Consider the following 144,179-nt stretch of genomic DNA (forward strand, 5'->3'; position numbering starts at 1 on the left):
CAAGATCGCGCCACTGCACTCCAGTCTGGGTGACAGAGAGAGACTCCATCTTAAAAAAATAAAAAATCGCCGGGCGCGGTGGCTCAAGCCTGTAATCCCAGCACTTTGGGAGGCCGAGACGGGTGGATCACGAGGTCAGGAGATCGAGACCATCCTGGCTAACACGGTGAAACCCCGTCTCTACTAAAAAATACAAAAAACTAGCCGGGCGAGGTGGTGGGCGCCTGTAGTCCCAGCTACTCGGGAGGCTGAGGCAGGAGAATGGCGTAAACCCGGGAGGCGGAGCTTGCAGTGAGCTGAGATCTGGCCACTGCACTCCAGCCTGGGCGACAGAGCGAGACTCCGTCTCAAAAAAAAAAAAAAAAAAAAATCTCTATTAGCATAGCTAGTTCTTTCTCATCCCAATCCTAAAGAGATTAACAAATATCTGAATAGGAAACATTTGTCGTCTACTGTCTCCTTAGGGCAGTCACTATAAGACTTAAAAAGAACTTTGATCTCCACAATCTTTATCTTTTTTTTTTTTCTTTTTCTTTTTTATTTTGAGACAGGGTCTCGCTCTGTCACCCGGGCTGGAGTGCAGTGGCACTATCTTGGCTCACTGCAACCTCCGCCTACTGGGTTCAAGTGACTATCCTGCTTCAGCCTCCTGAGTGGCTGGGATTACAGGCATATGCTACCATGCCCTGCTGGCTAATTTTTTTGTATTTTTAGTAGAGATGGGGTTTCAACATGCTGGCCAGGCTGGTCTTGAACTCCTGACCTGGTGATCCGCCCACTTCAGCCTCCCAAAGTGCTGGGATTACAGGTGTGAACCACTGCATCTGGCCACAATTTTTATCTTAACCTGAACATTCCCTTTCTGTTTTTTGTCTTTTGAGATGGAGTCTTGCTGTGTCTCCCAGGGTGGAGTGCAGTGGTGCGATCTCAGCGGACGAATCCCAGTTAGACAAACTCAACCATTTATCAACCAGAAAGTGCTTGGTAACCCAATCCCCTTGCCCGACTTTGAGTTGTCCCATCTTTTGGGATCAAACTGTAGCAGGACAAGCCACAGACAAAATCCCTCAGACACCGAGTTAAAGAAGGAAGGGCTTTATTTGGCTGGGAGCTTCAGCAAGACTCATGTCTCCAAAAACTGAGCTCCCCGAGTGAGCAATACTGTCCCTCTTAAGGGCTTACAACTCTAAGGGGGTCCGTGTGAGAGGGTCGTGATCAATTGAGCAAGCAGGGGGTACCTGACTAGGGGCTGTATGCACCAGTAATCAGAATGGAACAGGACAGGACAGGGATTTTCAGAGTGCTTTTCCATACAATGTCTGGAATCTATAGATAACATAACCGGTTAGGTCAGGGGTCGATCTTCAACCAGGCCCAGGGCGCGGCACCAGGCTGTCTGCCTGTGCATTTCATTTCTGCCTTTTAGTTTTTACTTCTTTCTTTGGAGGCAGAAATTGGGCATAAGACAATATGAGGGGTGGTCTCCTCCCTTAAAACCAGTGTATTTCTTAAATGTATTTGATTGATGTCTCAAGCCTCCTTAAAATGTATAAAACCAAGCTGTGCCTGACCACCTTGGGCACATGTTCTCAGGACCTCATGGTCGCTCATATTTGGCTCAGAATAAGTATCTTCAAATATTTTACAGAGTTTGACTCTTTTTGTCGACATTCTGAGCCTCAACAATATGATGTGGGGATGTGGGCAAACCCTATCATGTAGACAGAGGCTTCCTGAAGAAGGAAGCCTAACAGAATTAGAAACTAGAGATAGAAAGACTTGCTGGTAACAAGTCCTGGCCTTTGATCCTTGAAGCCATTATTTTTGCAGCTCTTCCTTCTTTCCTGTGACCTTTATCCCACCTCTACCTGTAGTTTGAGCCATTAAATTCTCTAGTTTGCTGAAGCGAGTATAAATTTAATTTGCTTTTTTTGTTTTTGAGATGGAGTCTTGCTGTTTTGCCCAGGCTGGAGCCATCTTGGCTCACTGTAACCTCCACCTCCCAGGTTCAAGTGATTCTCCTGCCTTAGTCTCCCAAGTAGCTGAGACTACAGGTACATGCCACTATGCCTGGCCAAGTTTTTTATTTTTGGTAAGGACAGGTTTCAGCATGTTGGCCAGGCTGGTCTCAAACTCCTGAGCTCAGATGATTCACCTGCCTCGGCCTCCAAAAGTGCTGGGATTACAGGCATGAGCCACCGTGTGCCTGGCCTAATTTGCTTTGTTTTGACATTGAAAGAATCCTGACAAAAAGGTCTGCTACTATGGTCACAGTAAATATTGTCAACCAAAAAAGTATCAAACTCTTTAAAACATTTAAGGAGGTTTATTCTTTTTTTGAGACAAAGTCTCACTCTGTTGCCCAAACTAGAGTGCAGTGGTGTGATCTTGGCTTACTGCAACCTCAACCTCCCAGGTTCAAGTGATTCTCCTGCCTCAGCCTCCTAAGTAGGGGACTACAAGCATGCGCCACCATGCCCGGCTAAATTTTTGGTATTTTTAGTACAGACAGGGTTTCACTATGTTGGCTAGGCTGGTCTTGAACTCCTGACCTTGCGATCCACCCACCTCGGCCTCCCAAAATGCTGGGATTACAGGTGTGAGCCACCACGCCCATACCAAGGCCTGAGGTATAGTCCCAAGAGGTACTGAGAATATGTGCCCAAGACGGTTGGGTTACAGCTTGGTTTTAATACAATTTAGGGAGACATAAGACATCAATCAGTACATCTGGGGCATACACTGGTTTGGTCTGGGAAGATGGGACAACTTGAAGAGGGTTTGGGGGAGAGCTTATAGGTCATAGGTGGATTAAAAGATTTCCTGATTGGCAATTGGTTGAGAGTGAAGTTACTATTTAAAGACCTGGAATAAACATAAAGGAATGCCTGGATTAAGATAAGGGGTGGTAGACACTAAGGTTCTTATTATGTAGATGAAGTCTCCTAGGTGGCCATCCTTAGAGACAATAGATGGCAAATGTTTCCTATTCTGACCTGTAAAAGGGGCTAGACTCTCAGTTAATCTCTTCAGAATTGGGAGGGCCTGGAAGGGGGAAGACACCCAGTTATGTTAATAGAGATTCTTTTTTTTTTTTTTGAGATGGAGTATTTTGCTCTTGCCCAGGCTGGAGTGCCATGGCACAATCTCGGCTCACTGCAACCTCTGCCTCCTGGGTTCAAGCGATTCTCCTGCCTCAGCCTCCTGAGTAGCTGGGATTACGGGTGCCTACCACTATGCCTGGCTAACTTTTTAGTAGAGATGGGGTTTCACCATGTTGGCCAGGTTGGTCTCAAACTCCTGACCTCAGGTGATCCACGCGCCTTGGCCTCCCAAAGTGCTGGGATTGCAGGTGTCAGACACTGCACCCAGCCAACAGAGATGCTTAACAGATGCAATTACCTCTCTCCCCACAAAATGGCTTTGCAGGGACATTTCAAAATACAGCAAAGAAATATTTTGAGGTAAAATACTTTGATTTCCTTTGTCATGTGATGTTATGCCAGAGTCCAGTTGGAAAGTAAACCATTTTATGTAAGTTTACATAAAACCCATCTGATAACTTTTTTTTTTTTTTTTTTTTTTTGAGATGGAGTCTTGCTCTGTCACCCAGGCTGGAGTGCAGTGGCCAGATCTCAGCTCACTGCAAGCTCCGCCTCCCGGGTTCACACCATTCTCCTGCCTCAGCCTCCCGAGTAGCTGGGACTACAGGCGCCCACCACCACGCCCAGCTAGTTTTTTTGTATTTTTTAGTAGAGATGGGGTTTCACCGTGTTAGCCAGCATGGTCTCGATCTCCCGACCTCGTGATCCGCCCGTCTCGGCCTCCCAAAGTGCTGGGATTACAGGCTTGAGCCACCGCGCCCGGCCCTTTTTTTTTTTTTGAGACAGAGTCTTGTTCTGTCACCCAGGCTGGTGTGCAGTGGCACTATCTTGGCTCACTGCAAACTCTGCCTCCTGGGTTCACGTGATTCTTCTGTCTCAGCCTCCTGAGTAGCTGGGATTACAGGCGCACATCACCACACCTGGCTAATTTTTTGTGTATTTTTAGTAGAGACGGGTTTCACTACGTTGGCCAGACTGGTCTCGAAGTCCTGACCTCGCAATCCACCTGCCTCAGCCTCCCGAAGTGCTGGGATTACAGGCGTGAGCCACTGCGCCCGGCCAATTTGATAACATTTTATGGTTTGTAGAGTGTGACTCCACAGGCCACTTAGATAGGAATTCGGGGAAGAGGGGAAAAAAAGTCAGAGTTTAGTCCTCAGTATCATCGAGACTTTAAGGTGTTTCCACAGTTCAAACAGTACCTTGCCAAAAGAAAGAAGAGACCAGGATAGATTATGAAAGAAGTAGATTTACACAGTGAAGTTACTCACTGGAAACACTGTGTATGGGTGTGGTATTAGATTGTGAAGTGAGTCTGGGTGCCGTGGCTCATACCAGCAATCCCACCATTTTGGGAGGCTGAGGCAGAAGGATCACTAGAGCCCAGATTTTGAGGCCAGCCTGGGCAATACAGTGAGCCCTCATCTCTACATATTAAAAAACAAACAAACAAAAAACCCAAAAAAACCCTGCAAAGTCAATGCATAAGACAAAAACCCATTTAGGCTCAGCCATAAAAAGGAGTGAAGTAATGATTCACGTAACATATTGCTAAGTGTAGTAATATGTGTACAGAGGCCAAATATTATACAATTTCACTTATATGAAATGTCCAGAATAGGTAAATCTACATAGACAGAAAGTAGATTAGTGATTGCCAGGGGTTGGAGGGCGTGGCAGGGTGCAGAATGATAAAAGCCTGTACCAGGCTTCTTTTTGGGATGAACATGTTCTGGAATTAGATAGTAGTAATGGTCGCACAACTTTTGGAATAAACTGAAAACCACTGAATTGTACACTTATTTGAAGGGGTAAATTTTATGGCATGTGAATTATATCTCAGAAAAATCTATTTTGGCTAAATTACCATTGAAATTCCTTTTCAAACAGTCTAATTCAGCTGTTTTTACTTTCAGCATAAAAACAAATGGCCTTTGAAACTTTTTAGAGTACTAGGATAAATAGTATGTTTGCATTTAGGAGTCCTGTTATAAAAAATGTAATCTTACAACCTGAGTCACACTAAATTATACGAGATTCTCACATTATAAAGGGTAAGGAAGTGTATCAGAAGCATTGAAAAGGGATTGTGTGTACCCCTAGGGATTTAATATAATTTCCAGACATAGATAGTTTCAAGGAAATGAATTTCCAGACCCTTAACTAGCAGATGTTATCTCTTGCAAAAGGAAATTAAATTTTGGGACCCCAAACTGATTTAGCCAAAGGGAAAAGTCAAGCTGGGACTGGTCACGCAAATCTGCCTCCCCCTTTTGGTTCCTAAATAAGATGGCTGCAAGATGAAAAGCTCTCCCCCATATTTTGCCCATAAGGAAATCCTTAGTGTGCTGTTAAAACTTCATGGCAATGCAAATTGATAGCTTATCTTTACAGGTGGTCATCCCAGCCCACCAGACACAAATGCACATCTGATTGTTCCCCTACCCAATATTGTCTGTTATGAAAAATGCAGATTCCCACATTTTTCCTCTGCCCCTTTTATGTCATCTTATGTAAAAAATGCAGGTTCACTGAGTCAGACAAAGGCAAGAATTACTATTTTCTCCTAACCCCCCCCGCCCCCGCTTACACGAAAACTGTGTGCTTCTCAATATCCCGCCCATTCCCCTTTAAATTTGGAGCCCTCGGCCGGGCGCGGTGGCTCAAGCCTGTAATCCCAGCACTTTGGGAGGCCGAGACGGGCGGATCACGAGATCAGGAGATCGAGACCATCCTGGCTAACACGGTGAAACCCCGTCTCTACTAAAAAAAAACAAAAAACTAGCCGGACGAGGTGGTGGGCGCCTGTAGTCCCAGCTACTCGGGAGGCTGAGGCAGGAGAATGGCGTAAACCTGGGATGCGGAGCTTGCAGTGAGGTGAGATCCGGCCACTGCACTCCAGCCTGGGCGACAGAGGGAGACTCCGTCTCAAAAAAAAAAAAAAAAAAAAAAAAAATTTGGAGCCCTCAAAATCATCTTCGAAGAAAGGCATAGACCTGTTTCCCGGGATCGTCCTTAACTTTGGCAAATAAATCTCCTAAAGTGATGGACACTCTTAGAAATTAATCTGTAGCCAATGCATGCCATCAATATGTCCTACTGTGCCTTCCTACCTCCCATTTATCAACTTACATGAGAAGCCTACATCTTACTTGTCATAAATTATTACCATAGTTAAAAACCCGAGGGTGTCAAGAAGTCGAAAAATTTTGAGACATTGACATTGGGGAAGACTCCTTTAATTAAAGCACCATAAAATCATGACAGAATGATACATTTTTCCCTGCCTTATCTTTTTGGCATGTAATACAGAAGGAACTCAAAACAATTGAGTGACACATTAGTAAAATTCTTTTCATTCACTTTTACTTACAAGGCACACACCATTGACCTCTCCGCCCCCTCCCCCCTTTAAAACAATGTTTGAAAAGTTAGGAATGAAAGCTGGTTCCGGACAGTACACAGTACATAAAAATACTGGCTTCCCCTACCTCCACCACCAGTAAGCAAAGATCCTAGCAGAGTGCAAAAAGGAAGAGGCTGAGGACGAACCACGCAGTCATCTGCAGGCACACCCTTTCCCTGCGACCAACAAAAATGCAGTAACGCAATTACACGCTAGTGAATTGCAGCACTCACAACAGCACACATTCTGTTCAATGGTTAAGTCCACATAAAGTGACAGTCCGTTTCTAAAAGCATGGCTGTATTTAAAGGATACACGGTCTGTTCAGGTCCGCTTCAGGGAAACCCCAAGCACTTCCGAGAGATCCACACCCTCTCCCCGAGCAGGTGCAACTCACTGCTCCGCCGGCGAGCGTAGGAAGCAGCGTGACCAACCGCATCGGTTGCCCACAACAGCCAGCGAGAGAGCCTTAGGGACGTCAAAAAGGCCGGGCCTGCGTGGAAAACGAGCGTGCGCCTCCATCACTGCGATAGCACCCGTCCCGAAGTTCCGCGGGCCGCTAGCAAGTCGCTCTCAGCTCCGCTCCGCCAAGGGCGAACTAGAGAACCTGGCCTAGAGTCGCCCACCTCCCTCTGCCCCCGGCCCCGCCCACCGCACTTGTAGCCCCGCCCCGCCCAGTGGGTGGGGGAGCTTCCGTCACAGCACTTCCGGCTCCAGCCTCCCAACCGGCCTCCGTCGCTCTCCACTTCCCTCTTCTCAGCTCTCTTCCCTTGCCCCTACTGTCTCCTTTAACAGTCACGTGAGGGATGCGCGCGGGGGCAGCTGGGAGTAGTACTGCCGGTTGGTCAGCGTTCGGCCTCAACATGGCGGTTCCGGCCGGGCAGTGACCAAGGTTTTGCCGTCCGAAGGACTAAGTGGTGACTCCCGGCGTCTCCACCTATCGGGGTGGAATGCGAGCACGCGGAGACGAGCGCTGAGGATCGGCGGTGACAGGAAGGGGGGGTTCAGTGGATTGTGCCCCAGAAACCGAAGCGGCGGCGCCTGTTCCTTCTACTTGTCTCTAGGCTCCAGTGCGTTCGGGGCCCCGCCCGGCCGGGCCAGGCCGGCGGGCGGCGGCGGTAGCTGCTGCAGCCGCAGGATCACCTCTCAGGGTGGGCCGGAGGGCCGGCGCCGCCGCTGCCTCTGCCGCGGCGATGGCCCAGTGTGTACAATCAGTGCAGGAGCTAATCCCGGACTCCTTCGTCCCCTGTGTCGCTGCGCTGTGCAGCGACGAAGCCGAGCGGCTCACTCGTCTCAATCACCTCAGCTTCGCGGAGCTGCTTAAGCCCTTCTCCCGCCTCACTTCCGAGGGTATGTGGTATCCTCCCTTTTCCAGTGGGCTCTCGCAAAGCCGTGATGGGAGAAGGAAGTTGCGGGCGGGCAGGGGAGAGAAGGGCAGTGTTTACGTACCGGAGCCGGTACCGTGGCGTCTAGGACTGTGGCCCCGCGGTGCTTCGGGGGCGGCCGGAGGAGGGACCATGAGGTTGTCAAGACAACGCAGTCCTAAGCTCCAGTATTTCTGGGCACTTTCTTTCTTCCTCCGACAACCTAGGTCGTTAAGTAATTGGTTCAAAGATAAACGTGAGTCTAGGAGAACGGCATTGATACTGTTCTCCACGGCCATAGCGAAGGAATTAGGCAGTTGCAAAGCAGCTAAGGTAGGAAAATGTTGCCTCTTAGACCGACAGGGTCTGAGTAAGGAAGACCTCTCATCCTCCCTTGGATGTTAAACTGGACTTTCAAAGTAGTTCTGGATGTTGTTACGTTCTTGTAGCGTTGAGGGTCATCTCTGTCTGAACTACCGTTTAGCTGTTTTACTAAGATATTCTTAGCTCTACGGTATTTTGCTTACCTCTCAAGAAAATTAAAAGTATTATATGACGAATAAAACTTGGAACAGCTTTTTGCCCGAAGGAAAAGGAAGCAAGCCCAAGTTGTGGTTCATTTGACCTAGATATTTGGAGTTATCTATACTTATAGGGATGGAAGTGTCTTCTCTTGTTAAGGAACGTATTAAGGAGCTACCCGTTTTCTCCAGATTTGGTTTTTTTTATTAGGAGAAAATAATGTAGTAAAGCTTCAAACATGTTTTAGCCAGTATCTTGCAAACAACAAAGTCCAAGTAAAGTTTTTTTTATTAAGGTCGGTGAGAACTGAAGGGTTTCATTATAAGTCTGTGTCAGGCAAACGACTGTGATGTTTATTAGCTTAATATGACTTATCCACAAAAAAAATTAGTGCTGTACCATAAATTCATGTATTTTTGAGCTACCGTGTTTTGTGGGAGAATAATTCCATTACAAATTAGCTTTTGTTTTTAGCAGAGAGAGGGAGCCGTTCAAAAAAACAAAGTTTGGAAACTTTTGGATTTTCTTTAGCCTGTATCAGTCTCAGTTCCTTCAATGTTGGACGTAACAAGAACAACATGCCCTACGTTTTTAATTTTTTTTTAAATTATTATTTGCTTATTTATTTATTTATTTGAGACGGAGTTTCGCTCTTGTTGCCCAGGCTGGAGTGCAATGGCGCGATCTCGGCTCACCACCACCTCCGCCTCCCAGGTTCAAGCGATTCTCCTGCCTCAGCTTTCTGAGTAGCTGAGATTACAGGAATGTGCCACCACGCCCGGATAATTTTTGTATTTTTAGTAGAGAACGGGGTTTCTCCATGTTGGTCAGGTTGGTCTCAAACTCCAGATCTCAGGTGATCTGCCCGCCTCAGCCTCCCAAAGTGCTGGGATTACAGGCGTGAGGCACCGCGCCTGGCCTTGAATTCCTAAAAAAAACCACAAACACTTGAGCTAGTTTGACTTTTATATATATACTCTTTCCTACTTTGTTAATAAGTAATAATAATGCTAATACTTGATACTTGTTTCGTGTAACTTTTTTAGTCCTCATTGAATCCTGTGTTATTGCAATTTTAAATTTGAGGACCTTCAAGCATGGAAGTGTTAATTTGTTCACAGTTTTGCATCAGGGAAAGATTTGAAACAGGCAGGCAGTGTGACTCAAGACATTGTGTTCTTAATCATCTTATCTCCTGACAATGTTTAGAATTACGTATTTACACCATAGAGCAGTGATGTCTAATTGAAATATAATGTGAGTCACAAGTATAATTAAAAATTTTTGGCCGGGCGCAGTGGCTCACGCCTGTAATCCCAGCACTCTGGGAGGTCGAGGCAGGTGCGTCATGAGGTCAAGAGATGGAGACCATCCTGGTTAACATGGTGAAACCCCGTCTCTGCTAAAAATAGAAAAATTAGCTGGGCATGGTGGTGGGCGCCTGTAGTCCCAGCTACTCAGAGAGGCTGAGGCAGGAGAATCACTTGAACCTGGGACTTGGAGGTTGCAGTGAGCCGAGATGGCGCCACTGCACTCTAGCCTAGCACAGAGTGAGACCCCATCTCAAAAACAAAAACAAAAAAATTTTAGTAGCTACGTTAAAAAAGTAAAAAGAAACAAGTGAAATTAGTTTTTTTTTTCTTTTTCTTTTGGAGATGGAGTCTTGCCCTGTCGCCCAGGCTGGAGTGCAGTGGCACAATCTCGACTCACTGCAACCTCTGCCTCCCGGGTTTAAGCAATTTTCCTGCCTCAGCCTCCCGAGTAGCTGGGATTACAGGCGCCCACAGCTTATTTTTGTATTTTTAGTAGAGATGGGGTTTCACCATGTTGGCCAGGCTGGTCTCGAACTCCTGACCTCGTGATCCGCCCACCTCGGCCTCCCAAAGTGCTGTGATTACAGGCGTGAGCCATCGTGCCCGGAGGAAATTAAACTCAGTATTTCCAAAATGTTACTATTTCAATGTATAATCAATGTGAAAAATATTCATGAGATATTTTACATTCTTTCTTATTGCTTGGTCTTTGAAATTTGGTGTGCCTTTTATGCTTAACATCTCAATTTGTACTAGACACATTTCAGGTACTCATTAGCCATATGCAGCTGCAGCTGGTACCTACTGTATTGGACAGGCTCATTGTCAGTACACTTCTGATTTCCTTCAGGAAACTGGGGAAGATTAGGGAAGGAGTTTTTTTTTGTTTGTTTTTTGTTTTGAGACAAGGTCGTGCTCTGTTACCCAGGCTGGGAGGGCTGGAGTGCAATTGTACCACCGCAGCTCACTCACTCACTGCGTCTCAGCCTCCCAGGTTCTAGCTATCCTCTTGTCTCAATCTCCCAAGTAGCTAGGACTACAGGCACATCATGCCATCATGCCTGGCTAATTTTTTTTTTTTGAGACAGAGTTTCGCTCCTGCTGCCCAGGCTGGAGGGCAATGGCACAATCTCGGCTCACTGCAACCGCTGCCTCCCGGGTTCAAGAGATTCTCCTGCCTCAGCCTCCTGAGTAGCTGGGATTACAGGCATGTGCCGCCTGGCTAATTTTTAAATTTTTTGTAGAGATGGGGTTTCTCTGTGTTGCCCAGGCTCATCTCAAACCACTGCGCCCGGCCTAGTGAAGGAGTATAATGACTTGGACGTTAGTGGATAGGTAGACAGTTGGTAGAAAGCAAGAGGGCAGTCATTCCCTATGAAGGAGTGGTATGAAGTTAGAATGCTACGGACAGAAGGTCTAAATTATGACTGAATGGTTGGGGAACAGGGAGGAAACTCTCCTTACTGGGGTACACAGTAGTAAGAGAGGATGCTTAGATAAAGGGAGGCGCTTGAATTCTAGGAAAGGGATTTGAGATTTTGTATCTGATGGTAAGTGTGAGTAGATTCTTGAGGGTCTGAAACATTTGGACACTAATGAGTTGAGAGTTTTGGAGATAAGTGAGTTGTGTGGTTTGTAAGGGTAGATATAAGTAGATGCAAGTTTTACGTTTCAAGATGATCATGGACTATAGTGGTAGCATTAGAAATTTGGCAAAAAGGACTTAATTTTTCTTGGTTTTAGTTTTTTGCTGGTAAATACATTTTAGAATTCTTTGCCATCCAGAACAGGCTGCTTTTTGTCTCAAGTGTGGGGATTTTTCTTTTTTTTTTTGAGACGGAGTCTCGCTCTGTCGCCCAGGCTGGAGTGCAGTGGCCAGATCTCAGCTCACTGCAAGCTCCGCCTCCTGGGTTTATGCCATTCTCCTGCCTCAGCCTCCCAAGTAGCTGGGACTACAGGTGCCCGCCACCTCGCCCGGCTAGTTTTTTGCATTTTTTAGTAGAGACGGGGTTTCACCATGTTAGCCAGGATGGTCTCGATCTCCTGACCTCGTGATCCGCCCGTCTCGGCCTCTCAAAGTGCTGGGATTACAGGCTTGAGCCACCGCGCCCGGCCGATGTGGGGATTTTTCAAAGACAGTCTTTTTTTTTTTTTGCGACGGAGTCTCGTTCTGTCACTGGGCTGGAGTGCAGTGGGGAGATCTTGGCTCACTGCAGCCTCCGCTTCCCGGTTTCTCTCCTGCCTCAGCCTCCCTAGTAGCTGGGACTACAGGCTCGCACCATCATGCTCAGCTAATTTTTGGATTTTTGGTAGAGATGGGGTTTCACCATTTTGGCCAGGATTGTCTCTATCTCTTGACCTCGTGATCTGCCCGCCTCGGCCTCCCAAAGTGCTGGGATTACAGGCATGAGCCACCAAACCAGGCAACAGCTTTTCTTTAGGAAGTGAGGCATGAAAATATCATTTCAGGCAATGTAATTTAAGAATACAACTGACTAAAACAAGCTAACGTTTCCTTAGAGGGAGAAAACAAGTAAGAAGACTCAATTTCTGGCCTGTAGGTATGCCTTTACTTAGGGTAAAACTTTGCCTTGACTACGGAGATATCAAGTACAGTGCCAAGTATTGTCAGGAGACTTGTTTTTAGATTTTAGTAGAAAACACATGGTTTAAAGCTATACTGAAGAGAGGGTTGATAGAAGAGATTTGAGAGGGTTGATAAAAGAGATTTGAGTACTATTTATGTGTAGTGCCTTCAAAATACAGTTTAGACTTTTGATGTATTACACAATGGAGAGCCATTTTGGGTTCCTTAGAGACATTTTAAAACTTGAAGAGTATTAAATTATGTTAAAATTAAATTAAAATATATAATTAAATTTATTATATGTATTTTCTGTAATTGTTATGCTTGATGTATGTTTGAGACTTAACGTAGTCATTATTTGACACAAACTTTGAGATCCTAACACTCGAAGAATTTCCACTGGCCATGTTTCAAAGAGTCGTGGTATTAATCAAGCAAAAAACAACAAAAAATTAAAATTCGGCTTTATTGTTTTTGCTTAGTGATAGTTCTTTGATAGTTCTAAACAGTGTTGCAGTATATCATTTAGATGTTCTATAAGTTTTAAGAAAATGTCACTTAAACACTAACTTGGAAGTATGTGGGTTATACATTATTTTATTTTGAAATTAAGGTTATTAAAGGGATTAAAAAGTAGGCCAGGTGCAGTGTCTTAGGCCTGTAATCTCAGCACTTTGGGAAGCTGAGGTGGATGATCACCTGAGGTCAGGAGTTTGAGACCAGCAAGACCAGCATGGCCAACGTGGCGAAACCCCATCTCTACTGAAAATACAAAAATTAGCCTGGTGTGGTGGGCGCTTGTAGTCCCAGCTGCTCGGGAGGCTGAGGCAGGAGAATCACTTGAACTCTAGAGGCAAAGGTTGCAGTGAGCCAAGATTTTGCCCCTGCACTCCAGCCTGGGCGACAGAACGAGACTGTGTCTCAAAAAAACAGAAAAAAAGTAGACTAGGATATAACTTTTGAAGGCTATTTAATATCTCCAGTTTTCTTAAATTTCTTTCTTTTTCTTTTCTTTTTGAATTCTTGAAAAGAAAAACATTGTGTGATCCTTGTGCAGGAGCTATGCTAATCTTCTCTGTATCATTCCAATTTTAGTATATGTACTGCTCAAGTGAGCAGTTTTTTTAATTTTTAATTTTTTCTGAGACAGAGTCTCACTCTGTTGCCCAGGCTGGTCTCAAACTCCTTGGCTCACTACAGCCTCAACCTTCTGGGCTCAAAAGATCCTCCCACATCAGCCTCCCCAGTAGCGGGGGTTACAGGTGTGTACCACCAACCACACCTGGCTAATTTTTGTAGTTTTTGTAGAAATGAGGTTTTGCCATGTTGCCCAGCTGGTCTCAAACTCCTGGACTCAAGCCATTTACCCATTTTGAGCTCCCAAAGTGCTCTGATTACAGGCACAAGACACTGCGACTGGCCTTAAATTTCTTTCCTTTTTTTTTTTTTTTTTTTTTAAGACGGAGTCTTGCTCTGTCACCCAGGCTGGAGTGCAATGGTGCGATTAGGTGTATTAGGGTGGTAAAAGGGATCTGGACAGTTTTTTGTTTTTGAGACCGAGTCTCTGTCACCCAAGCTACGGTGCAGTGGTGCAGTCTTGGCTCACTGCAACCTCCGCCTCCCGGGTTCAAGCAATTCTCCTGCCTCAGCCTCCTGAGTAGCTGGGATTACAGGCTACCACCACCATACCCAGCTAATTTTTTGTATTTTTAGTAGAGACAGGGTTTTGTCATGTTGGCTAGGCCGGTCTCCATCTCCTGACTTCAAGCTATCTGTCTCGGCCTCCCAAAGTGCTGGTGATTATAGGCATGAGCCACCGCACCTGGCCAGAGTTTTTTTTAAGTAGACTCTATTTTTTAACAGTTTTAGATGAATGACAAATTTGAGCTGAAAGTACAGAGAGTTTCTACATATCTCTTGCCCCTGCACATGCACAGCCTCCACCACAGCATCGTGCACTGGAGTGGCCATTGATTTTTATGAGAGTGAAAAAGAGGCTAAGAATGCAGGCTGACTAGGGAAAGCAGAAGGAAACCTAAGTGCAACATTTAACTCCCCTTTCTTTTTCCTTTTACTGCTTTTAGTGTTAATACCACAGGTCTTATGCTGCCTTGGACCAGCTTTAGTGTGAGGTGAGAATTAGACAAGTGGTCTGGAAAGTGGTTGGTTTCTGGCGACTCCAAACATAGTAGGAAAGGAAAGGACCTATGGTAGGAAAGCTGAGCAGTGGTGAGAGGGGAAGGAATCCTGCGGTTAATAAACTGTCTAGCTAGCCCTTTTGGTATATGAGGGAATGTTGTCAACCATTTATATTTCTGGAAGAATGTTCCACTTGGAATTCCTGGCTTCTGCTTTGTACATCCTTTTTGTTTGTAAACCATTAGCCCAATTTTGGGTTATTATGCATTGTATAGAATTAATTTCAAGTTTTTTTCTTTTTTTCTTTAAAGTTCATATGAGAGATCCTAATAATCAACTTCATGTAATTAAAAATTTGAAGATAGCAGTAAGCAACATTGTCACCCAGCCACCTCAGCCTGGAGCCATCCGGAAGCTTTTGAATGATGTTGTTTCTGGCAGTCAACCTGCAGAAGGATTAGTAGCTAATGTGATTACAGCAGGAGATTATGACCTTAACATCAGTGGTATGTAACAAAGTTGATTGTTATTTTTTGAGTGAAATTTCCTTTTGTTAGAAAAAGCGATTCTGTGACTTGGGAGATCATCAACATATATTTAAGAGCTTAGTAAGTGCTAGAGGCTGAGAATACAATGTTGAAAACAGTCCTAGGAACTTTGCCTATTTATTTTATTCCAGAACCTAAAGTAGTATCTAGAACATATACATAATAAATGTTTGTTGAATGAAAGAACTAACAGTAAATTAAAAAAATTCTTCTGTGACATAAGTAATACTATAATTAAATAAAGAGCATTAAGTTTATTGTATTTTTATCTTGCTTGGTGTTAAGTGGAGGAAATGTTTATAAAATATGTGTAAATATGTAATGTTTTGTGAGTACGTCTTTAACTTGAATGGTAAATGTTTTCATAACAAGATTGGTAGGTAAAATCATATATATACACACATGTATTTTATTTTTTTAATTAAATGTTTATAGAGATTGGAGGGGGGGGGTCTCACTATGTTCCCCAGGCCGGTCTTGAACTGCTGACCTCAAGTGATCCTCCTGCTTAGCTTCCCAAGTGCTGGGATTACAGGTGTGAGCCACTGTTCCCAGCCTGAAATTATATATTAATATGTGAAGTGAGTTAGTAGTATTTGGTTTAACTGTTTTCCAATATTAAAAAGTCTTAATTGACATGGGGTAGATATTTTAGAGGGAAAATACTCAAAGTACATCATCAAATTGGCATATTTCAGCAGTCTAATAAAATAATCTTTTTAGGCCAGGATAATTTATAATCTAATACTTTAATACTTCCTAATATCATATTTAAAGATTTTCCTAAGCAGTCAGGTGTGGTGGCTTATGCCTGTAATCCCAGCACTTTGGGAGGCCAAGGCAGGCGGATCACTTGAGGTTGGGAGTTCAAGACCAGCCTGGCCAACATAGTGAAACCCTGCCTCTACTAAAAATACAAAAATTAGCTGGGTGTGGTGGTAGGTGCCTGTAATCCCAGCTACTCAGGAGGCCAAGGCAGGAGAATCACTTGAACCCAGGAGGCAGAGGTTGCAGTGAGCCAAGATAGCACCATGGCACTCCAGCCTGGGCAATAGAGCGAGACTCTGCTTTTTAAAAAAAAAAAAAAAAAAAAAAAAAAAAAACTTTTTCCTAAACATATGCGCAGAATTTGAAATGGACATATTTTAAGTCACCAAGTTAGTTGTTTTCCCTTGTATAGTTAAAAATATTTGTAGAATTATTTTGTTAAATGTTCTGTATTTTTTTCTTCTTTCTTTGCCTTTAGTTTTAATTCCAGCAAGATAAGTCAACTTGATAATTTTAAGTTGAGAATATTATGGTTATCTTTACCAGTCAAAAAAATCTGAATTTCAGGATATAGTATATAGTTGGACAGGTCCTACCATATGTTTTCAATATGAAGCAAAAATCTGGGTATTTCTTGGAAAAAAGAATAGAATTTGAACTGTTATTTTTCTCTCATCAGTGTTGTAGTGTGAAAGGCAATGAATCAAATGCCAGAGTGTCCGATTTTTTATACTACCATAGTCATTAGTTAGTTAGATAACTTGAATAAGTCACTTAGTGTTTCCTTTTATTTTTATTTTTAGTATGTTTTGAGACAGGGTCTCACTCTGTTGCCCAGGCTGGAGTGCAGTGGTGCTATCACAGTTCACTGTAGCCTTGACCTCCCTGGGCTCAGGTGATCCTCTCACCTCAGCCTACCAACTATGCCAGGCTAACATGTTTTTTTAAAAGAGACAAAGTCTCTCACACAGGCTGGAGTATAGTGGTGTAATCATTGTTCATTGCAGCCTTGAACTCCTGGACTTATGCAATCTTTTCACCTCTGCCTCCCAAGTAACTAGGACTCCAGCTGTACACCACCATGCTTGGCTACTTTTAAATTTTTTTTGTAGAGACGGGGTCTCGCTATGTTCAAATGATCCTCTCACCCTGGCCTCTCAAAGTGTTGGGATTACAGGCATGAACCACCATGCCCAGACAAGTCACTTAGTGTTTCTGAGACTCTGTTTCCATCTCTGAAAACGGGAGGTTGGCTGGATTCTTTTTTTTCTTTTTTTGAGACAGCGTCTCACTCTATCGCCCAGGCTGGAGTATGGTGGCGTGATCTTGGCTCACTGAAACCTCCACCTCCCAGATTCAAGCGATTCTCCTGCCTCAGCCTCCCAAGTAGCTGGGATTACAGGTGCCCACCACCACGCCTGGCTAATTTTTTGTATTTTTAGACGTGATGGGGTTTCACCATGTTGGTCAGGCTGGTTTCAAACTCCTGACCTCAAGTGATCCACTTGCCTAAGCCTCCTGAAGTGCTGGGATTACAGGCATGAGCCACCACTCCTGGCCTGGCTGGATTCTTTCTTAAGGCCTACCCTAGACCTTTATATGTGATTCTGTTTTGCAGGATCTTTTTTTTTTTTTTTTTGAGACGGAGTCTGGCTCTGTCACCCAGGCTGGAGTGCAGTGGCGCGATCTCAGCTCACTGCAAGCTCCGCCTCCCGGGTTTACGCCATTCTCCTGCCTCAGCCTCCCGAGTAGCTGGGACTACAGGCGCCCGCCACCTCGCCCGGCTAGTTTTTTGTATTTTTTAGTAGAGACGGGGTTTCACCGTGTTAGCCAGGATGGTCTCGATCTCCTGACCTCGTGATCCGCCCGTCTCGGCCTCCCAAAGTGCTGGGATTACAGGCTTGAGCCACCGCGCCCGGCCTTGTTTTGCAGGATCTTAACAATTTTGTTAGCCTTGCAACAAATATTTATTGATTTCTGCTGTATGCTTTGTATTGAGATACAGAGATGAACAAGACATGCTTGAAAGTTTATAATCTGGTAGGGAGACAAACGTTAGCCAGTAATTATAGTATGGTCTAATTTATCATATATTAATATCACAATGCATTGTAATAGAGCTGTGGCATATCTGGTATGCCAAAAGTGCTGAAGGGGCACAGAGAGGGGTTACCTATCATATTTAAAAAACAAAAGTATCTTTTTCTCTTATTTATTTCTTTTATTTATTTATTTATTTATTTATTTTTTCTTATTTTTAAGAGACAGAGTCTTACTCTATCACCCTGTCTAAGGCTGGTATGCAGTGGTATGATCATAGCCCACTGTAACCTTGAACTCTTGAGCTCAAGGGGTCATCCCACTCAGCCTCCTGAGTAGCTGGGACTATAGGTGTGTACTATGCTCGGCTAATTAAATTTTTTTTTTTTTTTTTTTTTTGTAGAGGCAAGGTCTTGCTGTGTTTATTAGCAGGCTGGTCTTGAACTACTGGCCTCAAGCGATCCTCCTACCTTGGCCTCCCAAAGTGCTGGAATTACAGCTGTGAGCCACTGTGCCTGGCCTATATATTTTTAATTTAATGTAATTTTAATTTAATTTAATTTTATTTTCTGAGTCGGAGTCTCTATTGCCCCGGCTGGAGTGTAGTGGCATGATCTTGGCTCACTGCAATCTCTTCCTCCTGGGTTCACACGATTCTTCTGCCTCAGCCTCCTGAGTTTCTGGGACTACAGGTGTGCACTACCACACCTGCCTAATTTTTGTGTTTTTAATAGAGAAGGGGTTTTGCCATATTGGCCACGTTGGTCTAAAACTCCTGACCTCAAGTGATCTGCCTGCTTCAGCCTCCCAGAGTGCTGGGATTACAGGCATGAGTGACTGGGTCCACTCATTCGCTATGTTGCCTAGGCTGGTCTCAAACTCCTGGCCTCAAGCAATCCTCCCACCTCTCAAAGTGCTGAGATGACAGGAATGAGCTCAGGTGCTGACCAAAAGTATCTTTTTCTTTTTTTTTTTTTTTTTTTTGAGACAGAGTTTCGCTCTTGTTGCCTAGGCTAGAGTGCAATGGCGTGATCTCAGCTCACAGCAACCTCCGCCTCCCAGGTTCAAGCAATTCTCCTGCCTCAGCCTCCCAAGTAGCTGGGATTACAGGCATGCACCACCACGCCCAGCTAATTTTGTATTTTTAGTAGAGATGAGGTTTCTCCATGTTGAAGCTGGTCTCGAACTCCTGACCTCAGGTGGTCTGCCTGCCTCAGCCTCCCAAAGTGCTGGGATTACAGGCGTGAGCCACCACGCCTGGCCAAAAGTATCTTTTTCATACTGCAGATATTTTGCTAACCTCCAAAGCCCATATACCTGTTACTTTTAAAAAATTTATCAAGGCCAGGCACAGTCGCTTAGGCCTGTAATCCCAGCACTTTGGGAAGCGGAGGTGGGAGGATCACTTGAGGCCAGGAGTTCAAGACCAGCCTGGACAACATATTGAGACCCCATCTGGACAAAAATTTTTTTTAAAAAATTAGCTGGTGGCGAGGCATGGTGGCTCACACCTATAATCCCAGCACTTTGGAAGGCTGAGGCGGGTGGATCACTTGGAGTCAGGAGATCAAGACCAGCCGGGCCAACACAGTGAAACCCTGTCTCTACTAAAAATACAAAAATTAGCCAGCAGTGGGCACCTGTGGCTCCAGCTACTTGGAAGGCTGAGGCAGGAGAATCACTTGAACCTGGGAGGCAGAGGTTGCAGTCAGCCAAGATCACATCACTGCACTCCAGCCTGGGCAACAAAGTGAGACTCCGTCTCAAAAAAAAAAAAAAAAAAAAATTAGCCGGGTGTGGTGGTGTATACCTGTAGTCCCAGCCACTCAGGAGGCTGAGGTGGGAAGATCACTTGAGCCTGGGAGGTCAGGGCTGCAAAAACAGTGATTTTGCGACTGCACTCCAACCTGAGTGACAGAGCAAGACCCTGCCTCAAAAGAAAAATAAATTTATCAAAATGATATGTGTTCGTAGACATAATGATAAAAAGACTTAAAGGAAAAAACAGCAGTGATCTGTACCTTGCCCCACCAATTTCTGTAGTCTTTTCCTCGGGTATTGATTATGTGCTTCTAAGTAATATTTTTATATGGCTGTCTATGGCGTAATAAGTTTTAGATTTAAATAAATTTTATTTATTGACTTCTCATTATCACTGATAAGGATTTGGCTTAATTACTCTTCATCCTTTTCCCTCCATCTCATAGTTTTTGGTTAATATTCACTGCTAATAATATGACTAAATGTCGTTGACTTCTTCACCGCTTAGCCAGTTATTGGGCTTTCTAATACAGTATTTTGTGTTTTCAGGAGTTAGTAATTGTCTTTTTCAAAACATCTTGCTGCCGGGTGCGGTGGCTCACACCTGTAATCCCAGCACTTTGGGAGGCCGAGGTAGGTGGATCACCTGAGGTCAGGAGTTCGAGACCAGCCTGGCTAAAACGGAGAAACCCTGTTTCTACTAAAAAATACAAAAAAAATTAGCTGGGTGTGGTGGAACCCAGGAGGTGGAGGTTGCAGTAAGCCGAGATCGCGCCATTGCGCTCTAGCTTTGACAACAAGAGCGAAACTCAGTCTCCAAAAAAAAAACACCACACACATAAAAAAACACAAAACATCTTGCTCAGTTCTTTGTGTCTGTTGCTACTCTCTCAGACTTCTTCAATTGGATTTTCTACTTGTGAGATTAATTTGTCAAATAACCCATTTATCAGGAGCTCCTTCAAGAAATCTCTCTTGTTACTACATACATTTTCATTAAGGATGATATCATTCCTATGTGGTAAAAATTGGTCCTTAGGGGACAAAAAAGTCTTAGCTATTATAATGGCTCTCCAAAGGGTCTCCATGCATAAATAGATACACGATACAATTGTGGTGTTATTTAAAAAAATACTTTGGTCAGGGGAAAGGATTGATTAGGAAGAAGCTCTAAAACGTAGAGAATATGATGAAATAAAATTTGGGAAATGGTGTTCAATTTTATGTTGGACTGTTTGCTGTCCAAGGCCCACTCCACAGCTGTCATCCTGAGGATTTCCTTCCCTTCACTTCTCTGTAGTATTTCATTTATATATATTTTTTGTATATTTCCTTAATCTGGTGAAGGACATCTCTAGTAGCTTCCTGAGAACGGGTGCTTGGAAAATAAAATTTTTGAGGAATGAATGTTGGAAAGTTTTCTTATTTTATATAGTTGATCGATGGTTTGACTGTGTACATTGTTATAAATCATTTTCCTCAGAATTGATCCACTTTCTTTTAGCTTCAAGCATTGCTCTTAAAAAAGCTAGAAGCCATTATATGTATTACCCCCAACCCTCCAGCTTTTAGAAGTTTTTGAAGGTCTTTATCCCTGCTATTTTGAAATTTCATGTTGGGGATTATAACTCCTTTTTCACTTATTTTACTGGACAGCTTCTTTTGACAGTCTGGTCATGCACTTTTTAGTCCTTAGAAACTGTCTTGTTTTTCTTAAATTTCTCCCCTATTGTTTTCTCTGTTCTTTCTGAAACTACTGTTAGTTGGATGTAGAACTTCCTGAGTTGGTCCTCTAATGTTGTTACCTTTTTTTCTAAAATTGTCTATCTCTGTCTTTTTGTTTTATTTTTCTGGGTATGAATATCCTTGACTTTATCTTCTGACTCTTCTATTGAAGTTTTAATGTTTGATGTCTTTTTGTGGTTTTTTTGGAGCTATTTTCTTCTCTAGATTTTTCTTTATTATACCATCCTATTCAGGTTTTATGTTATAGTATCTTAACTCTGAAGATAGTAATAAATTGTTGTTGGCTGTTTGTTTTCTTCTATCCTGTGCCTTTTTTTTTTCATTCATATTATTTTTATTTGTTTTGATTTTTTCATTTTGGACACTTACCTCAAATGTTTGGTACAAACCATGCATTATTTTCTATTTCAAATTGAGACATTAAAACCCTGACTGAGTATAAGAAAACTTACCAGTTAGTAGACTTCTTTATTGGGTGGTAAGGCTAAGAATAGGTTTAAGTGTTGCCCAATTTTTATGGCTTACAGTTTTTTTTCCTTTGAGGCCATTTAGTTTATCCAGAGAAGGATTCTCAAATCTGCCTCTGGCTATCTGTGTCCTGGGCCTTTTTTTTCTTTTGAATTGGTTTGGCAGATCGTTTATAGGAACAATGTAGTTATGATTTGATTGTAGGAGATTGTTTTATCTAATTATATTACTTGCATTCTCAGGTCCCTGCCAGCATCTCCTCATATGGGAGGATTGATTGCTATTTGCATTTAAAAGCAGGTGGAGGCAGTTACTGTAGCTTATTAACTCTTCAGGCAGATTTTATTTTATTTTTTGAGACTGAGTTTCCCCCTTGTTGCCCAGTCTGGAGTGCAGTGGTGTGATCTTGGCTCACTGCAGCCTCCACATCCTGGGTTCTCCTGCTTCAGGCAGATTAAAAAAAAAAAATTATTATTATTATTATTTGTATTTTCAGTAGAGACAGGGTTTCACGATGTTGGCCAGGCTGGTCTTGAACTTCTGGACTCAAGTGATCCACCTGCCTTGGCCTCCCAAAGTGCTGGGATTACAGGTGTGAGCCACCACTCCCGGCCATTTTTTTTTTTTTTTTTTTTGGTGGGGAGGGATGGAGTCTTGCTCTTTTGCCCAGGCTGGAATGCACTGGCACGATCTTGGCTCACTGCAACCTCTGCCTCCTAGTTCAAGTAGTTCTCCCTGCCTTAGCCTCCCAAATAGCTGGGATTACAGGCGCCCACCACAACACCCAGCTAATTTTTATATAAATATTTTTTGAGATGGAGTCTTGCTCTTATTGCCCAGGCTGGAGTGTACCTCGGCTCACTGCAACCTCCATCTCCCGGGTTCAAGCAATTCTCCTGCCTCAGCCTCCGAGTAGCTGGCATTATAGGCACCCGCCGCCACGCCTGGCTAATTTTTTGTATTTTTAGTAGAGATAAAGTTTCACCATGTTGGCCAGGCTGGTCTCAAACTCCTGACATCAGGTGATCCACCCATCTCAGTCTCCTAAAGTGCTGGGATTATAGGCATGAGCCACTACACCTGGCTAATTTTTGTATTTTTTTTTTTTTTTTTTTTTTTTTTTGAGACGGAGTTTCGCTCTGTCGCCCAGGCTGGAGTGCAGTGGCCGGATCTCAGCTCACTGCAAGCTCCGCCTCCTGGGTTCACGCCATTCTCCTGCCTTAGCCTCCCGAGTAGCTGGAACTACAGGCGCCCGCCACCTCGCCCGGCTAATTTTTTGTATTTTTTAGTAGAGATGGGGTTTCACCGTGTTAGCCAGCATGGTCTTGATCTCCTGACCTCGTGATCCGCCCATCTCGGCCTCCCAAAGTGCTGGGATTACAGGCTTGAGCCACCGCGCCCGGCCAATTTTTGTATTTTTTAATAGAGGCAGGATTTTGCCATGTTGGCCAGGCTTGTCTTGAACTCCTGACCTCAGGTGATCCACCCACCTGAGCCTCTCAAAGTGCTGGGATTACAGGCATGAGCTACCACACCTGGCCTTATTATTTTTAAAACTAGAGGCGGGGTCTCACTATGTTACCCAGACTGGTCTCCAACTCCTGGGCTCAAGTAGGATAAACTACACACCAGAAGAACAGTTTTTTTTTTTTTTTTTTTTTTTTTTTTTTTTAGCTCCTTTCCCTTTTACTGTAAGGGACCTCCTTTCAACTTTATTTTTATGTTGGCCATAAAGACTGAGAATGATATATGATGAAGTACTAAGTTAATTTTAGTAAAATTTCATTATAGCAGAATAATACTCTTTGGAGATCATAGAAAAGTGGTTTTATCCATTTTAATAAGGTACTAATTCTTACATATTCAGATGTATGCTTCTAATTTTCACCATTAATGTGAGTCAGCATACTTTTCATTCATTCTGTTAAAGAAATAGATGTTAGATATTTACCTCATAAACTTAACAATGCTGTGTTTTCTTCAGATCGGTCATTGAAAGCTACTGTTCCTTGGTACAGTAATTGGAATGACACATTGCTGGAGTTGAAAGTCTTTGTTATATACAGGGATTTCTTGTGATGGTCTCAGTTTTCTAGATTTTTCTCGCTTACTTCGTATCTATTGTCTTTTTTTTCCCACTTAGGTACTATTTTGTATTTGTCCCAATTGACATGTCTAATTTTTCTAAAATGAGGAAAGTTTAATGATGCTTTTTCAACTTTTATCTATTTTATCATCCATTATCCTGTTTACTCTTACATGTTTATCTATTAAATCCAAGCATTGTCTTTGAATGGTATATTTTGGGCTGCATCTTATTTTAAAAGGAAGGAAGACCATATTACCTTTCCTTACCAAAACAGTACACTCTGCATGTTTTTTTTTTCTGTTTTTTTTTTTTTGAGGCAGTGTCTCATTGTGTCACCCAGGCTGGAGTGCAGTGGCTCCATCTTGGCTCACTGCAACCTTTGCCTCCTGGGCTCAAGCGATCCTCCTACCTCAGCCTCCCGAGTAGCAGGGACTACAGGTGTGGGCGACCATGCCCGGTTAATTTTGCATTTTTTGTAGAGATGAGGTTTTCTCATGTTGCCCAGGCTGGTCTCGAACTCCTGGGCTAAAGTGATCTGCCTGCCTCGGCCTCCCAAAGTACTGGGATTATAGGCGTGAGCCACTGAACATGGCCAGAAAACTTTAGTAGGAAAACATGGTTGCTATTTCAATTCTGGACAAAGAACATGTAGAGATGGAAAGGGGTATGAGGAAAATAGTGATTTTTATCCCAAGATAAGTGCAAGAACATTTTTTCTTCTTTGTTCGTTTTGAGCCAAGGTCTCGCTCTGTCGCCCAAGCTGGAGTGCAGTGGCGCCATCTCGGCTCACTGCAGTTTTGACCTCCTGGGTTCAAGCGACCTTCCCACCTTAGCCTCTCGAGTAGCCAGCACTACAGCCTGATATCCCACTCCCGAGTAATTTCTGTACTTTTTGTAGAGACGGGGTTTACTGTGTTTCCCAGGCTGGTCTCTGACTCCTGGGCTCTAGTGATCCCTCTGCTTCAGCCTCCCAAAGTGCTAGGATTACAGGTGTGAGCCACTACACCCAGCCACAAGCTACCAGTTACTACTAGTATTTAGAAAGTTATTATTTCAATTTAAGAGTATGTCTGTGTATGTCTGTATGTGTATGTATTTTGCTTTTTAATTTATTTTTCATTATGTGTACATTCACATAGTTTCAAAGTCAAAACTATATAAAGCAAGATAGAGAGGAGGCTTGTCCTCTATTCATGTCCCTTCTTTTTTTTTCCCTCAAACATGTAGACCTATTTAAAACGCAATAAAAATCTAATTACAGTTAACTCTTTTAGTACTTTTATGATGAACTTTAAGAAATAAATGACAGTTTGGGGTTTCATTCTTCTTTTGTCTTAAAGAGGCAGAAGCACTCATGTAATATAGTTTTCAAAAGATCTTTTGCGTAATTAGGGGGAACAATTGTTAAGTTTGATTTTATTCAGTTTTCAGGCAATAAGAAAGCGCCATAAACATTTTGAATTTCCCCTTCATTTCTTCCTCTAAATATATATGTAATTGGATAATTTCATCCTGAGAGTAGAACCCAGATACGAGAAAATCAAAGAGTAATGAATGAAATAATCACATTCCCTTTTCCAGAAGGTGAAATGAGAAAGCTACATTATACATTGCAGAAGGCTCCAAGGCTGACAATGTGGATTAGAGGCTTTTCTGACTGAATCAAATCTCAAAGATACGTTTTTTTTTTGTTTTTTTTTTTTGAGACGGAGTCTCGCTCTGTCATCCAGGCTAGAGTAATGCAGTGGTGCGATCTCCGCTCACTGCAGCCTCCATCTCCCGAGTTCAAGCCACTCTCTTGCCTCAGCCTCCCGAGTAGCTGGGATTACAGGCATGCATCACCCCACCCACTCAGATTATTTTGTATTTTTAGTAGAGACAGGGTTTCTCCATGTTGGTCAGGCTGGTCTCAAACTCCCCACCTCAGCTAATCCGCCCGCCTCAGCCTCCCAAAGTGTTGGGATTGCAGGCGTGAGCCACCGCGCCTGGCCTAAAGATCTCTTTATTCTACAGGACTTGGTAGATCCCTCTCCTTTCTTATCTCTCTCCTTTCTTTTCTCTCTTGTATAGATAATTAAATGTAGTAGATTTATTCTATTACCTCTCTTTGAAACTATAAGCAAATATAGGTATGGCTGTTCATATTTTCCTTTTCTTGCACAAAAATGCATACTTTTCTGCTGTCGCTTTTTTCACTTAATATATCTGGAAGAGCACTTCGTTGTAATATGTAGAGATTTCTCCCGTTCTTTTACAGCTGCTAATGTATCTTTTTAATGGATGGGCCATAATTTATTTACACCTCAAGAGAATGCTGGGACTGAAGATGTGCACCACCATGCCCAGCTAATTTTTTTTTTTTTGAGACAGAGTTTCGCTCTAACATGTTGGTTTCACCATGTTGGCCAGGCTGGTCTCAAACTCTTGACTTCAAGTGATCCGCCTGCCTTGACCTCCCAAAGTGCTGGGACTACAGGCATGAGCCACCGTACCCAACCTCCAAAGTGTTAGGATTACTGGTGTGAAGCATCATGCCCTGCCTATTTCCTCTTTTATAACAATGAACATGAAATCGTGATAGTAGTTGCTCTCCTAATCAGACTATATGTAATATATGGGTCATTCTCATGAGGCATTGGCTGGAGTTAAAATTTCTGTGTATTTGGAACCAGGTTAGAATGCTATTTGGTTAAGATGAATGACTTTTTCTTCAGCCCTTCCATTTGTTTAATATAGTATTATAATGTAAGCAGAAAGAATATATTTGCTGTTTTCAGTGGTTAAGATGAAAGCAAAAGGAATATAAAGTTTGATAATCAGCATAAATCAGCATAGGAATGGAGTCCTTTTAGTAAAACTGATATAGATAATCTGCTTAAAACCTAATGAAACCACTAAGTTTTACATAAGTTCAAATAAAAAGAATAGTTGTGATACAAAATACTTGATGTGGAACAAGAGAGTTGACTTTTTAAGAATCACATTATATACGTTTATACAAACAGTGAAAATACACTTCTTGTATTTGATTATAAGGTAAGTGTACTTTGAAATTTCATTCAGAGGCTTTGTTAGTGTCATATTCAAGTAATCAAATTACAAAGTAAGATTTATCAACCATACCACCATTTACATTTTGAGCTAGATACTTCTTTATTGTGGGGACTGTCTTGTCTTGTCTTGTCTTGTGAGATGTTTTGCATTATACCTGACCTCTTTGATGCCAGTAGCATAACCCACCTACCCCAGAACCGATAACGAAAAATATCTTGAGAAGTTGCCAGATGTTTCCTAGGGGTCAAAATCATGCTCAGTTGAGAACCTCTATGCTAAGTGTTATTTCTGAAAAGGATCTACTTATGGCAGTGTGATTAGTGGCAGGGTCACAGAACTTGAGTTCTAAAGAAATAATCTCTTTACTCATGTAGGTAATATTTAGAGCATTAATAGGTAAGTAGGTTGTGGGAACACTAGGTTTGGGAATAATTCAATTTTATTTTTGCAAATATATATATACTCTCATGAATATATGAATATATTCTCGTGTGAATATATTCTTGTGAATGGCTTAAAAGGTATGTGTACATATATACTCAGTTTATTATTAGTAGTAGTAGTATTATTTTGAGATGGAGTCTCGTTCTGTCACCCAGGCTGGAGTGCAGTGGTGTGATTGCGACTCACTGCAACCCCCACCTCCCGGGTTCAAACAATTTTACTGCCTCAGCCTCCTGAGTACCTGGGATTACAGTCACGTGCCACCACGCCCAGCTAATTTTTGTATTTTTAGTAGAGACACAAGGTTTTGCCATGTTGACCAAGCTGGTCTCGAACTCCTGACCTCAGGTGATCCACCCAGCTTGGCCTCCTGAAGTGCTGGGATTACAGGCGTGAGCCACTGTGCCAGGCCCTATACACAGTTTATATGTACACACATGTACATCTGAAAGCACAGGTGAAAAATGCTTGTTTACTGTTAGAAATTATTTTTTTACACCTTTTAGGAATATGGACTTGAAATGTTGTCTGTTGTAAACTGATTCTATTGAAGAATTTTAACTGTTTTGTATATTCTTAATTTTAGCCACTACTCCATGGTTTGAGTCTTACAGAGAAACCTTTCTTCAGTCAATGCCAGCATCGGATCATGAATTTCTGAACCACTATTTAGCATGTATCCTTTGACATTTATGTTCTCCTAAAATCAAATGTTTGGAAATTATTAATCTCAGAAATAGTTAATGAAGGGAAAATTGTTGAAGATATAGAGAATAAATTATTTTTTATTGATTGACGATGCATGGAGTCTTTGTTATTTTGTTAAATGGCCTCCTAGATATAGGACTGCTGTAACAATTTTTTAACCAATTTAGTTTTTGGTTGTAAAATAAGACTACAGAGGGCTTGCTTATTTTTCTTTAGCCCCCTAGCTTGAATATTTCATGCTTAATAAGTTTTTTAGCTATTTGAGAAAGAAAATGTAAACAATGTTAACTGCTTTCACTGATTGCTTCAGAATTGACTGCTTATCCTAAGACTCATGAAAAATAATTTTGGATATTTTTAGTAATTTTTTGATGGGTATTCTTTTTTGATGATTGTGGCTTAGTTTTCTTAATGTGGTTATTGACGAAAGTTAAGAGGTAGGATGAAATTTGTAACTGCAGTGAGATAGAATGGAGAGAAGCAAGATGCAGCAGAATTCATTCTGCTGAAGCCGTACGGTTGTCCATTTTTATTTTTATGAGTTTCCTTATTATGTATATAAAGGCCTAAAAAACTGTCAACAAAAACATCTGTTAGAATTATCTGGAGTATTGAATTATTTGGAGGGTTGGAGAAATTATTTTGTGCTTGCAGTGAAAACCTATGAAATTGGATTACCTGAGAAAATATCGCTGGGAGCGGTGGCTCATGCCTAAAATCCGAGCACTTTGGGAGGCCGAGGTGGGCTGATTACCTTAGGTCAGGAGTTCAAGACCAGCCTGGCCAACATGGTGAAACCCTGTCTTTACTAAAAATACAAAAAATTAGCTGGGTGCAGTGGCTCGCACCTGTAATCCCAGCTACTCTGGATGCTGAGGCAGGAGAATCGCTTCAACCTGGGAGGCGGAGGTTGTGGTGAGTCGAGATCGTGCCACTAGCACTGCAGCCTGGGCTACAGAGCGAGACTTTGTCTCAAAAAAAAAAAAAAAAACTCCTTAAAGTTTATCTCTATAGGACAATATTTATCATTGAGTAATAAGCGATAATTACCTTAATAATATGGTTTACAAGGTATGTTGGTAGCGTCATCTAGTGAAGCTGAACCTGTGGAACAGTTTTCAAAGTTGTCACAAGAACAGCATCGAATTCAGCACAACAGTGATTATTCCTACCCCAAGTGGTTTATACCAAATACACTTAAATATTATGTACTTTTACATGATGTAAGTGCAGGAAATGAACAAAGGTAAGTTTTTTTTTAAATGAAAAATTTTTTCCAGTTAAATGATTTTACATTAATTTGGAGATAGCTTGTTTACGTTTTGGATTTATTTTTGATACAAGAATGTAAAAGTTTAATGTGAATTTTATTAATAAAGCATTTAACTTTGTTTTATCCTGGCATTATATTCAACAGCCAGGTTTTTTTTATGTTAGGTTTCTATTTTTTTTTTTTTTTTTGAGACAGGGTCTTGCCCTATCACCCAGGCTGGAGTGTAGTGGCATGATCTCGGCTCACTGCAACCTCCGCCTCCCGGGTTCAAGCAATTCTCCTGCCTCAGCCTCCTGAGTAGCTGGAATTACAGGCGCCCGCCACCACGCCGAGCTAATTTTTGTATTTTCAGTACAGATGGGGTTTCACTATGTTGTCCAGGCTAGTCTTGAACTCTTGACCCCAGGTGATCCGCCCACCTCAGCCTCCCAAAGTGCTGGGATTACAGGCGTGAGCCACTGCGCCTGGCCCCCCCTACCTTTTTTTTTTGATAGGGTTTCACTCTGTCACCTGGGCTGGAGTACGGTGGCACGATCTTGACTCACTGCAGCCTCTGTGCTTCCTGAGTTCTAGCAATTCTCCTGCCTCAGCCTCCCGGGTAGCTGGGATTACAGGCACATGCCACCATGGCTAATTTTTGAATTTTTAGTAGAGATGTTGTTTCACCATGTAGGCCAGGCTGCTCTGGAACTCCTGACTTCAGGTGATCTGCCCGCCTTGGCCTCCCAAAGTGGAAGGATTACAGGGATGAGCCACCGCACCTGGCCTTATGTTAGATTTCATATGCTTACCCACACTTTCTTTTTAATGTATAATTCTTACAGTCTGTACAGAAACACTTGTCATTTCACAACTGTAGATCTTAGCTGTTATTTCTGGTTTTATATAAAATTATTTATCTTTCTTTGTTCTTTTCTGCTTCCCAGTTTTCCACTTTTCACTTCCTGACTTGCTTATAGGCACTTTTTCACAGTCCACTTTCTTGTGACTTCATATTTACAGCCTTGATATTTTTCATAGTCTTAGAAATATTCAGATATTTTTAAATGTTTCCTTTAATATTCATTATTTGTTGTTTGCAGTATTGTATTCGGGATATGTGAATAGATTGTCTTTAAAAATAAAATAAATTCTTGAAAAATAAGGTAAACACAGTAATTTTACTTGTATGGCTTTGGAGCTTATTTTGGCTTTTGGTTCAAGGTGTGGAGCAGATTAATGTTTTGTCTGAAACTATTCTGATGCCTTAGTGCCACTGAGGAAATGTAGTGTAATAATTATTACCTGCCCTTGTTCTGAGCATGGACCACCATCTTTTTATTAAATTTTCCTCTGTAGAGCCAAATAATTACTCTGAAGATTTCTAATCTTTAGGATATTTTGAAATGTCTGTAACATGTTGGATAAGGTGTACTACTATATTAATAGAAAAAATTTGAAATGACTATTAGAATTAGTTTATGTCAGGTGAATTTGGAGTGTGTCTTCCATATTGAACGGTTGTAACTAGGATATTTGAGGTAATTCAAGTATCAGATGAATGGTTCTTAGATTTAGCAGTATCATTAGTAATGTAAGCAGGAGTTTGCTTTATTGTCCTTGAGTGTGTGTACACACACACACATCTGTATTTATACAAATTTTCTATGACTATTTTACTTATCCAGCCATAATTTTTTAGTGCTAGGCTTGTTGCTTACATAGTATTAGTATTTGCATTTGAATGTGCTTTAAAGTTTTCCAGGTTTTTTTTTTTTTCTTGTTTTTCCTCCTTTTTTTTTTGAAATGGGAGTCTCACTTTGTTGCCTAGGCTAGAGTGCAGTGCCTGGGCTCAAGCAGTCTTCCCACCTCAGCCTCTTGGGCAGCTGGGACCACAGGTGTGTGCCACCATTCCTGGTTAATTTTATTTTTGGTAGAGATGGGGTTTCCCTGTGTTGCCTAGGATGGTCTCTAACTCCTGACTTGAAGTGATCTTCCCACCTTGGCCTTCCAAAGTGCTGGGATTATGGGCGTGAGCCAGCCACCACGCCAGGTCAAAACACTTGTTTTGTTTGCTGTAGTTCCCGCTCAATCTAGTTTGACCACCAGAGCTCTCTCTTTGAATAACATAGAGGAGTTTATCTTGCAGAATTTTATTCCATGGAACATACTTTGGTAACTGCTTTAAGGTGGTATCTAAGCTAGCTAAATTTCAATTGCGATCATGATTTTTGTTTTAGCTTTTAGGTTATTCTGTCCTAATTTTCTGTTCTGCCTTTTTTGGGGATTATTTTAATGTTATTTTTGTACTACTTTAGTATCTGTTATTGCCTACGGCCTACTCCTCTTTTACTTCAGATTTTTTTCCATTTTCTGTTTTAGAGCTGAATCAATTTATGAAGAAATGAAACAGAAATATGGAACTCAGGGTTGCTATTTACTTAAAATTAATTCTCGAACGTCTAATCGAGCATCAGATGAACAGATACCAGATCCTTGGAGTCAGTATCTCCAGAAAAATAGTATTCAAAACCAGGTATATGTAAAAAATAAAATAAAATGAAGCAAACCACAAAAACTATACTTCAGTTTTTACATTTTGGTTTAACTAGTATAATTATTAATTATGTGGAATCTGGTCAGTTTTGATCTGTCAGAGGTGAGCTCTTAGATCAGTGGTTTAAAACTGTTTTTAACAAACTACAGTAATCCCTTATGTGCACTCTTTTCAGGTGTGTAATATCAGTGTGAATTGATCTTTTTTTTTTTTTTTTTGAGACAGTGTCTTGTTCTGTCGCCCAGGCTAGAGTGCAGTGGTGTGATCTCAGCTCACTGCAACCTCCGCCTCCCAGGTTTAAGTGATTCCCCTGCCTCAGCCTCCCAAGTAGATGAGATTTACAGGCACATGCCACCATTCCAGCCAAATTTTGTATTTTTAGTAGAGGTGAGGTTTCACTATATTGCAGGTTTAAGTGATTCCCCTGCCTCAGCCTCCCAAGTAGATGAGATTTACAGGCACATGCCACCATTCCAGGCAAATTTTTGTAGTTTTAGTAGAGGTGAGGTTTCACTATATTGGCCAGGCTGGTCTCGAACTTCTGACCTCAAGTGATCTGCCCGCCTTAACTTCCCAAAGTGTTAGGATTACTGGTGTGAGCCACCGCGCCTGGCCTGATCTCTTTCTTAAAAGATGAAAAGTGAATTACACATTAAGAATTGAATTAGATAGGCTAGACATGCAGAATAGAATTTTTGACTTGTCCGTTTAATTCATTATGAATGCCTACAGTCAATTCTTTATTATCTACATGCTCTGGGGTTGCTCCCCATATTTTCTTTTCTTTTTCTTTTTCTTTTTTTTTGAAACAGAGTCTCACTCTGTCACCAAGGCTGGAGTGCAGTGGCGTGCTCTCAGCTCACTGCAACCTCCACCTCCTGGGTTCAAGTGATTCTCCTGTCTCAGCCTCCTGAGTAAATGGGATTATAGGCATCCACCACCCACCACCATTTTTTTTTTTTTTTGGAGATAGAGTCTCGTTCTGTTGGCCAGGCTGGGGTGCAATGGTGCGATCTTGGCTCACTGCAACCCTCTACCTCCCAGGTTCAAGCAGTTCTCCTCTTTCAGCCTCCCAAGTAGCTGGCACTTCAGGTGCACACCACTACGCCCAGCTAATTTTTGTATTTTTAGTACAGAGAGGGTTTCACCATATTCGTCAGGGTGGTCTCGAACTCTTGACCTCAGGTGATCTGCCTGCCTTGGCCTCCAAAATTGCTAGGATTATAGGCATGAACCATCCTGCCCAGCCTCCTTCCTACCTTTTCAACATGCTTTTATAGCCACCTTCGGGAACTCATACATTTTAGGTGGATGGGCATTTCCCTCCAACTTTCCCTTGATTTCCCTTCTTTCTGTACTCTCAGGAGTTACTGTTTCTTAATTACTCCTTTCTTAACCTCGAGTTCTGGAACAAGATTGATTGTCCTGTTGACTTAAGTTGATTTGATGTTTTGTCAGACTTCTAAGGTATAATGCCACTTGGTAGTGGTCAGATGCCAAGTTCATATGCTTAGTTCAGATGATCAAGAGTCACTGTTCCTGTTTTTTGTTTAGGAGAATTTTTTTTTTTTTTTTTGAGACAGGGTCTCACTCTGTCTCCCAGGCCTTGGCCTCCCAAAGTGCTGGGATTACAGATGTGAGCCACCATGCCAGCCTAGAAGAAATTCTTTTTTTTTTTTTTGAGACAGCGTCTTACTCTGTTGCCCAGGCCAGAGTACAGTGGCACAATCTCGGCTCACTGCAACCTCTGCCTCCGGGATTGGAATGATTCTCATGCCTCAGCTTCCCGAGTAGCTGGGATTATAGGCACCCGCCACCACGCCTGGCTAATTTTTGTATTTTTAGTAGAGGTAGGATTCACCATGTTGTCCAGACTAGTCTCGAACTCCTGACCTCAAGTGATCCCTTGCCTTGGCCTCCCGAAGTGCTGTGGCTACAGGTATGAGCCACCATACCTGGCCAGAATTTTTTTTTGGAGATGGAGTCTCACTCTGTCGCCCAGGCTGGAATGCAGTGGCGAGATCTCAACTCACTGCACCCTCTACCTCCTGGGTTAAAGCGATTCATTTTTAGTGGGGACGGGGTTTCAATCTGTTGACTAGGCTGGTCTTGAACTCCTGACCTCAAGTGATCTGCATGCCTCAGCCTCCCAAAGTGTTGTTATTACAGGCGTGAGCCACAGCGCCTGGCCCAGAAATTCTTAAGTAAATGGAAAATATATTTATATTGTTCAATTAAACTGTATTATGCACTCTGTGTGTGCCATTTAAAAATCAATTATAAAGCTTATGTAATTTTCAATCTTCTAAGATAAGTATTGTTTAATCTGTCTATTTGCCTTATTTTTCTGTCTCATAAATGGAATCTTTAAATCTAGATGCAGTGCTATTCTGGTATTTTACTGACTTTAGAATTGATTACTGACGTTCTTTAAGATAATGCTGGGGAAAAGTCTCTGAGCAAAGAAGTACCAGTTGGATGTGAAGGAACTTTATTTTTAAAAATGGTCTTTTAGGGCCATTCTAAGAATAAGAACAGTACTGAAAAAAATTAACTTTAGAGTTCATTCACCTAAGGTTGTGAAGGGGAACATAAAGAAGATTGTCCAGTATGAGAACTTTTCACAGAAGGCAGAAATATCAGAAATCTATGCCTTAGAATCCTAGAGGCTCAAAGTTGGAGAATAGTTTGGAGGTTTTACATCCAATGCTTGATCTAATGCTTTAATTTTTTTTTTTTTTTTTTGAGACGGAGTCTCGCGCTGTGTCACCCAGGCTGGAGTGCAGTGGCGCGATCTCAGCTCACTGCAAGCCCCGCCTCCCAGGTTCACGCCATTCTCCTGCCTCAGCCTCCGAGTAGCTGGGACTACAGGCGCCCGCCACCACGCCCGGCTAGTTTTTTGTATTTTTAGTGGAGACGGGGTTTCACCATGTTAGCCAGGATGGTCTTGATCTCCTGACCTTGTGATCCACCCACCTCGGCCTCCCAAAGTGCTGGGATTACAGGCTTGAGCCACCGCGCCCGGCCACTTTAATTTTTTTTAAACTTGCGAATGACTGCATCTGTTGACAGTACTCACTGTATTTTTATTAAGTGACCTATTTCAGGTCTGATCACCCAAAAATTCTCTTATTTTGCTTGAGGATCAACCATAAATTCTTGACCTTTGCTTGTACGCTTGATCCTTTGGGGGTGACTATGTCAGTTTTCTGTTAAGACAACTTTCAAAATATAGAAGGATAATTCTCATGTCTTCTTTTGTATTTTTCCAGTCTAAATATGCCTAGTTTCTGCAACTCTTTCTCAAGGAGTGGCTTCAGACTTTTTTGTCCTGGTCACTTTCTTCTTAAGTTCCAGTTTATGTAAATTCCCTCAAAGCGTGACACTCAGAATAATATATCATATTTACTGGTCTTGTAGAGTTGTCTGGGTATTTCTAGTTTAAGTGTTTTTTTGTTAACTGAGAAACTAGTTTCTTTGCACAAATAAACATTGCATTAGATATTTTTCTTTTTTTTTTTTTTTTTTTTTTTTTTTTTGAGATGGAGTCTCGCTCTGTCGCCCAGGCTGGAGTGCAGTGGCATGATCTCGACTCACTGCAAGCTCCGCCTCCCGGGTTCATGCCATTCTCCTGCCTCAGCCTCCTGAGTAGCTGGGACTACAGGCGCCCGCCACCGCGCCCGGCCTAGATATTTTTCTAAAACACTTCAATATATTCAGAATTCACTCCAACCTGCTTAAACTGTGACCCAAAAAATTTCATACCTGTGCCTCTCTTCTTTCCCTGTCTGACTCTAGTAGTCCATCTCTCTTGCCATTATTCCTTACTTAAGATGCATAAGCATATGTATGTGCTTGTATGACACTCGTGTGTATACATATCATATATAAGTAGATATCCTGAGAGATAATTTGAATTAAGAAGAATTAGGATAGTAGCTTGAATGTGCAAGGGGATTTAAGAATATACTAGGTGTGAGTTGGAGTGATAGAATAAGATCTGTGGAAGAAGTTATGAATTTGGAGAAAGTGCTCACTGTAGCAAATAAATGAGGCCAACAGCAGAGTAACTATAGTTGTTGATGGATTTGATAGTATATTAAATATGATTAAGTATAACTGCTAATGCTTTTTAAATTTTATTTTGATAGGAATCATATGAAGATGGCCCTTGTACTATGACTTCAAATAAGAATTCTGATAATAACTTGCTTTCATTGGATGGATTAGATAACGAAGTCAAAGGTCTTAATATATTTTCTCTAAGTTTCTCTTTTGATTGAAAATATGCACTGTTGTCAGATCATGCTAACCTTTATAGATAAAAGATGGGGGAGATTTTCATAATACAGAAAGATATTGGGCAGGTTGGTTTTTCTTCTGAAGATTTTACTGAGCCACTTGAGTTTTGATTGTTTTTGACACTTAAAAATTTATTTTATATGAATAGTGTATAGATTTCTTTTAAAACATTTTGAAGCAAGGGAAGATGTGACGTACAGCATTAATTTTTTAAAAATTTACATGATTTTGAGAGCTTTATTTCTGATTTTAAATTATGGTTTTCATAATGATAACTAAAATTTTTTTTTGTTATATTTTTCTTATGGCTTAGTTGTGCCATTTAAAAGTCATTCTTTATAATATTTAAAATAAAGTATTTTTCTTCATTTCCTGGTGTATACGAATTTTCGAATTTCTAGTACAGGTACCAAAACAAATATTAACTCAAGCTCTTTAATTTTGGGGCTGCAGGATGTTACTGCTGTTTTATCTTACACATTTATGTATACAGAAAGAAAGGATTTTAACATTCTGCTTTTTTTTTCTTCTTCTTTAGCAGTATGATAGTATTATCACTATTTTCTGTTGCATTGTGAGAGTAAAAGATGTATCTCTTTTTCAGTAGATGGCTTACCAAATAACTTTAGAGCTCACCCACTTCAGTTGGACCAATCCAGTGACCCTTCTAACAGTATTGATGGCCCAGATCATGTAAGATCTGCTTCATCGTTACATGAAACAAAGAAAGGAAATATTGGAATAATTCATGGTGCATGTTTAACACTTACTGATCATGATAGAATTCGACAGTTTATACAAGAGTTCACATTTCGGGGCCTTTTGCCACATATAGAGAAAACAATTAGGCAATTAAACGATCAGGTAAGGTTTCATTTTTTGGATTAGTATTTTTAAAATTTAAGTAAATAGTAAATTTAAGAATTAATAAATGTATTTGAAGTTTTGTTTTCGTTTTAAGATAGGCCAATATTAAGACTTCTCAAAATTACTTCATTGTGGTGAAATTCTGTTCAACTGTGGAAGAGGCTGATTCATTTTCACTAGGATTTTGCCAGCATATTAGACAGTTTTCTTTAAATCAGCTTTGTTAAAATGAACATTTGCTATTAAAGCTTTTTAGTTAAAATTTTTTTTATGTAAAAGAAAAATACTAAATTATATTTGTCAACATATTTAATCTCTTTTTTAAAGCTAATATCAAGAAAAGGTTTGAGTCGATCTCTATTTTCTGCAACTAAAAAATGGTTTAGTGGCAGTAAAGTTCCAGAAAAGAGCATTAATGAGCTGAAAAATACATCTGGCTTGCTGTGAGTAAAGTGTTGTTTTTGTTTTTCCTCTGTTTACCTCTGACTAGTATTTGATTGTATGATATCCTGCAGAAGATAACTATCTCTTTGATTTCTTAGTTTCTTATTGGTGAAAATTCAGGTAGATAAGAAGAGTGACTCTTAAGTAAATCATATTAATTTTTTAAAAACTAAGTACTTGGACATCTAAAAACAAATGGGAAGGTCACTTTACTTTTGGTCTGTTTCATTATTTGTAAAACAATGAAGTTAGACTAGTTATCATTAGTAACTGTTCTATATCTAAAATGTAATGACTTGATGATTCTAAGACAAGGGACACATTTAATAAATTTTGCTTTACACAAAAAACCATTTTAAGGGAAAAATATAATTAATACATTTTGGATTTTAATCTTTCTCCTGGTTGTATATAAATGTGAGTTACTTGGAATTAACCATTTACTTCATTATTCGACCATGGAGAAAATGTTTGCCTGCCTTTGAGACATTCTCAGGGCTATAAATAATAAAACAAGGAACTTTCTGTTTCCAGATATTTTTGAGAACTGACACTCTTGTTGGAGGTAGAATTTCTTTAAAATAGCATTAGTTTTTCTCATGTTCTAGAAGAACATGGCAGCTTGTTAGTATATTTTATAGTGGTTTAGGGGGTAATAAATTATGCATTATTTTCTTTTGTATTTACAGGTATCCCCCAGAAGCACCAGAACTTCAAATCAGGAAAATGGCTGACTTATGTTTTTTGGTGCAGCATTATGATTTGGCTTACAGTTGCTATCATACTGCAAAGAAAGATTTTCTTAATGATCAAGCAATGCTTTATGCAGCTGGTGCCTTGGTTGGTATTCTGTGGTATTATAATTCCTTAATTCTGCTACCATAAATGCTTTAGAAATTTCTCTTGGTGGCAAACAGAATCCTTAGGGATAAAGTTGTACTCCAAGAACACATAGTGCTTTATAGATTGTGAATTCCTTAATGCTGAATTGATGGATTTCCCTCAGACTAGTTCATTAGCTGGGTATGGTGGCACTTTCCTGTAGTCCCAGCTACTTGGGAGGCTGAGGCAGTAGAATTGCTTGAGCCCAAGAGTTTGAGACCAGCCTGAGCAACATAGTAAGATTGCATCTTTAAAAATAAATTGAAAAAACTTGTTTCTTAAAAACAAAACCCAAAAAACTAGGTAATTAAAAGATGGTCATATATCAGGGTTTCTTTCTTAATTAGTACTTTCTAACTTTTTCATCAGCTTTCAGAATTGAATTTCATTTTCTAATATATTCAAAATACAAAAATTTTTTTAGAAGTTTTTTTAAACCATGACATTTTTAAGTTGCTTGATGTATGACTTCATTATTAGTCAAGAACATGTACTTTAGGTGTGAGACACTCTCTCATCTTAGGCAAGTTATTGAATGTCTCTAAGCCACAGTTTTCTCACCTGTAAAATATGTGAATCCTAATGGTATAGGATCAGATAAGGTATAAGGCATGCACTTAGCATAATGCCTTATATGTAATAACCTGTCAATAAGTATTGGTGGTGTTAGGTTTGTAATTGATTACAAAGCCAGGTATTTCAGAAGAATTTTCTATACTTGTTGCCTAAAACCTTTTAATGTTTTTGAAAAGTTACCACAAATATATGTGTTATCTGCTTTATGTGTTCAGAAAAGAGTAAAATTAGCACTGTTAGTTTCTATTTAATCTTTTAAAAAACGTAAGCTTATAAACAAAAGTGAAGAAAAAAATGTGTAAGAATAATTCATTGGTAATTGTGTAGATACCTTTTTTTAACTAGAAAATATTCACAAGTTGACAGATACTTATTTAATTAACTGGCATTTGTTTTGCATTTATTTTAATACTGTGCATATATAAAATTAGTAACTTAAAAATGGAAGCCAGAATAGCAAAATTATATTACTGTTGCTTTTTGGTTCTCTAATTTTTTTAATGAAAAAAGTCAGCCCACTTTTTTTTTTTTTTTTTCTGGAGACAGAATTTTGGCTCACTGCAACCTCCACCTCCAGGATTCAAGCGATTCTTGTGCTTAAGTCTCCTGAGGAGCTGGGATTATAGGCACACCCCACCATGCCCGGCTAATTATTTTTGTGTGTGTGTGTTTTTAGTATAGACGGGGTTTCGCTGTGTTGCCCAGGCTGGTCTCGAATTCCTGACCTCAGGCAATGTACTGTGCCTGGCCAACCCAGTTTTTAAAAACCTTTCATAGAAATGGAAAATATGCTATGTTCATGAGAAGCGTTTGAAAACACAAGTGAATCTTCCTTGGCTAAATATTCTCTGATTGCTCATTATAGTCATCATAGGAAATCACAAATACTTCATGTTATTATTAATACCTTATAACCTAGGTATGCATTTGTAATGACAAAATTTTATTTAATGTATCTGCAAGTAGAATGTTTGATAAAAACTACATTTAAGCCATTCAACTGGAAGTATTAGTAGCTGTTTGAGAGAAAATAATATAGCACTGGAAAATAAAGGCATATTTGCTCTTACATATTTGTGCACCTGAAAATCATTGTAGCCTTTAAAAGCTACCCTAAAAATAATAGGCTTCTGAGAAAAGTTGGGATACTCTTCTTGAAACCTATTCATCTTTGTAACCAGAGCACAAACAAAAACTTTAAACGGTACCTTGGAAGATTACCTAAATAATCTAGATAGGCAGCTTAGCATGGCTGAGGATACCTCAGGGAATATAAAAAATAAATTTTTTATAGGGATGGGGGTGAGCAAGAAGAGTTCCTAACCAGGGGAGCTGCCATGAAGCCGATCATAGAAGAAAGTACAGCCTGCCCTGAGCCCAGAGCTGTGAAAGGCTGGTAGTGTGCTTCTCTGGAGACAGAGTCCATACGCACCAAAGTGTAGGCATTCGTTTTTAGCAGCTTGAAAGAGAGCCTTTCTGTGCAGCAGCTGAGCTCAGGGCTTTTTCCTTTCGTTCTGAAGGATATAAGTTTATAATACTGCTATTTTTCATTCCCTTGCCTAAGAAAAATTATGTATGAATAAATAAAAATTTAATTTGAACTGATACCACTTCCCTTGCCATTCACATGTTAACTAATTGAAAAGATCAAAATGTGTTGTAGTAGAATAGACTAGATCGTATGCCTTTTTAGATGAAAATTGTAGAAGATATGTAGTCATTGTAACTACAAAGGCAAAATAAATATCACAGCAAAACCAGTAATAGGAATTCTTGAAGACTTTTTTTTTTTTTGAGACGGAGTCTCACTCTGTTGCCCAGTCTGGAGTGCGGTGGCCTGATCTCAGCTCTCTGCATCCTCCACCTCCTGTGTTCAAGCGAACCTCCTGCCTCAGCCTCCCAAGTGGCTGGGATTACAAGCATGTGCCACCACACCCAGCTAATTTTTGTATTTGTAGTAGAGATGGGGTTTCACCAAGTTCGCCAGACTGATCTCGAACTCCTGACCTCAAGGGATCTGCCTGCCTTGGCCTCCCAAAGTGCTAGGATTACAGGCGTGATCCACTGGACCCGGCCAAGAAAGCATGTTTTAGAGCTGTACGGTATTTTGTCACATGGATATTATGTATTTTTATTTAGCTCCTTCAATGAATTTTAGAGCAGATACTGCTGAGTGCTGAGGATGCAGAGGCATTCTGAAATAGATATGGTTCATATTGTCATTCAGGGAACTATCAGGTTAAAGGTTTTAATCATATTTCAGTTCCCAAATCATTATTTGTTTTTTCTTCTATTTTAAAAAATGTGGGCCGGGCGCGGTGGCTCAAGCCTGTAATCCCAGCACTTTGGGAGGCCGAGACGGGCGGATCATGAGGTCAGGAGATCGAGACCATCCTGGCTAACAAGGTGAAACCCCGTCTCTACTAAAAATACAAAAAATTAGCCGGGCGTGGTGGCAGGCGCCTGTAGTCCCAGCTACTCGGGAGGCTGAGGCAGGAGAATGGCGTGAACCCGGGAGCTGGAGCTTGCAGTGAGCTGAGATCGCGCCACTGCACTCCAGCCTGGGCCACAGACCAGACTCGGTCTCAAAAAAAAAAAAAAAATGTGGCAGAGAAGTACATTTGTTTGTCTTAAAAGTGAATTATGGCTTTCCCGTCCTGCTATTCTCCTGTCTCGGCCTCCCGAGTAGCTGGCATTACAGGCATGCACCACTACACCTGGCTAATTTTGTATTTTTAGTAGAGACAGGGTTTCTCCATGTTGGTCAGGCTGGTCTCGAACTCCAGACTTCAGGTGATCTGCCTGCCTCAGTCTCTCTCAAAGTGTTGGGATTACAGGCGTGAGCCATTTTCATTAAAACTTAGGTGATTTTTTTTTTTTGGAGGCAAGTCTTGCTCTGTTGCCCACGCTGGAGTACAGTGGTGTGATCACAGCTTATGTAGCCTCAACCTCCTGGGCTCAACTGATCCTCCCACCTCAGCCCCTCACAGTAGCTGGGACTACAGGCGTGCACCACCACGTCTGGCTAATTTTTGTATTTTTTGTAGAGATGGCATTTTGCCATGTTGCCCAGGATTGTTTTGAACTCCTGAGCTCAAGCATTCTCCCTGCCTTGGCCTTCCAACGTGCTGGGGTTACAAGCATGTGGCACCGTGCTAAATCTTCATTTCTAAATCCTTTGACCACCATTGTATATTATTTGAATTATTAACTAAAGTCCTAGGCATTGCCAATAGAATGAGGTTTTTTTGTTTGTTTGTTTGTTTGTTTGATCTAGATCTCAGTATGTTGCCCAGGCTGGTCTTGAATTCCTGGGCTGAAGCAATCCTCCTGCCTCAGCCTGCCAAAGTGCTGGGATTACATGTGTGAGCCACTGAACCCATCCAGAATGAAGTTTTAAAATGAAATATGACCTAGGAAATTGACAGTAATAATAGGTTTAAGAAAAATGGTCTTTGCACCATCTATATGATAGTGGATATAAACTAGAGTTTGTAATTGGCAGAATATATTGATAAGGCAAGCTGTTGTGAGCTCTGATTTTATATTGTTACCAATAAATTGGAAAGAGATGTACTTTATTTTTTCTCTTTGTGATCCATCATTGGTCTGTTCTCTACTTATTGAAGGTTAGGGAAGAACAGGGAGGAGGGTGTTAGTAGAAATCTTAAACTAGGCTAATTTGATAGTATATATACACCATAGTTTTTTTTGAAAATCTCATTTAAATATTGAATGGAAGACTTCGGATATTGACTAGAGAATTTTAAGATTGAAAGCTTATATAAATGTATTACTTATATTACTATAGTAGATAATTCTTTTGAAAGTACAACACTAAATCACTCTTGTCATAGCCTCTGCTCCTTTTCCACTAGCAAATATTTGGAAATTCATTCTTGGAGCATTTTGGGTCAAAGCTTCTCTCTGGGTGGAAAATTGTTTCCACTTCCAGTGTCACAGGGAAAACACACACACACACACACACACACACACACTCAAAAAGCAGGACACTGGAGAGGAATAGGGGCTATTTTCAAACAGAAAACCCAGCAAACAGGTTAGAGGAGCACAGTCCCAACTGCAAAGTGGAGACTGACTCCCCCATCTCCAGTGGCAACCTAACATGCTGGTTATGTTGGGCCTGGCCAACCTTTTTTCCCTTTTGTGTCTATAACAAATGATACCACAACCATAACTGTGTTATATCTCAGCATATCAGAGGCCCATGGAGTAAAAATAAACAAAAAGACCTTTCAAGCTAGTTTGGAAAAATAGATGATTTAGATAAACTGACTATTCAACCTCCCACTTAAAGCTGTTAGGCAGCTATCTGGGAAAACACTGCGGGTAAGATGCTGCTTAACAGAAATAACCTCTTGCTCTGACCAGCATAGGGTCAGCATATTTTTTGTTGTTGTTGTTTGTTTCTTGAGACCAAATCTTACTCTGTCACCCAGGCCAGTGTGCAGTGGCACTATCTCGGCTCAATACAACCTCTGCTTCCCAGGTTCAAGCGATTCTCCTGCCTCAGCCTCCCGAGTAGCTGGGATTACAGGTGCCTGCCACCACTCCTGGCTGTTGAGGGTGTTCAGGAATTTTTGTATTTTTATTAGAGACAGTGTTTCACCATGTTGGCCAGGCTGGTCTCGAACTCCTGACGTCAAGTGATCCATCCGCCTCAGCCTCCCAAAGTGCTGGGATCATAGGCGTGCGTCACTGCACCTGGCCAGTTTAGCATATTTTTGATGGGAAGAGATAACTGTCAAATACTACAATGATAAACAGGGGAAACATAAGTAGCTCTAGAAAACAGAAGATTAAAAAATCTGGACAAAATAAAGAAAAGTGATAGACAACACACCTAACCACTAGGCCTGACATAACATTCACTCATAAGCACATTGTGTATACATGCACTCACTCACACTGCTACACACAACATTCAGGTAGACACCCAAAGGAGGACAAATCCAAATGTCTGCTCTCTTTGGAATTTCCATGGCAAATCTGAGTCTAGGCAAAAGTAAAGACCTCCCTGGGGTCTAAACAATCTTAGGAAGCAGTCTTTGCTCCGCATGTAGCCAGTGGTGCCCTTATATTTGCCTGAGCCTTTTGTAATTGTCTGAACACCAGAATTCATTCTTTATATTCCTGCAGTTTAACTGCTAAATCTTATCCAATCTAACTTTGCCTGTAATGGAAGCATCTCCCTTTTGGTCTCTGTATTCCTCATGTTCTTTCAGGAAAAACACATCCCCAGACAGTGGTCATTAGAGGGTGTTCAGGAGTTGGAAAGTGTAGGAAGAGAGTAATATAAATACTATAAGGAAATGCCTGTTACTGTCATGATTTCTCTGAGACCAGGTGGCTAAGGAGCCCGTAGTCTTTAAGGATATGTTTTAGAGGCCTTAACTGAAGGTACTGCAGTCTTGCTCACAAGAGCTAAGACATTACTACGTGGAGGTTTCTATAGGACTCTTACTCATTACTTATTTGAATTCTAGGTACTCTTTTGATCTCTCTGACTTCAGTCTTTCCAGAGTCAGATCACCCATCTTCTCTGATGAGTGACTGGGCTGTAAATGTGTTTTTCAAATCTGCGTTAGGCTATAAAGTTTATACATGTGTATCCAGTTAAAAAAAAAAAAAAAAGCAAATTTCATGCCAACGTTTAGTTTCCTATCTAAACTGTAAGACTGTTTCTTCTTTTGAAATATGTAAACTATATCTTTTATTTTAGGAAATGGCAGCAGTGTCCGCTTTTCTTCAACCAGGAGCACCTAGGCCATATCCTGCTCATTACATGGATACAGCAATTCAGACATACAGGGATATCTGCAAGTAGGTGACTATATAAGATTTATATTGTATCCAGTTAGAGATCAGTTTGTTCTTTTTTTTTTTTTTTTCCCCATTCCTAAACTCCCAAATCAAGTTAATAGAGACAAGTTGAGGTAATTTTTAAAAAATTAATGTTTTATTATACCTTTTTCTTTTCTATTTTGTTTGGATTGGCAGGTAGGAATGTGTTATGTAGAGATTATATGTTACATTGAAGGTAATTTGTATTGTGGGGACATTTCTAACTTTAAAATGCTGTCAAGTTAGGAATTAGTCATTTTGCATTTTCTTTGTTAAATAGGCAAAAAAAAAAATAGTTAAACAATATTGTATTCATAGTGCTTTCTGTTGAACCCTGTAAGAGTGAGAACTCACCACCTATAAGGAGACTATGAACTGGTGCCCAGTGGTCAGGGGAGATTTCATGGGATATTTGATGGGTAGACCTTGAAAGAAAAGTGGTTAGGACTTGATAACTGTGAAGATGTATCAGGAATTGTGATTGGCAGGCATAATGTTTTAGATGTGCATTATTGGCTAAAGAGAAGAAAGCCCTGGCTAGGTTGGAAGGTTTCTGTATAGGGAAAGTACTGGATGATAAATTTGGAAAGGAGATTTGAGATAAATCTGTGTGAGGAACCTTTACTGTCGTGTATTATTTTTATTTTTGTTTTTTTTTTTTTTTTTGAGACAGAGTCTTGCTCTGTCGCCCAGGCTGGAGTGCAGTGGCTGCGATCTTGGCTCACTGTAACCTCTGCCTCCTGGGTTCGAGTGATTTTCCTGCCTCAGCCTTTGGAGTAGCTGGGTTTACAGGAGTGCACCACCATGCCTGGCTACAGTAGAGACAGGGTTTCACCATGTTTGCCAGGCTGGTCTCGAATGCTTGACCTCAAGAGATCCACCCACCTCAGCCTCCCAAAGTGCTGGGATTACAGGCATGAGCCGCCATGCCTAGCCCATGTTTTTTATTTTTTATTTACTTATTTATTTTTTTGAGACGGAATCTCGCACTGTCGCGCAGCTGGAGTGCAATGGTGTGATCTCAGCTCATTGCTACCACCACCTCCTGGGTTCAAGTGATTCTCCTGCCTCAGCCTCCCAAGTAGCTGGAATTATAGGCATCTGCCACCATGCCCAGCTAATTTTTTTGTATTTTTAGTAGAGACGGTGTTTCACTATTTTTTCGGCCAGGCTGATGTCGAATTCCTGACCTCATGATCTGCCCGCCTTGGCCTCCCAAAGTGCTGGGATTACAGGTGTGAGCCACCGCACCACACTCATGTATTATTTTTATTAAGCTGCAGTGAAGACTTACGTAGTAGTAAATGGAAAATTACCAAATATTTGAGTAGGGACTTAACATAATAGAAGTTACTTTTTGGAAAAATTAATACGACTTTTCTGTTGTTTCAGAATAGATGCATTGGAAGACAGATATAGAGGCAGTTTTGATCCCTATAATGTTGAAGTAAAAGTAGTCATCGTAATGGTAACATGGTTAGAACAGAACAGCATCATTAATAAGATAATAATAAACATTTTTTGAGTGTTCAGCATTTGCCATCATGCCGAAGAAATTTATATGCACATTTAGTCTTAACAACAAACCTCTGAAATCGTGCATGTTATTATTATCCTTATTTTACAGATGAAGAAACTGAAGTAATTGACTATATGGGATAAATCGTTTAGGAATCAAACATAAGTGTTAAGATTTAAGGGAATTTATAAAATTTACTGAAGAAAAATCTTTAATAACTGAACCTGTTAAATAAGTAGTTGATAGTATATAGGAGTTAGTCTTTTGTGTTCATCAAAACAATCTTAGGTATTCATAAATACCTAACCTCCAAGGAAGAAAGGTATGATTTGTAGAAAGTTTATGACAAGTCAGTATAATAATTTTTGAATTTTTGAAAGGAGTAAATTGTGTTTCTAAAATAAATACTATTCATTGTTTAGAATGGACTTCCAAAGTAAGTTCAAGTTAGCAAACTTTAGTTATATTAATAATTTTAAAGCCAAGTGATATTTTGATTCTATAAGGATTAGAAAGTAAAAAGAAAAACTTTTGCTGCTGTTTGCCAGCAATAGGATTCCATCTTGTAATTTCATAGTAAGAATGTTTTCATTTGTTTTTATTCTTTTCTAAAATGGATAATCTAATTCTAGATTACTGATATAGTAGTACACAAAATCAACTGATTGTATTTTTTTTTTTTTTTTTTTTTTTTTTTTTTTTGAGACGGAGTCTTGCTCTGTCGCCCAGGCTGGGGTGCAGTGGCCGGATCTCAGCTCACTGCAAGCTCCGCCTCCCAGGTTTACGCCATTCTCCTACCTCAGCCTCCCGAGTAGCTGGGACTACAGGCGCCCGCCAACCCGCCCGGCTAGTTTTTTTGCATTTTTTTAGTAGAGACGGGGTTTCACCGTGTTAGCGAGGATGGTCTCGATCTCCTGACCTTGTGATCCGCCCGTCTCGGCCTCCCAAAGTGCTGGGATTACAGGCTTGAGCCACCGCGCCCGGCCAACTGATTGTATTTTTACAAAAAAAACTAAAATTGGATCAGGAATCAATCAGACAACACTGGTTCTATGCCATCTCTAGCAGAAACATCTTAATGGTACTACCAGGGGGAAAATACCTAAGTATTCCTCAAAGTAGCCAGCAAAATGAAACACAATCAGAATTTGCATAAGGAAAGAGAAAGAAATACGTGTGACATGTTTATATTTTTCTGTTCAAAGCAGACTTTGTTAAATATGTTATGGAACCAGTTCTAGCTTTTTTGCATGCAGGAGATAGGACTTTGCATTATATTCTTACTGCCAAATTACATGATAATGAGAAGTTTTGATGAGTTATGAGAAGTTTTTGAAGATTTTTTAAGAAAGCCTTTTTGGTAGGTGCCAAACAAGGACATAGACTTCTTTTCTGCTTTTTATAGTCAGCCCTGTGTGTCTGCAGATTCGACCAACCACAGATTAAAAATATTTGGGAAAACCCAACAATAAATAATAATGTAAAAATTAAAAATACAAATGAAAAATAAAGTATGACAATGATTTACATAGTATTTACATTATAGTAGGTATTATAAGTAATGTAGAGATTATTTAAATTACACAAGAGGATGTGTATGGGTTAATATGCAAATACTATGCAATTTTATATAAGGAACTGGATAAACCTTGGATTTTAGTATCCTGGAGGGTCCTGGAACCAATTCCCTGCAACTGTCCTCTAAAATTGTAATTGGAATCTTTTGCTGAACACATTTACTTTGATGTGCTAAGGTATTATTGTGCTGATTTTATTTTCTTGTCCTTTTTTCTACAGGAATATGGTGTTGGCAGAAAGATGTGTGTTGCTTAGTGCTGAACTTTTAAAAAGCCAAAGCAAATATTCAGAGGCTGCAGCTCTCCTAATACGGTTGACCAGTGAGGTACTGAAACTGTGTAGTATTTCCTTTAATTAGCGTTGTTCATTTTTTAAAAAGATGTATCTTCTTTCTTGAAAGGGTTTACAAAACATAAAATTAGCCAGGGAAATCACTCTTTGGGAATTTACAACATGGCTATTTTAGTTTTTTGTTGAGTTAATTTTAAATGTAATTTTTTATAAATTAAATTTACATATTTTAAGGCTACATTTCATTATTAACTACAGACGTGTATTGAGCATACATACTCTGTGACTTATTAGGTTTTTGTCCTTTGAATAAGAATATTTAAAACAATGTGCATGTGCGTTGTTCCTAATATAAAATGATATTTTATTTTTTATTTTTCATATTTTGTTATCTGAGTCTGCTAGGGAAATAAAGCTGATTTTAAAAGACTAATCACTAAGGAGTTTTTCATTTTACTTTCAACTAGCATGAACTTTTTAAGAAAATCATCTTAAACATTTAAAAAACCTATATTGTGAATATTTTAAAAGAGAAGAAAGTAATTCATTTATAGTTGTTGAAGATTTTACAACAAACATTATTGAGTTGCATTGACTACAGGCTTGTAAAGAATGGTAGTAATTCCTTTATAAGTATTGTTAATAACATGTTTTTTAGATGACTACTGAAGAATGAAGGAACGAAATCAAACATCTCCTTTGTTTGCTCCTTAAATGTTAAATTATCCTAGGATTTTAGTCCTTGGACCACTGCACTTTTTAACTCTTTACGTTTTGGGGATGATCTTGTCCACAGCCATGCTTTCCACTTTCAAATCTGTCTTTAACCTTGAGCTTTCTTTGAGCTTTAGATTTGTATGGCCAACTGTCCTTAAGATTTATCTACTTGCGGCCAGGCGTGATGGCTCACGCCTGTAATCCTAGCACTCTGGGAGGCTGAAGCGGGCGGATCACCTGAGGTCAGGAGTTTGAGACCAGCCTGGCCAACATAATGTAATCCTATCTACTAAAAATACAAAAATTAGCTGGGCGTGGTGGTGCACACCTGTAATCTCAGCTACTCAGGAGGCTGAGGCAGGAGAATTGCTTGAACACAAGGTGGGGGTTGCAGTGAGCTGAGATCGCGCCACTGCACTCCAGCCTGGGCGACAGAGCAAGAGCAGCAACAAAGATTTATCTACTTCGTGTTTCGAAGGCATCTTAAATTAACGTATAAATAAACCCATAAAATTTTTTACCTGATATATCATGATCTTCAGTTATGTTATCACTAACAAGCCCTTTATTTGCTCAAGGCCGAAATGGCTTGAGATATTCCTGTATTCTCCTATCCTGTCTGTAATCCAATGTAGAATGGAGGTGGGGGTGGGAGTAATTTTTGTTTTCAAGCTCTTAAACATTATTTATTTAATTAAAATAATTTTAATCTTTAAAAATATATTTTCTTTTTGTATCTCCATATAGTTTACTTATCTCTTTCTTTTGTTGGTTTTTTTAAAACTTCTCCTACTGTACTAGTTCTCATTCTTAATATTTTTTATTTGGGACTGTGGCCTTTTCCCTCTTGCTTTGTCTAGTTTACTAGTCATGATATCAGTTGTGTACTTCAGATAGTCTTGCCTAGTACACCCGTTTGTCCTGAGTGTCTCTGTTCTGCTCTCTCATATAATGCTGTAAAACCTGACTTAACATATTATATTATATTGGAAATTATGTTTAAGCTTCTTAAGCTGTTAGCTTCTTGAGGTCAGGGAACCGTGTTGCCTTCTGTTTTTTATTCCTGTTGCCTAACACTGGCCTTGGCACGTGGATTAGATGCTCTACAAGTGTTTGTTGGAACTGAACCATTAATTCTTCTACAAAAGTTTCTGTAAGATCTAACTAGTTAGGTTAAGAAGTGATATTTAAAATATTTAATAATTGTTATTGCATGGCCACTGACTAATAAATATGAACAGGTAACAAACTATTTGTAGAGCTGAATATAGGCTTTTGAGTATTCTGATGTTCTCTTATAATAAATAATCTTAACTTGGATTTGAATGTGTTGCTGTGTTTTTCAACCTAAGGATTATCAGTGAATGTAAAAAGAATTTATGGTTCAGGAGCTTGAATAAAATTCCTTTTTTTCTTCCTTGCTTAAATGCTTTTAATTGCCATTCTATCCACATATGTGAATAAAATTTCTTCAGAGCAAATTCTCCTGTCTGCATTATAACTGTGTTATTTTTTGTCATTTTTCTCTTCTTTCCAACTCTTTGTTTTCACTTTTCTTTCTCAAATCTGGATGATTTGTTTTATCATGAAAGTCTAGAAAATGTATGATTGTTATTTACTGCCATATGGTGGGGAGAGGGGGCAGGTGGTGGTGCATGTACCCAGAAATTGTGATCCTCAGTGGCCTTTTCTGCAATACCTGTCATAAATTTCTTTGGGGTAACTTGAAACTAATGATTATTGGGCATAATGTTTATAAATTATGTTAAATCTTTACCAACAATTTACATTTATTGTATGTATTTTGTTAACTAGAAAGGCTGTATAATATCAAGAGGGGCACACTGGTTTTGAAGCTGGAGAACTGAGTTACATACTCTTGACATGCCTGAACTGTGTTCCCTAGATTTTTGCTAATACCGTCATAGGGAAAGATAGTTAATGAGGCCTGGGCAAGAGGAGGAGCTGTGCTTTGACTTTATGTACTGCAAATTTTTGGGCAAGTGGATCTTATTTTTTGTTTTATGCCCTGGGATTCTCAGAACGGCAGAGCAAACCCAGTTTAATGATAAAACATGCCACATTTATCACCATATAGGATATATATGAATTTGGTGCTTAAGACATACCTGCTTGTATCTGTTTCTGTATTGAACACTTATTCTGGTCTTAAAACCCATTTTTTCTGTTACTATATATAAATATGAAAAATCAGTTTCTAGGGATGCTAATATCAGTTTTTGTAAGTTTCTTCAGCTTGGGAGTAACTGGTCTTATGGGAAATTTATCAGCTGAAAGCACCTTTCTTTCCTGTTAACTTCATGGTTATGCAGAGATGAAATCTTAAAAGCTTAGCGCCATCTTTTTTGTTTGATGTTTGATTCAGTTAGTTAGCTACAACTGGTGGCTTTATCAACTGTGTTTTTATTGAAGTGTTTATTGATGAATTTCAGATGAAAATTTCAGATGATGAAAATCAGATGAATTTTTTTTTTTTCTGTACATAACCCTCATATTTTAAGTTATTGTTGTCTTTTTATCTTTTGTTAAAATTATCTCTTGGTTGTGGACAGAATTTTCATAGGCTGGAGTTCTTAATGAAATGCTATCAACAGGTTTTTTTTTTTTTTTTTTTTTTCTTACGGAACATATATAAAACTTGTTATTTGATAGTATGAAATACACCACTATATTAAAATTTTATCTTTCAATTCATTTAAAGCCTTTGCTTTCTGGATAAAACCATCACTTTGTAAAAATCCTTTTATTTCTCTTCCGTCAACACTGATAGCAGTTGTCATTCTTTTCAGGGCTATTTTTCTCCTTTCAAAACAATGTTTTTACCACTTTGGGTGTCACATTAAGAATCACGGTCTAATGAAGAATAAAGCTGGACTAAGATATGAAAGCACGGTATTCAGCTCTAGAAACTGATCCTCATTCAGTCTAGAAACTGATTCTTTACATGCAAGAGTCAAAATTTTGTTTCAGCCAAATTAATACAGGCCATGGACTTCCACATGTGCCTTCAGTTGGTCAGTTCTTGAGTGTTAAATTTGGAAATGCTAAGAGTTTCTCGTTTTGGTTTTTAACTGGATTGTACATTAGAATCATTTGCAAACCATTAAGTATTCTCAGGGGATATTCTTAGCTTTTTATTTTATTTATTTATTTATTTATTTATTTTTTTTTTTTGAGACGGAGTCTCGCTCTACCGCCCAGGCTGGAGTGCAGTGGCCGGATCTCAGCTCACTGCAAGCTCCGCCTCCCGGGTTCACGCCATTCTCCTGCCTCAGCCTCCCGAGTAGTTGGGACTACAGGCGCCTGCCACCTCGCCCGGCTAGTTTTTTGTATTTTTTAGTAGAGACGGGGTTTCACTGTGTTAGCCAGGATGGTCTCGATCTCCTGACCTCGTGATCCGCCCGTCTCGGCCTCCCAAAGTGCTGGGATTACAGGCTTGAGCCACTGCGCCCGGCCTTTAGAATGTCCAGGATTGCTACCCATTCAGGTTTTGCAGTTTAGTGAAGCTTCATAGGCAATAAAAAAGTGTGTGTGTATATATTATTTTATTTTATTTTATTTTTTCATGTGTGTTTGTATGCATGCATATGTGCGTTGTGCTAAGAATAGACTTAAGAAATTACCACACTTAAACTGAACTCTGTTGAGGTCTAAGTGAAATTCTGAAATAGAAACAATAATTAGGGAGAATTACCTATTTTGGATATTAAAATATATAGATACTAAAATATAAGGCTACAGAAAGTAAAACTCTATACAGTGATAAGAATAGACATATTAATGGGCTAGAATGAGAATTTAAATACTGCATATGGTTAAGGTATCATTTAAAATTAGTGGAGAAAGCTAACTTATTCACAAAATGGTATTGTGATACCTAAGCAGCTGTTTGGGTTGGAATCTTAGCTTATTCATTGTGTTTTAATATATTATGGCTTGATTAAGGTATAATAAAAAATGAAACCAGAGTAACACACACACAGACACACACCCCCCCCCCCCCCCCACACACACCCCTAGAAGCAAATACTAAGAGAGCATTTTTTAAAGTCCTGGAATGATAACATCCTTTCTTAGTTTGATACAATATCTTGACACCATAAAGGCAATGATAGTGTGCTGCCCTGCAAAAGAATAAACTCTTTCTTGTCAAAACTGGAAAATACTTTTTGCAAAATATATCACAAAGGACTAATATTAAGAGTATACAAAGGGCTCTTACAAAGCAGAAAATCACAACAAACCATTCACAAAAGAGCATAAACAGGCAATTCACAGGAAAAGTACAAAATCCCCTAAACATATGAAAAGATTAACAGTCCTACGATAAAGTGTATGTTAAGGAACAAGGTGTTATATATATATATTTTTTGTTATATATATATATATTTTTCCCTTTTTTGAGACAGGTCGTCCTTCTGTCACTAAGCCTGGAGTGCAGTGGTGAATTCATGGCTCACTGCAGCTGCAGTCTCCCAGGCTCAGGTGATTCTCCTGCCTCAGCCTCCCAAGTAGCTAGGACCACAGACACCATCATGCCCAGCTAATTTTTGTAGAGACGGGGGTCTCTTTCTGTTGCCCAGGCTGGTCTTGAACTCTTTGGCTCAAACGATCCCCCACCTTCACCTCCCAAAGTTCTGTTATAGGTGTGAGCTCCCAGCTGTCATTTTTCTTTTATTAGCTAAAAATTTTGAAGATTTTTGGCTGAGTAGAGTGGAACGCATATACTCTTATTCTTTGTTGATGAGAGTATGTATTGGTGCTACTTTTTTTTTTTTTTTTAAGCAGTTTGGCTATATTGATTAGAATTTGAAGTAGTGTATGCATAGCTTTCATTAACTCAGCAGTTCTACTACCAGAAATTTCTCTATTAAAATATTTGAATAATTATTCAAATATGTTTCTATAAAGATAGTTATCAAAGCATTTTATGTAGTAACAAAATATGAAACAGTAATCAATTGGTAAGTTAGGGTACATTTTATAATGGAATACAGTGTAACTTTAAAAGAAATGAGAGAGATGTAGATGTCTTAGAAAGATGTCCATTACATAAGTGAAAAAAGCAAGGTACTCTATATAAATACCACTTATGTATCAAAATATATGTGTATTTTTAAAAATCCGTATGTTTTAGGCATGTAAACACATGCACATACATATACAGGAGGGGTGACAAAGGACACAGCACTACTAAGCTGTAAAGAATAGTTACCTCTGGCAAATGACATGAAACATGGGCTAGGAAAGCAAGATGTTCATTTTTTCTTCAAACACGTATTCTTTTTTAAAAAGTTAGTTTGTATTAATACTTTTTAAAAAGAAAACATTTTTCTAAAAAATAAAGTAAGCTCCCAAGCTCCCCTAAGTATTTCTGACACAAACCCATTTTTAAGAACCACTAATTAATTACATATTCCTGACTTTTTTACTTACTAGCTTTTGGATCTTAATTACTAGAGCAATCATCTAATCATTTAGTTTTTATCAGGAGGAGGTTGAAATAGATAATAGCTGCCATTTACTGAATGCTTTCTAGGTGGTTTCCTCGAGTCTATTTCAGCTCTAGTATAATTCTGTGATTGACGCAGAGATAGTTTATGATAATCAATGGTCTGTGAACACTTTTGATGTAACTATAATTTGTTGAAATTATTGCATTTAAAGTCAATGTTTTCTGTTTTCAACTTTCCCTGGGGAAAATAATGGCAGCAGAACACATGGAAGGGCATGGTAAGTTCAGCTTGAGAACAGCTAAAAACCTGGAGAAAGTTTTGGTGAAAATGTTGTTGATATTTAATCAGCAACCTTCAGTACTTTCTCAGTTATCTGTAAAATGATGACTCTTTCAGTCGAAAGATTTGTCTTAAGGGTGGTGACGTAATGTAGTATGTGGTTTTGTAGTTTCTGTACTGTGAGGGTCAGTTGAAGTGGAAACTTTCTTGAGTTGTATTCTTTATTAATGTAATAATAGCAGGTGAAAAGAAAATCTTTGAAACTGAAGCCTTCTGAACTTTTTAATGAAATGCAGTCGATTTGGCCTTCTGGAATAATAGCAAACGTTGAGGATTCCTTTAAATACAGTAAAATTTTACAGAGAATTAAGGAGTAGATTAGAATATTTCATAATCTATGTACATGTTTTCTTGGGTGGATGAAAATATGCTAACAAGTCAATTTTCAGAGGAAATCAGATTGGTGTAAATGTTTTCTGGTTTATTTTTTATCGGTATACCTGTAATAAATTTGTAGTTGACAAACTTTTTTGCCATTTGAGAAGGGATTGCAGTTACTCACAGATTTTGGTACATGGCACATACCATAACCAGATATTTGGCTTTTATGAAAAGCTAAGTATTTCATGGTAGAAAATGTTTTCAAAGCTTAAAAGAATTTTGTGTTTTTGGAAGAATCAAGATTGGTTTGCCCCTTGATCTTTGCCCTCATATACTCTTAAGTTAAACATTGGATATGCTATATATTAAGATATTAAATGTTTTTTCACTAGTTATCTATTTACTTTTAACTTGGTGAAACTAACCTTTTTCTCTTTTAAACATTCACTAGGATTCTGATCTTCGAAGTGCACTTCTTTTGGAACAGGCGGCACATTGCTTTATAAACATGAAAAGTCCCATGGTTAGAAAATATGCATTTCATATGATATTGGCAGGCCATCGATTTAGTAAAGCAGGGCAGGTGAGTGCTTTTGGTTTACAATGAAAAGTTGCTATTAATTTCTTTTATAAATGTGTGTCATTTGTCCATTTTTTGTTATTTAAAATGAATCTTGAAAACTAAATGAAATTTTGTTCTGAGGTAATTTATTGGTAAGGGCATGAGATTTGGATTTAGACAAATCTGGCTATGAATTTTGATCTTCTATTCACAACTTTGGTCAGGCTGCTTCTCTGAGCCTCAGGGTTTTTTTATTTATAAAATTTGTAATTTTACTCAAATTTTGGTTAGGTTAAACTAAATCACATTTGTGAAAAGCCAGATAGATTGTATGCATTCAAGTAGGAATGAATTCTCCCTATTTCAGCTCTGATCTTCTGTTCTCTCTCAAAGTAATTTTTAAAAAAATCCTGCTCTTTCTGTTTCAGAGTGCTTTATAATGCTATTGACTAAATACTTAATGTATAGACATCTTCTGTCTCTTGTCTCTTGAAGCAGTTGAGTTGCTGGGATCTTTACTGATTTATAGAGATTTATCCAGCCCCAGTTGTCCTAGAACCATTAGTCGGAGAGAGCTAGCTTTCTTGGAGGCTGAGAGTAGCAGTAGGGAAATGGTGATTTACTATAAATATAAATAGAAACTTGGATTAAACAACCATTAAACAACCATCTCTATATTTCAGAGACTATACTAGGAGCTGAACATACACCCATAAAATCAACATGGTCTTACCTCTTAAGGAGCTTTTGATCTATTAGGGGCATATGAAGGTCTTTTAAAAATTTAGTTAATATGGGCCGGGCGTGGTGGCACACTCCTGTAACCCTAGCACTTTGGGAGGCTGAGGTGGGTGGATCACGAGGTCAGGAGATCGAGAACATTCTGGCTAACACAGTGAAACCCCGTCTCTACTAAAAATACAAAAAAAAATTAGCCAGGCGTGGTGGCGGGCGCCTGTAGTCCCAGCTACTCAGGAGGCTGAGGCAGGAGAATGGCATGAACCTGGAAGGCAGAGCCTGCAGTGAACTGAGATTGTGCCACTGCATTCCAGCCTGGGCGACAAAGCGAGACTCGCCTTAAAAAAAAAAAAATTTAATATGAATATACTAAGTATGAAATGTAACTGTGAACATCCTTACATTTTTGTAAGTCTGTGCTAACCAAAGCATCCCAGTGTTTTACACAATATACATTATTTCAAAGGTACAAAGAAAAGTAAAGATGTTCGAAATTACTGTCAATTTCATGTAAAAATACTATACTTTTTTAAAACCAACATTTCAAAATTGGGTTCCTTCCTCTCTTTTTGGAACCCGTGGAAAGTTAGAAAATATGTGGAATTGCTTAATGTTCATTGAAAAAACCTTTCAAATCTTAATATAAAATTAAATGTCTTTATAATAATTGATACACTCCATGAATTAGAATTTCTCAGGCTCTAACATGGAAAAAACTTAAAAAAAAAATAACTATTATTACTTTTCATGGCTTTTCTTCAGTAGTAAGTGCAAGTGCATCTGAAACATGTTACCCCACTGTGTATCTCTGGTTAAAAGGTTTCTGTTCAAAAAATGACAAAATGTATTAAGCAGGTTTCCTTTGCTTGAAAGAAAATATATGTCCCATTGGGAATGGTTTGTTGTCTCCTATTGAAAATAAGTCATCATTTTTCTACATCTTTGTCCACTTTCATGAATGGTTTCATTTGTGAGAATGTAATGTCATTGGAACTAGAAACAGCTGCTTGTATCTTACCTTCCCAAATTATAGGGCATATTGCTTCTAGGAAATACCTAACAAGTTAAAAATGCTACGTTTGTGGTAGGTTGAGATATATTTGCTGTCTGGCTTGATAATCATCTTCTTACTGTAGCATATAACCCTGCGAAGTTAATGATTCAAGGTAGCTGGGTTTGCTATTTCGTGACCACTCTATACACTCTGAACCCAAGACAGCTCTTCCACGAAACAGTACAGTTTGTGGAAATCTGAGAATATGACTATAAATTAAGATCTACTGGATAAGTCAATACAATATATATCTAACTGAAGCTGGCCAAGAACAGTCTCTTCCTTGGAAGTTAGGGTGCATAGAACACATATAATTCTGACTGAGGCCGAGTTTCTGAGAAGCACCAACTTTTTATTATTTAAAAAAAATTTTTAAGTTCCAATGTACATGTGCAGGATGTGCAGGTTTGTTACATAGGTAAACGTGTGCCATAGTGGTTTGCTGCACCTGTCAACCCATCACCTAGGTATTAAGCCCAGCATTCATTAACTCTTTTTGCTAATGCTTTCCCTCCCCCCACCCTACCCCGCAACAGGCCACAGTGTGTGTTGTTCTCCTACTGTGTCCATGTGTTCTCATTGTTCAGCTCCCACTTATAAGTGAGAACATGCGGTGTTTGGTTTTCTGTTCCTGTATTAGTTTGCTGAGGATAATGGCTTCCAGCTCCATCCATGTCCCTGCAAAGGACATGATCTCTTTCCTTTTTATGGCTGCATAGTATTCCATGGTATGTATGTATGTGCCACATTTTCTTTATCAGTCTATCATTGATAGGCATTTGGGTTGATTCCATGTCTCTGCTATTGTGAATAGTGCTGCAATGAACATAGGTGTGCCATAAAACAGAATTCTCCTGCCTCAGCCTCCCGAGTAACTGGGATTACAGGCATGCATCACTACGCTCAGCTAATGTTGTATTTTTAGTAGAGGCGAGGTTTCTCCATGTTGGTCAGGCTGGTCTTGAACTCCCAACCTCAGGTAGTCTGCCTGCCTTGGCCTCCCAAAGTGCTGGGATTACAGGCGTGAGCCACCATGCCTAGCTTTGACTTTTTAATAATCACCATTCTGACTGGCATGAAATGGTATCTCATTGTGGTTTTGATTTGCATTTCTGTAATGATCAGGTTTTGATTTGCATTCCTCTAATGGTCAGTGATGTTGAGCTTTTTTTTTTTTTCCATGTTTGTTGGCTACATAAATGTCTTCTTTTGAGAAGTATCTGTTCATGTTCTTTGCCCACTTTTGGATGGGGTTGTTTTTTTCTTGTAAATTTGTTTAAGTTCCTTGTAGATTCTGGATATTAGACCTTTGTTAGATGGATAGATTGCAAAAATTTTCTACCACTCTGTAGGTTGTCTGTTTGCTCTGATGATAGTTTCTTTTGTGGTGCAGATGCTCTTTCATGGTTTGGTTCTTTGCTTGTCTGTTGTTGGTGTATAGGAATGCTTATGATTTTTGCGCATTGATTTTGTATCCTGAGATTTTGCTGAAGTTGCTTATCAGCTTAAGAAGCTTTTGGGCTGAGACAATGGGGTTTTCTAGACATAGGATCATGTCATTTGCAGATGAAGACAATTTGACTTCGTCTGTTTGTATTTGAATACTCTTTATTTCTTTCTCTTGCTTGATTGCCCTGGCCAAAATTTCCAATACTGTGTTAAATAGCAGTGGTGAGAGAGGCATCCTTGTCTTGTGCTGGTTTTCAAGGGGAATACTTCCACCTTTTGTCCATTCAGTATGATATTGGCTATGGGTTTGTCATAAATGGCTCTTATTATTTTTTTGTTTGTTTGTTTGAGTTGGAGTTTCGCTCCTGTTGCCCAGGCTGGAGTGCAATGGCGTGATCTTGGCTCACTGCAACCTCTGCCTCTCGGGTTCAAACAATTGTCCTACCTCAGCTTCACAAGTAGCTGGGGTTACAGGCACCCGCCACCACATCCGGGTAATTTTTTGTATTTTTAGTAGAGACGGAGTTTCACCATGTTGGCCGTACTGGTCTTGAACTGCTGACCTCAGGTGATCCGTCCACCTTGGGCTCCCAAAGTGCTGGGATTACAGGCGTGAGTCACCACGCCTGGCCAGCTCTTACTATTTTGAGACATGTTCCTTTGATACCTAGTTTATTGAGAGTTATTAACATGAAGAGATGTTGAATTTTATCAAAAGTGTTTTCTGCATCTATTGAGGTAATCATGTGGTTTTTCTCTTTAGTTCTGTTTATGTGATAAATTACCGTTATTGATTTGCGTATGTTGAACCAGCCTTGCATCCCAGGGATGAAGCCAACTTGATTGTGGTGGATAAACTTTTTGATGAGAAGCACCAACTTTTCATGACATTTGAATTTAAAACAGGGTTGTATTGATAGGGATGAGAGAAGAAGTTACAGAGTAATGCCGTTTCTCTTAGTCCTCTCTTTGAGAATTCATGCTGAATTGCTTATCTTGCCCCAGAAGTGTGTGTATGTGTGTGTGTGTGTTGCCCAGCCTGGATTGCAGTGGCGCGATCTCGGCTCACTGCAACCTCCACCTCCCGGGTTCAAGCGATTCTTTTGCCTCAGCCGCCGGAGTAGTTGAGCCTACAGGTACGTGCCACCACACCTGGCTAATTTTTGTATTTTTAGTAGAGATGTGGTTTCACCATGTTGGCCGGGCTGGTCTTGAACTCCTGACCTTGTGATCTGCTCACCTCAGCCTCCCAAAATACTGGGTAATTACAGGCGTGAGCCATTGTGCTTGGCACGACAGAAATTGTTTATAGTTCAATTATTTTTCATTAAGAATATCAGAAAGTAAAGTGCATTTTAAAAAGAAGTGGCATGAAAGTTTAGTCAGTTAAAAAAAAATTAAAATGCTGGGGAAGAGTGTATGTGATTAGACAACCTTTCTTTCTGTTCTTACTATAAAAAACTGACTCAAACCTTGTACCTCATTTAAATTTCTTTTCCAAAAAAATCTTCAAAAATACACTTGAACACTTTCGAAAATCCACTTGAACACACAGACACATTCGATTGTTTTTCTGTATCTATCAGTTTTTAATAATGTGCTCCTTTACTAAATGCTAAAGATAGGGTTGCTTTTTTCTTTTTTTTCCCAAGAAACATCACTTAAAAATTAATTTAGAAACAGGCCATGCATGTTGGTTCACACCTGTAATCCCAGCACTTTGGGAGGCCAAGGTGGGCTGATCACCTGAGGTTTAGAGTTTGAGACCAGCCTGACCAACATGGAGAAACCCTGTCTCTACTAAAAAGACAAAATTAGCTGGGCGTGGTGGTGCATGCCTGTAATCCCAGCTACTCTGGAGGCTGAGGCAGGAGAATTACTTGAACCTGGGAGGTGGAGGTTACAGTGACCCAATATTGTACCATTGCACTCCAGCCTGGGCAATGAGCAAAACTCCATCTCAAAATAATAATAATAATAATAATAATAATAATAATTTGGAAACAATCTCAGCTTTATAGAAAAGTTGCAAGCAGTGTTCAGAAATTTTTCTTTTTGCCATTTGAGTGTTAAGTGGTTTATCTATTGCCCTATTATCCTCAAATACCTTAGGACATATTTCTTATTTTCTAGAAACAAGAACTTTCCGTTACACAACCATAGCATAACCATCAAAATAAAAAAATTGGCATTGATACAGTGCTACTGTGTAATCCTCAGACCCCATTCAGATTTTGACAGTCATCCCATGCATGTCCTTTATCAGAGGGCGTAGGATGTTTTGTCCTTTTTTAGTCAAAGGATCATTTGACTTCGTGACTTAAACACTCATGAAGGTTAGTCCAATTATTTATTTATTTATTTTTTGAGACGGAGTCTTGCTCTGTCGCCCAGGCTGGGGTGCAGTGGCCGGATCTCAGCTCACTGCAAGCTCCGCCTCCCGGGTTTATGCCATTCTCCTGCCTCAGCCTCCTGAGTAGCTGGGACTACAGGCGCCCGCCACCTCACCCGGCTACTTTTTTGTATTTTTTTAGTAGAGAGGGGTTTCACCGTGTTAGCCAGGATGGTCTCGATCTCCTGACCTCACGATCCGCCCATCTCGGCCTCCCAAAGTGCTGAGATTACAGGCTTGAGCCACCGCGCCCGGCCAGTCCAATTATTTTTGTAGATTGTCCCAAGTTACATATCTCTGCTATTTTCCTCATGATGAGATTCAAATTCGGTATGTTTATAGGAATATCACAGAAGACATCCTGTATTCTCATTTCATGCCATCCAGTGGCAGACTGTTTTTATTTATCATTTAATCAATAAAGTGTTCCTTTTTAAAAAAAAAACAACTTTGTTTTTTACGAAATAGGGTCTCACTGTGTTGCCCAGGCTGGTCTCAAACTCCTGACTTCAAGAGATCATCCCACCTTGGCCTCCCAAAGTGCTAGGATTGCAGGCATGAGCTACAACAGCCTGCCAAGAAAATACTTCTTTAAAAAAACCCCTCAAAGACAATTCTGACAATACTATAAGGCACGTATGGAGGACAGTGGAAACTGGTATATTTTGAAACAAAAGTTTAGTGAAAATAAAGCCTTTTCTTGGTACCACATCCCATTTTTTAAGATGGAGGTTGTCTGAGTTCAGAGAGTGGCAGTGATAAGTAATTTATGCCAAATAGCTGCTTATGCTTATGATAGGGTGCAGTGATGGCCAGAAGAAAAGAATACCAAACTCTATCACTACAGAACAAACCAGTTGTATAAAAATGTGCTTATATCATAAATATATACAAACACATAAATACACACACACATTTACTATCTACTCACATGCAGTTTTAGCACACGCTGGTATTTCCATTCAGGCCAGTGCAGTGGTATAAAGAGGGATGACCACATCAAAATTAAATTTCATAAAATAGCTTCCAGTTATAAGATAATAACAAAGCCTCTAACTCTATCCATGACTCCATATGCTAATGCTCTGGAAACTCCCATCTGGTTTTGTTTTTTGTTTTTGTTGTTTTGGCAGAGTTTCGCTCTTCGCCCAGGCTGCAGTGAAGTGGCTCCATCTCGGCTCACTGCAACCTCCGCCTCCCAGGTTCAAGCGATTCTCCTGTCTCAGCCTCCAGAGTAGCTGGGATTACAGATGTCCGCCACGAAGCCCAGCTAATTTTTCTATTTTTAGTAGAGACGGAGTTTCACCGTGTTGGCCAGGCTGATATTGAACTCCTGACCTCAGGCGATCCACCCGCCTCAACCTCCCAAAGTGCTAGGATTACAGGCCTAAGTTACCGTGCTCAACCTCCCAACTGGTTTTTCACAGTCATTAGTATTACTGAGTTCATATACTTCTTGCCTTTGAACAAAACAGGTGCTTGCTTGTTTCAGGACTTCCTCTTGGTTTTTAAACTGCAGGTCTAAAAACTTTTAGGTTTTTAGAACTGTTACCACTTATGGATTTCTTCTGTCTGGTTAATTTGTCTCTATTTGAGATTCCTGTTATTAAAAATCAGCCTTTAACTTTGCAGTCCTCTTTTCTGTTTTGAAAACATTTGATCCTTTTGATGTAGCATCTTCTTCAGTGTTCACTTCTTTCATTAGTTGGGCAGTGATGGCCAGGTGGTTAGTACCTGGTGAGTTCAGAGCCAGATCTGGAGGAAAGCTGTCTCCATGAATTGTGATTGACTGGAACTTGGACCTTTTTCTTTGGAATTTTATTTTGATGTAGAGATGTGGGAAGTCTTCTACCCTGTTACAGTGGGTGCTACCCACTCTACTGTCTATCTTCTTTTTGTGGTGACTGACATCGAATAACTGCTTTGGTGTTTTTGTTGCTTATTTTGTTTTCTACAGGGTGTACTTTTATAGTGTGTTTTGTCAGCATCAATTTCCCATCCCTTCTTTTTTGGTCATCTTTTCTGTCAGACATACTGTTGCTGGCACTGAGAGGTGGTCTGTACCTATCTCTCTCTCTCTTTTTTTTTTTCTTTTTTCTGAAACGGAGTCTCGCTCTTTCACTTAGGCTGGAGTGCAGTGGCATGATCTCGGCTCACTGCAACCTCCATCTCCCGGGTTCAAACGATTCTCCTGCCTCAGCCTCCCAAGTAGCTGGGATTACAGGTGCGTGCTACCATGCCTGGCTAATTGTTGTGTTTTTAGTAGCGATGGAGTTTCACCATGTTGGCCAGGCTGGTCTTGAACTCCTGAACTCGTGATCCATCCGCCTCAGCCTCCCAAAGTGCTGGGATTACAGGCGGGAACCACTGTGCCCGGCTGTACCTCTCTTTTAAAACAATAGTTACAGAGGCCAGGCACAGTGACTCATGCCGGTAATCCCAGCACTTTGGGAGGCTGAGGCAGATGGATCACGAGTTCAGGAGTTCGAGACCAGTATGGCCAACATGGTGAAACCCCATCTCTATTAAAAATACAGCAATTAGCCAGGCGTGGTAGTGTGCGCCTGTAATTCCAGCTACTTGGCAGGCTGAGGCAGGAGAATCGCTTGAACCTGGGAGGCAGAGGTTGCAGTAGGCCGAGATCACGCCACTTCACTCCAACCTGGGCGACAGAGCGAGACTCTGTCTCGAAAAATATAAAAATAAAAATTACAAATTCAGGAGGTCCATGTCCGGGTTTGCTGCATGAGTATGTTGTATAATGCTGCAATTTGGGCTTCAGAGAACTAACCCATCACCCAAATAGTGAATATATTACCCAGTAGGTTGTTTTTCAACCCTCACTTCTTTCCCTTCCTCCCTCTCCCCTTTTGGTGTACCCTTTGTCTATTATTTCCATCTTTATGTCCACGCATGCCCATTATTTAGCTCCCACTTATAAGTGAGAACATTCATATTTGATTCTCTATTTCTGGTTTATTTCCCTTATGATAATGGCCTCTAGCTCCATCCATGTTGCTGCAAAGGATATGATACCATTCGTTTTTATGGCCATGTCATATTCCATGGTGTGTACGTGCCACATTTTCTTTATCCAGTCCACCATTGATGGGCACCATAGGTTGATTTCATGTTTTTACTACTGTGAATAGTGCTGTGATGAACATAAGAATACAGGTGTCTTTTTGGTAGAACAATTTACTTTTCTTTGGGTACATACCTAGTAATGGGATTACTGGTTGAATGGTAGTTTTGTTTTATCTGTTGGAGAAACCTCCAAATTGCTTTTCACAGTGGCTGAACTAACTTACATTCCCATCAACAGTGTATAACTGTTCTCTTTTCTCCATAGCCTTTTAAAATAGCCATTCTACACTGGTATGAGATGGTATCTCATTGTTTCGATTTACATTTCTCTAGTGATGTTCAGTATTGTTTTCACATTTTTTCATGGCCGATTGTGTGTCTTTTGAGAAGTGTCTGTTTATGTCCTTTGCCCACTTTTTAATGGGATTATTTGATTTTTTTTTTTTTTTTGATTTAAGTTACTTTTAGATTCTGGATAATAGTCCTTTGTCGGATGTGTAGTTTGCAAGTATTTTCTCACATTTTGGAGGCTATTTATTCTGCCAATAGTTTCTTTTGCTGTGCAGAAGCTTTTTAGTTTAATTAGGTACCACTTGTCAATTTTTGTTTTTGTTGCCACTGCTTTTGAGGACTTGTTCATAAATTTTTTGCCAAGGCTGATGTCCAGAAGGATATTTCCTATGATTTCTTCTAGGATTTTTTTATAGTTTGAAGTCTTTAAGTCTTTAATCCATCTCCAGTTAATTTTTTGTATATAGTGATAGGTAGGGGTCTAGTTTCATTCTTCTGAATATGGTTAGCCCAGTTATCCCAGCACCATTTATTGAATAGGGAGTCCTTTTCCCCATTGCTTATTTTGTTGACTTTGTTAAAGATCTGCAGGTATGCTGCTTTATTTCTGAGTTCTGTATTCTATTCAATTTTTCATGTGTCTATTTTTTGTACCAGTACCATGCTGTTTTGGTTACTATAGCCTTGTAGTGTAGTTTGAAGTTGGGGAATGTGATGCCTCAGGCTTTGTTTTTGCTTAGGACTTTGTTGGCTACTCAGGCTCTTTTTTGGTTCCATATGAATTTTAGAATAGTTTTTTCGAATTCTGTGAAATATGACATTATTTATTTGATAGTTTGTTGAATCTGTAGATTGGGCAATATAGTTATTTTAACTATTTTGATTTCTCCTTGTCTGTGAGCATGGGATTTTTTTTTGCTTGTTTGTGCCTGTACTTTCTTTTATCAGTGTTTTGTAGTTCTTTTTCCTCCTTGGTTAAATATATTCCAGGTGTTTTGTTTTGTGTGTGTGTGTGTCAGTTGTAAATCGAATTGAGTTCTTATTTGGTTCTCATCTTTAATTTTGTTACTGTATAGAAACACAACTGATTTTTGTGCGTTAAATTTGTGTCATGAAACTACTGAAGTCATTTATCCTAACGACTAGTGTCTTTAGGAGGAACCTTTAGGTTCTCTAGGTATAGGATCTTGTCATCATTGGACAAGGATCATTTCACTTCCTCTTCCTATTTGGATGCTTTTTCTTTCTTTCTCTTGCCTGATTGCTCTGGCTAGGACTTCTAGTACTATGTTGAATAGGAGTGGTGTGAGTGCAGAGTGTACATCCTTGACTTATTCCACTTCTTAGAGGGAATGCTTTCCACTTTTCCTCATTCAGTATGATGTTTGCTGTGAGTTTGTCATATATGGGTCTTACTATTTTTAGGTATGTTTCTTACAATACTTAGTTTGTTAAGGGTTTTTATCATGAAGGGATTTTGGACTTTATTGAATGCTTTTTCGGTATCTATTGAGATGATCATATGGTTTTTAATTCTCTTTATGTGGTGAGTAACATTTATTGATTTGCAAATATTGAACCATCCTTGTATTTCTAGAATAAAACCCACTGGATTGTGATTAATTTGACTTTTTGATGTCCAGCTGGATTTGGTTTGCTAGTATTTTATTGATGATTTTTGCACCTGTGTTAATCATGGGTATTGATTTGTTTTCTTTTTGTGTGTATGCCCTTGCCAGATTTTGATATCAGGATGATATTAGTTAAGGAGGAATCTTTCTTCCTTTATATATATATATATATATATATATATAAATTTTTGTTTTTGGAATAGTTTCAGTAAAATTGGTACCAGCTCTTCTTTGTGCATATGGTAGAATTTGGCTTTGAATCCAGCTGATCTTGGGCTTCATTTGTTAATTTTTTTTTTTAATTACTGATGGAATTTTGTAACTAGTTAATGACTTATTCAATATTTGAGTTTCTTCGTGATTCAGTCTTGGGAGATCTTATGATTCTAGGAATTAATCCATTTCCTCTAGGTTTTCTAGTTGTGTGTATAGGGGTTCATAGTAGTCTCTGAGGATCTTTTGTATTTCTGTAGTATCAGTTGTGATGTCACATTTGTCATATCTGATTGTGCTTATTAAAATCATATTTTCTTTTTCTTGCTTAATCTTGCCTAGTATTCTCATCAGTTTTGTTTGTGTTTTCAAATAACTTTTTATTTCGTTGATACTTTGTATGATTTCTTTGGTCTTGATTTCATTTAAAGAATTAAGATCTGCTCTGATCTTTATTTCTTTTCTTTTGCCAGCTTGGGCTTGGTTTGTTCTTATTTCTGTTTCCTTTAGGTGTGACATTAAGTTATTAATTTGAGATCTGTCTTTTTGATATAAGCATTTAGTGCTATAAACTTTCTTCTTAACGCTGCTTTTGCTGTGTCCCAGAAGTATTGATATGCTCTCTCTATTTTCATTTGTTTCAAAATTTTTTTAAATTTCTGCCTTAATTTCATTGTTTACCCTAAAGTCATTCAATACCAAGTTTTTTAGTTTCCATGTACTCGTATGGTTTTGAGAGTTCCTCCTGGTATTGAATTCTAATTTTATTCCACTATGGTCTGAGAAGATCCTTGATAATGATTTTGACTTTTTTGAACTTATTGAGACTTGCTTTGTGACTCAGTATATGGTCAACTTCAGAGACTGTTCCATGCGCAGATGAGAAAAATGTATATCCTGTGGTTGTCAGTTGGAATGTTCTGTAGATGTCTATTAGGTCCATTTGGTCAAGAGTCCAATTTAATTCCAGAGTTTCTTTGTTAGTTTTCTTCCTCGATGATCTGTCTAGTGTTGTCAGTGGGGTGTTGAAGTCCCCCAGTATTATTATATGACTGTTTGTCTTTTCTTCGGTCTAGTAGTATTTGTTTTATAAAATTGTATGCTCTGGTATTGAGTATGTATATGTTTAGGCTGGTTAAATCTTCTTGTTGAATTGAACTCTTTATCATTATATAATTCCCTTCTTTGTCTTTTTTTTTTCTGTCGTTGGTTTAAAGTCTGTTTTATCTGATAACAAGTATAACAACCCCCTGTTCTTTTTTGTTTTCCATTTGCATAATTGATCTTTCTCCACCCCTTTACTTTGAGCTTATGGGTCTTATTACACAGAATATAGGTCTGTGTAATAAGACCTATCTTATTAGGTCTTATTAGGTCTATCTTATTAGGTCTTGTAGGTAGCATATGCTTGGATCTTGTCTTTTGAGTGGAACAATTAAGCTATTTTCGTTCAAGGTTAATATTGTAAGTGAGGTTTTGTACTTGTCATAATGTTGTTAATTGCTTTGTAGTCCCAATTATATAACTGCCTTATAGGATCTTTGAACTTTGTACTTACATGTACTTACCACTTTTATGGTAGCAGGCAGGTATCATCCTTTTTCCATGTTTATAACTCCTTTGAGCATTTCTTGTAGAGATGGTCGGGTGGTGATAAATTTTTTTAAGCATTTTCTTGTCTGGGAAAGACTATTTTTTCCTTAATTATAAAGCTTAGTTTGGCAGGCTATAAAATTCTTGGCTAGCAGTTTTTTTTTTTTTTTTTTTGTCGTTAAGAAGGGTAAAAACAGGCCCCCAATCTCTTTTTGTTTGTAAGGTTTCTTCTGAGAAGTCTGTTTGTTAGTCTGATAATATTTACTTTGTAGATTATTTGATCCTTTTTTCGGGTGGGGTGCACCAGTTACTCATCCTGAGCAGACAGAAGCTTCCTTATCACGCCCCTGTCAGAGGGCTCACAACCATCAGTTCATGTAGACTTTGTCCATTGGGCCCTGGCCAGAGTACACTTCCACCAAAATGGGAAGCTACCACCAAAATGGGTTCAGGGCAGAATTTCTTCCTGTAGTACAGAGTAAACAACTTTGCGGCTTGTCCACCTTCTGTTGCCCAGATGCTTCTCTGTAGGGAGGGAGAATTGGGCCTTGCCATTCCTGCAAGCCCAGTTGATATGGGATCACTTTTTTTTTTTTTTTGGAGACAGAGTTTTGTCACTTGTTGCCCAGGCTGGAGTGCAATGGCACGATCTCGGCTCATTGCAACCTCTGCCTCCCGGATTCAAGCAATTCTTCTACCTCAGCCTCCCAAGTGGCTGGGATTACAGGCACGCATCACCACGCCTGGCTTATTTTGTGTTTTTAGTAGAGACGGCGTTTCACCATGTTGGTCACGCTAGTCTCGAACTCCCAACCTCAGGTGATCCACCTGCCTTGGCCTCCCAGAGTGCCTGGGATTATAGGCTTGAGCCACCATGCCTGGCTGTGGGCTCGTTTTTAACTGGATGGAGCCATCACAGAAAGCATGAAAAGTGCTTTCCCCAAGAATACATCTGCCAGCTCCCAGCAGGGAGAACCTCTCCTGTGTCCACAATAGTGGATGGGGTGGGTGGGAAATGAGCCCTTCTTCATTTTCATTTCCACCCACTGGGGCTGCCCACTTCAGCGATTGTTGCTTGTTTGCATTACCTTTGTCTCAAGGTGGGGCTTTGGCAGGCTGCAGTCCCCCCTTCCTCTAGGGGCAGCCTAAGTTAGGGGTTACATCTCCATGGGTCTCACACCTTCTCTGGGGACCCACTGGTCTCCTAAACTTGCTAATGTCACAGCAGTTGTGAACATGTTAGGGATCTGGTGATGCAGCGGTGATTCAAGAGCAGAGATTTCCTGGGCAAGGCAGTGGTATCTACTATCTCAGTTCAGGCCTGAAAGGAGGGCGGGCATGCCTGTGTGAGTTGGCCACCCCCATCCTTGTCCCTGGGACGTTCTCAAACTGCCACTGTTAGTGTTGTCCTGGGTCATGAGGGCAGAGGGACTCACCATCAGTTGGATGGTGAACAGATGATCAGAGGGGAGAGGGCAGCAGAGAAGTACTCCCACTTACCCTTTCTGTGGGGTTTTGTGTACCTCAGTGGTCGATCCCTGCCAAACTCTTGTTGTTTTCCTTTCCTGCACTCTAGTTTCTTTCCATGCGCTCTTCATCTGATCCTGGCTGTCTTTTTTCAGTTTTCTGTTTGGACCATTAATTACTTTGATCTTTCTGAGGAGAGCTGGCATCTGAGGTCCCTAGTAAGTGATCATTTTTTTTTTTTTTTTTTGAGACCGAGTCTTGCACTGTCGCCCAGGCTGGAGTGCAGTGGCGCAATCTTGACTCGCTGCAGTCTCCGCCTCCCGGGTTCACGCAATTCTCCTGCCTCAGCCTCCTGAGTAGCGGGGACTTCAGGCGCCTGCCACCTTGCCTGGCTAATTTTTTGTAGTTTTAGTAGAAATGGGGTTTCACTGTTTTAGCTAGGATGGTCTCGATCTCCTGACCTCATGATCTGCCCGCCTCAGCCTCCCAAAGTGCTGGGCTTACAGGCGTGAGCCACCCCTCCCGGCTGTAAGCGATCTTGGAAGAAAATACTCTCCTTTGAAAAAAATTGGTCCATAGTAGACATACATAGTTTGGGGTATATGTGATAATTTCATACATTCACATAATTTATAAAGGTCAAGTCAGTGTACTTGGGATATCCATCACCTTAGAACCATTCAAATTCTCTATTTTGAAATGTAGAGTAGATTGTTGTAAACTATAGCCACCCTGCTGATCTAACACTAGGTCTTCTTATTTCTTCTATCAAACCATATATTTGTACCCATTAATCAACTTCATTCTCCTTCACCCACTCTCCCTGGCCTTTGGTAATCACCAGTCCACTCTCTATCTTCATGAAATCCACTTTTTTAGCTCCCACATATGAGTGAGAACATTCAGAATCTGTCTGTCTGTGTACCTCTTTTGATTTTTTACATTGGTGATGTTTATCGCCACAAATACTGCATTCTTACTACAATACTCATAAGATTTTGGCATTCCTTGCAATTTTCCATTTTGAACACACGTTTTGTATATCATTCTGGTATATTATTAATCTCTTGCTCTTCTTAAGTCCTGCAGTAGATGCACCGAACACCAGGAAGTATGCCCTGACACTTGGCAACAGCACCTTAAAAAGGAGGCTGTGGTAGCACCTGATGCAGTCCTGTCTGGCCCAGGCAGTGTTTACTGTGCTGCTGTCCTAGCCCACTGCTTTGTTTGAACCGCATGAGGTATAACCTTTCAGTGGTCACAAGACTGGCCAGTGAGTTCTGGCTGGCAGGCAGGCAGGCAGGCAGGCAGGCAGGCAGGCTGGCAGGCAGGCAGGCAGGCTGGCAGGCTGGGATCAGCATGGTTGGTCCAGTATGTGAATTGTTAATGTAGGAAAAAAAAAGTTTATTTGTATATTATTAGACTTTGTGCTGTGGAATACTATGGCGTATGTGTACTCTGGCATATGTAGCTACATACATTCAACGTAAGTCTCTGTAGGCAAGAAAAAAGTTTGATAAATGTGTTTGATGTTTTACTTAATATGAAGAAACTCTTTGAAGACAAAACATGCTTCTAGTTAGAGTATGAAAACATTTTTTTCATCATAGTATTAGTGAAATCTAACCATTTTAGATGTTGAAGTTTGTTTGTTTACATATTCCTTGGCTTTTTTCCAGAAAGAATTTGAGGTAGATAAAGTCAAGTTGAGAAGTAAACTCTTTCCTCTGAAGTTGACGTTTTGAAATTGTGGCTCGGAGAAGTAGTGGGCAGATGTCAAAGCAGTCTGGTCTCCCTTACCCTCCTTTATGTCCCCTACTCCTCTCTAACATACACACACACACACACACACACACACACAATGGCTCAGGTAACTTAGTCTATATCATGCCGTATATAGTTGTGAAGGGATTATCATAAATGTTAGTTTTATTTTCTTCATTATCCCAGTCTCCCTTAGAGGAAGAACCAGTTACTTAATTGTTTCTATGTGTGTGTTTGTATTTGTTTTTTCTAGTTCAAACAAATTTGGAGTATAATACATTATTTTGTTTATTTTCTTACAGAAAAAGCATGCTTTACGCTGTTATTGTCAAGCCATGCAAGTTTATAAAGGAAAAGGCTGGTCTCTTGCAGAGGATCACATTAACTTCACTATTGGGCGCCAGTCCTATACTCTTAGACAACTGGACAATGCTGTGTCTGCTTTTAGGCATATTTTAATCAATGAAAGTAAACAATCTGCTGCTCAACAAGGGGCTTTCCTCAGAGAATATCTTTATGTTTACAAGGTGAATGCTTATTTTCATTCAGGAGTAGATATTAAAACTGTATTTTAGTGAAAAGTGTTTATTTATTACCTTATCTTAGGATAGTTTTATTAGAATATATGTAGTTATCAGTCATAAACAAGCTGTGGCAGGCTAGGCTTCTTGGCTATAGATCTTGGTTACATCGCCCCTTCCACAGTTCTTGAAAAGAGAATTTTAATATTACAATGAATACTTGATTTATGGTTATTCTTAGGATCTTAAAAAAAAAAGATTCCACGGGTTTTCTGGATTCTTTATTCATCATGCTTTTATAGACTCATAACCGATTTTACAGTTGGTTTTAAGTGGGTTCTCTTTACCATCCTTTGGAGATGGACTTCTATGTTCTTTTCCTTGTGAAAGATGAGGAGGTATGGATCTGTGGAAAGTAGACAGGCTATTATGGTGCAATGCAAAAAAGTTAACAGGAAGAAGGACTGTTTCACTGAGGCAAGCAGATACAACATATAAAGCATTGTTTTATGGAAAAAATGGGAAGTTGTAAATCTTTTCCCAGGGCCTATGAATAGAGCATATTATATCTATCCTGCAGAAAATAACTACCCTTAGGGTCTAGACTTTATTAATTTGAAATTATATGGGTTAGAATTTTGGCAGATAGGATGCTATAATGAGTCATAAGAAGTAAAACGCTTACTAAAATAAATTTTGCACGTTTAACATCCAGATAATCAGCTGAGTAGCCTCAGTAAGATTCTTTTGAGACAGAATAAATATCTGAAGTTCTTCCGAGTTGTAAAATTTTATGACTGATACGTGAAATAAAACTAGTAATTGTATATCTTAATATTCTTGCTTAACATCTTTTTAATGCCTTGTGTATTAAGAAATGAGGAAACAAAAATACCATTTTCACAAAAACTACCTCTTTTTTTCCCTTTTATATTTCTCTCAGAATGTAAGTCAGCTGTCACCAGATGGTCCTTTGCCACAGCTTCCTTTACCATATATTAACAGTTCAGCAACACGGGTTTTTTTTGGCCATGACAGACGACCAGCAGATGGTTAGTGAAGTTTTATTTAGCCTAATTACCTAATGACAATTTTAAAAAAACTTTTTTTCCTTTCTCCATTTAAAAAAGGATGTATAGTTGAATATTTGAAAATTAATAGCTCAGCCAGGCGCGGTTGGTTCATTCCTGTAATCCCAGCACTTTGGGAGGCTGAGGCCGGCAGATCATGAGGTCAGGAGATCGAGACCATCCTGGCTAACATGGTGAAACCCTGTCTCTACTAAAAATACAAAAAAATTAGCTGGGTGTGGTGGCACACACTTGTAGTCCCAGCTGCTCAAGAGGCTGAGGTAGGAGAATGGCATGAACCTGGGAGGCGGAGATTGCAGTGAGCCAAGATCACGACACTGCACTCCAGCCCGGCGACAGAGTGAAACTTTGTCTCAAAAGAAAAAAAAAAGAGAGAAAATGAATAGCTCTTTATTACTTCTTTTGTCCTGCCACCTGAAGATAACTACTATTTTGGTGTTTTTCTTCCCAGCTTTAAAAACTAAAAACAATGAAAACAGTTGTAATTACAACAGCTTTTCTCACATAAATAATGCTTTTGTTATTATATAATCTTCATAAACTTTTAATGTTAGTAAGATACTCTATTCAGTGCTTATAAAGTACTTTATTTTAACATCCACTTGATATATATAGACTGTTTCCATCTTTTGCTTATATAAAATTATATTGTGGCCAAGCATGGTGGCTCACACCTGTAATCCCAGCACTTTGGGAGGCCAAGGTGGGCAGATCATGAGGTCAAGAGATTGAGACCATCCTGGCCAACACAGTGAAACGCTATCTTTACTAAAAATACAAAAAACTAGCTGGGCGTGGTGGCATGCACCTGTAGTCCCAGCTACTTGGGAGGCTGAATCAGGAGAAATGCTTGAACCCAGGAGGCGGAGGTTGCAGTGAGCCGAGATCGCACCACTGCACTCCAGCAAGACTCTGTCTCCAAAAAAAAAAAAAAAAAAATCGTATTGTGATGGACATCTTTGTAGATAAAATTTGTTTTTTAATTGTCTTATTATGAAAATTTTCAAATGTACATGGAAGCAGAGAATACCAATGTTCTGTTACCAGTGTTCTGCTGTTCTTTTAAGACTATTTTAAAAATGCAGCATTATTTCTTTAGGATTGAGCCCTAGGATGGCAATAATGGAACAAAAGTGTAAATATATTAAGCTTTTCATTATTTTATGTTAAATAACTCAGAAACAGAAAGTCAAATACTACATGCTCTCGTTGATAAGTGGGTTTGGAGCTAAATAATGTGTACACATAGACATTGAGACTTGGGAGGGTAGGGAGTGAAGGATGAGAAATTACTTATGGGTACAATGTACACTATTTGGTTGATAGCTACACTAAAAGCCCAGACTGCCACCAGGGAAATATATCTGTATAACAAAACATCACTTGTACCCCCTAAATCTATACAAATGTATTGTATAAATACATATATTTTAAAGCTCTCGATGGCTGTTAAACTTTGTAATTTTAAATGCTGTTATATTTGAATTTAATCAGTATGTTTGTCCTTGAGATATGATTTAGTATTTTTTTAAAAAAATTGTCATATTCGTAGTAGCATTGTTTGTAATAGCAGAAGAGTGAAAGAACTAGAATTCCTAATAGAGAATTAATTGATATATTTTTGTATATTCACATAATGGATTTACGCTGCAGTACATGAGAATTCATGCTAATTCTACATTTCCCACAACATGATGCTGAGTGAGGAGTCAATTACAGTATAAGTTTCAAACATACAAACTAATTTTATGCATTGTTTTGTATATACTTATGTGGTAAAATCCTGGATGAAAACGATACACTTTAACTTTGGAATACCTCTGCGAAGAAGTAATGCCAGTGGGGGCGAAGGAGAGTAATAAGATTGAGGGGAGGAGTGCAGAGAGGACATTGACTCTATCTGTGATGTTTGTTTTATAAAAAATATTTGGGATCATAGGCAAAAGTTGACATTTGTTAAATTTTAGTATACAAATATTTGTTATATTAGTCTCCATGCCTTTTCTGTATATTTGAAATGTTTCATATAAAAATTGCTTGTGGACACAAGGGAAAATACATTCTTTCAGAGTCAGGAGGAAAAGAACATCAATATCATAAGCAAAATCCAGATAAGCTAGGGTTAATGAGAGTATATTTTTCACTCAGAATTAGAAATAGGCAAGAGTGAATGTGTGTATATATATATTTATTTCTGTACCTTATATTTATTTAAAGTACATTTTATTTGTGGGCAAGTCTTCATAAACGTGTTGTTACAAATTTTTTTTAGGTGAAAAACAAGCAGCTACTCATGTAAGTCTTGATCAAGAATATGATTCTGAATCCTCTCAGCAGTGGCGAGAACTTGAGGAACAAGTTGTTTCTGTGGTTAACAAAGGAGTAATTCCATCCAATTTTCATCCCACACAATACTGTTTGAACAGTTACTCAGATAATTCAAGATTTCCACTTGCTGTTGTAGAAGGTGATATACTTGAATTTTTATTTGTTTTTTTTTTGTTTATTTGTTTTACTTACAGCCTGATCAAGATAATTTATTGTTTGGCAAAGATAATTGGTGCTGGGGATGCAAAAATAAATTAGGAACTCATAATTTACTGAGCTGCATTTATAAAACCAGACAATGGGTACTCTTCTACAACAATTTGCAATGTGATGTTGGAATATAGAAGAGGGAATGGCATCCTTTAGTACAGAGAAATTGGGGAAATCTTTTCAAGGAGGTAATGTAGTATTACAACTGAATCCTTACTACGTGGACATTTATAAGGTGATAAAGGACAGTCTTGGCAGAACTGCAGAGCTATGAAAGCAAGATGCATTTAGAAAATCGAAGCTGAGCATGAGGTGTGATGTTTATTAAAGTTATTAATTGAGGCTTTTTTTTTTTTTAATAGAACCAATTACAGTGGAAGTGGCTTTTAGAAACCCTTTGAAAGTTCCACTTTTGTTGACTGATTTGTCATTACTTTGGAAGTTTCATCCTAAAGATTTCAGTGAAAAGGATAATGAAGAAGTTAAACAACTAGTAAGTTATTAAAAGGTATTTGTAATTATGTTTCAGTTACAGCCTAACAGATGCTGTAGTAACATTTCAATTTACTCTGTTCAGTGAGCTATACTTCTTTTTGGTTTATTTTTCCTTAGTTATAAAAATTGTGATACGTACTTATTTTTGAAAATTGAAAATACAGAAAAACATAAGGAATAGAAGCGAAACCATCTGTCTTCATAATATTTAGAAATAACCACTTTAACATGTTGTTGTGTATCTTTCCAGTTTTTTTTTTTTTTGGAGACAGAGTCTTGCACTGTTGCCCAGGCTGGAGTGCAGTGGTGCGATCTCGGCTCACTGCAACCTCTGCCTCCCAGGTTCGAGCGATTCTCCTGCCACAGCCTCCTGAGTTGCTGGGATTATGGGCTTACCCACCACGCCCAGCTAATTTTTGTATTTTTAGTAGAGATGAGGTTTCACCATGTTGTCCACACTGGTCTCCAATTCCAGACCTCATGATCCTCCCGCCTCAGCCTCCCAAAGTGCTGGGATTACAGGCATGAGCCACTGCACCAGGCTTCCAGTTATTTTCATTTGTATGTTTTTCCCACATATTTGGGATTCCTTCATGCTATGTATGTTGCTTTTTACATTCTGTGTTTTATAGGCATATTCTGATATCAAAGTGACTTAATATTTTATTTTTGCATAATATTACATCATATGGGTGAATCATAAAGTATTTTACTATCTTTGGTAGTTTTTTTTGGAAGTTTCCATTTGTTGACTATCATAGTAATTCTGTGGTGCACATTTTTGTGCGTGGCTTTTTACCTTTAGATTATTTCTGTGGGGAAGATACCAGGGCATGAAGTGAAGATTTTAGGGAAAAGTATTTTAGTGCCCTGCTGGTTTCACAAAAGTTCATACCAATGAGCTTCTTACTAAGCAGCATATGGGTTTGGGTGTCTCATCTTTATGACAGTAAGCAGTATTACTTAAAAACTTTATTGATTTGATATTTTAAAAATGCCATCTTAACTTTTATTTTCCATTTCATTGATTGCTGGTGAAGTTGAACTCTTGTATTTGTTTTTCCTCTTTTGTGAATTGTCTATTCAGAACTTCATTTGTATTTTTTCTTTTCATTTCCATGTCTAATAAGTCTTTTATATATTTAAGATATTTAATTTTGAAGCAGAAATGATCTGGCCAAATAGTTTATTAATATCCAACTGACTATAAATGAAATAACTTGGACAAATATATATATATATACACACACACACACACACATATATATATATTTAACTACTAATTTATTAGTTTATTCATCAGTATCTGTTATATAACTTGCTTTTTTTTAATACTGCCTTGCTAAATGCTTTAATAATGTGGCAAAAAATAAAGGGGGCGAGATTTTGGAACTGGGAAATACTCCAGCATTTTAGTGCTCAAGTGTTTTGATTTTTTTTTTTTTTTTTTTTTTTTTTTTTTTTTTTTTTTTTTTTGAGACGGAGTCTAGCTCTGTCACCCAGGCTGGAGTGCAGTGGCCGGATCTCAGCTCACTGCAAGCTCCGCCTCCCGGGTTCACGCCATTCTCCTGCCTCAGCCTCCCGAGTAGCTGGGACTACAGGCGCCTGCCACCTCGCCCGGCTAAGTTTTTGTATTAGTAGAGACGGGGTTTCACTGTGTTACCCAGGATGGTCTCGATCTCCTGACCTCGTGATCCGCCCGTCTCGGCCTCCCAAAGTGCTGGGATTACAGGCTTGAGCCACCGCGCCCGGCCAAGTGTTTTGATTTTTTAAAGATTGCCTTATTTTATTTTAAGTCTTGCTTTAGCCTAGGCAACATAGTGAGACCCTCATCTCTACAAAAAATTTAAAAATTAGCCAGATGTGGTGATACACATCTATAGTCCCAGCTACCCAGGAGGCTGAGGTGGGAGGATTGCTTGAGTCTGGGAACTTGAGGCTGCAGTGAGCCAAGGTCATGCCATTGTACTCCAGCCTGGGAAACAGAGCAAGATCTTGTCACAAAAACACACAAAAAACAAATAACAAACAATAAAATTAAATAAATAAATAAGTCTTGCTGGTTAAATTTGTTGAAGATATTTTGTATTATTTATATTCATTGTTAATAATTTGAATGACTGAGATTTCCCAGACTGTATTCTGACTTGAATTTTAGCAACTTCTGCAATTTTCTAATGTTTTGGATGCCTGGAATACTCATTAGAAGAGTATGAACAATTACACTTGGAAACGTTTTTAAAAAGATTTGTTAGCTTTTTAAGTATATTAGTCTATTCAATATGGGAGATTTGAAAGGAGGTTTAAAGTTAAGTGAATATTTTCATTTTGTATGATGAAGTATTTCTTAAAATAATATTTTTTTTATAAATTTCAAACTCTTTGGATTTTTTTGTGACTAAGAAATGAAGAAATTGACTAAGATGGTGATGGACTAAGATGCCGAACTGGAATGTAGGGAGTTTTTTGTTTCTTGTGCTAAATGATGTCATAGTAAAAGTATAATAGTGTTTATGAGGATCAGGTTTATCGCCAGTATGAGGCAGTTAGCTCTGCTTTGCTACATGACCAGAGAATGCTTTAGGGGAAACAGGCCTTTTTTGCCTCTCTTCCACTGCTCTTTTTGTCCACCTGTCTGCCTTTATCGTGCTTAGCCCACCATTACCTTTTCTATGTAATTGACCAATTTTGAAAAAGAGGCTGGTCAGAGCAAAAGAAGAAATTTGCTATTATTGTAAGATTAAATTAAATGAGCATTTTGGCCATTGTTGACTATGAGCAACTAGGTATTTTCTCTCAGGGTTTTATTATCTTGGTGGCGGCATCTTTGATATGCTCCCCCGTTTTGAAACAGAGTCTCACTGTGTCGCCCAGGCTGGAGTGCAGTGGCACCGTCTTGGCTCACTGCAACCTCCGCCTCCCAGGTTCAAGTGATTCTCCTGCCTCAGCCTTCTGAGTAGGTTAGATTACAAGTCTGTGGATAGTGGCATCTTTGAATCGATTGCTTATCCTTCTCAGTTGAGTTGGACTGAACAAAATGAAAAAAATATATATTGAGTGCCTACTATAGCCTGGGTCTACTCCAGGGGTGGAAATAAAAACATTTTGTGTAGAGCTCAGCATGTGGTAAAAAACCTAGTAAATGCAGGCTTCAATTAGTGTTATTGTTTCAAAGTATTGATATATAGGAGTGTTAATCTGATATTTTGCTCATTAGAATGTATAATTTATGAAATTTATTTTTTAGGTTACAAGTGAACCTGAAATGATTGGAACTGAAGTTATTTCAGAGTTCTTAATTAATGGCGAAGAATCAAAAGTGGTAATTATTTTATTTCTCTGCTTTATGCATTTCTGAAAGTAAGATGAAAACAAATTTTTTAATCTTTATTCAGTTTATTTTATATTCTAGTTTTCTTAAGAACTAAAATTTGGAAGATTAGGAAATAGGAATTGCTCAGGAGGAAATTGGTGATTTGCAGTGGTCTTCAATTTGTTAGTTTCCTGAGAAGCCTGTTGCTTTCTCCTTGATGTCCTTTTTAGGAAAAGTTATTATTGAGGGTTTAGGCCTATAATTGTTAAATTTAGAGATTTTCTTTTGAAGAGGATGCTTTTCATAAATTAATTGGCATTTTAAAAGTTTAGGTCATGAGTTTATGTTTTTGCAACATTATAGAATTAGGTATTGTGCTATTTAAGATATTATGAAAGCATAATAAGAGTGACTTAAATATCTCCACAGGCAAGACTAAAGCTCTTTCCCCATCACATAGGGGAGCTGCATATTCTGGGAGTTGTTTATAATCTTGGCACTATTCAGGGCTCTATGACAGTAGATGGCATTGGTGCTCTTCCCGGATGTCACACAGGTAAAGGCTATAGCATTGGTAAACAATTAGAAAACTTTCTTAAATCATTCTATAGAATAAAATGAACAAAAACCTGGTATTTTCTAAATAGGTTTAATGTATCGTTAAATAAAGGCATTTAGCCAGATCTAAGAATGACAAATTTAGATTATTTTAACTTCTAACATCATCTCTAGTGTCAAAAATAAACAACTTGATTCCCTTCTGATATGTTTTCTTTTGTTAATTTTTAGACTGTATGCATTTTTTTCTGTTATTGATCCAAATTTAGTAAATTCTAACCAAATAAATTCTAACCATTGATCGTCTGCTGCAAATATAAAACCCATCTTAATATGTTCTATTTTTTGAATATTTCCTTTTTATAAAACATGGAACAAATTAAAGACCTGTATTTCCACATTGTTGGATATTAAATACCTTAAGTTATATCTTCTGTCTTGAAAAAAGAGTAGGGCTTTAGTGTTAATCTGATATTCTTTGTGCACTATACAGTATGTTCTACATATTTTTGAAGGGTAAAACTACACAGTATGTGCATTTAGCATAGTTTTCTTTGTTTTTTAAACTCGGGACCCTTCGCGATTTAACATTACCATGTAATTACTGTATGTAGTTAAATTTGAGTTTAAGTTGGAAAAGTGCTAGGAGACGGAGTTTACCATGAAACTTCCTACTTCTGGCTCTTCATTTTAATAGATATGTCTTATTTTATAACAAATAGTCCTTGACAAACATGAATTTAGCATTTACAAAAGCTGATTATTAACATTGAGAAAGTGGGAACATGGAAAATTCGTTCTTCAGACTTTCATTTAAATATACTTGCCTGGATATCTAGGATAATTCAGTACATCATTTAAGAAAAATAAGTGAAATGAATCCATAGAAACTAATACATTTTACTAAAGAAAAAAGTTTGCACTAAAATTGAGTAAGGTAGTCTGCATTTTAGTACTGTATTTGTATTTTTTGGTTGACAAGTACCAGACAAGGTTTATTTGTAATTTATATAATTTATAATTTAAATTATTTATAATTTAAAAATGCTAATTTATTGCATTTTTAAAGCAAGATAACTGGATATTAAGAGCTTTTTGACTCTCCTTTCTTTTCACACTTGTACATAACTAGGATCTTAATCTAGTACACAAATTTATGGTTGTCAGTAAAATGGTAGTTTTATTTAAGGCACCAAATATATGCATTAAAATACTTTATACGTTAATGTATAATATTAATGGGAAGAGACTCTGAATTAACTGTTAAAATCCTATCTTCTAAGCAGAGTTTTCATGATTTAGTGTAGCTCATTATTATGTAAAATGCTAATAAGGATTTCGGTCACATGAAGTGTGGGAATCAATATATTTTATATCTGATTTGAGATTATTACAGTGACTTTCAGCACATTAAAGGCTTTAAGTAGTCCCGCAAGAAAGATAGTTATTATACTCTAAGTTTTTTCACACATATATGCACTACATGGAAGCTTTTGGGAAAAATTTCACATGAATATTAAATAAGTTTAATTTTGAGAAAACTATGCTATATTTAATTTTCTTTGTGCAGTCTCTTGAGAAGATTCAGTTATTTATATTCCAGAAATAATTCAAATTAGTGTATATATTTGAATATGAGTGAAAGTAAAAAGTTGACCTTTTCATTGCTTTCCACTTCTTTTCTTTGTGAATAGATATCCATTCTCATGGCCTAAATTAAATTATTGGGCCTAAGATAGTTATTCTCTCAGGTTTTGTTAGTTAATAGGCACATGGTTAAATACAGATTTCAGAGGACTTCCTGTTGAGTAATGTGTAGTCTTTTTTGCAAAGTAAATCTAAAACCAAGTGAGAAATTAAGTAGCATACCTTAGTTGGTGTTAAACATGAGATGAAAATTTACTAAATTCCTTGATTAATCATGTTAATCAAAATTGTCTAGAATTTTTCTAGAAATAATCTGAAACTTACAGTATTCACATATTCAAGTTAAATTGATGTCAGTTAACATACCAAATTATTTTAGGGCATTGATTTTTTTTTATTTCAGGAAAATATTCCTTGAGTATGTCAGTCCGAGGGAAGCAGGATTTAGAAATTCAAGGTCCTCGACTTAACAACACAAAAGAAGAGAAAACATCTGTTAAATATGGTCCTGATCGACGTTTAGATCCCATAATCACAGAAGAAATGCCACTGTTAGAGGTATTTCACTTTTTAAAAATTTTGCGGACTTAATGTATCTATATGAGCAAATATTCTGAGTAAATTAATTTTAGGCTCTGAGGTTTTTGATACTACATTGAACTATACTTTTAAATTATCATTAAACTAGTGTTAAATATATTTAATTCACAATGTAAGACAATCATGCAAATTGCCATTAAGTCATAGCCGGACTATAAGATATAATCCTCAAAATATTAATGGAAATTGGGAAAAATACTTCTAAAAAAAAACTCTGGCTATTTTAAAAATCAGTGACTCTTTTTCATAAGTTATGAAAAATAATTTGAGGCCGGGCGCGGTGGCTCAAGCCTGTAATCCCAGCACTTTGGGAGGCCGAGATGGGCGGATCACGAGGTCAGGAGATCGAGACCATCCTGGCTAACACGGTGAAACCCCGTCTCTACTAAAAAAAAATACAAAAAATTAGCCGGGCGAGGTGGCAGGCGCCTGTAGTCCCAGCTACTCGGGAGGCCGAGGCAGGAGAATGGCGTGAACCCAGGAGGCGGAGCTTGCAGTGAGCTGAGATCCGGCCACTGCACTCCAGCCTGGGCGACAGAGCGAAACTCCGTCTCAAAAAAAAAAAAAAAAAAAAAAAAAAAAAAAAAATAATTTGTGAATGAATGCTTATAAAAAAACTTAAGCAACATAGAAGTGTCTGAATAAAAAGCAGTGTTTCTTCACCTTCTTCCTTATCTTCACCTTCTTCTTATCCCATCCTGTGCTACTTTTATACCATACAACTTAAAAGTTGCAAAAGATAGAAACTGTTGCTAGGTAGTATAGCCAGAGAAAGAGAAATGTATTATTTAGTTGAAGGACCTTGTTCTATAATACTAAAGTATTACCATATTTTATATTTTATAGAACATATATATTATATAATATAAAATATATATTTTTATATTTTATGGAACATATACTTTATTATTATATTATAATTATATTATATTAAAGTATTATAATATGTTCTGTAATACTTTCGTATTATAATACTAAACAAGAAGTGGCAGAAGCTCCAGGGAATTTAAGAGCAAATGTTTTTAAGCCTCTAGAAAGCATTGCTTTTGATATAACCCTAGTCCAGCAACTTTCAATCTTTGTGTCACTTCAAATTTCAAGTTTCTAGAGGAAAGATGTGGTCCACTTTGGATCAGGCTTATACCTGAGGAGCAGGGCAAAGGTGGTAGGGTCATGTAATGTAAGGGTGGACACTAAAAAGAGGCCCTTCCTCTCACATCCTAAAGAGTTATTCTATCTAGTAGGGAATTTACAAGGATAGCAACCTACCTCCAAAAGTGCCAGTGATACTAAATTGCTGTTTATCTTTTCAGACCTTGCATTGTTCACTTATATATAGTTGTAATAATTATAGGTGGAATCATACTATACATGTTTATCCTGTACTTGCTTTCTGTCTTTAACAGCATAACTCAGTCTTCTTTTTAACCATTAAATATGGTATTCTTTTATTTGGATATACTGTAATATATTTTCATGCTCTTAATGGGTTTACTTCTAATTTTTCATCAGTACAGACAATTTTGCAGTAAATATCATTATGTATATATTTTGTCCATGTTCTAGATTTGACTAGACTTTAAAAATGGAATTACTGGGTGGAGAGATATATACATTTTAAATTTTGCAATATATACTACAAAATAACCTTCAGCAAAGCTATAGTAAATTGCACTTTTCTTCAGAGTGAGAGTGCTTGTTGCCTCACATCTGTGCCATTCTGGATAATACCAGTTTTTGTTTTTTAATGTTTGCAAATCAGATTGAAAAATGACATTTTTATTTACATTTCTCTGATAACTGATAGGGTTGATCAGTGTTTTTTGTCTGTATGACTTTTTTCCCCTCCATGTGTTCATATGATTGCCTGCTTATACTCTTTTTTTTTTTTTTTTTTTTTTTGGAGACCGAGTCTGGCTGTGTCACCCAGGCTGGAGTGCAGTGGCAGGATCTCGACTCACTGAAATCTCTATCTCCCAGGTTCAAGCAATTCTCCTGCCTCAGCCTCCTGAGTAGCTGGGACTAAAGGTGCCAGCATGCACCGGCTAATTTTTTGTATTTTTGGTAGAGACGGGGTTTCACCATGTTAGCCAGGGTGGTCTTGATCTCCTGACCTCATGATCCACCCACCTCGGCCTCCCAAAGTGCTGGGAGCTCTTTTAATTGGATGTTATTTCTTCTTAGTGGATGATTTTTATGATAGTAATCTTATACATGTAGTGGTGATATAGGTAACATACTCAAGAAAATGGTGATGGGTGGTGTGTGCTGAGAGGTGAGCATTGCTGAACTACCTGTATTCTGTCCACATTTAACCCTTGCTTAATTATGATGCATGTAAAGAATTTTGTAGGGCAATAAAAAAAAAAACTTATGGACTGACCCAAGTGCCAGTTTCTGGTTGTCAAGAGATAAGGCTCGAACTTTGTTTTTTAGTTCCAGTACCATTAATAGAATGTGGACAACTCATTGTGCCATCTTTCTATTATATTCTGAAAGTATCCATACCAGGTTTTCTTTTGGATGCAGTCTACTCTGTTTGATAATATTTCCTTATTTCTTTCTGTGTCAGTACTATACTGTTGCTTTATCATTTTTTTTAAATCTGGCAAGCCAAGTCCCTTTTATAATCTTTAATTTTTTTTCATTTTTCTTATACTTGTGCCATTTTTGTCCAAGCTTTTCAAGTTTCCACAATAATTTTGATTAGAATTGCATTGGTAAAGCCTAGGAGTTAAAAAACTGATGATGAATTGAAATGAGTTAAGATCCAAATGTTATTTTAGGGCTATTCACCATTATTGTTTAAAAATCATGAACCAGGCCGGGCGTGGTGGCCCATGCCTGTAATCTGAGCACTTTGGGAGGCTGAGGTGGGTGGATCACAAGGTCGGGAGATCAAGACCATCCTGGCTAACACGGTGAAACTCCGTCTCTACTAAAAATACAAAAAAAAAATTAACTGGGCGTGGTGGCGGCAGCCTGTAGTCCCAGCTACTCAGGAGGCCGAGGCAGGAGAATGGCGTGAACCCGGGAGGCAGAACTTGCAGTGAACCGAGATCGCGCCACTGCACTCCAGCCTGGGCAACAGAGCAAGACTCTGTCTCCAAAAAAAAAAAAAAAAAAAAGTCATTAAGTAATGAACGTTTTGTTTGGAATTATATATGTAAAAATTTGTTAGAGCTTACTTTCAGATAGGAAGATTCTGATCTGTGTAGTCAAAATAAATCAGTGTAAGACACCAAAATATACTGTTTTTAATGATTCTGCTAGTTGCTAGCTTATGATTTTTTTCTCTCCTCCGCAACCCCCCCCTTTTTTTGGAGACAGAATTGCTCTGTCAACCAGGCTGAAGTGCAGTGGCATGATCTCTGATCACTGCAGCCTTGGCTTGCTGGGCTCAAGTGATCTTCCTGAATAGCTGGGACTACAGGTGGATGCCACCACACCTGGCTAATTTTTTTGTGTTTTTTGTAGGGATGGGTTTCACTATGTTGCTCAGGTTGGTCTCAAACTCCTAAGCTCAAGCGATCCACCCACATCTGCTTCCCAAAGTGCTGCAGTTATAGGCATGAGCAACCATGCCCAGCACCTACAATTTTCAATAAGCCATATCATTTAAGTATCCTTCAGTTATTAAGATTGTTAAATGTACAGATGGTTTTTAATTGCAGTGCTTCTCAAATAACATATTCCTATGAATAGAGGTTTACTTTTACATTGTTTAAGCCTCATCCCTAATTATCTGGCCTTCATTTTCTAAATGAAAGTTTTTTCAGTTAGAAAGGAAGGAAACTTAAACCAGATGATATCTTGGATTTTTAACTCTGTTAAACTTAACAGTCTTTATATTTACATTCATCTGGTTTTTGATATTGCTAGGTCTGTATTTAACTTTGCTTCTCGCATATCACAATTTTAGAAAAATTTTGTTATAGAGGCAGTTCTTGAAGAGGGTATTTTAGAGCAGAGGGCCTCTTATTCTACATAATAACAAAAATGGTGTTTGGTTGATGAAACGAAGCTTGTAAAGTGAAGAACAAAAAAATTGGTAGATCCATACCCTAAACATTTTACCTTAATTTAAAACATACTGATGTACATTTATTCACCATTTCTGGGGGGATGGATTTAGAGCAGAGACCTTTTCTATGAGTGTTGGTATGGGTTTCCTGAAAGGAGTTTCATCTTGTTTCATGCATTAAACTACATCCATAAGTTGCACCTTAAGTTTCCAGTTTTGGTTTCTTCAGAGTCAGAATCTGGACAATTTGTCAAATAATCTAAATACTGTGTATGTCTAGATTTTTATCTACAGATAAAAGCTATACTTTCAGCTACAGATGAAAGCAGTTTACACAATACTTAATTTATGTAAACAAGTTTGGGAATAGATAGTGACTCTTGAAAGGAGAATATGATGGGCACTATAGAAAGCCTAAAGCCACTGATGTTCAGTTCCATAAACATCACTCAGTATTTTCTAGTAAGAGAATAGAGAAGTTGGTTAATTCAACAAGGTAGTATGATTATGATGGAAGTCAGCTAATAGGCCATTTATTATATTTGGACAATGGAAGACATCAAAACTGGTGAAAAAATTTGTAGAATATTCCTGTGCCTAATATGTCAGAAATATTTTATGGAATTTGAGATGTTTGTGAATAGTAGAAGTAGTTACCCATCTATACTGTCTGATGAAATAATCTGTAACAATATATATTTATCAAACGGGTGAGAATGAAAGTTACTGTAGCTCATTGAGAGAAGATAAAAATAAGAGTCATTTGCATACTACTATGTGTATAGCATACTGAACTCAAACAGTGAGCTATGTGGATTAGAAATCTTTCCCCCTAAATCTTCTTTTTTTTTTTTTTTAAATACAGTTGTTTCTGTTAGGAATAATTTTAACATGTAGAGAAGCAAAGCGCAAACTCCTTTAATTTCTCACTGCATAAGTACTGTTATATATATATGTATCATTCAGCTAGACCATTTGATTTATATCTAGTCATTTTCTGTTACAGATAAAGCCACAATGAACAATCCTAAGCATGTCATTTTGTACTCACACACATATATCTTTAGGATAAATTAGAAGTGAGATAGTGAGTTCTTGGTCTTGTTTTCCATTTATATTTGAAGCTATCACAAATATCAACTATTTAAAAGGATTTTCAGCAACTGAGCATTTGAAGTAAAGGCTAAATGTTCTTGTTCTTTTTTTTTTTTTTTGAGACGTCTTGCTCTGTCACCCAGGCTGGAGTGCAGTGGCACAATCTTGGCTCACTGCAACCTCTGTCTCCCAGGTTCAAGCGATTCTCTTGCCTCAGCCTCCTGAGTAGCTGGAATTATAGGCGCGCACCACCATGCCCGGCTAATTTTTGTATTTTTAGTAGAGATGGGGCTTCACCATGTTGGTCAGGCTGGTCTCAAACTCCTGACCTTGTGATCTGCCCACCTCCCAAAGTGCTGGGATTACAGGTGTGAGCCCCTGCACCTGGCCTTGTTCTTCTTAAAGAGTCAAAATAGTATATTTAGTAAACCTGTGTTCTGAAGGAACATGTGATCCTGTACATAGTTGGTACCACTGGTCTTTTATGTGTTCTGTCACTGTTACCATTTTACCAATGCTGTAACCTTCTTGATGGTATCTAGGTGTCTGTATGTATTTTAGTGTGTTTTTACACACTAAATACTCTATTTCACTTTTTATTAATGCAGCTGTGTTGGATGTAATAACTCAAAAGTAATAATTCCTCCATAAGTTTTAGCTTGACTATAAGCTTATTTGACACTGACTAATCAGTACAGAGAGTCAGTGTCTTCAGTATAATGCTATGTCTGGCTTATTTTCTTATCCTATTAAATCTGTATGTGAAATTTCTACATTAATCCCTTGTTTTCTCATTTATTTTTAAAGCTTCTGATGTCCCCAAATTTCATAGGATTTTTTTTTTCTTTTTAAGAATATGGCCATAGTGAAGTCCCACTCACATTTAGATTCAAAACATATTTTCACTGGAATTTCATGAAGTGACTGCCAGCTATAACTATTAGAATGTTTCACTCATGTTGTTACCTTTATCTTCCTGCTTGCTGTTAGTGTAGTTGTGACATTTAAAGTTTTTTTTTTTTTTTTTTTTTTTTTGAGATGGGGTCTCACTCTGTCACCCAGGCTGGAGGGCAGTGGCACGATCTTGGCTCACTGCAACTTCCACTTCCTGGGCTCAAGCAGTCCTCCCACCACAGCATCTCCAGTAGCTGGAACCACAGGCGTTCGGCTCATTTTTTGTAGTTTTGGTAGAAACAGGTTTCACTATGTTGCCCAGACTGGTTTTGAACTCCTGAGCTCAAGGGTTCCACCGACTCTGGCCTCCCAAAGTGTTGGGGTTACAGGCATGAGCCATGGTGCCCAGCCAGTATACTTAAAAGATCTTTTAAATACAGATAACTTATTGTATGATTTCATTAGCCCAAATTTTCGTCTCTTTAAGCACAAGTCCACAATCCCTCATCTGAAATCTTGAGGCCACATGTGTGTTGGAAATCAATTTTAAAAATTTTTTTTAGATGTGTGTGTGTGAAGTTATGTAAACCCCATTGCTTTGTGGCAGCACCTAGTAATCAAACACATTAATATTTCTTGAATGAACTATATTAATATCACACTAAATGGGAAAGACTATAAAAAGCCTCTATTAGGTCAGGTTTTGCCCCTACATGAGTTACTAAAAGCCTGAGGTTGGAGTTTTTTGGATTTTAAAATTATGGATATGGAATCATAGATCTGCCCATTCTTTCACTTTAAAACCCATGGTAAATCTGGCATATCTTTTCATCTTAATGATATAGACATAAGTAGTTGAGCTGCTTCTTTAGTTGACAGTTACAAGGGTTATAAAACTGATATTTACTTCATAAAGCCGTGTTAAATTACTTTCAACTTTTCTGGTCCATAATCTACCAAGTTGTGAAAGTTTTGACATGTTAGCCCTCTTGTGTACTGATAATATACCTTTAATTCCTAAGTCTAGAATCACTACTGAGTGGCAGAGTAACATTCTTCTGTCTCATCATATTTTCTAAAATGGAGTCATTAACTGCCACATATTCAGGGAGATACCAAAGAATTAATGAAATAACTTGTAAACCTTTAGTTTAAAAAAAAAAAAAAGCATCATTAGAGGTTCAAAATTTTTAACAGACAAATAATAATATTTTTTCCCTCCAATGCAGGTGTTCTTTATACATTTTCCTACAGGGCTCCTCTGTGGAGAAATCCGAAAAGCATATGTAGAATTTGTCAATGTCAGCAAATGTCCACTTACTGGATTGAAGGTTGTTTCTAAACGTCCAGAGTTCTTTACTTTCGGTGGTAATACTGCTGTTCTAACACCACTGAGTCCCTCAGCTTCTGAAAATTGTAGTGCTTACAAGACTGTTGTGACAGATGCTACCTCTGTGTGTACAGCACTCATATCATCAGCTTCTTCTGTAGACTTTGGCATTGGCACAGGAAGTCAACCAGCGGTGATTCCTGTTCCCCTTCCTGACACTGTTCTTCTACCTGGAGCCTCAGTGCAGCTGCCGATGTGGTTACGTGGGCCTGATGAAGAAGGTGTCCATGAAATTAACTTTTTGTTTTACTATGAAAGTGTCAAAAGGCAGCCAAAAATACGGTTAGTATTATAAAACTTGTAAAATTTAACATCTTTGTTTAATGTATATGTGCATATTCAGATAAACATTTTGATATTTACTAACATTAAGAAATTACTCCCTTCCAGATTATGCAAGATATTTATATATGAAATTGTCTCAAATAGAACTATAAATTCTAGGTACCCAAAAATGGAAAAATAAAATTTAACTGCACACATTTTTTGAGTTGCTTCTATCAACTTCTCAATTGTTTGATACGATTAAGTACTACGGACAGAGCTATCACATAGTAATGAACATGTATTAAAATAGGGCATCATTTGTGTATGAAGACAACCTGCCTAGTCGTCTCAGGCATACTTTTTTAAGAAAATTGTTGCCGGGCGCGGTGGCTCAAGCCTGTAATCCCAGCACTTTGGGAGGCCGAGACGGGCGGATCACGAGGTCAGGAGATCGAGACCATCCTGGCTAACACGGTGAAACCCCATCTCTACTAAAAAATACAAAAAACTAGCCGGGCAAGGTGGCGGGCGCCTGTAGTCCCAGCTACTCGGGAGGCTGAGGCAGGAGAATGGCGTAAACCCGGGAGGCGGAGCTTGCAGTGAGCTGAGATCCGGCCATTGCACTCCAGCCTGGGCGACAGAGCGAGACTCCGTCTCAAAAAAGAAAAAAAAAGAACAAAGAAAATTGTTTTGTTTTACCTTTTCCCTGATGTTGCCCCTTGCCATGCAAGATTGTATGAAAAACAGTACATATTTACAGAAGAGATGATTATGATGGTGTTACAATAGATGGTCACTGAGGAAATCAAAGCTAACTGGCTCATCCAGGATCTATGACCTATATTTTGTTCAACAGAGTATTTTCTTTTGATACCTCCATTGTCATTTTTACAAAATTAACTAGGATAACTTGGGAGGCTGAGGCAGGAGATTCGCTTGAGCCCAGGAAGTCAAGGCTACAGAGAGCCATGTTTATACAGTTGTCCTCCAGCTTGGGTGACAGAGCAAGGCTCTGTCTCAAAAAAAAAAAAAAAATTTAGCGTTTGAATATCAAGGGAGGAGTATGCAAGAGAGTAGTAGGTATTATTCCAGGGAGCGGCTGTGTATTTTTAGTTTGTAAAGATTTACAGGTTAGAGAACATAAACTGAATGTAGTTAGTTCAGCCACAGTGTAAAATTTTTGTAAAAGAAGAGGAAGAAACCTTTGAAATGTAAAGCTTATATGGTGAGGAGTTTTGAATACCAGGTTAAAATTCGAATTTTATTTGGTAGTCATTCAGTAGCTTCAGAACCACTATTAGAAGCAAGGCTGGGCACAGTGGCTCACACCTATAATCCCAGCACTTTGGGAGGCTGAGGTGGGCAGATCACTTAAGGTCAGGAGTTCGAGACCAGCCTGACCAATATGGCGAAACCCCATCTCTACTCAAAATACAAAAATTATCAGGTGTGGTGGTACACGCCTATAATCCCAGCTACTCAGGAGGCTGAGGCAGGAGAATCGCTTGAACTCGGAGGTAGAGGTCGCAGTGAGCTGAGATAACCCTACTGTACTCCCACCTGGGCGACAAAGTAAGACTCCATCCCCCCAAAAAAAGCACAATCAGAACATTACCATATGAAGATTATTTTTATGTGTTATACAGATGAATTTGATTAGCAGGGCAAAAACTGTTTTTTGTTTTTGTTTTTTTGAGATGGAGTCTTGCTCTGTTGCCCAAGCTGAAGTGCAGTGGCATGATCTAGGCTCACTGCAAACTCCGCTTCCCGGGTTCACGCCATTCTTCTGCCTCAGCCTCCCGAGTAGCTGGGACTATAGGCGCCCGCCACCATGCCCAGCTAATTTTTTTGTAGTTTTAGTAGAGACGGGGTTTCACTGTATTAGTCAGGATGGTCTCAATCTCCTGACCCCCTGATCTGCCCGTCTCGGCCTCCCAAAGTGCTGGGATTACAGGCGTGAGCCACCATTCCTGGCCAAGCAAGGCAAAAACTTAGACAGGGAGACTAGTAGTTTCCTTCCAAATTGGATAGAAAGAATTGAACTGAAGTTAGGCTATGTAATTTTACTTAATGTATTCTATGGATTTTTAGAGTATAACTCATCCTGAGAGTGATCTGTTTTTAAAATCTTTATTTGGAATTAGATAATTATAACATAGAGACTCTTAGATTAAATGTGTGTTTTTTTGTTTGTTTTGTTTTGTTTTGTTTCAGGCACAGAATATTAAGACACACTGCGATTATTTGTACCAGTCGGTCTTTAAATATACGGGCCACTGTCTGCAGAAGTAATTCTCTTGAAAATGAAGAAGGCAGAGGAGGCAATATGCTAGTCTTTGTGGATGTGGAAAATACCAATACTGTAAGTTGGTTTAAAACTGAATTTTGTTTTTAATTATATTTGAAGTGTTTCTCTTGTTTTTAGTAGTGGGTGTCCCCCCCCCCTCCGCTTTACAAGACAGCATAAGCTAGGGATTTTAGGAATGTTCATGTAGAGTAGTATGAATTCATCTTAATTCTTCATTAGATTTGTAATTTCATCCCTTAGCCTCTCTTCAAATGAAAAGATCTGATATTAATATGGTATACACTGATATGCTATAATAGTTACATATGCTAGTAATTCATTCTGAAGGATCTCATAAAATGCTTTCTAGGTCTCACCATTGAGATCCATTGGTGTTATTAAATTGTGAGGTTCTGTTAATATATCACATTCAGATTAACTTGGTAATCTTCACTTGCACATTTCTAACAGTACTATTTCTTTTATATATTAAATTTCTGAAATATTGCCATTCCTGTTTAGGCACTCTATAAAAATGAATATATATATATTTTTTTCTTTTGAGACAGGTTCTCACTGTCACCCAGGTTGCTCACTGCAACCTCCGCCTCCTGGGTTCAAGTGACTCTCGTGCCTCAGCCTTCCCAAGTAGCTGGGATTATAGGCACGTGCCACCATGCCTGGCTCATTGTTTTGTATTTTTAGTAGAGACAGGGTTTCACCATGTTGGCCAGGCTGTAAAAATGAATTTTCTTGAAGATGAGAGCGTGATCTCTCATGTTTGAAATAGGACCTAACGTTAGATTGATTCCGTTCAGGTACTTATTTGAAATGTTAATTCTGTAATGTTCTTTATTTCTAACTTCATAAATTTGTAAGGTGTCTGCTTTCTAGGATAGTTAGGGTTAATGTGCTGTACTTTGGTGATCTCCCCCCGAAAATCAATATTTTTATAGTAAGAATGAGAATATTTTAATAATTTCAGATTAGCTTTTATTCAGGAGAATTAAAAAAATACATGCTACTTAAATAATTTCATGTGTGCTGACCATATATTAGGATTCTGTTATGTGAGTTTTTTGTTGCTTGTTTTTTGCCTAATAAGAATGAGATAACTCAGAAAGAGTAGAGAAATAAAAAGAAAATGCCATAATTTTGATTAAAAATTGACAATTTTTGATCTTTTAAATACTACCAATAGTTCATTGTGATAGACTTTAATAACTCAATGGCTTTCAGTATTTTAAAATGTACCAATGAGTATGTATTATAGTCGAAAATACTTCTTGGAAAAAATGTTGATGTTTCTGAAAATGTTTAGAAAGGGATTTAAATAAGTTTTTTGAAATGTATGTTGTAATTGCATCTTATGTTAGTTGAGATTGACTTTGGTAGCAGTGTCTGAAATTTGTTCTCATCGGAACATTCTGATTTAGTTAGTGCTTCTAAATCCTGAACGACTCTCCTATCTTTTTTTTTTGACAGAGTGAAGCAGGTGTTAAGGAATTCCATATAGTGCAAGTATCAAGTAGTAGCAAACACTGGAAGTTACAGAAATCTGTAAATCTTTCTGAAAACAAAGGTTTGTACATTTTTCCTGCTACATAATAAATTTTGAAATTTCATTACTTGGTTTTCCAGAATAGTACCAGAATGTCTTAAGATTATTAGGATTAACTTTTTTAAGCATTAAATTGTGATTTCATTAGTTTACCTAACTATAAATCAAATTACCTATCTTGATCCAGTCTTTCCCATTTTTTTTATTCCCTTCCACATCTCTTATACTTGTATTTTCTTCTTTTTGGTTTTTATTGTAAAATCAGTGCTTGGGTACATGATTACTGTCAAAAATTCAACCAGGGTTGGGTGTGGTGGCTCATGCCTATAATTCCTGCTCTTTGGGAGACCGAGGCGGGCGGATCACTTGTGGTCAGCAGTTTGAAACCAGCCTGGCCAACATGGCGAAACCCTGTCTCTACTAAAACTACAAAAATCAGCTGGGTGTGGTGGCAGGCGCCTGTAATCCCAGCTACTCGGGAGGCTAAGGCAGGAAAATTGCTTGAACCTGGGAGGCAGAGGGTGCGGTGAGCTGAGATCATGCCACTGCACTGCAGCCTGGGCAACAGAGTAAGACTCTGTCTCAAAAAAAAAAAATACAAACAACCGGTACAAAAATATATAGACTAGAATATGGAATTTTCTTTTTGTTTCCTTTACCACTGGTGGGTTTATCTGTGAATAGCCTTACCTACGTACTGACTGGCTGTTCTGTGAATTGTCATGTTTATATAACATTCAAACAAAAGAATGTGTACCAGAAATGTACTTGAAGTACCATTTTAGAAGTGCCTGCAATTGTGGGAAAACATATTGTAGAGTGTGTTCATATAGTAATATTGGTATAAATCATGCATATGAAACATACTGAAAGGAAATTAAGAAATGATAGAGTGGCAGGATTATGGGCTTTCCAGTCCCCGTGTTCTGATCTTTCAAACTTTGTTTATCTGAAATATTGCATATATGAATACATATATATATATATATATATGTACACACATGGATATGTATTTTGAGAAAATTGAAATTTATCCTTTTTAAGACATCACTTCATTGAGATAAAAACAAAGATGTTCTTCATTAAACATTATTTATAATTACGAATTATTTTCCATTTGACCACGGAAGTCTAAATAATGAATTGGGTTTTATCATGTGATGAACTGAGAAACATCTTTGAGATTTCCCTTTTTCTTCCTAGATGCCAAACTTGCCAGTAGGGAGAAGGGAAAGTTTTGCTTTAAGGCAATCAGATGTGAGAAAAAAGAAGGTAAATTCGCTTTACTTTTACACTTTACTAAATGGTCATTTTATATTTTTGCCAGTGATATGATTAGTTTGTTTTCCCCTGTTTTTTAGCGGCCACACAGTCCTCTGAAAAATATACCTTTGCAGATATCATCTTTGGAAATGAACAGGTATGCAAGTATGCATAGTAGTGTTTGATGTTAAGTCATAGTTTATGGCATGGCTGCCTGTTTTGGCAAGACTTATCGCAGTAGTTCCCAAATTCTTTTTTTTTTTTTGGAGATAAGGTCTTGCTCTGTCGCCCAGGAGTACAGTGGCACGATCACAGCTCACTGCAGCCTTGACCTCCCACCTCAGCCTCCCGAGTAGCTGAGACTACAGGCATCAGCCATCTCACCTGGCTAGTTTTTAAAATTTTTTATACAGACCGGGGTCTCACTATGTTGCTCAGGCTTGTCTCCAGCTCCTGAGCTCAAGCGATCTGCCTGCCTCAACCTCCCAAAGTGCTAGGATTACAGGTGTGAGTCACTGCACCCAGCCTCCCCAGACTTCTTTGGAGGATAAACATCTCAACTTTACTGAGTTTTGCAACCTGCCTTCAATCCCCAAAACAGACCAAAAATGTTTATGGACTACACCATTTTAAGTAGTTATTTAAAATTAACTTTCTTTTGAGAATATCATATGAAATAAGTATAGTTCTTGGGATTTTTTTTAAGAAAGCAAGATTATATGAGGGAGCTTTTCTATTAGGGAAATTGGTTACAATTTAACATATAGATGATAACCCTCTAAATTTTGGCGTATCATATCATATATTCTGAGACCCAGATAATAAGGTAGATACATAAGGCTCTATTGTGATTATAAAGCTATTACTGTCTAGGTCAGTGATATTCCATCCTAATTATGTATAACAGTTACGTAGAGGGCCAGGTGTGGTGACTCATGCCTGTAATTTCAGCACTTTGGGAGGCTGAGGCAGGAGAATTGCTTGAGGCCAGGAGTTCAAGACCAGACTGGGTATCAGAGACCAAGGCAAGACCCTGTTTCTTAAAAAAAAAAAAAAAAAAGAAAAAAGAAAAAGAGCCTCCTAGAACAGTGGTATTCAAAGTTTTAAAACGTGTACGTATAAGTTATCAGAAATGTTGTTAATATGCACATTCTGATTCCATAGGACTTGGGTAGAACCTGAGGTTCTAAATTGTTATAAGCTACTGGGTGAGGTTGACGTTGTTAGCTTGCAGACCATAATTGGACCTAGATTTTGTAAAAATACAGGCTTTGCCTCCCTACCTCTAAAGCTCTGGTTGATTATATCTTGGGTGGACTTTGGGAGTATGCATTTTAAGCTATCCCTGAAGATAATTTGAAGTAGTGGCCTGCTTTGAAAAATGCTGAATCTAGGGTGTAAAAGTTCATATAATTGTGTGCTCTTAGTGGGATGATTTCTTCTTTGTGTTCGTCTCCTTGATAATTCTAAACATCCTTATATTTTTGTACTTCTTTTATCATTTGCTTTCATCTGACTCATCATTACTATCTTTTTACCATTTGAGGAAACAGCTATTTAGAAATATCTCCAAGTTTCAAAAGCTCAGTAATTTCAAAACATGCGTTACTTTCAGAGATACTATGTTTCCTGAATGGTTGAATTAATTTTCAGGACTTTAGTTATTTTGTTTTTTAATTTCTTTAAAAACTTCTAAAATTCCAGAAACATCAGCAGGACTCTTGTATTGTAATTTTTATTGTATTTGTTGTTAAATAATTTAGTGTAAGAGCACTGGCAAAGGCAGAAACAAACACATTTTTCATTTTGATGAATCTGGTTGAATAAATAGAACTTGCCAAGCACTACAGATTAGTGAGAAAACTATGGGGACAGTGTTTTGTAAGTTCACTTGTAAGGAGAAAAACGTACATAATTATTAATATTTAATACTTATTTAATAACTTGAAGTTTAACATCTACATAATATATACAGAGCCTGTAGTACAGGAAGCCATAAATATAAAGATGTTATTATGTGGCACAATATTCATTAATTAAAGGAAATCCTGTAATTGAGTCCATTTAAAATTCTTATTTCATGCTTTCATTGCTCAAGCATAAAAGTCCAAGTTAATGCCAATAATTCTATTCACATTCTGCTTCATTGTGTATTGCCTAGGATTTAAATGAGAAATATTTATGTCATTTTAAAATATGGATTTTCAACATTTCATTTTCTTGGTGATACCCATTCATTCTCCCTAGATAGTTGGAAGGTCAAAGCTAATGTTACGGGAGTGTAGCTTAATTATTTTGGGGTGATGGCATTTAAGATTCAGGGTAACTTGCAGCTGGGCGCAGTGTCTCACGCCTGCAGTCCCAGCATTTGGGAGGCCGAGGCAGGGGAATGCTTGAGCTCAGTAGTTCAAGACCACCCTGAGTAAAATGGCAAAACTGGCAAAACATTGTCTTTACAAAAATTAGGCGGGTGTGGTGGTGCGCACCTGTAACCTAGCTACTCGGGAGGCTGAGGTGGGAACATTGCTTGGGCCCGGGAGGTGGAGGTTGCAGTGAGCTGAGATCGCACCACTGCACTCCAGCCTAGATGACAGAGTAAGACACTGTATCAAAAAAAAAAAAAAAAAAATTTAGGGTAATTTGTACCAAATCTTTTGAATGTTCAAGTGGCCTCCCTGTATTTCAACTACATTGACAAGAATTATTGAATAAGTGTTTGGGGTATATATAAGCTATAGAAATATAAATTTTGACAGGATATATCTAATTAAAGCTATGAGTTATACAAAATAAAATTTGACAGAACATAATTAAAAGCATTTATGAAGACAAGTGGTTTTCTTTTAACAGATAATAAGTTCAGCAAGCCCGTGTGCAGACTTCTTTTATCGAAGTTTATCTTCTGAATTGAAAAAACCACAAGCTCACTTGCCTGTGCATACAGAAAAACAGTCAACAGAGGATGCTGTGAGATTGATTCAAAAATGCAGTGAGGTGGATTTGAATATTGTCATATTATGGAAGGTATGTGCTACTAAATTATTTCAGCAAGCCTCACTTGTAGATACTTGAGTCTTAAGCTGAAGAAAAAACGTATATTACTGTTTATATTTTTTATGCGTATCTTTTCTAGTTTCAATATTGAAACTAACCGTTACATGAGGTTTTTTTTTTGGCCTCAAAAAAGAATTCATTCAAATTAGATAACATTCTTCTGTGTTACTGTTATTTCTGTGTGTTACCGAGAATATTGTAGACGTGATAAGCTTTGAAAGCAGATAGTATTAAACTGTTCAGGGCATTTCCATTCTACAGAGGGAAAAATAGCACCAAGAACCTCTGGAAATCCACTATATTGGCTCCAAAAACCATTAATTTTTTGTTATTCATATTTCATATAATCCATTTACCTTCCCTTTTATTAAATTGTTAATTTTTTTGCTGTAGTATTTTTAAAATGACATATTTCATCTGTAAATGCTTCTGTATGTATTTTTCACAGATGAAGACTTTTTTGTTTAATGTAACTGCACAGTATTAGCTTTCCCAACCAAATTAATAATTCTTAAATAATTATCTAATTGGTCTGTGTTCAGTTTTTTCCAGATTATTTAAATATACTATTTTACCCTGTTAAAAAAAATCAGATTCAAATAAACTTCACACAAGGCAGACCCGAAAGAGATTATTTAGACATTAGTATTCCCTAAGATTAACTAAACTATACTGCAGAGGAGTCTTATTTCTTACATCACACCCTTTTGTATCATATGCATGTACTGCCTATTTTTAAAAATGATTCTGCAGTGAAATGAAGGATCTTGTCCAAGAATAATCACTGGAACTTTGTGACAAGGTTTTGATTTTTTGTTGTTTGATACAAGAGCCAGCATAAAGACATGTTCATACTAGGTAATCAATACATGTATTTTAAATTGACTCAGAAGTTTTTATAAAGTGTTCTTTTTTTTTTTTTAACTAAACCATGTTTTTAAATAAACTTTTTTTTGAAACCAAGCTGACTTTGCATGTTTCAAATGAAATCTAAATAAATTGATACTCTTGTTGATTATAGAAGAAGTTTTATGTTAAAAAGATCAGTTATACATTATTGGCGAAATCAAATTCTTCTGAACTTTAGAATCATATTATATAAGTGTATAAAGCTCTTTGGTTTACTTCTTCATTCAACAGGTTTATGCCATGTAGCAGTGCATAATATTTCTGAGACAAGGTTTTGTATAATATATTCTGTACTCATTGTTAAGTGCATGGGATTCTTTGATGAGGGGAAAAGTGTTATCTTTTAAGAAATGGCCCTGAACCTAAAGCCCACTGCTAGTATCACTCATCACATAAAGAAGAAAGTTATCTAAGATTGTGATGCTCCTTGGCTGGGAAATGGAAGTTTGAATAGATTAAATAATGGGTTATTAAGTTTGGTAGTGGCTAGTACCTTGATAAGTTTATAATTTACTCAATGGAGAAAGTGACTGGCAGATTTTTGTTTGTTTTAGTTAGAGTTCTAGATAATGCAAAAATGATTCATTAGATTAAAGAAAATTTGCAAAGTCATTAAAGTCGTAAGATGCACAGGAAGCATAGGACTCTTGAATAAAATATGATTCAGGAGAAAACCAATAGCTCGAACATTTTTGTGAAAAAAATAGTTGAAAAAGGGACATAATACAACTCCTAAACAATTTTAATCAAAAATAAAGGTTAGTTTTAAAAATCTAAGGTATTGTGCAAGCAGGAGGATGCATTATAGAATTAGCCATGGCTATGGGTGACTGTCACTCAATGCCATAACATCATCAGAAAAGACATCTGACAAGTCTCAGAACCTTATCTGTCAACTCTTACCCCTTTCTGAGTAAAGATTACCCTATCAGGTGTTTAACTTCTCCTGCCTTTCTGGGTTTTGCAAATATAGATACTGAGCAGATCCTGAGCCATCCTATGCTTTACTGCAGCACTACTCAAAGTTTGTTCTGTGGATGGCAAACTCACTAGTCCATTATAAGTACAGAAATTGAAAGTAAACGATAAGAAACTTTGATAGCATTTTGACTAATTTTATGTTTTTTGAACCTAATAAAAATATTGGGCTAGTCAAAAGAATTAAGCCTTTGTGTTTGCATAATGTGATAATGACAGTAAATCAAAGCCATTTATAGATTATATTTTCCCCAGCGCCGAAGCAATTCAAGAGAGAGAAGAGTTATAAACTGAAACAAGTATTTTAATATAAAGTCAGCTCACTATATTGGAAGAAAAAAGCCTTTTTTAAAGCATATATATTTATATTTACGAACATAACATTTCCAGTTAAAGGATTTATGATTGTACTCACTGATTTTGCTCAGCTATGTGATAAACCCTAGGACATTTCAGAAGCTAGACTGTAAGAATAAGCCTTTTGGCTGTATATTGGTAGTTCAATAAAGAAAAAAGCTTGTTTTATGGCATGGCTCTTTTAAAGTAGTTTCTTAAGGATTCTAAAGAATGTTGGAAAGGATTTTGCGACGTATCTCTCTCAAATATCCAGGCCAACTGTGTTATATTGAGGCAAAAAAGATTTGTTTTTTTGGATACTTTATTGATTGAATGAATAACTAAAAGTAGAAATGGTGACATTGCCAGGAGTGTCAATAATTGATAGATATTGGCCATAATATTTCCACTTTCCATCAAATATTGGGTTGGTTACTTTAGAGGTTACTGTCAAGCAGGTAACATTTTTGTGCTTTGCATTTTTTAGGCATATGTTGTGGAAGATAGTAAACAGCTTATTTTGGAAGGTCAACATCATGTTATTCTTCGCACTATAGGAAAAGAAGCCTTTTCATATCCTCAGAAACAGGTGATAACATAGTTTGCTTTGCCGTTTTCTGGTGAACTTGTGGGGTTTGGTTGGTTGGTTGGTTGGTTGGCTTTTGTGTTTTTGAAGGGGTCTGGTTTTTTCAGGTTTTTTTTTTTTTTTTGAGACCAGATCTCACTTTGTCACCCAGGCTGGTGTGCAGTGGCACAATCATGGCTCACTGCAGCCTTGACCTCCCCAGGCTCAGGTGATCCTCTGGCCTCAGCCTCTTGAGTAGCTGAGACTACAGGTGTGTGCCACCACACCTGGCTAATTTTTGTATTTTTTTGTAGAAATGGAGTTTCACCATGTTGCCCAGGCTGGTCTCGAACTCCTGGGCTCAAGCGATTTTCCTGCGTTGGCCTCCCAAAATGCTGGGATTATAGGCGTGAGCTACCATGCACCACCATGTTCAGGTTTTTATATTGGTATTTGGATTGGGTGTTGGTGACAGAAGAATGATTAAAAGTGAACATAAATTGATTTTAAAATTCGTCAGCACCTTTATCATAGTATTAAGATGCAGTTATGAGTTTTGGGGTTTCCTCAGATACATTCCATATTGAATCCGGAATTCATAGGTATGAAAAGAACTGATTTGCTTAAGAGTAGAGAAACTGTATCTCTATATTTTCTTATTTGTTATAACAGGATATCATTGCAGAGCTCCAAGGATATACTGTAATATGTAAAAGGTGGCCCCTGGAGTTGTGTAGCAGCTGCTGATAGCATTGAATATGCTTTCTTACTTTTCCTAAAATAATACTTAATGTTACCGAAAAATTTTCATAGTAAATATGAATGAAATATAAGCACATTTAGTCTAGTAATTCAAACAGTGGCCCTGTATTTTGCTTTTAAATAACAGATCTTAATTTTCAAGGCTCCCCCTCCATTATTATTATTATTATTATTTTTATTTCACCGTGGACCTGAAGGCAACCCCTACCATTAGTTTTGATAACTTTTTATTTTGAAATAATTTTCAAACTTACAGAAAACTTTCAAGAACAGCGTAAAAGACTCCCTTATAAATAAGTTTCATTCAGGTTACTAGTGGCTGACATTTTGCATTATTTGCTTTGTTGTTATTTACATATGTATTAATTTTTTTCCCTTAATCATTCTTAATTACTCTCAGGTAAGTTGCAGACATCCTGTCACTCTGTCCCTAGATATAATGCTTCATTGAGTATTCCTAAGAAAGACAAGACAGACAAATCTCTTACATTTAAAAAAAAAAATCTACAACATTACCACATTCAGGAAGTTTAACATCGATGCAGTACTCTTATATATAATCCATATTTAAATGCCATCAAAGGTTTTAATTCCATCCATGTGACTCTTTGCTCTTTTCTATGCAGGATCTAGTTTAGGATCATGCTTTGCATTCAGTCGTTATATCTCTTTAGTCTCCTTTAATCTGAAACAGTTTCTTAGCCTTTATTTGTTGATTATGACATTGACATTTTTGAAGAGCTTGGGCCAGTTATTTTCTAGAGTAATACTTCTTTGGGTTTTTCTCGTGTCTCCTCATGATTAGATTAAGTTTATACTAAGTGATGTGTTGCGTAAGAAAGCGCATGATGTTAATTTGTCTCATGATCAGTATTGGATCATTTAAGGTGGTGCCATGTGTCTTCACAGTCAAGTTACTGTTTTTCCTTTCATAATAATAAGTAATTTGTGCGGAGATAATTTGTGGTGGTATAAATGTCTGGTTTCTTTCTTTCTTTCTTTTTTTGGAGACAGAGTCTCGCTCTGTCACCAGGCTGGAGTGCAGTGGCACAATCTCGGCTCACTGCAAGGTTGCAGGTATTCTTTTAAGGCCATTGTTCACGTGTTTTCCTCCTGACAGGTGGTATATAGAAATGTATTCAGTATAATTTAGAAGTCTCAAATAAATAGCTTGTATTTTTTTGGTGACTTGAATACATAAATAATACATTTTTGAACTTTTTGCTGAAATGTAACGTAAGTACAGAAAAGTAAATAGCTTATTGGATTTTCGTAAACTGAACACTCCAAACGAGGACCCAGATCAAGAAATAGAACCTAACCAGCACCCCAGAAGTTCTGCATTTGTTCCATTCCAATCAGAAATCTTTCTCTTCCAGACCAAACTTCTAGTCACTTCTTTCTGACTTATAAGTCAAAAGCAAAGCTACTTCTTTTGAATTTATATAAATAGTCATACAATATATACCTTAGCTTCTTTTATTCAACTTCTGTGTTGGTGAAGTTTACCCATATTGTTTGGTATACTTGTAGTTTTTTTTATTTGCAGCAAAAATTTCATCTTAAAACTTACTGACTATTCTCCAATAAAAGGAACCAGAGTTCCTTGGAAAAATGCTTGATTCTAGGGCTGGGGCAGAGAAAATGCAAGATGAGCCAGAAGATTTTATGGTACTGGAAAGTAAGGATATGTACCCAAACTGATTGAGAGCATATTGAATTTGTGTTTCTTACAGGTTACAAAGTGGCTTTTATTCTCCTTTGGTCCTCATACTCTGTAAGCAAGGCAGGTAGAATTACCCCCATTTTACAAATGAGACTCTGTGAAATAAGTACAGCTATAATATTTCATAATAATTGTCAGTTTTAAAATTGTCTGAGAGAAAATAGAAATCTGTTGATTGAGGATGTGTGATTTATCAGTTTTCACATTGTTCCATCCATCCCTCAGGTAGACTTATTTATTGAGGTTGAAATTTTTGCTTTATTTACTATTTTACTACAACCTCTTGGGATAGTGCTACCACATAATAAGTACTTGGTAATTATTAAATGAACAAATAAAGAAAGCTGCGTTACCAAATTCATTCCACTGCATTAAGAAACCAAAAATATTTTAACCAGATATGAGTGGCTCTGTCATACTAATAGTTTGCACACAAATAGATAGTACACAGTATTATTTTACCAATGCAACAACAAAATCTGTTTTCTTTAGCACATATTCTATTTCCAGAACTTATATGTGTGCTTATGCATTTATTACATATTAAGTTCATGTAAATATTCATTCAGCTCACTTAATGAATGGTAAAATTTTAACCAAAAAAGAAAAAAGACAGAAGAGATGATATTGTTTAATAAACTACAGGTTTCATTGAGTGGTTGTTATAATTATAAAAATAAAGGAATTATAATTTCCCTTTTGTTATCTTTAAATATTTAAGAGCCTGCTAAATTGGTTGTATTGCAGATTAATATACAACCCGTAAGTTTAAAGTGTTTTAGAAACATTTTTCCTTAAGAATTTATAAAAGGAAAGTCTTTCTACTTTTTATCTTACAATTTTGTACATTAATTTTTTTTGCATTGAAAATATATTGCACTTTTAGGTCTTTTTCTTTTCATAAAGTGATTTATTCACATAAAAAACAACTATGTAATGGATCAGAAATATGCAAAATTTGAAATCGCATAAATTTTGCAAAAATTGCAGAAATATGCAAGATTTGAAAAAGCATTCCTAGTCATACACAAACTGAATTCAGCCTGAGAGAAAATAAGAAGAGATTGAGTATCCCTTCTTTGAAATGCTTGGGACCCAAAGTGTTTTGGATTTTGGAATATTTGCATCATATACCTGCTAGGTGAACATCCCTAGTCTGAAAATCTGAAATCCAAAATGCTCTTTTTAGAGCATTTCCTGTGAGTGTCATGTCAGCACTCAAAATGTTTTGGATTTTGCAGCATTTCCGATTTCAGAGCGTTTCAGATTTTGGATCTTTGGATTTGGGCTGCTCATCTGTATAAGTAAAGAAAGAAACTGTCCATCAGTAGGGGAGTTGGTCAGTTGTAAAATTACAGAATTAAAAAAAGACATTGCCAATATTCATCCAACCATTGTCATGGGATAAGTAGGTTCTGCTTACCCACATTAGTATTTGTTGTCTCTGTAGTTACATCTTCATTGTGCAGGTGATCAGCCTGATGCCAGTCATCATTTATGTTATCTCACTAATATCCCTTGTCTGATTTTGTGCTTCGTAATCAGTGTTCTGAAACTTTGATTCCTGAGTATTCTACCAACAGAAAGCCTGTGCTCATTGTTCAGTTGATAGCAAGTTATATTTATCACTATACATTGGCATTCATCCACATTAACTGTGTTGTACTGATTAACATCTCACCATTACTTAACTCCGAGAAAATAGTGGGATTATTTTTTTTTTTTTTTTTTTTTTTTTTTTTTTTTTTGAGACAGAGTCTCGCTTAGTCGCCCAGGCTGGAGTGCAGTGGCGCGATCTCGGCTCACTGCAAGCTCCGCCTCCCGGGTTCACGCCATTCTCCTGCCTCAGCCTCCCGAGTAGCTGGGACTACAGGCGCCCGCCGCCTCGCCCGGCTAATTTTTTGCATTTTTAGTAGAGACGGGGTTTCACAGTGTTAGCCAGGATGGTCTCGATCTCCTGACCTTGTGATCCGCCCGCCTCAGCCTCCCAAAGTGCTGGGATTACAGGCGTGAGCCACCGCGCCCGGCGAAAATAGTGGGATTAAATACCTGATTCTGTAAGGCCAAATGGCAGACCTTGGACCAAGATAAAATCACCAATATAAGTGTTATGTTTTGAGTCCTGTGAAAAGCTGGCAACTATCCCATACATACATCAAGATGCTTGTGTACTGAGAGTATACTAGTCTTGTATTTAAATCTCTGATTGGCCAATCTAAATTTCCTTAAAGTCTGAAAGAAGCTGAGTGTGGTGGTACATGCCTTTAGTCCCAGCTGCAAAGGAGACTAAGGTGGGAGGATTGCTTGAGGCCAGGAGTTCAAGACCACCTTGGGCAACATAGCAAGACCCTGTCTCTTAAAGAAAACAAGTCTGAGATAGTTTATTTTTTAAAATAAATTTTAAAAACATTCAGCTAGAGAAAATTATCAGATACTGGGGGATAAAGTAATCCACATAGGTAAATAACAATAATAGATACCATTAATTAGGTATTTGGTATTTGTCAAGTGTTGGTTCACATCAGTACTTAAAATTCCAACCCTGTGAGGTGTAGGTAGAAGTCCTCATGATTTGACTCCTCTGTTTAGGCAACAGAAGGCATATAAAATTGTAATTTTAAGTCATATGATTAGCAAAAGGAAAATTTAATTGCCAAAGCTGTATAGCACAGTAGTTCAAAATAGAACTGTATTTGTATAATCTCTGCCACTTAAAAAAGATCTTCAATTTTTTTTTAACATTTCTGAATTAATTTTCCTCTTTTTAAACATAAAAATACTTCCACCTACATCCCACATGTGAAGGCTACTACATTGTATCGGATAGTTTCTATCTCTGGTTTCCCCTTAATCACACTTCGGTTCTCTTTTATATACTCTGGTTTATCTGATTTTTAAAGATTTTTATTATAAAAGTAGTAATTTTTATTCCAAAAAAATAAAATATCCACAAACTGTCAATTGGAAAGATAAAAAATTTAAGACAAAAAATCAAATATACAAATGAGAAAACGAATTCTGCTTTGCTTTTCTCTCCTCAGGGCCACTTTTTGAAGTTACCCATCGTCAAGTTCCTTTTCTATTCCAGAAATGTTCCATGCTTATGCAAATATTAAGTATTGGAATATATGTATTTGTAACATGCTGTTAAACTTTATTTGACTACTATATGATATTTTTGGTCAATTTTCATATATTTGTATATCATACCAGTTTCAAATATTTTGCTTTTTACATATTTTGTGGGACAGATTTCTAGAAATGAAATTTCTGACCATATGATTATATGCTTGTCTATTACCAGTGACTAGGTTATAATCTTTTTTTGTTTGGGTTTTGTAAAATTTGTCTTTTTTTTTTTTTTTTTTTTTTTTTTTACCAGTAGCCCCAGGGTGTTACTTGAATATAATATGGTTAATTTGTTACTTGTTAATGGGATGAATTTGGAACCAGTGCCAGCTTTTATTTTATTTCCAGCAAAGTTAGCTCTTGCTTTTGCAACTGTGTAGATAAGGGGTCAGCAAACTTATTCTGAAAAAGGCCAGGAAGTATTTTAGGCTTTGCTCACCAGATTGACTATGTCATAATCACTCATTTCTGTCATTGAAGTCAAAAAGCAGCTATGGACAGTATGTTAACAAGTGGATGTGAAACTTTACAAAAACAGGACACAGGCTAGATTTAGCCCGTGGACTGTAGTTTGCCAATTGCTGGTATAGATCAAAATCAAACTCAGCTATCAGAAAATTATAAATCAAATATTCTTCTGGGGGGTGAGGGAAAATAGAGAAAAAAAAATTAACCAAGAAATAAAATAATAGTAGAAATGGGATGTTTCTCCACTTTCATCTTTCTCTCTCTCTCTCACCCTCCCCAACTCCCTGCCTCCCTCCCTCTGTCTTTCCATTTATTTTGACACAGAGCCTCACTCTGTTGCCCAGGTTGGAGTGCAGTGGTGCAATTTTAGCTCACTGCAACCTCCACCTCTGGTTCAAGTGATTCTCCTGCCTCAGCCTCCTGAGTAGCTAGGATTAAAGGTGTGTGCCACCACACCTGGCTAATTTATATAGTTTTAGTAGATGGAGTTTCACCATGTTGACCAGGCTAGTCTCCAACTCCTGGCCTCAGGTGATCTGCCTGCCTCAGCCTCCCGAAGTGCTGGGATTACAGGCGTGAGTCACCCTTCCTGACCTCTGTTTTCATTAAATGATAATGATTATTTGTTGAAATAGTCATAATGTGCCTGACAAATGCTATGTTAATACTTTTCACATGCATTTTAACCTTCAGCTACTATAGTTGAAGCACTATAATCTATACAATGCAGCAGGATATTTTCAGAATGAAATATTAAGACAGTTTTAGATTTTCAGCTGTTGAAACAGGTGCTATGCTATGGCATGTCTGCAGTTCTAAGTCCTGTGCAGTATTATCATATGAGAATCACAACAACCTTTGAAGTTATTATTGTCATGAACTTTTTACATATGAAGAAATTAATTATTAAAGTATTAAGTAACTTATCCAAGATCACAGAGCTAATATGTAAAGCTACTGAGATTCAAGTCTAACTCCAACATGTAATAAGTAAGGAATGAATAAATGATTCCAGATACTGATTTTTTAATCGTAGATTATACTGCAAATGATAGCAGCTATTTGCTTAATAGCAGAAAAAGTACTGTTCATGCATTACATTATCTCTGCTGATTTTAGCTTTTGTATGTATACACTATGCTTGCTTTTTTTTTTTTTAAACAAGGCAGTGTTCTTAGTGTCATATGTTTTTTCTTTCTTTTCTCAGGAACCACCAGAAATGGAACTATTGAAATTTTTCAGGCCAGAAAACACTACAGTTTCCTCAAGACCATCAGTAGAGCAGCTTTCTAGTCTCATTAAAACGAGTCTTCATTACCCAGAATCATTTAATCATCCATTTCATCAAAAAAGGTTTGAGCTTTATTTTTGTTAAAAATTTTCTACAACACATTGGCACATGTATTTGTTTCTTTCTTTATTTTGGCAGTGACATTAACCCAAATATTGAAGAGGAAATTTAGAATGTTTTTGAGTCTATAGAAACTTGAACTAAACAGTTCAAGTATAGACAATATCAGTTATTTAAGATTTATTAAGTACTAAACTTCATGGCAAATGTGATATATTTGTAATTTTGGTAAATAGCTTGAATATATAAACCTCTAAAATTCTAAAAATAAGTCCTGAATCAGGCAACATTTCAAAAGGTTGCCAGTTTTGCACATATAAGAAAAGATGGGAAGCCTATTAGAAACAATCTAAGTAATAATTGAAGGTATGAATTTTGGTGAAGTCACCCTGGATGAGGATGGGGATAGGATGGAATAGAACAGAAAGAGAGTGGTGACCTGTGGAACAGTGACATCTGAGAAAGAAGCTAAGGAAAAAGAAGCCTGTGAAGAAGACTGAAGAAAAGGACCAATTAAAAAATTAGGAAGAAAAGACCAATAAAAAACTATCTCAAAGGTTAAGTGAGAATAGTTCAGCAGAAGTGGTTAATTGTTTAAGATGCTACAGAAAGGTCAAATAGTAAATGGGCCAAAAGGTCATTGGATCTGACAGTAAGGAGATCATTCATGATTTTTGAGAAGAATGCCACTGTATGGGGGTAGAAGCATGACATCATAGGTTGAGAAGCGAATAGGAGGTAAGAAAGTAAAGATACTGTGTTGACCATCCTTTCAAGAAACTGGGCTATGAAAAGGGATCAGGGAGTATCTGTTCTTACTAGGTAAGATATAGGTATGTTTGTGGTCTTGAAGAAAATGATGAGATACAGGGAAAGTAACAAAATCCTTAGTAGATGGAAAGATACATGCTCTGAAGAATTACAGGATTTGCTTTGCACTAAAGAAGGGACCTTACACATTATGGAGTGCCTCCATTTTAGGGGGTAGTTATAAGAGCAAGGTTAGCTAATTAATCTAGGAGATAAGTGTAAAGAGTAGAGAATTTGAAAAAAGTAAAATTTTAGGATAGCTACTGAGAAGATGCTAGCTGAGGATGCACAGAAGGAGTACTGAGCAAAATTAAGACCTTGACAGTGACTTTAAGAGGAAAAATATTTTAAAAAGTAACTTAGAGCTGGGCATGGTAGTACACACCTGTAGTTCCAGCTACTTGGGAGGCTGAGGCAGGAGGATCACTTGAGCCCATTAGTTTGAGGCTACAGTCAGCTGTGTTTGCACCACTGCACTCTAGCCTGGGCAAAACAGCAAGACCCTGTCTCTCTTTTTTATTTTTTTTAAGTGATTTTTTTTTTTTTTTTTACAAAGCTAACACGTAAATAATTACCTCTATAATCTCTATGCAAGTAGAATTATACAGAGTATATTCGTATGTCTAGCTTCTTTCATTTAATACTATATTAGTAAGAGTCAGCCATTGCATGAACCTGTAGAATTGATTTTCATTGCGTATGAATATGTTTGGATATACCAGAATTAGTTTATCTACTTAAGTGTTAATGGACTTTTAAAATATTTTCTTTTTTCTTCTTCTTCTTTTTCTTTTTTAAAAATTTTTCTGAGACAGAGTCACAGTCTGTTGCCCAGGCTGGAGTGCAGTGGTACGATCTTGGCTCACACTGCAAACTCTGCCTCCCAGGTTCAAGTGATTCTCATGCCTCAGCCTTTGAGTAACTGGGATTACAGGTGTGCACCGTGCACCAGCAGCTCAGCCAACTTTGCTATTTTTAGTAGAGATGGAGTTTCACCATGTTGGCCCGGCTGGTCTCGAATTCCTGGGCTCAAGCAATCTGCCCGCCTCGGCCTCCCAAAGTGCTGGGATCACAGGCATGAGCCACCACGCTCAGCCATAGAATAGCTTCTGGTTTGAACTATTTTGAATTCTGCTGTGAATAATTCTTCTGCACCTTTCCTTGTACATCTGTGCTTGCCTTTTTTTTTTACATAGGAACTTTTCCAAAGTGGTTTCACTAATTTGCATATCCCAATAGCAGCATATGTGAATTCCTTCTGCTTGATACCTTCATCAGCACTTACTCTTGTTGGATCTTTAAAAAATTTTATCCTAAGTTATTTTTTAAATACGTGTGGTCTTAAGTCTTTGTCGTGATCTTAATGTTGCCCACCCACTACTCATTCTTTGTTCCTTTCTCCGATACAGATGTGTGCAGGGTTCACCTGGGAAAATGTAAGAAATACTGAAGGATGGGCCGGGTGCGGTGGCTCATGCCTGTAATCCCAGCACTTTGGGAGGCCAGGGCGGGTGGATCACGAGGTCAGGAGATGGAGACCATCCTGGCTAACACGGTGAAACCCCGTCTCTACTAAAAATACAAAAAAGTTAGCCGGGCATGGTGGCAGGCAGCTGTAGTCCCAGCTACTCAGGAGGCTGAGGCAGGAGAATGATGTGAACCCAGAAGGCAGAGCTTGCAGTGAGCCAAGATCGTTTCACTGCACTCCAGCCTTGGCAACAGAGCAAGACTGTGTCTCCACAAAAAAAAAAAAACAAAACAAAACTGAAGGGTGCTTCATTCAGTCCTACCCCCAGAGGTTCCAATTTGATTGGCCCAGAGTAGGGCTTGGCATCTGGATTTTTCTTAAGTTCTCCAGGTAATCCTAATATGCAACCATAAGTGAAAGTAAAAATGTTTGTATTTTATCCTTATTGAATCTCATACACTTCTATGAGCAATTTTGATTCCCTGATTCATTTTAACCCAATCTTCTACTTCAGCTCTGTTTATTAAACCTGTCCTGCTTCATGTACTTTCTGAATACCCTTGGTGCTTCTTTTTAACCTTAGTGTTTAAAACCTTTGCTACATTTACAGGCTAGTATGTTTAGGAGTTCTCTACATCATTCTACTGGGGTTAAAAAACCCTATAGAATCTATGTGAAACAGGAAAGTTTTGATCAAACTAAAGTAGAAGAGTGGGTTAAATGAAGCATTCCAAAATCAAAACTCTGCATGGAAGTATGTAAAAACAAGGCAGGTTCAAGGATAAAATGTGGCGGTTTTCTCCTTGGCTGCACATTAGAATCACTTGGGAATTTCTGAAATTTCCAATGCTCGGGCTGATTGATTCAGTCAGATTCTCTGGAAGCAGGGTTCAGGCATCTCTAGTTTTAAAATGTCTTCAGATCATACCTATGTCCATCTCTATTAGTCATTGTTGCCACAATAATGCTTCATAACAAATCATTTCAGAAATCAGTAGCTTAAAACAAAGCATTTATTTCCATACTCATGGGTCTGCTGGTTGATAATTTGGCTGTAGCTCTGCTTTGGTCTATGTGCTGTTTGGATTTGGCACCTGAAGAAACTTGGGTTCACGTCAGTGCCACATATATTTTGGGCCCAGTTCAGAGGAGCAACTGCTACCTGGAGTATGTTCTGGTGGCATGGCTCCGGAGTATAAAAAATGAGCCAAATTGCAAAAGCACATTTGAGACTTTTGCTTGCATCAAAAGATACTAATATTTCATTGGCCAAATAGCCTCACTTCCATAATCAACAAGGATGATTCACAGTCCCACAGTGGGTGTGAATAACTGCTAAGTAGTACTCACAGTTACCACAGTAACCAAGGTTGAGAACCATTGAAATGAAGGATCAAGTGATTGGGTGTCCGTGTAAAACTCAAAAACAGATGAGAGAGTATAATTGAGAAAGCTAGAGAGATGGGAGGTGTTGGTCAGAGTGGGGTAACCGAGTATTATGTTAGGGATAGTTGTCTAATGTGATAGGGAAAAATTTCCTGGTTTGGTCATGGAAGTTGTGTGGCTGAGTTTTGAATAGTACTGAAGATTGTGGAGATGGTAGGTCCAGGATTTGGGAAGGTATTGAATAAGTCATCTACCTACACAGTGAAGTTGTCCAAAATGATGACAAGACTTGGAGTTGAAGGAAGAAAACAAACTTCCCTGACACTTTTAAAATTATGCCAATAGATGGTACAAAAGAGGTAGCCAGAGAATAGTGTCTTACTAGGTGTATGGCTCTGCTTGACCGATACAGCAGGTGAATTCACAAATGGGAAGTAAAGGAGATGTTCAAACTACACATGCTTCATCTTTACCTCAAATATTTCAAAAAATCAATTTCCTCCCCCTTCCCCAAAGAATTCTCGCTGTCTCACTGTGTTAGTTTATTGGAATGAGAACAGAAAAAAGAATACAAACTTTAAGGTAGTTTATGATGAAAGAGTGGAGGCATCTTTACAGGAGAGGTAGTAGGAAGAAATCATTAAGAACTATATCAGTCACCCCGAGATATGGAAGATGTTGGAAGAAATACAGCATCTTTTGTTGAGAGGATGATACAGTTAAAGATAGATGTAGAAACACAAAGAGAAGACATGGAGGATATAGGGAAGCATTCTTAATTTAATGGGGGTTTCAGAAAACAAGTAGAAATGTGAGGAAATGGGACAGTAGGAGGTTTGGTCATGGTAGTGGGACACAGAGCAGTAGAGGTATGAGATTAGAATAAAGAATAGGTGACAGGAGATAACAAAGATAAAATCATACTGGGTTTAGCTGCCATGAGCATGAGTTGTTATATTAAATAATGTTTCTAGAGCTTTTGAACATGTGCTAGTCACTATTCTCAGCACTTAACATGTTTTGTCTTACCTAATCACCACAACAAACCCAAGAGGTAGAATCAATTATTATTTGCAGTTTACAGTTGAGAAAACTGAGGTGCAGGTAGCAGTCTGACTCTAGGGCCCAGCTTTTTCATTGGGTGCAGCGGTGGGAGAATAGTTGTCAGAACTTTGATTTCTCAGCCCTGTTTGTGGTTCATTAGATTAGCATTTTAGAAAAACTACTGTGTAAAGCAGTTTTCAAAATGTTGTCCCCGGGCCAGGCCTGGTGGCCCACACCTGTAATCCCAGCACTTTGGGAGGCCAAGGCAGGTAGATCACCTGAGGTCAGGAGTTCAAGACCAGCCTAGTCAACATGGTGAAACCCCTCTCTATTAAAGAATTAAAAAATTAGCTGGGTGTGGTGGCGAGCACCTGCAATCTCAGCTACTTGGGAGGCTGAGGCAGAATAGCTTGAACCTGGGAAGCGGAGGGTGCAGTGAGCCAATATTGCACCATTGCACTCCAGCTTGGGTGACAAGAGCAAAACTGCATCTCAAAGAATAAATAAATAAACCACCATCACCACCACCAAAATGTGGTCCCAGACCAGGAGCATTAGTATCATCTGGGAACTCAGAAATGCAATTTCTTTTTTCTTTTTCTTTTTTTTTTTTTTTTGAGACAGAGTCTCGCTCTGTCGCCCAGGCTGGAGTGCAGTGGCGCCATCTCGGCTCACTACAAACTCCGCCTCCTGGGTTCACGTCATTCTCCTGCCTCAGCCTCCTAAGTAGCTGGGACTACAGGCGCCCGCAACCGCGCCCGGCTAATTTTTGTATTTTTAGTAGAGACGGGGTTTCACTGTGTTAGCCAGGTTTGTCTTGATCTCCTGACCTCATAATCCGCCCACCTCAGCCTCCCAAAATGCTGGAATTACAAGTGTGAGCCACTGTGCCCAGCCTAGAAATGCAATTTTTGGGCCACACCCCAGACCTATGGAATTAGAATCTCTGAGAGTAGGCCCAGCAGGTTTTTTTTTTTTTTTTTTTTTTTTTTTTTTACAAGCTTGCCAGGTATTTCTGGTGCATGCTCAAGTGTGAGAAACATGGTTAAAGAATAGATTGCATTGTGGTGCTAATTAAGAGGCTCTTGCAGTAAAATGAGACATAAGACTTGAATTTGTAAGGAAAATGAGATACAGTGAAGTAACCAAGTTCCAGAGAAGTGTAGGTGAGAGAATTGGCAGGAATTTGTGAAGAACATTGGGAGTGGAGGTTAGTGAGTGTTAGGAGGAGTCAGTATGATACTTACAGTTTGCCGGGGTAGATGGGGGTACTCTTCACTGGAATGAAGATGATGAGTTTCACTTTGGACCAGGAGATATCCAGATGTTCACAGTTCTTCCTCTACTAGAAGCATTTGGATAAGGTACAAAGAATTTGACATTTGAGGATCAAATGGGAACAGAATAGCATAAGTTCCTGAATATTTACTTTGGGCTACAAATTGCGCAATTGAAATTTAATTTAATGAGATGCTTCAGACTGACTGGACACCTACCCAGTAGTCTCTGTTGCCCTTCTTGCTACATGAGAAGTTTGGGGGGGAAGTTAGGGCATAGCATCAGTACAACCTGGTATGGTTTTTAAATCATCTTAGTTTTTGCTTAGGGAAACCTGAGGTTTGCAGTTTGCAGTATTGTTTAAAAAGTATTTCTCAGTAAGAAGATATAAAATTTCTGAAAGTGTAAAATATATTATCTGAGCAGAATTTAAAAGTTAATGTGTATGAACTTACACGGTTACTATTTTTTCTTCTTTACTATCTTTGTGTTTATAGAGTAAAATGTCTATAATAGTATATAACCGTGCTTCATTTGTACATATGTTATGTTCATTTCTTGCATTCTTGATTTGAAATCTGTACTACTCTATTCACATGTCCTCTTCTATCACTGCCTGTCTTTTTTCTTACGCTTTAGTAATTTATTAATTATAACATGGTATCAGAAAGTAGGCTACCTGAGCAAAATGAATCCACTCTAAAGGGATTTCCTCACAACTATATAGAAATCATTCTCATGTTCTTCAGAACATGATGTTTTGCAAATTTGATAGAAAAACAAATGTCAGTCTAGGCCAAGTTCTCAGAATTAAGTAATTTTTAATAAGCACAAAGATAACAGTATTAGTTGTTGGCATTTTCATGGTTTACTTTTTCTTCATTAAGTTGAAATTTTGTTTTTAATTTTGTGAAATATCTAGAAACATCTTTGTTTTTAGATTAACTGTAATAAATGAAAATAAAATAGTTCTATGAATGTATATATTCTGATATTTAGTATTGTCATTGTATTAATATATTTTTTATTTACAAAACAATTTGTCTTGAGTGATTTTGGAACTTGATCTCTTTCCTTCTTGAATCTGGTTGTTTTTAAGGAGCTTATGCTCTGTTACATATTCTTAAGTGTTATTTTCAGGAAAATTGCTTTTAAGAAGAAAAAAGTATATAACTTTTTTGTTTATTTTTCTTCCATAGCCTTTGTTTAGTACCAGTCACCCTTTTGCTTTCCAATTGTTCTAAGGCTGATGTAGATGTCATAGTTGATCTTCGGCATAAAACAACAAGGTAAAGATTTGTTTAGTGCAAGGTTATTTTGTAGTTTAAGGTTCAAAGTGATTTGGGAGCAATTTAATATTTTGAAATTATGCAAATAATTTCATGGATAAGAAAGTTACTAAAGCATGTCCTGGTTTTTTGTTTGGTAATACAGAAGGCTTACAGATGTGTTACAGAGGTTTTAAATATTAAAAATTTTTTTTCTTGATTATAAAATAGTACTTAAAAAAAATTCAGTTCCACAATCCCACATCACATACTCCTAGAGCCAAATGCTTTTGGGAATTCAGAAATTTTTGAATTTTTGGAAAAATACTATGAAGCATGCACTTAATATTTTTGTATAACACCCCAAACAGGATCTGAGACAGTTCTCTGAAATCCAAACACACACCTATATATATGATTTTGTGTATCATAAATTTATTAACAATACTTTATTGGGGGTACTGGATTGTTTTCCATTTTTCAATATTATAAACAGTTTCAATATTATAAGCATTCATGTACACACATTTATATATGGCTAACTAAGGGTTTAAAAGCTTAGATTTGAAACCAAGTTCTAATATACTCTTATGGGCATTAAATGAAATAATCCACTCTTAGCATTGTGCCTAGAAAATAGTAACTATTAATAATAAATGTTAGCTGTTATAGTAATGATGTTGCTATTATTAATAAACAATTGGCTTCATAAAATAATTTTTAGAAATAGAATTGTTAGATGAAAGGCATATGTATGTTTGTTTTTTTCTTGAGATGGAGTCTTGCTCTGTCATGGGCTAGAGTGGAGTGACGCAATCTCAGCTCACTGCAACCTCCACCTCCCAGGTTCAAGCGATTCTCCTGCCTCAGCCTCCTGAGTGGCTGGGATTATGAGCATGTACCACCATACCCGGCTAATTTTGTATTTTTAGTAGAGATGGGGCTTCATTATGTTGGTAGACTGGTCTTGAACTCCTAACCTCAGGTGATCCACCTGCCTCGGCCTCCCAAAGTGCTGGGATCGATCATAGGCGTGAGCCACCGTGCCCGGCAGAAAGGGATATGTTAATGTGACTTTGGGGAAAAAAATTATAAAGAAAAAATCCTGCAACTTACCATTTTCCTCCTCCCTTAGTCCAGAAGCACTGGAAATCCATGGGTCATTCACGTGGCTTGGACAAACACAATATAAACTTCAACTTAAAAGCCAGGAGATTCATAGTCTGCAGCTGAAAGCGTGCTTTGTTCATACAGGTGTTTATAACCTTGGAACTCCTAGGGTATTTGCCAAGTTATCGGACCAAGTTACAGTGTTTGAAACAAGTCAGCAGAATTCCATGCCTGCCCTGATCATCATCAATAATGTGTGACAACTTGGACATTTGTACTGAAATCCACGATAATCAGTTTGTGCTGGATGGGCTTTACAGCAGTATTTGATATACCTAACTTGTTATGGAGGTTGATTGATATCTTATCCCTGCAAAATACTTTGACTTGTCATTTTGTTTATGATGCAAAGCACGTTGGACTGAGAATACTTATATTCTTTTTCTGTATTTCTTTAAATCCTGAGAATAATTTACATGCTCATAATACAGGATTTCAACATATCTGTGCACCTTATTAAGCCCCATCTTAAGAAAACACAAAGTCTAAGTCTGCTGTTACAACTTGTCAATGGCATATGAATATTAGGAGATGATTCTGAGAAAGGAAAGGCGTTGGCAGTACTCCTGTTAAGCCATTAGTCTCTAAATTCCAGCTTTACTGTGAAGTTCTATAGAGTGTTAAATACAAATTTTCCTGTCTTGCTTCACACAGTTCCTTAAAATCAGTTTTGAACTTTGGTCATAGAGTCTTCATATTTCAGTATCTGGTGGTCCCTATGGCTTATACATAACTTTGTAAAAAGAAAAAAAAATTTTTTCTGATGCTTTGAATATAGTTTTGAAAGGAGTTTTGACTTTTTTCCCCCTCATTCATCTCAGTAGAGTGTACTATTTCACAATACAATTTTTGTCATTAAAATTATCATATTCTTTATTATATAACGTTAACAATTGAGTTGATCTGTTTAAAATATAAATCTCAAGTTAATTAAAAATAAGCTTTTCAAAAATGTATTATATTTATAACAAATGTACTGTAAATAGAATAAAGACATGCTATTCACTGTATAGAGTATCTGTTGATTAGAAAGTCTGGTTTCAAAATAACTTTTTATTCAGAGAATGGGCATTTGGACATAGGAAAGTTCAATTCAGCCCTGCTGCAGATAAAGAAATGGGAGCAAGGGTGTTTCAAATGAAGCTCTCTTGTAATTGGAGAAGGAGGGAAGACAGGGTGTAGGGGTGGGTGGCAGGGAGTACAAGAGCCAGGGTCAGCCAAGTCTGGAGCAGATGGGGTCCTTGTGCCATTGACAGCTACCATGGTTTGTTCCATCTCAATCCCGGCACTAATCAGAGCATACCGCACCAAAGTGGGGAGAGATCAAAAGACCCCGTTTTCAGACCGAAGATTCCAAACTTGTACTTGAAACAACTCTTCTTGAGAGAGGGGTGGTTAGTCTGTGTGCCTCTCTGCAACCGCTGCTTATGCTTCTGGATCTAAAGTGGGTCTCTGGCTTCTCAGCTCCTTCCACTCTGTGTCTTAGCAGGTGTGGGACAAGGTGGAGAGGAAGGTCACATTCTAAGGACACTCATTCCCTTCTTGAGAGTTTAGGGCCATGGGCTTATAAAAATGTCTGAGGAGCAAAGGAATAATAAGAATGAGAAGGAGGCATAATCACAGTGGTATCTCATATTTAAACCACTCAGCTGAATATTAAATTGAACAGATTGTTAGACACTAATAAAAAAATTAAACTACATAAACCTACAACTGAATATATTAAAAATAAAGGTAATAAAGCACTCAAAATTACCTTGTAAATATTACTCAAGATTATTTCTATTGCATCTGTATCCTGGAAATATGTAATGGTGTGTTTCTGCTCATCTCTTGCCAATCCCGCATTCAGTGACTTGCTGGTAGCTTGAAATCGATGATAGTGGAATGTTTACCTCAGGAAAATCGGCAAATGCTATACACCAGGGCTTGATTTATTTTTGTTGTCTATGCTAGACCTAAGAAAGTGTTGGAGAAAATGTTAGTGATGCGTATTAAATTTAAAAGTGTTGCATATTTGTAGCTATTAGGAGTAGCACAGATAGTTTAGGAAAATATTCCTGCAGTATCTGAAAAGTGTTAACACTTTTCAACTGTTAACCCAGTTCAACAAAGAAGTTGCCTATATCACTGATGAACTAGTGAAGATCCAACATGTGTTTTCTCACTTCCTCTTCCTCCTTAATAGAAACAAAAATATCAACCAGCATTCATACTAAAATTATTCTTGCTTATCAGTTGCAACATAGGTTTGTTTTCTATACAAGAGCTCAGCAAAAATCAAACTACCCTGAGAATCAATTGACTTTTTGGAATTTATGATAAAGAGTATTGCATATTTTATTGTTACTTGTGAAGTGTGTGCTATACAAACTTTACACAAACGCAGTTTAAAAGATTTTTTTTTTCCCCTGGAGAATAATTTGATAAACATTCATCAGCGTACCTCTGGGCGTAGACCATGAGAAATATTCTGACGTCTACATTGCAGTTGGCCAAGAACTAAGGAATCTTACGGAATCTTCCAGCTTTTAGAACCCATTAGAGCAGTGGTTCTCAAAATGTAGGAGCATAATCATTAGGGCATTACTAAAAGTGTAATAACAGAGGTTCTACCTCCTTAACCCAATTTTGTTGGTCTGGTTTGGGGATGAAACTTTGTTTTTGTTGTGAATTTCCTTTTGTTTTCAAATCTGGATTTTAACAAGCCCCGGTTCTGAAGAAAGGATCTGCATGGTACACTTTGGGAAATATTGTCCCAGGAAGCCTGAGAAGCACTTTATAACGTCGATTGAATTGTCAGGCACATCATGGAAATGTTAATCTTTAAAAGTTCTAGGTAGCTAGGCCAGTGTTTTAAACACATGCCCCTAAGATATTGATTTGTTCAAAGAGTAATTTTCTACTTCAAGGATATTGAAATATTGAGTTTCTGGTAGCTCATTTGTTCAGTTAGGTTAAACATTTAATAAGGCTGGGGTTGACAATCTCAGCTTGCCTATCAATTTTATTATTTCTTGGCTATTGATCAGAACTATGAACTCTTACAAAGGTTTTGGTGTTGGTTGGCCTATTTTGCCATTCACAATTATTAGGTTCTTTTGGGCAGATACATGCAGTCCCTGCTAGGTATAGGTAGATGAGAGTTATAGATAGGATGACCACATAAGTTTTCATCCCAAATGAGACATTTTGAGAATGAAGGAGGGCACTATTAACAATTACAATTATGGGGACAATGGGATAAACTGGGTCTGTTCTGGGCACCGAGATGTAGGGGCCAAGGGAAAGCTTCCCCTCTGCCTTCAAAATGTTCACTGAAAATAAACTGACAATAAGCGGATATAGAAAAAGTCATGTGAAACTTATTTAACCTGCTTAAGCACAGGGGAGTCACATGAGAATGATTTCCCAGTAACCCAGTGAGGTCCAGATGCTACTATACACTTCATAGGGGAAAGGGAGACTTGAGGTGTGGCAATTTTGAGGAGTAGTAAATGATTGTTAGTGGAGGTGAATGAGCCTGGAGGCAGTAACCTGTAAATGATTCTCTTTGGAATTTGAATGAGCCCAAGAGGCAAACATTGTCAGGCCTCTGAGCCCAAGCTAAGCCATAATATCCCCTGTGACCTGCGTATATACATCCAGATGGCCTGAAGCAACTGAAGAATCACAAAAGAAGTGAAAATGGCCGGTTCCTGATGACATTACCTTGTGAAATTCCTTCTGCTGGCTCAGAAGCTCCCTGACTGAGCACCTTGTGACCCCCGCCCCTGCCTGCCAGAGAACATCGCTTTTGACTGTAATTTTCCACTACCCACCCAAATCCTATAAAACGGCCCCACCCCTATCTACCTTTACTGACTCTCTTTTCGGACTCAGCCCACCTGCACCCAGGTGAAATAAACAGCCTTGTTCCTCACACAAAGCCTGTTTGGTGGTCTCTTCACATGGACGCACATGACATTTGGTGCCAAAGACCCGGACTTCTTTGGGACACCAGTCCCCTGTCCTCTCCCTCACTCTGTGAGGAGATCCACCTACAACCTCGAGTCCTCAGACCAACTAGCCCAAGGAACATCTCGCCAATTTCAAATCGGGTAAGCTGTCTTTTCACCTCTTCTCCAGCCTCTCTTGCTACCCTTCAATCTTCCTCTCTCGCTACCCTTCAGTCTCCCTGTCCTTCCAATTCCAGTTCTTTTTCCTCTCTATTAGAGACAAAGGAGACACGTTTTATCCATGGACCCAAAACTCCAGCACCAGTCACAGACTCAAGAAGACAGTCTTCCCTTGGTGTTTAATCATGCAGGGATGCCTGCCTGATCATTCACCCACACTCCACCGGTGTCTGATCACCGCGGGGACGCCTGCCTGATCATTCACCCACACTCCACCGGTGTCTGATCACCGCGGGGACGCCTGCCTGATCATTCACCCACACTCCACCGGTGTCTGATCACCGCGGGGACGCCTGCCTGATCATTCACCCACACTCCACCGGTGTCTGATCACCGCGGGGACGCCTGCCTGATCATTCACCCACACTCCACCGGTGTCTGATCACCGCGGGGACGCCTGCCTGATCATTCACCCACACTCCACCGGTGTCTGATCACCGCGGGGACGCCTGCCTGATCATTCACCCACACTCCACCGGTGTCTGATCACCGCGGGGATGCCTGCCTGACTATTCCCACACTCCACCGGTGTCTGATCACCGCGGGGACGCCTGCCTTGATCATTCACCCACATTCCCTTGGTGGCAAGTCAATTGGAGGGACACCTGCTTTAGCTGCTCACCACCCCCCTTCTCCGTGTCTCTACCCTCTCTTTTCTCTTGGCTTGCCTCCTTCACTATGGGCAACCTTCCACCCTCCATTCCCGCTTCTTCTCCCTTAGCCTGTGTTCTCAAAAACGTAAAACCTCTTCAACTCTCACCTGACCTAAAACCTAAGCATCTTATTTTCTTTTGCAACACTGCTTGGCCCCAATACAAACTCTATAATGGTTCTAACTATCCAGAAAACGGCACTTTTGATTTCTCCATTTTACAAGACCTGGATGATTTTTGTTGAAAAATGGGCAAATGGTTCAAGGTACCTGACTTGCAGGCATGCTTTTACACATTGGTCCCTCCCTAGTCTCTGCTCCCAATGCGACTTGTCCCAAATCTTTCTTCTTTCTCTCCTGTCTGTTCCTTCAGTCTCCACCCCAAGATCTGAGTCCTTCGAATCCTTTTCCACGGACCCATCTGACCTCTCTCCTCCTCCTCAGGCTGGTCCTCGCCAGGCTGAGCCAGGTCCCAATTCTTCTTCAGCCTCCACTCCCCACGCTATAATCCTTTTATCACCTCCCCTCCTCACACCCGGTCCAGGTTACTTGTTCTGCAACTAGCCCTCCCCCACCTGCCCAACCATTTCCTCTTAAAGAGGTGGCTGGAGCTAAAGGCATAGTCAAGGTTAATGCTCCTTTTTCTTTATCCGACCTCTCCCGAATCAGTTAGCGTTTAGGCTCTTTTTCATCAAATATAAAAACTCAACCCAGTTCATGGCCCATTTGGCAACAACCCTCAGACGCTTTACTGCCCTAGACCCAGAGAGGCCAGAAGGCCGTCTTATTCTCAATATGCATTTTATTACCCAACCCATTCCTGACATTAGAAAAAGCTCCAAAAATTAGATTGTGGCCCTCAAATCCCACAAGACTTAATTAGCCTCACCTTCAAGGGGTACAAAAATAGAGTAGAGGCAGCCAAGTAGCAACGTATTTCTGAGTTGCAATTACTTTCCTCCACTGTGAGAGAAACTCCAGCCTCATCTCCAACACACAAGAACTTCAAAATGCCTGAACCACAGCGGCCAGGTGTTCCTCCAGGACCGCCTCCCCCTCCCCCAGGATCTTTCTTCAAGTGCTGGAAATCTGGCTACTGGGCCAAGGAATGCCTGCAGCCCGGGATTCCTCCTAAGCCATGTCCCATCTGTGTGGGACCCCACGGGAAGTCAGACTGTCCAGCTCTCCTGGCAGCCACTCCCAGAGCCCCTGGAACTCTGGCCCAAGGCTCTCTGACTGACGCCTTCCCAGATCCTCTTGGCTTAGCGGCTGAAGACTTATGCTGCCCCAATCACCTCAGAAGCCTCCTGGACCATCACAGACACTTGTGGAGGGTAAGTTCGCCCCCTTCTTAATCAATACGGAGGCTACCCACTCCACATGACCTTCTTTTCAAGGACTTGTTTCCTTTGCCTCCATAACTGTTGTGGGTATTGATGGCCGGGCTTCTAAACCTCTTAAAACTTCCCAACTCTGGTGCCAATTTGGACAATATTCTTTTATACATTCCTTTTTAGTTATCCCCACCTGCCCAGCTCCCTTATTAGAACAAGATATTTTAACTAAATTATCTGCTTCCCTGACTATTCCTAGGCTACAGCCACACCTCATTGCCGCCCTTTTCCCCAGTTCAAAGCCTCCTTCACATCCTCCCCTTGTATCTCCCCACCTTAATCCACAAGTATAGGATACCTCTACTCCCTCCTGGGTAACAGGTCATGCACCCCTTACCATCCCATTAAAACCTAATCACCCTTACCCTGCTTAATGCCAATATCCCATCCCGCAGCACGCTTTAAAAGGATTAAAGCCTGTTATCACTCACCTGTTACAGCATGGCCTTTTAAAGCCTATGAACTCTCGTTACAATTCCCCCATTTTACCTGTCCGAAAACCAGACAAGGCTTACAGGTTAGTTCAGGATCTGTGCCTTATCAACCAAGTTGTCTTGCCTATCTACCCCATGGTGCCAAACCCATAGACTCTCCTATCCTCAATACCTCCCTCCACAACCATTCTGTTCTAGATAAACCTAGCTGACCCCAGAAATCCTAAATCCTTCCCCCACTCCCCTTTCCATTCCTTAAAAAACAGCCCTAAAAGCTGCTTCCACACTAGCCCTCCCTAACTCATCCCAACCCTTTTCATTACACACTTCCCCTCTGTCTCTATACGGGGGAGCTTCTTCCGTCTTCTCCCTTCTTTCTTGCCTATTAAACTCTTCACTCCTTAAAAACCACTCCACGTGTGTCTGTGTCATTTTATCTAATTCGCGTGAGACAAGAGCCCTGGTGTTCCTCCACTCACCAGAGCCATATCACTAACACTGGGATGTGTATTCACATTCACTACAGCTCTCCTCCTCTCAGGCTGTCTACCCACTAGTGTGCTACAATAAATTTGGCCACATGTACAAATATTTCATATTAACAAGACAATCATATGATTACTTAGATGCCTGGGGAAGTTCCAGTTCCCCACCTTTTGGCAGAAGGGTTCACTGAATTCGGATATGATGGACAACAAGGTTCAGCTAAACTTCAGATTGGAATCAAGGGACAGAACCCTCTGATAGCTTAGTGACCGGAACCAGGACTGAATTTTAGCCCTGGGTGGAGAATGCCACTCCAATGGGTATGTTACAGGAAAGGGGCCCCGATCCAGACCCCAAGAGAGGATTCTTGGATCTCACCCAAGAAAGAATTCAGGCCGAGTCCGCAGTGCAAAGCAAAAGGGAGTTTGTTAAGAAAGTAAAGTGGTGAAAGGACAGCTACTCCATAGATAGAGCAGGACGTTCCCAAAAGTAAGAGGAGGAACCCATCTACCCTAGGTACAATGCTTGTGTATATGGGGAGATGTGCTCTGCTACAAGGGTTTGTGATAAAGAATTAATTTTCTTAATTACTATATTTTGCAAGAATAGAGATTATCATCTTTAAAGCAAAATTAGGAATGCCTTTGTTCTTCTGGATCTGTTTTAGTAAACTTAATTTGTTCCCTTAACTGTAACATCTAGAGGCTAGGAATGCCTATTTTTCTGAGAATGCAGCCAAGCAAGTCTCAGCCTCATTTTCCTAGCCCTCACTCAAAATGGAGTATCTCTGGTTCGAATTCCTCTGACAGGTATAGGCTACTGGCCTAACTAGTTTTTTTTTTTTTTTTTTTTTTTTTTTTTTTTTTTTTTTTTTTAAAAGACAAGGTCTCACTGTGTTGCCCAGAGTGGAGTGCAGTGGTGTGATCTTGCCTCACTGCAACCTTCACCTCCTGGGCTCACGAGATCCTCCCACCTCAGCCTCCCAAGTAGCTGGGGTTACAGGTGCATACCACCATGCCTGACTAGTTTTTGTATTTTTAATAGAGACAGGGTTTCACCATGTTGGCCAGGTTGGTCTCAAACTCCTGGCCTCAAGTGATGCACCTGCCTTGGCCTCCCGAAGTGCTGGGATTACGGGCATGAGCCACTCCACCCAGCCCTTAACTAGATTCTTAAGCCACTTCATACACTTGTACAATATCTCTAGTCAAAACACTTAGTTCGAACACCACTCATATATTCTTAAAGTTGTAAATCAAAAATAAAATCCTAAGCCCCCAACCAACTGAACAGAATTTTAGGCTTGGCCAAGGGGATCCCAGAGAATCCTGAAAAACTAAATTCCAGGCCGTAACAGGAAGGGAAGTGAAACACACCTTGTTATACCTCCTCTCTTTTGGAGTTCAGACATAGCTGACCAGCATTAACATTAAATTACAGATCACAAGACTGACAAAACAGCCTCTGGCAATACAATACCAAATTGCAATCTGACTGGTACAGCATCCCATGACAGCAGACCATGAGGGAAATAAAAACATTTTCCCTCAAAATACATTTCTTTGACATATTTTTAAATGGCCCTGCAAAGGTATCTTTTGCAGGGGAAGTTTGCATCCATAGAAAATCTTCATTATTACAGTCAGGTCTTCCTTAGATATAGGAGAGATTAACTAAGAGTCTGACACCTTTTAAGGTCTGAAAAGAGACATTTATCATCTATTCTGTCTGAAGTAGGCTACCTAGAGGCTTCATCTACATAGAAGAACCTTGGCTTCCACAACACTTCTTATCTTAACTATTTCTTCCTACTGACTTCAGATTTTTAGACAAAGCTTAACTCTTTCAACCAATTGCCAATCAGAAAATCTTTGAATCCACCTATAACCTGTGAGCCCTCCACTTCAAGATGTTCTGCCTTTCTGGGCTGAACCAATGTATAATTTATGTATTCCACATATTGATTTATGTCTTTACCTGTAACTTCGGTCTCCCCAAAAGTTTATACAGTTTGATATAAAACCAAACTGTAACCTTACTGCCTTTGGCACGCTTTCTCAGGACCTCCCAAGACTATTCCCCGGGCCACAGTCATGCATGTTAGCTTGGAATAAACCGCTTTAAATATTTTACAGAGTTTGCTTTTCTTTTTGTCAACAATGTTGATTAACAAACTCACTAGTGGCCGGGCGCAGTGGCTCATGCCTGTAATCCCAGCACGAGGTCAGGAGATTGAGACCATCCTGGCTAACACAGTGAGACCCCATCTCTACTAAAAATACAAAAAAATTAGCCAGGCATGGTGGTGGGCGCCTGTAGTCCCAGCTACTCGGGAGGCTAAGCCAGGAGAATGGCGTGAACCCGGAAGGCAGAGCTTGCAGTGAGCCAAGATTGCACCACTGCATTCCAGCCTGGCCGACAGATCGAGACTCTGTCTCAAAAACAAAACAAAACAAAAAACAACAAAAACTCACTAGTGCTATCGAGACAGCTGATATTTGAAAGTCTTATGGTAGCCACTTCTAGAATATGGCCTGATCTGTGTTTTTCGAAGGCTAAATAACCACCCAGGGTTAGGTACCCTGGTTATATTTTTATTTTTCACTTTTTTCATGTCATTATTATCATCTTATCTCTGTGATCTTATATCTCTGCCTTGTACTTTTGTTATGTAAAATGAATTGCTTTCTTAAGTGTTAGTTTTTACATTTTTATGGGTATATCTTTGGTTACATATTTTGTCTGCTCCATAACATCATTCAGACAATTTTTCTCTTCTTTCTTCCTTTTTTTTCTTGTGTTATTTTCTATCTATACCTAGTCTGGTTTCTAAACTTATTTTTAAAAATATGTTAAGACAGGGTCTTGTTATGTTGCAAGGCTGGTCTTCAACTCCTGGGCTCAAGTGATCCTTCCACTTTAGCCTCCCAAGTAACTAGAACTACAGGCATGCACCACCATGCCTGGTTAAACTCGTTTTTAAAAGGAGTTTCTTGGCCAACTATTTGCAAGATGGTACTGTAGTAATACAGTGTTCCAGTAATTTACCTTATGATCAAAACTTATATACACAACTAATTTTAGCTTTTGCTACTTTTCAGCCAACCAAGATTAGCAGATGTAGAAATTGATGCTGAGTATTTTACCTCCACCCTGCTTTATTGCAAGATTTTTTTTTTTCATACAAAAATGAGTTGCCAGTAAAATTGTTTGGCCCTGCCTTCCGTTTTTCTCCAGATTCCAATTCAAAAAAAGGACACTCTCATCTTGGCTGTCATAACAGACACAGAAAAAGCACTTTGAAGATGCTTTTCCATGATTATTAACTGAAAATTCTATGGAAGCATGGAAATAAAAGTGGGATGGACACACTTCTGGTTTTCCTCTAACATTCCTGAAACTCCTTTCAGTCTCCTTTTTTTTTTTTTTTTTTTTTTTCAAGATAGGGTCTTGCTCTATTGCTGAGGCTGGAGTGCAGTGGCATGATCTTGGCTCACTGCAATCTCAACCTCCTGGGCTCAAACAGTCCTCCCACCTCAGCTTCCAGAGTAGCTGGTACTACAGGTGAAATGGCCTCATTGCCTGGGGTGGCACCCGAAGTTCTTGGTCTCATGGCTGAGGAAATCAAGGACATGGACAAACCAAGGGTGAGGTTAGAGCAGAAGTTTAATAGGCAAAAGAAAGAGAACAGCTCTTTGCTGCAGAGAGGAGTCTCGAAAAGTGCTGCCGCTTCTACAGTTGAATGTAAAAGCTTTTATAAGAAATTGATGAGGGCTGGGCATCTCATTTGCGTAAGGCATGAATTTATGGTAGCTCCACCCCAAACCTTTATTATGTAGGTGGGTCCTTGGCCTGAGCTACTCCATGTTGCTTATCTCTTTCCTACTGTGCATGTGCTAAAAAAGAAAAAAAAGGGGGGGGAGGTGAAGCCCCCATGGCTGACATGCCTGGCACCAGGTACCCCTTCCTCTCAGTGCAGCTGCAGGAATACCCATGCAAACTTTCAGCTTCCTTATCTGAGTATGTCCAAAAAAGGAAAGGAATGTGCTTACTGGGACCCCCCCCATATGTAAGTGAAGCTTGCTGATTACCCAGGAAGCTCCCCTTCTTTGCTGGAGCTGCTTCCTTATCTTTGTTTGCAGCCCAATCTTCCAGGCTGCTCTTTGTTAGAAGAGAAGTGATTTCTGGGGCTGCTTTTTCTTAGAAAGGAAGTTCTGCTGAGGACTCTTTGCCCTAACTATCTGCCTAACTAGTTTCTTTTTACCTCCTCTCTCACAGGCATGTGCCACCACATCAGCTAGTTTTTGCATTTTTAGTGGAGATGGGGTTTCACCATTTGGGTCAGCCTGGTCCAAACTCCTGGCCTCAAGTGATCCACCCACCTCAGCCTCCCAAAGTGCTGGGATTACAGGCATGAGCCATCATGCCCTACCTCAGTCTCCTTTGTAAACTCATTTTGCTTTATTCAATCCTCAAGAGTCAGGCCTAATTATTTGTTAAAAGGTGAACTAGCTGGTTTTGGCACAGTATGAAATTTCCATTAAAAAGCAGGGCTAGTTTCTACTCCTACTTTTTTACTTCCATATTCTGTGGAATCCTGCGTTAATAATCATGGAAAATCATATTAAAAGTACATTTTCTTCTGAATATTTGAGGTGCATAATTAAGCATTTAAAAATTGACCATGCTCAAAAATGAAATGAATGAATAAAGAAGACAACAGACCAGGCATGGTGGCTCATGCCTGTAATCACAGTGGTTTGGGAGGCCAAGGCAGGCAGATCACCTGAGGTCAGGAGTTTGAGATCAGACTGGCCAACATGGTGAAACTCCGTCTCTACTAAAACTACAAATATTAGCCACGTGTGGTGGCACGCACCCGTAATCCCAGCTACCCAGGAGGCTGAGGCAGGAGAATCACTGGAACCCAGGAGGCAGAGGCTGCAGTGAGCTGAGATCATGACACTGCACCCCAGCCTGGGTGACAGGGCAAGACTGTCAAAAAGAAAAAAAAAAAAACAGAAGACGACAAAGAAACAGCAGTATAAATAGGAAAAAAATTCCAGAGTAACAAGATTAAATGAATTTTTTTTTCCTTTTTTTTTTGAGTGGAGTTTCACTCTTGTTGCCCAGGCTGGAGTGCAGTGGCACAATCTCGGCTCACTGAAACCTCCGCCTCCCGGGTTCAATTGATTCTCCTGCCTCAGCCTCCCAAGTAGCTGGGATTACAAGCGTGAGCCACCATGCCTGGTTGATTTTTGTGTTTTCAGTAGAGACGGGGTTTCACCATGTTGACCAAGCTGGTCTTGAACTCCTGACCTCAGGTGATCCACCCGCCTCAGCCTCCCAAAGTGCTGGGATTATAGACATAAGCCACCGTGCCTGACTGAAAATGAATTTTTAAAATATTGTTATACAATAAATGAAAGCTAAGCGTAGTGCTATTCTTTAGAAAGCAATTCTTCTATTATGAAAAAAAGAATTGTTGACTCTAAGAAAACACAACATTATAAAGTAATGTTTCCCAAAATATGTTTCAATGAATATGATATTAATAGGTCTTTGGTGAAAAAAGAATTCCCGAAGTAAACTAATTAAATAAATACAGAATTAAAATTAAAGAGGTTTCTTTACTGCTTAATGTATTAATGGAGGGTTTCCCAAACATATTCAACTGGGGACTAGTCTTTCCTAGCCAAAGTATCTTTCAGAACTAGTGATATGTTCCATGATTAGAGGTTAGTGAACTTTTTTTGTAAAATGACAGATAATACATATTTTAGGCCTTGCAGGTCATACAGTCTTTGTTGCAACTACTCAGTTCTTTTGTTTCAGCACAAAAACCACCAGACACAAATAAATGGGTACGGCTATTTTTCTAAATAAACACCTGTTTTGTAAATAGAGTTTTATTAGCATTAACACTGAGTAACATTGTCAGTATATCTTGGGAACCAAGACCAAAAAATAGAGGAAGAGAAAGGAGAGAGGACAGAGTATAGTGACAGAGCATTCCTTTTTATGGAAAGTTTCACTAAAACCCTAGCAAGTGATGCGTGAAACCAACTATATCCACTAGAGGGCACTAGGAGTGCAAGTTTGCATCAATGTTGTCCGTAGCCTTTGGTGCCTTTAAAATGTTGAAATTAGCATTATATGAGGTAACACATAGCAGAATTTGGAGTAGTTCACAAAGAAAAAATGTGACCTGAGGAGGTGGCCAGATGATTGAAACTTATATACCATTTTAGGCTAAACAAAAGAAAGGGGGATTTGGGCTGGAGTTGGGGGCAAGTTCTGGGAAAGAGAATGAGAGGAAAAGCATGATAACTAAAAGTTGTTTCATTATGCTAAGAAGAGCCTCTCAGGTGGTGTATTAGTTCATTCTTACGCTGCTAATAAAGACATATCTGAGAATGGCAGTTAATAAAGGAAAGAGGTCTAATTGACTCACAGTTCAGCGTGGCAGGGGAGGCCTCAGGAAATTTACAATCATGGTGGTAGGGGAAGCAAACACGTCCTTCTTCACATGGTGGCAGCAGGAGAAGTGCTGAGCAAAATGGGGGAAAGCCCCTTATACAACCATCAGATCTCCCATGAACGAACTCACTATCACGAGAACAGCATGAGAGGAACCACCCCCATGATTAGATTGCCTCCCACCTGGTCCCTCCCATGACCTGTGGGGATTATGGGAACTACAATTGAAGATGAGATTTAGGTGGGGACACTGCCAAACCATATCAGGTGGTAAGGGTTGTCTCCAGGAGCCTCTCTTCTTGGTATGGAGACATCTTTACGATGGAAATTTCCTTTATAAATATAAATATCCTTTATGAAAGGAAAATTTTATACTTTCTTTTTAGATAGTGGGAAGTAAAAAGCTTTTCCTGCATCTACTGGTTCTCAGTTGCCTATAACTCAAAATAATTCTTGTCAAAGTGATATATTTTTTGTGGAGCATATTCTGGTACCTTTAAATTTCAAAATCGATATCCAGATTGATGTATCAAGTTTATAGAAAGTATTTGAATATTTTAAGTATTTGAAGGTAGGTTGTAATATTTTCTAAACAGTAATACATTTTTGGATGTATAAGTTTACTTGCAAATAACAGGCTATAATATAGTTTGGCTGTGTTCCTTCCCACCTGAATCTCATCTTGAATTGTAATCCCCATAGTCCCCAGGTGTCAAGGGAGAGACCAGGTGGAGGGAATTGAATCACAGGGGCAGTTTCCCCCATGCTGTTCTTGTGATAGTGAGTTCCCATAAGATCTGATGGTCTTATAAGTGTTCGGTACTGCCTCCCGTGTTCATTCTCCCTCCTGCTGCCTTGTGAAGAAGGTGCCTTGCTTCCCCTTCACCTTCCACCATGATTGTAAGTTTCCTGAGGCCTCCCGAGTCATGCAGAACTGTGAGTCAATTAAACCTCTTTCCTTTATAATTTACCCAGTCTCAGGTATTTCTTTACAGCAGTGTGAAAACAGACTAATACAGGCTGTCATCTCTGCAAACAAGACTGCCTTGGAAGAGCTAGTATCGAAAGGTTCCTAAATCACACTACCCAGGTTTCAATCCATAGCTTTACCCCTTACCACATATAAGACTTTGGGACAGTAACCTAACCAGCTATGAGTTTTTTCATTTGTATAGTGTAGCAACAATAATTCCTATTTCACTGGGTCATTGTGACGATCGGCTGACCTAATTCCATACATTTCTTAGCTCAGTGACTGACAGTAATAAGTACTCAAAAAATGTATTATTATTATTATTATTTTTATTTTTTTATTTTTTTTTTTTGAGACGGAGTCTGGCTCTGTCGCCCAGGCTGGAGTGCAGTGGCTGGATCTCAGCTCACTGCAAGCTCCGCCTCCCGGGTTTGCGCCATTCTCCTGCCTCAGCCTCCCGAGTAGCTGGGACTACAGGCGCCCGCCACCTCGCCCGGCTAGTTTTTTTTTTGTATTGTTTAGTAGAGACGGGGTTTCTCCGTGTTAGCCAGGATGGTCTCGATCTCCTGACCTCGTGATCCGCCCATCTCGGCCTCCCAAAGTGCTGGGATTACAGGCTTGAGCCACCGCGCCCGGCCAAAAATGTATTATTTTAAAACACGATTTACTTAAATTCCATTTGAACTTTGTAAGGCCCTTTGTAAGGCCCTCTAATAGATGTGATTTCAAATGGCTGTATGAAACCTAAATAATTCAAACTTAATTGTAATTTTTGGAAGCCTAAAAATTATGTTGAGCTTTAAAGGAAATGTGACTGTGTGGTCTGAGCACATGCATGTGGCTGCAGTTTCTGGTTCTCGGATTATAGATTCATTCTTTCTCGTTGCTCTTGGGAACAACTAAATGGCGCCAGACATAAGACCCCCCCTCCTGATGATGGCTAGCCTTTCTTCCTTTATTATCTTGCATCTAATTCAGATCAGATGGTGCAGAAGACCCCATGACTGTTATATCCTCAATGTGGAATGTTAAATATACCTTTCCCAAAAAGAACACCACCTCAATTAATCAGATGACTGTAACTGTGTGCTAGCCTTGTGTGGAAAATGTTGAAACCTTGTTAAGCTTCCCAAACCTTATTGATATAAATGACCCCCAAAACTTCTCCACTTTGAAGCACTGGCTTCCATTCTTTGGAATCTGTGTTCCTGGATGGCTATCCTCAAAATTTGTGCTTGACGAAACTCTACATTTAACCATATTTCCTGAATCTCTTTATTTAAGGTTGACACTCTATAGCAACCACTGCACTATTTTAAGTTTCCAATTCTGTTCAAGATTCTAGGCTTTATTTTGATTGTGAACTTGGGGCTTGTGCACATCAACTGTGAGATTTGCCTCTTTCATATCATTCCTTAATACTTAGAACAATGCAGGACACATACTAGAAATTCTTGTTGAATTGAACAGGAGAAATGAACTGATGAATGAAATATTGAGTACCATAACTCTTTTGACCAACGCTCTCCGGTCACTTTAAATTTCAAGAACAGCCTGAATTTCAATAATTACATTTTCCAAGAAGTTTAATAACCAACATTCTGAATTTCATAAAGTTAACATTGGCTTCTCTCCTGGGAAGCTTTCAGTTTGGGAGGAAGATGGCCAACTTCTCCATTTTTCTACTGTGTGCTTCTCCTTCCTGTCTCAGTATGCTTGGCTGCCTCTGAATCTTCCAGAATTTGGTAAGAGTACCTAAGTAGGAGGAGCAAGGGTGTAGAAATGCCTTACCTCACTGGTACTGTGATAACCTGACATTGATGGTCTCTGGGCACTCTGGTCTTGGTAGTTGTCTCAAACTGAGTCTATCAGGGAATGTTTTGTGGGTTCTTGAGAGACCTCCCATTACTGGGAATCTTCCACAAGGTGGAAGCCATGTGTCGAGGATGGAGCGACAATTTAGTAGAAGCCCACGGTCCCAATGATTGTAGAGTCTACGTAGTGGCCTGGGACTGTCTATCTGGACCTTTGTGCAAAAGAAATAAAGTTTACTTTTATTAAACCTACTGGTATATTTTGCTGAACATACTCTAACTAATAAAACTGTGTTGCCCTTGCCAGTAATGTGTGTTGTCCCCTCTGAGTGTTTAAGATCCTGGCAGGAAGCCATGTCGTTCATCATGTTATACCTATGGGTTTTGTGCAGTGCCTGCGCATAGACTATATGTTCAAAAATATTTGTCTGATGATATTTTTATAGGGGCAGGCTGGTTTGATGTGCCACATTTTATTATTGAAACCCAATGTTTAATAGAGCAGTTAATTTGGTTCAGTTTAGTATTGTTATTGTTGACCACTTATCCCCTCAATTCTCATCTCCCAGAGTTATTTTTTTTTTAATACCTTAAGTTCTGGGGTACATGTGCAGAACGTGCAGGTTTGTTACATAGGTATACACGTGCCATGGTGGTTTGCTGCACCCATCAACCTGTCATCTACATTAGGTATTTCTCCTAATGCTGTCCCTCCCCTTGCCCCCCCAACCCAACAGGCCTCAGCATGTGATGTTCCCCTCCCTGTGTCCACATGTTCTCATTGTTCAACTCCCACTTATGAGTGAGAACATGCAGTGTTTGGTTTTCTGTTCCTGTGTTAGTTTGCTGAGAATGATGGTTTCCAGCTTCATCCATATTCCTGCAAAGGACATGAACTCATTATTTTTTATGGCTGTATAGTATTCCATGGTATATATGTGTCACATTTTCATTATCCAGTTTATCGTTGATGGGCATTTGTCCCAGAGTCTTTTTTTTTTTTTTTTGAGACAGAGTCTTGCTCTGTTGCCCAGGCTGGAGTGCAGTAGTGTGATCTCGGCTCACTGCAACCTCTGCCTCCTGGGTTCAAGCAATTCTCCTGCCTCAGCCTCCGAGTAGCTGGGACTAGAGGTGTGCATCACCACGCCTGGCTAATTTTTGTATTTTTAGTAGAGATGGGGTTTCATCATGTTGATCAGGTTGTTCTCAAACTCCTGACCTCATGATCTGCCCGCCTTGGCCTCCCAAAGTGCTGGGATTACAAGAGTGAGCCACCACACCTGACCCAGAGGCATTTTTTAGAAGTCTAGTCTTTGGGCTGGGCACGATGGCTCACATCTGTAATCCCAGCACTTTGAGAGGCTGAGGTGGGTGGATCACGAGGTCAGGAGATTGTGACCATCCTGGCTAACACGGTGAAACCCCTTCTCTACTAAAAATACAAAAAGTTAGCCAGGCATGGTGGTGGGTGCCTGTAGTCCCAGCTACTCGGGAGGCTGAGGCAGGAGAATCATTTGAACCTGGGAGGCAGAGATTGCAGTGAGCCAAGATCACACCACTGCACTCCAGCCTGGGCAACAGAGCGAGACTCCGTCTCAAAAAAAAAAAAAAAAAAAGAAATCTAGTCTTTGACCAGGTTCCCCTCATCATTCACCAAGGCACTCACAGCCATCTGGGTTGTTCTTGTCTGGGCAGCAGCTGTGCTGGATTCTAGGGTTGCCTCTGGCCATTGGCAGGTAACAGGCTTCTCTTTGGCCACAGCTTTTTTCATGCTGCTTTGTCCCAACTGTGGCCAGTCTAAGCCCTTCCTTAAGGCCCCAAAGCACAACTAATACTATAAGCTGCAGCACTGAATAAGAAATTAGTGAAGACTTGGGGTTAACAAGGGCACCAACTGCAGTCTGTTTTCTAAACGAGTGAAATTGCCCAAATAGCAAAATTTCCACATGGAAACGAAAGTTGAAATTTCAGTCTTCATTGTTCCATTTGTCTCAATGGGCTTTCATGGGTTGATTGCGGGGCAACATAGATTCAAACTTCGGTTTCTAAAATATTTATAAACTCTTTATTATAAAGGGCTACAAGCAAACCTGGCTGACCTTCACTGTAGGGGGATATATTAGCATTGTTATACCAGACAGGAAACAGTCAACTCTCAGTTTTACAGAGAGACAGATCTCAATCTTCCAAGGCTGGCACAAACATCTAGGAAAAGGTAGTCTGAAACAAGATGGAAGTTAATGCTTTGGCTCACGAGAGATGCAGAAATGCAACAGATTCATGGATAATTATCTCCCAACAGAAAACAGCCGTTATAGCCCTTGAAAATACCTTTGCACATCTGAGAAGCTTTTTTTTTTTTGAGTAATGTTAAGAGTAGCAAAACAATTTTAGAATGCAACCCACTTGGAAAATTATCCTTAGAGTAAAATCTTAAAGGAAAAAAAGAAGTATCATATCAAGAAATTGTTAAGATTGCTAGCCAAGAACCAAGGAGTAAGGATAGCCTTAGAAACCATTTTTATATATATCCTCTAGTGTAACATCATAAACAGGAAGTCTGTGCTAGACATTTATTTCTTAGTATTACACCACAACAGTCTGATGATAAGCAGAAATTCTTTCAGATCAAGACGATTGTTCTGCAGTCTGTATGTCCTCAGATGACTGATAAAGCAATTCTAGGGTTCCCAATACTCACACAAACTTTTCTCTTTGAGGAGGCTGACACCTGGTTCACAGCTTATTTCCTTTTTATTATTCGCCATTTTAGCTTTGCATGCATTCAAGATGTTCTATATTTAGTGTAACTCTTTTCCCTTAGGAGATGGTGTGATATTATAAAGGATTTTTAACTCTTTGCAGGAAAATTAGTTTTACCTTTTAGTCCCTTATTTATGACAGGGATATCACAACTCTCATATTTTGTGGTATTTTTAATTGTTTTTTATTTTTTTCTGGGATGGAATGGTATGATAGGAAGCATACAATTGTAAAAAAGAAAAGCTGATCTTAATTGAAAAAAATTAAACTCTGATTTATATTAACTTTTAAATGATTGTAGGGTTGGGATTTAAAATTACATGTTCTCCATTTGTGCATTAGAAAATGTCGTGTGTGTGTGATATTTCCTAGTTTGTAACATTAAAATACACATATGTGTATATTTAGTTAGTGATCCATAAAGAGATACTTTGAAAATTAAAATTATTTGTAATGATCAAAACAATGTCCCACTAATAAAGTTTTATACAAAGAAAGCTCTTTAATTTGTTAATTTAAATTAAGTTCACATTTTCACCTGTTAAATTTTCTTTTTTAATTTTTATTTTTTATTTATTTATTTTTTATTATACTCTAAGTTCTAGGGTACATGTGTATAATGTACAGGTTTGTTACATATGTATACATGTGCCATGTAGGTGTGCTGCACCCATTAACTCATAATTTACATTAAGTATTCCTCCTAATGCTCTCCCTTCACCCTCCCCCTACCCCACGACAGGCCCCGGTGTGTGATGCTCCCCACTCTGTGTCCAAGTGTTCTCATGATTCAATTCCCACCTATGAGTGAGAACATGTGGTGTTTGGTTTCTGTCCTTGCAACAGTTTGCTCAGAATGATGGTTTCTAGCTTTATCTATGTCCCTACAAAGGACATGAACTCTTTCTTTTTTATGGCTGCATAGTATTCCATGGTGTATATGTGCCACATTTTCTTAATCCAGTCTGTCATTGATGGACATTTGGGTTGGTTCCAAGTCTGCTATTGTGAATAGTGCCACAATAAACATACATGTGCATGTGTCTTTATAGCAGCATGATTTATAATCCTTTGGGTATATACCCAGTAATGGGATGGCTGGGTCAAATGGTATTTCTGGTTCTAGATCCTTGAGGAATCGCCACACTGTCTTCCACAGTGGTTGAACTAATTTACACTCCCACCAACAGTGTAAAAGTGTTCCTATTTCTCCACATCCTCTCCAGCACCTGTTGTTTCCTGACTTTTTCAGGATCGCCATTCTAACTGATGTGAGATGGTATCTCATTGTGGTTTTGATTTGCATTTCTCTGATGGCTAGTTATGATGAGCATTTTTTCATGTGTCTGTTGGCTGCATAAATGTCTTTGAGAAGTGTCTGTTCATATCCTTCGCCCACTTTTTGATGGGGTTGTTTGATTTTTTTCTTATAAATTTGTTTAAGTTCTTTGTAGATTCTGGATATTAGCCCTTTGTCAGAGGGGTAGATTGTAAAAATTTTCTCCCATTCTGTAGGTTGCCTGTTCACTCTGATGGTGATTTCTTTTGCTGTGCAGAAGCTCTTTAGTTTAATTAGATCCCATTTGTCAATTTTGGCTTTTGTTGCCATTGCTTTTGGTGTTTTAGTCATGAAGTCCTTGTCCATGCCTGTGTCCTGAATGGCAGTGCCTAGGTTTTCTTCTAGGGTTTTTATGGTTTTAGGTCTAACATTTAAGTCTTTAATCCATCTTGAGTTAATTTTTGTATAAGGTGTAAGGAAGGGATCCAGTTTCAGCTTTCTACATATGGCTAGCCAGCTTTTCCAGCACCATTTATTAAATAGGGAATCCTTTCCCCATTTCTTGTTTTTGTCAGGTTTGTCAAAGATCAGATGGTTGTAGATGTGTGGTATTATTTCTGAGGGCTCTGTTCTGTCACCTGTTAAATATTCTTATAGTACATTTTATACTGTTGCCATTTTGAATGTTAAGAGATGAGCCTGCTTATGTAAATTTAATGTTAAATTTCTCAAAAGAGAGAGAAGCCCAGGTGTTGCCAGACTAAGCCTGGCTGTCAATCCCAGGAGTCTTCACAAATGGTATTTACCTGGGCTGGTTCGCCGCTTTCAAGTAACTGTTCTAAAGCGTTTAATTCTCAGAAATAAATCTCTTCCTAGTTTTCTGTCAAAGCCAGAGATTTATTACTTGTATAGATTAAGGTGAGCACACACACGCACACGCACACATACACACACGCACACACACACCAGCACAGTGTTGCTTTTGTAAATTAATAGATGTGATACATTCCTATCTGTTCACCTCAGTTACTGTAATGACTGAAATCATGCTTCAGAAGCCTTTGCTACGGCCCTTGAAAGAGCATGCTCCTATAAAAATCCTTTCTTCAAGAAGTAAAACAGTGAGTGAATTAGGTCTTTCAGGGTATCTCAGGTGGTGGGGGTTTATTGTAGGAAACCAAAGGAAAGTTAAGAAGCGGAAGAAAACATCCCAGTTACTGAGCTTTCAATACCGTGGACCTAGCACGGCCATTTTGCATCCGGGTATCACATGGGCAGCTCGTGGGTCTACTGCTCCACCATCGCTTCGGGTTCTCATGGTACTTCCGTTTTAGTGCTGTTTCTGCTGCCAATCCCTCTAATGACTCTAGGTAATACCACCTTTGCTTAAATTTCTATCTTTCCCATGGTCTCTACCTATGAATTTACAGTTGTCTCTCTGAGAGTCTCAGATTTTGCTGTTCAGGACTCCGTTTTCTTTTCTTTTCTTTCTTTTCTTTGTTTTTGTTTTGTTTTGTTTTTGAGACAGAATCTTGCTCTGTTGCCGGGCTGGAGTGCAGTGGCATGATCTTGTCTCACTGCAACCTCTGCCTCCTGGGTTCAAGCGATTCTCCTGCCTCAGTCTCCTGAGTAGTTGGGATTACAGGTGCCCGCCACCACACTTGACTAATTTTTGTATTTTTAGTAGAGACGGAGTTTCACGATGTTGGCCAGGCTGGTCTCAAACTCTTGACCTCAGGTGATCCACCCCCTTCGGCCTCCCAAACTACTGGGATTACAGGCGTGAGCCACCGTGCAGGGCCAGGACTCTGCTTTCTATCCGTGTGTGTCACCTTCCAACACCCCAAGGGAAAATCTGATTGGGTGTCTTCCTCACAGTCCTGTTGTGAAGAAGTCTCAGGCCTCTTTGCATGTCCCTTTGTGTTCTGATTGTGGGTTTCCAAACTTCGTTAATCATCAGAATCACCTGGTGGGTATTTTAAAATATAGAATTCATACCCCTTTCTTGGGAAATTTGATCCTGTAGCTCTGGGCTTGTTCCTACAAGACTGGTTTATAAGAAATGCTCTAGATGATTCTGAAACACTGCGTTAGATGGCTGGCTATATTTGTGTCAGGCATGCATTTCTGGTCTAATTGGTTACGTTTAGATTGTAGGGTCAACTACCCAAAGAACAAGGGAACCGTGTTTTGCTGCTATCCCAAGAAGAGACAGGGTAACTGGCAGGCCCTTTGAGGGCCAGCACCATGTTGGAAATAGGTGGTACATTAGAAGCAGTGTGAAGCTCATCACTGGAGTTGAATTTCAGACTTGACTCATGGTGCATGAAAGTTTAATTGTGCTTCTGACATTTTGATAAATGAGCCATATTGTCTGGAACGCAACTTGTTTGTTGTGGCTTCTCTCTGGTAGCCTGTGTGTCTACAACTTTTAAGTTCAGAGCAAGCTCTGCTGTATACTCTGTAGAAGTAAGACCTATAATGCATGCTCATGGGAAATTTAGACATGGGGGTTAACAAAATTAACAATGTTTTTAAAAATATTGAATATAATATAGTTACCAACTCAGTGGGATTCCTTTGAAAGACAAAAAAATTATCTTCACTTGTAGGTGACATTTTCTTTCCTGCATAAAGACTAGAGAGTGAAACAAAGTGAAACACCTATTACCTCAACGTAGAAGATTCTGTTTGTGGGTAACGTGTTAACTAACCAAACATACTAGTTGGCATACGCCTGTTGAAATGAGAATGGCCATGTTCCAGGAAGTGAGGAGTTGTAGTCTGCTTTATATTTACTGGCTAATGGAGCCTTGAAATAAAACATGATCTGGCTGGTATTTATTGAAGCTGTGTTTAGGGGCTGGCATGAGGGATGCGTTTATTTGTATTCTTTTTGTTGCAAGTGAGAAAGCCAAATCAGTTCTAATCAGGAGTAATTGGAAACATGGCTATCAACAGCTCCAAGCCCCTTACGTTTTATAGTTTCTCTGTGAGTCTACATATCTATATTCTATATATCTATACACATTCCATATGATTCTCTGTATCCATCTGATTCTACAATCATGTTGATTCTAGAACCTCTAGATTCTGTATATGATTCTTTCTTGGTACCAAGATCTCAAATCCCCGGAATGGGCCACAATGGCCTCACCTGAGGTAAGTCTGCACCCCTGACCAATCCACTGTGGCCAAGGAGCAGAAGCAGGGAGCGTGATGTTCTCAGAAAAAGGAAGGTAGAGGTGAGGGGGAGATTGTGGAGGGAAGGCCAAAAAAGGACATCCAGGAGACATCCAGAAATAAAGGAGGAGAAAAGAAGTGCAGCGACATAGAGGAGAAGAGAGTCAAAACACTCTGACAGCAATACCAGGCAGTGCATTCTTACAGCAGTGGAACTTCACCGGCTGGGCTTGGTCCACAGGCCATACAGAGCAGAGTCGTTGGTGGTGGTGATGTTGATAGTGAGAAGCAGCTATTAGTTCATCTTATTGTATTAGGCTCTCAGTGATGATGTATTCATGGAGGAAGAGAGATTTAAAGAATTGGTTAGCTTAGACAAGTGCAGCTCTCTGAAGAGGGAGAGTACTGCAAAGGAAAATTGAGTAAAGACAATGAGGGTGGTCAAAGAGAACAGATGGGGAAAAGAGGCAAGAGAGAATTGGACAATGGGGCTGGGACAGGGAACTCTTCTTCCCTCTACTCCCTTCATCTCTTTCCCCCAATGCCAACCTTGAGATGGAAGATGGGAGACTCTTATCTTCTTCATTTTTCTCTAGTATCTTCAGAATACGAATTTTCTGTTTTTCCTCCAAATCTCTCCCTTCCCCATGCTTTGTATGGTGAAGTGGCATTTAACATGGAAAAGATTTTGGGATTTTGGTGTTTTGGGTGGGACTGAAAAACAAAAATGCATGTTGTCGGTTTCATAGAACTGGCAACAGGATCTGGGCTTTAAGAGAAATGGATGAAGAGGATCTGGAAGTTTCTTTTAATGTTAACCTGCCTGCTCCCCAGGTAGGGACAACAGCCCTTTTGTTCTTGCTGGAAGACAAGAGGATAATTGACACTACCCTTGTGAAACAATTAGGGAGCCGATTATGGGATCAGAAAAATAGAAATAGCAATTTAAAACACTGAAAGTATTGAATAGAAACTAGACATCTCTGATTCCATTTGTAAAAACCATCTCAATTTGTTTTGGGTTCTGATTCCGTTTTTAAAAACCACCTCAATTGCATTTTCCAAGTAGATTCCCAGTGAAAAGAGATATTTCTAACTAAAAGTGTTGAAATTGACTTTCTGTACCAAATTAGTCCATTTTGAGCCTGCATGTTGTAACACAATATTCTCTGGGCCTAATCCCTCTGTATGAACAAACACTGAGATTCCAGAACTGCACAGCAGAGGGCCAAGGGCTAGAATGTTCTAGAGTAACTCTGAGGCTGTTCTTGACCACCCCTTTTCCTACAATTTCAAGAAGGACGTAAAAAGACTTTGAAAACAAAATCTTTTCAAAATGGGCATAAATAATTGAGTGTGATTTGGCACTCTAGACTCCCCTTGCTTTATGTAATAAATGGATGGTTCCATTTAAAGTAAATAATAATTGTTGATTCCTTGCACAAACTTTTTTTTTTTAAAAAAAATAGACAGGATCTTGCTATGTTGCCCAGGCTAATCTTGAACTACTGGGCTCAAGCAGTCCTCCCATCTAAACCTCCCAAGGTGCTGGGATTATAGGCGTGAACCACCACGCCTGGCCCTGTACAAACATTTTAAAGATAATTAGTTGTATTTCTCATTGATCTGTGTATTAGTGTATTAGTCAGGGTTCTCTTAGAGGGACAGAACTAATAGGACATATATATATATATATATATATTTATATAGATACAGATGTAGATATATAAAGGGGAGTTAATTATTAACTTACACGATCACAAGGTCTCACAATAGGTTTTCTGCAAGCTGAGGAGCAAGGGGAGCCAGTCTGAGTCCCAAAACTGAAGAACTTGGAGTCCAGTGTTCAAGGGCAGGAAGCATCCAGCACAAAATATGTAGGCTGGGAACCTAGACTCATCTTCTCCTTTTCACGTTTTTCTGCCAGCTTTATATTCGCTGGTAGCTGATTAGATTGTGCCCACCAGATTAAGGGTGGGTCTGCCTTTCCCAGCCCATTGACTCAAATATTCATCTCTTTTGGCAACACCCTCACAGACACACCCAGGATCAATACTTTGTATCCTTCAGTCCAATCAAGTTGACACTCAGTATTAACCATCACAAGTCTACTGCTTGTCTACTTGAATCCATACACATCTGAGATCACAAATAATCTTCAAATAAAGACAATAATAAGGTAATAACTACACGTAACATAATACTATTCTTCATACAACTGGAAATGCACCAATCCCTAACCCAAATACTATTACATGAAGTTAACAATACTTTAATGCTGATATGAAGTCAATAAATCTTACGTCACATGATAAAGAAGAAAGGAAATAAAATGAAGATATTTTCTTAGTACAAGTATATACATGCACAAACATGTTTTTAACAAAAGGAGGAGGAAATTACTCATGACAATTACAACCCTCATTTCTGTAGCTGGTCACGTGGTCATAGCTGGTATTGATGACTACCTTTTTCTACTACCCATTCTGTATTCCCTTTGCCTTCAGCAAACACCTAAGCAGGTTGTGGTTTTTTTCCTCATGGAGTGACCCAAACCTTCATTCCTGAAGGGTCTGGGTCGTTTGTAGTCCTGCCTCAATTGGGCTGTTGTAGTTTCCCATTGACCTTAATCACAGGGCATGGTAAATACTAAGAGACACCCCAATGGATCTCTTGTATTCCATGAGAACTCTTCTGCCCTCCGTTGTGGAATAGTAGACTGATTTCATCTTGATAGTCCGGGCCAATCACCCCAGCCAACACTGTAACTCCCTTCTTAGCCTGTTGACTTAAAGGTAGGAGGAGCCCAACGTGTCCAGGTGGCAATCTTAACTTCCAGTTTAATGGAATCATTGTTGTGTCTCCTGGTGGCAGTGTTCCTCCCTCTGGAACCAAGACCTCTAGACCAGCAGAACGTAATGTCGTGGTAACAGGAAGGAAAAATTTTGCTAATGGATCACTAGGGGTAATGGTGAGTAGTGCCACTTCCACTTCCACCCCTGATTCCTGGACCCATAAATCCTGGCTATGGGAGAAACAGTACCATATATTGGAGGCTGATTCAGAGCCTATATGGCCTTCTGGAGAAATTTGCCCCAGCCCTGCAAAGTATTGTCACCTAGTTGGCATTGTAATTGTGACTTCAAAAGGCCATTCCACTGTTCTGTTAATCCAGCGGCTTCAGGATGATGGGGAACATGGTAAGACGAGTGAATTCCATGAGCATGAGCCCACTGCCACACTTCTTTAGCCATAAACTGAGTGCCTTGGTCAGAGGCAATGCTGTGTGGAATACCATGATGGCGGATAAGGCATTCCATGAGTCCATGGATGGTAGTATTGGCAGAAGCATTGCATGCAAGATAAGGAAATCCATATCTGGAGTAAGTGTCCATTTCACTGAGGACAAACCTTTGCCCTTTCCATGATGGAAGTGGTCCAATATAACCAACCTGCCACCAGGTAGCTGGCTGATCACCTGAGGAAGTGTGCCGTATGGAGGGCTCAGTGTTGGTCTCTGCTGTTGGCAAATTGGGCACTCAGCAGTGGCCATAGCCAGGTGAGCCTTGGTGAGTGGAGGTCCATGTTGCTGATCCCTTGCATAACCTCCATCCCTGCCATCATGGCCACTTTGTTCATGGGCCCATTGGGCAATGACGGGTGACTGGGGAAAGAGGCTGAGTGGTGTCCACAGAACAGGTCATTCTATCCACTTGATTATTAAAATCCTTCTCTGCTGGGGTCTTCATTGGCTACAGCCCATGAATCAGTATATAATCGCACATCTGGCCAATTCTCCTTCCATGCAAAGTGCACAACCAGGTGTACTGCTCAAAGTTCTGCCCCTTGGAAAGATTTCCCTTCTGCACTGTCCTTCAGGGATGTCCTGGAAAAGGGGCTGGAGTGCTGCGGCTGTCCACTTTCAGGTGGTGCCTGCATATCGTGCAGAGCCATCTGTGAACCAGGCCCTAGTCTTCTCTTCCTCTGTCAAATATGATCCCTATGAGG

General features: G+C 39.0%; 1 protein-coding gene and 1 pseudogene across 4 annotated transcripts; one reads left to right on the forward strand and one right to left on the reverse strand.

Moving 5' to 3' along the window:
* Positions 1 to 7,214: 7,214 nt before the first annotated feature.
* On the forward strand, positions 7,215 to 117,545 carry TRAPPC8 (trafficking protein particle complex subunit 8). Of its 4 annotated transcripts, none has more exons than XM_050768257.1 (30): positions 7,215 to 7,860; positions 14,747 to 14,941; positions 27,940 to 28,029; positions 29,133 to 29,307; positions 31,696 to 31,849; positions 36,022 to 36,115; positions 36,777 to 37,036; positions 37,367 to 37,482; positions 38,173 to 38,323; positions 44,685 to 44,785; positions 48,123 to 48,228; positions 54,645 to 54,665; positions 55,500 to 55,631; positions 71,592 to 71,816; positions 72,754 to 72,862; positions 75,174 to 75,368; positions 75,802 to 75,932; positions 79,182 to 79,256; positions 79,677 to 79,803; positions 81,856 to 82,010; positions 89,295 to 89,737; positions 91,937 to 92,084; positions 93,495 to 93,591; positions 94,774 to 94,842; positions 94,932 to 94,990; positions 97,684 to 97,857; positions 100,598 to 100,699; positions 107,968 to 108,113; positions 115,297 to 115,386; positions 116,501 to 117,545. In XM_050768257.1, exons 1-30 carry the CDS (start codon positions 7,704 to 7,706, stop codon positions 116,733 to 116,735), a joined length of 4,332 nt encoding a protein of 1,443 aa, XP_050624214.1. In that variant the 5' UTR covers positions 7,215 to 7,703; the 3' UTR covers positions 116,736 to 117,545. The 4 variants fall into 4 exon arrangements, with proteins under 4 accessions (XP_050624214.1, XP_050624215.1, XP_050624216.1 ...); XM_050768258.1 differs by having other exon boundaries at positions 36,780 to 37,036; XM_050768259.1 differs by lacking the exon at positions 54,645 to 54,665.
* On the reverse strand, positions 13,323 to 13,411 carry LOC126941653 (uncharacterized; annotated as a pseudogene).
* Positions 117,546 to 144,179: the final 26,634 nt, after the last annotated feature.

This window comes from Macaca thibetana, chromosome 18, assembly GCF_024542745.1.
Source record: "Macaca thibetana thibetana isolate TM-01 chromosome 18, ASM2454274v1, whole genome shotgun sequence".
Taxonomy (NCBI): Eukaryota; Metazoa; Chordata; class Mammalia; order Primates; family Cercopithecidae; genus Macaca; species Macaca thibetana.

Coding starts and splice junctions, on each gene's coding strand:
- TRAPPC8 (XM_050768257.1), top strand. CDS start 7,704: ATGGCCCAGTGTGTACAATCAGTGCAGGAGCTAATCCCGGACTCCTTC. Junction 75,933..79,181: donor ATGAAGAAGTTAAACAACTA/GTAAGTTATTAA, acceptor TTTATTTTTTAG/GTTACAAGTGAACCTGAAAT. Junction 94,843..94,931: donor CAGATGTGAGAAAAAAGAAG/GTAAATTCGCTT, acceptor CCTGTTTTTTAG/CGGCCACACAGTCCTCTGAA.